Genomic DNA, 144,179 nt, shown 5'->3' with positions numbered 1-144,179 from the left:
GACTCATGCATATGGACAGGACTCCGCTTACCAAATACCAGTTTGGTTGGTTTTTGAAGAGGTGTGTATCAGTTTTAGGCCTCCCGCCTCAAGATTTTGGTTCACACTCGTTTCTGATCGGAGCCGCAACTTCGGCGGCAGCTGCGGGTTTCTCGGCATCAGAAATTAAGGCCCTAGGACATTGGAAATCGGATAGTTATAAAGGTTACATTCGACCTAGGCATGAAGGCCCTTTGTTTAAAGTCATTTCACAGTCTGTTCCGGTTACGTTTATATTTTATGCTTGCCTGGTTTTTGTCTTGTCTCATGTACTGTCCTGTCTTGTCTGTTACCCCTGTCCGTCCTACTCGGGATTAGCTACTCGCCATTGCTGGCAATGGGAGTCTTGAGGGATTTTACAATTTTTACCTGAACTGACAGATTCAATTCGGCTATTCTCAATCATTTAATTAGGCCATAGTCCATCCCTCAGCAGGTTTTTATTTTACCTCTTGCCGAGTTCACCTGTTTTTTCCCAATTCCCCCCCACCCATTCTTCCCCTTTGTGTCTTCTGTTTGTCTCAGCCACTTCAAATAGTAAAGTCGGCGACCAATAGAAAATTTTTCTTTTTGGCAGATACTCACTTATGTTCTATCAGATCCCACTAATACACCATAAAATTTTATTGTTTTATGACAATTACTAATTTTTTATTTACTGCTTTCCTCCACCTTTAGGATTGCTCTTTGACACGCAGGACATTTGGGTTATAGGTCACTCATATATTTTCTGGGCTGCTAGGTTTGAGTTCAGATCAAGCTCCAATTTTTGAATATTCAGCTAGGGTCCGTTGGATAGGTTCCAGAGGTATGAGATGGCATTCCTTTTGTCCTAAACTGTTAGAGTATGCAAGGCTTTTTGGTAGGCCACGTATTTTGGTGGCTTATTTAGGAGGCAACGACTTAGGGCAGAGGTCCACTGTAGAATTACGAGTTGATATTGTCAACGATTTGGCGAGGGTGCTATTGGCCTGGCCCTTGTGTAAATTAATTTGGTCTTGCATTGTACCTCGACAGGTCTGGCGTGGGGTTAGGAGTTTTCCTACTAATGACGAAGCTAGGAAGAAACTTAATTTCGCAGTTGCCAAATTTGTGATGGCCAATTATGGCCGTTTCATTTACCATAATAACATTCAATTTCGATTTAGTTATATGTATAGACCTGATGGAGTTCATTTAACAGAGGAGGGTGTGTCATTGTTTATTGGGGATCTTTTTGAGGAGTTGGCATTATTGGGGTAGTACTTGGTATGGTGGCGGTGCGGCGGTTCTATAAGCTGAACCTTGCTGTGGCGGGAAAGAACGGCAGGTCGCCAGTCCGGGTGCAATTATGATTTAAGGGCGCTCCCTTCGTTGACTGGTAGTTGGCTGTACCAACCTAACGGGGGGCAGTATCACCACCTAAACGGGTGGGAAGTCAAGATGGGGGTGAGCGTTACCTTTTGTTGATGATATGAGTTACATGGTTATGTGTATGCACTCTGGGCGATCTACGCCTGCTATGCCTTTTGTTGTTTGTGTGTGGGCATAGCAGATCTGGCTGATTTCTGGCCGTCCTTTCTTTGCCACCATACATCCTTAAATAAATAATAATTATTATTGCTCCAATAAATCGCCATCAAGTTATCTGCCAAATCCACGTCTCAGTGTCTTTATTTTATGTTAGTATGATAAGTGGTTTGCACACATGACAACACCTCATCCGATAGAAGGTTTAAGGGCGATTCAATTGTTTTTTAAGCCTCGGCCGGCGCCTAGCAGCTGACTTAGAACTGGTGCGGACCAGGGGAATCCGACTGTTTAATTAATGAGCGCCCAGTTTTGCTATTCAATTGTTCTGGGCGCTAATTAATTATCGCCCTCTTCGCCCCCTATGAGACCAGGTTTAGCCGTGTGAAATGGCTAAACCCGTCTAAAATTGTGGTTAGGACGCGCTAACTGCGGTTAGCGTGTCCTAACGTGGAGGTTTCTCACACATTTCTGCTCTCAAAAATGCCGACGCCGGCGGCTATCGCGCCCTGGCAGAGCAACAATTGAATTGCTCTGTCGGGCGTCTTAAAAAAAAAGCCACAGGCAAAACATTTGAATCGCCCCCATAGAATATAAACAAAGCACATATTCCTCACATATTTACCTCAGCATAGGACAATGAAACAGAGAATTTATTTGGGCCTCTCTGCTCCTCAATGGTCTTATATAGATCTTTCAGAGTGTGGAATATCACTCCTGGTTCATGACCATTGCCCATCATGGTAAATGTCTTCCCGGTGCCTGTTTTAAATATAAAGATATTAGGCATACACTCACTGACGTTACAAGAAAGAATGGCAGATATGTAATTATACAATGTGTCATGTCAGTAATGAGCAGTGACAGACATCATGTGACTAAGCCAATATTCATCAGGATGCTGCTCATCAGTTCACTCTCTCAGGGATGTCACTGCTTGTTAGTGAATGGATAGACTGTGCACTATTGTATATTTGCTTTATCCATAAAATGCTGCCTATCACGTTTGGTGATCGGTGCACCTATTCCCTGGTCAGTGAGAATTTAGAAGCAGTGCTATTCACAAGCTGCCATGCACCTAATGCCTCACTTTCTGGAACCACATGAATAATTGCACAGAACGTAAGGAAACTACTAGCTAACAATTACTAACAATACAGATGGTCACATGTTTTTACCACCACTCAGTTCACCAGCTCAGTACTTTTACACATACAATATAAACAATTACACTTATGATTTAATAACATTAAGTTTACCTGTTGGGCCATATGCAAAGATAGCAGCACTGTACCCCGAGATGATATCATCCACTAGGTTCTTCATTGTGGACTTATATACATGCTCCTGAAATGAGACACGTTTATTGATGCTACATAAGCAATCATGCAAACATTTTTTAAACATGCTCTATACTGAATAAGGAGAAATGATAGCTGTACGGGCATTAATGTCTGATGCTACATTCACATGTGATGATAAATTGTTCTCATGCACTATTTTACTCTCTTAAAAGATGCAGCATGACCAGCGCTACCATATGTATAATGGCAGGTGTGGGGTGTGTGGTGCATGTGGGCACCTGAGTCCAGTGGGGCCCACACCGCACTCCATACACCCAATAAATGTACTTGCAGCCACCTCAAAAGAAATCTACCTTGTGTCACCATTTTCGTAATAGGCTCTGGCACAGTACCAGAGACTACACCTCACATACAATGGTTTGGGGGGGGACCCTTTCAGAGACAGCACACAGGAACCCTCCTCTCATAAGATGTCCCTGAGTACTGTATTATATATACTATTAACTTTTATTATTCATTGTAAATATCTCAGTAAGTGGCATCTGTTGCTGAAAAGGGGGCGTAGCCACGCAGGCAGGGGCGTGGCCTTGTGAGCAGAGGTTGTGGCCTTGCGGTCCAATTCCTCATGCCTATTACTTGGGGGGGGGAGACGGGGGGTGCAGGAGGTACCTCTGTGCTGTGCTGGTCAGCTCCCTCAATGTCAGGAGCCAAGTGCTGCACTTCATGCTACAGTGCAGCACTCGGCTCCTGTCAGTGAGGGTAAGTTTACACCTTGGTGTCACCCCTCAGCGGGTGACACCAAGGTGTGCGGCCCACACCACTCGCACCTCCCTTGTGATACCACTGATCTCAGGATTACAATCACCTGGGTAGCTGCTTGATCAAACACCTCATTACAGGTAAACGTCCTCTCTCTGGTCCTGTTGCAACGCAGGACATCATCAGGATCCTCGCCAGGGTCCTGCAGTAGTACTATCTGTAAGGAAAGAGATGACACATGATCAGTAGATGTCACCAGGTTCTACAAGCACCTCTGTGGCTGGAGCAGAACATCTTAAGTCCAGTTTGTATTAATGGATGACTGCGAAGTCACACATAGGAACGGGATCCGGGAGTATAAAGTGATATTTGTCAGCATTTCAGCAAAGTTTCCAGAAACATTTTGCTGATATCTATAAAAGCTCTACTAGTCATTGGTTCTACTTCTTAGGCCCTTAAGACACAGAATGGTCTACCTCATAAGCCTGGGGTCCGTCCAATTGTAAGAGAGACATATTATAATAACTTATTGGATTATGCCTCAAGTGTTTTGCTACCTATTGTGGAACTACAAGTCTCAGCATACCCTCATTACTGGAGGGAAATGCTAAATGTTACTGTCCATAAAATATGTGCATGACATCTTTTTTCCCTACTTAACCGAGAGCCCTGGATTGGGCAGATATCGCAAGTTGGAAGATGTTGTCCAGCCTCTCTGCAGTATAAACATAGGAATGTCCTTTAAACAACAAATAAATCTAATAATAGTGTATTGGTAAGAAAACTATTTTAAAATTAACTATGTTAAATATTAAACTAATTCAATTATTTAAACTAAAATAATGTTATTAGCATGTTCTTACCTGCGGCCCGAGCTGGTGTATAATGCATGGGGCGCTGCTCTTAACCTCTGTCCTATTAAATGGACGGATGCGTAGAGTGACCTGTGAAATAATGAAACAGACATGAGAACAATGAAGAATTTTTAATACCAAGGTGATCTCCCACCCTAGCCTATTCTGTGCTGAGAGCAAGGACAATTGTCTTGGTCTTACTTGGTTATGTGTAATAAATAAAGGACTATTTTACAGTTGGAGCCAGTTGTAAAACCCCAATCAGCGAGATGAGTTAGAATCTCAGGAATATGGCAGCATCGGAAATCAGCAGGAAGGATAACTGGCTGCAGGAATAAAGTCATAGGGGGATCCAATTACAGGTGATAAAATGTTAATGTGAATTAACTTAACGGGCTTATCGCCCTTTAATGTACATTATAGGGGTGTGCACCGGCCACTTTTCGTGTTTTGGTTTTGGATCTGGATCTTTCTTCGTGTTTTGGATCTGGATTGGTTTTTCCAAAACCACCCTTCGGTGTTTTGGGTTCTGGGTTTTGTGTTTTGGATCTGTATTTTTTTGTTAAAAAAAGCATAAAAACAGCTAAAATCACAGAATTTGTGTGTTTTTCTGCTCCTATGCTATTATTAACCTCAATAACCTTAATTTCCACTCATTTCCAGTCTATTCTGAACACCTCACACCTCACAATAGTGTTTTTATATCCAAAAGGTTGCACCGAGGTAGCTGGATGACTATGCTAAGAGATACGAGTGGGCGGCACAAACACGTGGTCCATCTAGGAGTGACACTGCAGTGGCATACAGGATGGCAGTTTGAAAAACTAGGCCCCAAACAGTACATAATTCAAAGAAAAAAAAGAGGTGCAAGATGGAATTGTCCTTGGGCCCTCCCACCCACCCTTATGTTGTATAAACAGGACATGCACACTTTAACAAACCAATCATTTCAGCGCCAGGGTCTGCCACACGACTGTGGCTGAAATGATTGGTTCGTTTGGGCCCCCACAAAACAAGCTGGCAATTAATCCGTCCCTGCACAAACTGGCTCTACGGAGGCAAGATGTCGTCCTCATCCTCCTCATCCACCGATTCCTCACCCTCTTCAGTGTTGTGTACATCCTCATCCTCACAAAGTATTAACTCGTCCCCACTTGAATCCACCACCACAGGTCCCTCTGTACGTTCTGGAGGCTGGTCTCCCTGGAAGAGCTGATAATTCATTTTGATGAACATCATCTTCTCCACATTCTGTGGAAGCAACCTCCTACGCCTTTCGCTGACAAGGTTCCCGGCTGCACTAAACACTCTTTCGGAGTACACACTGGAGGGGGGGCAACTCAGGTAAAATAGAGCCAGTTTGTACAGGGGCCTCCAAATTGCCTCTTTTTCCTGCCAGTACTGTCTGACATGCCTACTTGGATGCTGTCACCGATGTAATCCTTTAACAGACAGACGCACGCTTGTCGCTGCTGCTTTAAGGATGCAGGTGCGGCTACAGCCCACACATTTCACAAAGACCGAAAAAAAAAGAAGAATTTTTTTATTGTTTGTGGAGCGCACTTTGAGGGTTACACCACCCTTTAACAGACAGACGCACGCTTGTCGCTGCTGCTTTGAGGACAGTATCATATGCAGTGACAGTAGACTTGTCAGAAATTGTTGGCACGTCCTTCAGTCCGGACCAGATGTCCAAACCGGCCCTTGACTTATGACACAGGCAAACGCTTGGCACTACTTTGTTGATGCACGTGCGGCTACTGCGCACACAATTCACAAACACAGAAAATATTTTGTTATTTGGTTTGGAGTGTACTTTGGGGGTTACAGCACCCTTTAACGGTCAAGCCAGCCGGCCCTTTACTTATGACACAGGCGCACGCTTGGCACTACTTTGTTGATGCATGTGCGGCTACTGCGCACACAATTCACAAACACAGAAAATATTTTGTTATTTGGTTTGGAGTGTACTTTGGGGGTTACAGCACCCTTTAATGGTCAAGCCAGCCGGCCCTTTACTTATGACACAGGCTCACACTTGGCACTACTTTGTTGATGCACGTGCGGCTACTGCGCACACAATTCACAAACACAGAAAAAATATATTTTTTTTAGCATTTAGGGGGAGCACCCCTGACGGACAGAGCACCCCCTGGACAACACTACAGCACCCCTTTAGGACTGGGACACTGCACAGGACTTTGGAGTGGACACAGCCCCTATGGACAACTGACTGCACAACACAGTCCAGCCAGCCCCTATGGACTTTGAAGTAGTGGACACAGCCCCTATGGACAACAGCAGCACATCGCAGCACAGCACAGCACAACACTACTCTGCACTACACTACACTACACTACACAGCCCAGCCAGCCCTAACTCCCACCCTCCCTCTTCACTGTCCACAGCCGAGTGAGAAAATGGCGCCGACGCGGGTACCTTATATAGGATCCAAAACCCGCGAGACCCGGAAGGCGGCATGATGACGTTTTGCCTCGATTTCAGAATCCGAGTCAGGCGGGAAAAGTCGAGCCTGACTCGGATCTGCCTCGGCTCGGGGGGGTTCGGATTTCAGAAATCCGAACCCGCTCACCCCTAGTACATTATCGCCTGTATATTGAATTGGCCGTTTTTTGTTTTTACCACTGAAATTTGACTTCTAATTAAAGCCCCACTATAGAGGCACCAACAAAAACCATTAATATAAAAGCAAACCAAGCAGTGATATAGATACACCTCCCCTTGTATAACAGCATTTCACAATAGTTTTGCTTTTATTTTAAATATTTTCATAATCATAAGTAAGTCTGGAAAACTTGTAAGCAAAACACAAATACTCCATAGTAAATAGTATAAATACAGAGAAATGGGAGTATTTAAAACTAATGTATCTAACTCTACCCTGAACTTTTATGAAATCATATAACAGTGACCTATTATCATTACCCATCAGTAATACAGTGAGTCCATGGCGGCTCTATAAGAGATACTTACAGTCATTTGATGGTCTTTAGGATGGTTATTTCCTGTCTTCTTCATCGTAAAATAATTTTTTCCACTCAGAAATGAGAAGAAAAAATATCTGTACTGTCACTAGTCCAGCAATATCAGATATGACACAGGAAGCATCCAGCTGCCTTGTTATACCCATCACACCTCCAATAGTGACATCATCAGCTGCCACTATGACATCACTAGGTGCCCTGGCAGGGGGGCACTGCTATGTATCTCAGGCAGGGCATTGCGGGTTTATAGTAAATACATTGTGATGACTACATGTCAGTAAATAAAAACACATAATTGGGTTGAGCAGAAATGTAATCATTACACACAGCAGAGATGGGTATTATCTGTGCGCTGTGTGTGTCTGTGATACATTCAGGCCCATACTATGCATCTGTGGAAACATATACAGAGGGAGGCTCATGTAGTGTTGGACATATATCTATTGTTCTGAGTCAGATATGCATTTTCATACTGCATCTACATACCATAAAAAGTGCATAGACCTCCATATTCACACTTTGGCACCTCCTACACTTAGGATATGTTAGGCCCTGGAGCAGTGACATGAGGAAGGGAAGGAAAGGGGCGTGTTCTCATAACTATGACTGAAGCAGACCTGAAGGCAGATACACCTGCCTGGAGATGTATCTCTTGCGGTGGCTGGAGTACTGGTGCAACCATACACAATGATGGTGACAACCAGCATATAATTATCTGCAGTGCCAGATTAATGTTCTCATGGGCTTGGTGCTGAAATTTATGAAGGACCTATTATTGTGTTGCTGCAGGGATTGCGACAGTTGCTGCAATGGTGTAACTAGTGATGTGGGGGCATAACTGACGTGGGTGTGGCCCACATGGGGTGTGGCCTGTGTTATGGGTGTTGCTATAGTGACAAGAAAAAGTTGTTTTTTGTCTGTGTGAAAGTGTGTGAAGGTAGTGTTACTGCCTCACAGCACTGAGGTCATGGGTTTGATTCCCACTACAGCCCTAACTGTGTGGAGTTTGTATATTCTCCCGGTGCTTGCATGGGTTTCCTCTGGGTACTTTGGTTTCCTCCCACACTCCAAAAATATACTGGTAGGTTAATTGGCTCCCCACAAAATTAACCATAGTGTGTATGTGTGCTAGCATGTGATAGGGAATATAGGGCCTGATTCAGAGCCGAACGCTCTGAAAATGGAGTGGCCTCCTGGCCGCTCGCATAGCTGTGGGTGACCACCCACAGCTATAGCGAGCGTCCATGATGATGGTCGCGATGGTCTTGACCATCACGACCATCGGGTTTGTGACGGATACCCTGCGGTAGGGTCTCACTGCCGCAAGCCCAGGAGTGATTTTGGCTCTTTCAGAGCCAAAATCACTCCCACTGACATCACTAGTTCCCATGGGAACGCCTCTGTCTGGCAGGCACGCCCCCGGCACGCCCACCAAAGGTGTCAATCAACAGCACGCCCCCTTTGGTGCGAGACCCGGAGCGATGGAGAGCCCGTCGCTCGCCGGGTCTCGCGCATGCGCACGACGGAGCTCCCACCGTCGTGCGCATGCGCAGTGGGGGAACATCGACCCGCTTGCGAGCGTTCTGCGCTCGTGAGCGGGTCTGAATGACCCCCATAGATTGTAAGCTCCACTGGGTCAGGGACAGATGTGAATGGTAAGATATTCTCTGTAAAGCGCTGTGGAATATGTGTGCGCTATATAAATAACTGGTAATAATAATAACTGGTGTGAACTGTATTGTCTGCCTTTCATTGACTGTTAGAATAGTTTAGTTTAATAAAATATATTTTTTTAATTGTTTACTGATTATTGCCATATTTCTATAAGTGTTCATCCCGCATCCCTAGTCACTGCAGTCAAATAATAAATGAACTGCTTTTTCAGCTGTTCCTTTTAAAAATTAAATTAAATATCTGCAATGGTAATACTGGACCATTCATATTCATATATAGGATTTTTTGTATATAATTAATATTACTGGAGCTTGGGAAAATATGCCTTTGAAAAATCCACCCCTTGTGCTTTAAAATTGCACCCTCTGAAAATGTTCTAAATTTGTAACCATGTATGATTACATTTTAGGGCTCTATTTAAAAAGGAAAACGAAAAGTGTCATTAAAACTTTGCAGTTTATTGCTTTCCTTATATCTCCATATTTCATTTATTTTTAGGTGGCAGGACAGACCTAGCAGTAAAGGTCTATCCTGGCAAGGAGCTAAAGAAACCCATTGCTGTCTTTTGCAGAGACTAAAGACATAGTATGGAAGAGACCAGGAAGAGAACATTCCCTTCCTGCTTATCTACTCTGAGGGCGCACATAACGCTATCCTGAGATAGTGTTATATGTTAAGGTGGGTACACACCTAGCAGATATAGATCGAGTGATCTGCAGATATACCTGCAGATGATGGTCATTCCTATACACTGAATGACCATCATCTTCCAGACAGCAGCGGGTTCCGCTGGCCAGGGGCTGGGTCGGGGGCGCGTCTAAACCCTCCCCGCAGCTGCCGCTACATGTGTCAGTGTGTACCCAGCTTCAAAGAGATGCTTCACTTCTCTCATTTCATTAAATACAGTTTGTGCAAAGCCGCTATTAAAAGGGGTTGCAGCACTGTTATTAGTGAAAAGAATAGAAGGAGATATTAGTGATTTCTCCGCACTTTTCTTTTTTCCTATATAGTGACAAACAAAATGAAAGGCTTAATCCAGCAAAAATGGCAGATAAGAGATTATTGTTTTTGCTTACAAAATAGAGCCCTTAGTATCTAACCTATATATCAGACTTTTTTCTGTACTACCTCATATACAACACAGCTTAGCGGCAAATTTATACCTGTATCTCTCGTCACCCCTTGCACTCCCAGATCTGGACCCAAGGCAAGAATCGTCCCCTTATATACAGTCAGGTGAATAAATATTGGGACATTGACAGAATTTTCATATTTTGGCCTCTATTCACCACCACAATGGCTTTGAAATGAAACAAACAAGATGTGCTTTAACTGCAGACTTTCAGAATTAATTTGAGGGTAATTACATCCAAATCAGGTGAACGGTGTAGGAATTACAACGGTTTCTATATGGTGCATACCGTGGAAACCTGGAAAGTGCTATCGGTTCAAGTTACCTGACCATTGAAGTACTGCCTGACTATCAGATAAGCTCTTGATTTACTATTTTTTGGTACGCACATTACTTATCCACTTCAGCACTGATTCATTTGTCTTTAAAACACTACACTATTAGGCACACGTTTTATTATTATTTTTCAGCACCTTCTTTTCCGATTGCCATACGGATTATTTGGAAAAACTGCAGCCACCTGTTATATTCAGGAGTGTTCTACACAACGTATCATTAATCATCAACATTTAACTATTCACTTCACAATAAGGAATTTTAAATTTGTGCGCTAGTATTCACCTATTTCTCATATAGATAGATAGATAGATAGATAGATAGATAGATAGATAGATAGATAGATAGATAGATAGATAGATAGATAGATAGATAGATATACAGGTTGAGTCTCCCATATCCAAATATTCCGAAATACGGAATATTCCGAATTACGGAAAAATTTTGGCATGACTGAGATAATAAAACCTTTGATTTTTGATGGTTCAATGTACACAAACTTTGTCTAAGGCACAAATTATTAAAAATATGGTATAAAATTACCTTCAGGCTGTGTGTATAGGGTGTAAATGAAACATAAAATTATTTCATGTATGTACACAAACTTTGCTTGAGCCACAAAATTATTGAAAATATTGTATAAAATGAGCTGCAGGCTATGTGTATAAGGTGCATATAACACATATATGCATTCTGTGTGTATATTGGGGTCCCATTCCCAAGATATTTCATTATGATATGCAATTATTCCAAAATACGGAATATTCCATTATCCAAAATACCCCTGGTCCCAAGCATTTTGGATATGGGAGACTCAACCTGTATTTATATATAGGCCTTTTAGAGGAGAATTTCCATAAATAACATTGCGCTGGTAATGTGTACTTAGCCGTTGTACATTGCTACCCATTCAGTTTTAGCACTGTGTGTTAGTAAGTTACTGCCAAGTATTCAATAATAGCAATATAAATAATAAAAATTACAAACACACACATATTACAATCATACACACATACACACACACACACACACACACACACAAACTCTCTCTCAGTCAAAGACTCACCTGTATGGCTCTTTAGGTGGAACTTCATCTATGGCCAGCTGCGGGAGGGTATGCAGTGTGTAAATGGCTACACTGCCTCTCAAAAGCTGGGTACACACTATACATTGTGACAACAAATAATGCGACAGTCACCCCAATTTCACTAAATGCCAGAACACACGATATAGAGCTTATGCACTATGCAATCTTCAGAATGACGGCACTATATATTGTGTCAGAGGATTGTATTCACTTAATCTTTTGTCCTGTACACATTATGCAATCATCATGTAACTTAATGCAGTTCAGGTGACGTCTTCAGAGGAAAGATTGGACCAATATACTTTGTTGTCCGACAATTGTGTGTACACACTACACAAGGTGCACCACATGCAGCACAGCAGATGGGACAATTCGATGAATACCGGCAGAGAATGACGGATTGGGAACACACACAGGGCCTGATTCAGACCCGGTTGCGAGCACTGAGCACTTGCAACTGGGTCAATGTTTGGCCACTGGGCATGCGCACGACGGAGCAGGCTCCGTCGTGCACATGCGCAAGACCCGGCTAGCGATGGGTGCTCCGTCACTCCGGGTCTCGCTCCAAAGAGGGCGAGCTGTCAATGGTGAGTTTGGGCCGGGGGGTGGCCGACGGATCACTTGCTGTTTGGGGGCGGCCCCACTGACACTGTTAGAGCCGAAAGCTCTCTGGGGCTTGCAGCCATGAGACCCTACCACAAGGGTCTCGTCACAAGCCTGATGCTGCTCCAAAAAAAAAAAAATGCCCTGATTCAGAGCGAGCGCTCTTTCAGAGTGTCCGGCTCTGAATCAGGGCCACTATACAATGTGTACGATATATTGTTCCAATCCGCATCGGAAAGATATATAGAATGATAGATTGTATAGTGTGTACTTAGCTAAATACTACAGTAAGGACATGGTGCAGGACTAAAAAAATGCTAGTATTCCTCCCAACTCTCAGAGTCCCTGCTGGTGCCCTCCCCATGCCTGCCTTGCAAAGTTTAATATTTATCTTACTGGGAGTTACGCCACTACATATCTCCTATTTATCCTAAAATAATCCTCCAGAATATACTCAAAAATAGAGATGGTCAGCAGTTGACCCTAAAGCATGCTTGCCTACCCTCCCAGAAGGTCCGAGACACTCCCAAATTTGCATGCACTCATAGGATATTAGTCCAGTATATTGGATTCTGCCCACTTGTGTCTGCACTCATGGGATATTAGTCCAGTCTCTTGGATTCTGCCCACTTGCCCAATGAAGCGGGTTGGCTTGGGGCTTTATGAGCATTCTTCATGGCATATACTAAATCTTAACCTACTGCCCCCAGCACCATCCTTTTTAAATAACAGATTGTTATAGCTTGTAACTCTTTCTTGGCCTACCTCAGAGAGTTTTAACACAGTGATGGGCAAAAGGCGGCACTAGAGTTGCATGCGGCCCTCTGATCTTCCACCCGTGACCTCAGTAACTTCTTGCTTTATAGTCAACTTTTGTGTTATAGCTTGTGACTCTTTAAAATGCCTGTTGGTATGTATCATTTTAATTTATTATGATACTAACAGTGATGTTCGGCCTGTTTGAAGGTTAGAGATTAGAGGGCCACCCATGCGTCCCCTGAAGTGTATCAGTTTTCCTATCTCTGCCTTAGAAATAGATCATGACCCTTATAGTGTAATATCAATTGACTGGAAAGCATTCAACAATGAAATGTGACTGTTAAACAAACTTAGGGCCTGATTAAGAGATGTTTCTGTGTCGGCGCAGCTACAGGACCTGTTCTGTGCATATACAGAACAGGTCCTGCAAGCTCGATTGCAGACCCCCCCTCCTTAGCTGCAGCAAGATTGAAATGCTGCAGAGTTTTGGGGGTGGTTCCGGGGTGTGGTTGGCCAGCGTTCCCGGAAGCAGGGTTGTGTTGCCCTATTTTCCAGAAGGAACGAGGCCTGGGTCTGCATTGGTGGACGCAAATATCCTGGCCTTGCAAGACGCCAGAAACCGGCCAGGCTGAGTAAGTCTCAGCTTACGCAGCCCGGACAAAGGAGCAACCATTGCAACCGATGGTCGCACTGGTGATCTGAGGCACTGGTGATCTGAGGCACTGGTAATCTGAGGCACTGGTGATCTGAGGCACTGTGCACGGATCGCAGAGGCAGACAGGAGGTGTCTACTTCCTACAGACACCTCCTGCAGCATTTGCATTTAAATTGGACAGTATTGTGCAGCCGCTTCTTTGCCGCTGTGCAATACGGTCCCTCTCTGAATCAGGCCCTTAGATGAGCAGAACACATAAACAACATGTTTTCCTGAATTATTTATTTCATTAACCATATACAGTATTTATTTCAGCAGATAAACAGCACAAGCATCTGTCCAATAAAATTAGCTGCCAGAAATATGTTATTGCCTGAAATTCAATATCTTCATTTCCCATTTGGGATTATTTGATGGTGTATTCATACTGACCTTTTTTCTTTGTACATAACAATGGTCTGTGCTACATCTGGACAGGAGAAATGTTCTGAAGGCCATGACAGTCTCTGCCTTTGCCGAAGTGAAATATTAACATCAGGTTCAAGAGTGTCACTAGCAAGTTATCTTCTGCTATTAAAGGAAAGACATTAGAAATATAATAACCTCACTTATTGGGAAAATTGACACTCTTGGGCCATTACATAGAGTTATTATACAACTTAAAGCAAGCTGGGGAACACAGCTGTGAGCATGTGAGAAGGGGATATAGGAGATCCACAACAAGACTTTGCCATCTGTTACAAATTTTGCTCCGTCACTGTGTGGGTTTGCAAGTGTCATTTGTTATACACTGAGGAGGATGCATATTGAGTAGAACATTGGGGTCCACAAGCCCTTAGCTACAGTATGGGAATTGCAGTCACCAAATAACTATGAGGAATACACTCAGTGTCACAGACATAGGACCAGACAGACATAGGACCAGACAAAAAAAAAGGATGCCTCAAGTAATTTGCCGGGTCAGGCTTGTTTCCTGTTCCTCTCAATACTACAGCATATACCTTTATTAAAAGCAAGCAATATTGCCCTTCTGCTCCTGCCATTGTCAGGGAGGACAGAAACCTCCCGTGGAGCAGAAGGGCAAACTAACATTGCGATCATCATAGGGATCTGTTGAGATATATATATATTATAAAGGCACAGTCGTGCCCTTATATTAAGGCTGAATCGAAAAAAAAAGAAATCTCCATAGAGAATTCCGGAAGGGGGGCATGGTGTTCAAGGGGCTATACCTCAAAAGCTATTGGAGGTACCGGGCTGAAATTTGGCACGGGCGGGTACAACTGTTGCTCGATGCATGCCAAATTTCAGGGCAAAATAATAAAAAATGAGGATTTGGGAACAATCTAAAGTTCCAACTGTCAGTTTTTTCTGACACTCTCAGCTAGGACCACTTTTCTGCTGTACTCTATGGGGGATTTTTGGGAAGGCATAAGTCAGGGTAGGGGGCGAATTTAGACTTGGAGTTTATTTTATTAGGTAGCTATTGTTCCAGGGTAGGGCCTTTTTGGGTTCAGATAATTGAGAAAGTTACCGTTTTTAAACTATTACCTCAAGAATGCGCCATTATAGAGCTAGTATGATTCAATTCCTTGCACAGCCTCAGTAGGTGCCTTCAGCAGGTGTACTAACTGTGGCTTCACCTGAGTGCACCAAGATGGCTGCCTTTAGCGACCATTAGCGGTGGAGTGACCCGGCAATGGCAGCGGGCGGTAGCGGTGTGGACATCAGCGACCGAGGTGCGGACATCAGCAGCGAAGGCGGCACGGGTGTGAGTGGCAGCGGTGCGGGCATCAGCGGGACCCAGCGGCGATGGGAGAACCGGCAGTGGTGCATGCGTTTTCGGCGGGCTTGGATCCGAGAGGATCCAGTCCTTGCAAGCCATTCTGCAGAGTTTGGCAGCCGAGTCCATTCAATTTAAAGATGGCCGCCGCAAGCCAATCACGGCTCGATACATCATTGCCCCGCTCCTTCAGCTGGCTTATATAAGCCAGCATGAGGAGGCGGCATGGCAGTCTGGCGGCTGGGAGGGAGCAAAGAAGAGCTCCTGAAGAAGGAAGACACCAGAAGTCCTATTGGGCAGCTGGCATGAAAAAGAGCTGACACAGGCTGCCGCCTGCCAGGCGAAGACGCCGAAGCCCTGGTGGGTTGGTGCCCGCCAGGCAAAGATGCCAGAAGTCCTAGTGGGCGGTGGCCATGAAAAAGAGCTGAGACAGGCTGCTGCCCACCAGGTGAAGACACCAAAGCCCTCGTGAATTGGTGCCCAACAGGCGAAAACACCGAAGCCCAGGCAGATTGGCGCCCGCCAGGTGAAGATGCCGGAAGTCCTAGTGGGCAGTGGCCACAAAAAAGAGCTGACGCAGGCTACCGCCCACTAGGTGAAGATGCCGAAGCCCTGGCGGGTTGGCGCCTGCCAGGCGAAGACACCGAAGCCGTGGAGGGTTGGCGCCCGCCAGGCAAAGACACTGGAAGTCCTACTGGGTGGCGGCCACGAAAAAGCTGACACAGGCTGCCGCTCACTAAGTGAAGAGCCAAAGCCCTGGCGGGTTGGCACCTGCCAGACGAAGACGCTGAAGCCCTGGCGGGTTGGTGCCCACCAGATGAAGATGCCGAAGCCCTGGTGTACTTAGGTACCACTGGGTCCTAAATGCCCCGCTTGCTGGTACTTGTGGTTTTCCAAGTACCAGCATGCGGGGTAGGCTTGCTGGGACCTATAGTTTACCTTCAAAAGACAATATTCCTTAAAATGCACCACAATCAACCCAGCACGCACCGCCACAGGGGTGCTGGTGATAGCCCAGGCCTGGGGTGCCCTGGAGAGGGGGACCCCTTTATTGGGGGAGTCCCCAGCTCCCCAGGGATCCCCAGTCTGGGATGACTAGCGGTCAGGGTTAATGCTTCGGCCGGGGGGCCCGGTGAAAGGCATCAGCTCCCACGCTAGAAAAAGTCCGGTGCTGGTTCTAGAAAATACAGGGGAACCCTACTCATTTTTATCCCTATATTTCCAGAACCAGGACTAGCTCGGAGCCCAGTGCTGGTTGCGCTGAATACGGGGGACCCCTACGTCGTTTGTCCCACGTATTTTGGTGCTCTGTCTTCTCCCCCATCCACCATACTCTTATCCCATCTGCGCAGCTCTATATTCTGCTCAGACCTCAGTTGCATAGACTGCATGTGTGTATTCCAATGAGTACACAATTCTGTGAATTAGCAGTCCACATTTTGTGAATGACAGCAATCTCACTCCGTGAGAGTGCTGAATATGCAGTTAACCACATGGTGTCATGGCATTCCATATCTGTATTACACAAGGAACACGTCCATTAAGGCGTCAGCCTTAATGATCATAATTTCATTACTTTTTGACGTTTTGAGTGGCAGAAATTCAATAGGTTTTGTGAAATTTTAGATAATGTCTAAGGAGCCTTTAATGGGCAGGGCCGGATTAAGGGAGGGGGGCGACAAGGGCGGTCGTCCCTGGGCACCCCACACACGGAGGGGCCCCCACTAGCAGCGGTGCAGCCGGTGGCTTGCACCGGGGTCCGCTGTCTGCACCCGCCGCTATTGTTCCCGTCGCTGGTATAGTGTAGACCGCAGTGAGCGCGGCCATACTACACAGTTACAAACACACAGCAGCCACCGGCAGCTGTGTGTTTGTTACAGAAGCTGATGAGAGTCAGACAGACTGTCATTGGCTGCTGCATCAACGGAGGGAGCAGGCTGGAGCTCACTCATGAGCTCTGCCTTCCGGCTCCCCCCACAGCGGGTGATGACGTCTCTCCCATAGTGCAGAAGAAGAGCCGGGACTCGGAGCGGACAGCGGCAGTCGCGTCAGGAGCGGGGATTCAGGTGAGTTGTGGGGTTTTTTTTTGTGTGTGTGTAAGGGGCACTGCATAGGGGGGGCCGCTACAGGGGTCACTGTATAGGGGGCTGCTTCATGGGGGCACTGGGGGGGTGCTACTAGGCATGCTGTCTCTTCCATTGGGCTTGTTGGGCAGTTGCCCAAGGACCCAAAGCTTCAAGGGGCCCGCCAACCCGCCCACCTGCAGCCGCGGCTAGTTGGTAAATTTTTTATATTTTTAAAAGTATGGTATTTTTGCCGCAATAAGCCCCATCATAGTAAGATTTTGTCATGTTATAAAAATAGGATTGCGCACTTATTTGATATTATTGCAGAAACAAGCCCAGGGGCAGTGTGAGAGACATGGCTGCTCATACATGGCAACCTACCTCCAGTGCTGCAGCTGCTGTGGGATATTGATTTACTTGTGGGGATCTAAAGGTTTAATGTTATTGACCATTTAATTTTTTTTCCCGTTAATGGGTGGGTAGGGGCCCCAGTGCATTGCTTTGCCCAGGGCCCACACTTCTGTTAAGACAGCACTGCTACTAGGGTCAATGCATAGGAGGGACAACTACTTGGGGCACTGTATAGGGGGAACAACTACTGGGGGCACTGTATAGGGGGGTCTACTGCAGGGGGCAATGCATACGGGGAGACTACTACTGGGGGCACTGCATGGGGGGACCACTACTGGCTCTCGGGGCACTATATAAGGGACACTGTAAAGGGGCACCACTACTGGGGGCATTATATAAGGGGCACTGCATAGGGGGACCACTACTGGGGGCACTGCATAAGGGGAATTTTTACAGGAAGCACTGCATAGAGGGGACTACTACAGTGGGCACTGCATAGGGGGGCACCATTACTGGGGGCACTGCATAAGGGGCACTGCTACTGGGGACATTGCATAATTGGCACTACTACAGTGGGCATTGCAAGAGGGGCCTTACTACTGGGGACATTAAGGTGAATAAAAAGGAAAAAAAAATTCCTAGGGAGAGAATATAGGGTCCCGCACAAGTTTGTTGCCCAGGGGCCCCTACAGACCTTAATCCAGTCCTGTTAATGGGACATGTGAAATCGTAAGTTTTTTTGTCTATGGAATATATATACACATATACACACACACACACACACACAAACAGTGTAACCCACAGGTTCTCAAACTCAGGCCTCGGGCCCCCAAACAGTGCATGTTTTCCAGGTCTCCTCACAGAATCACAAGTCAAATACTTAGTTCCACCTGTGGGTTTTTTAAAATGTGTCACTGAGTAATGAACGCACCTGTGCACCTGCTGGATGACCTGGGAAAAGTGACATGTGTCTGGGGTCCTGAGGACCGAGTTTGAGAACCACTGGCTAAACAGCAGATGTAGCTATTTGAATAGGGCCCTCTGCTGCTGGGCATGCCATGTAGAAGTAAAAGGTATGGACAATGGGGCACAGCCACAATCTAGTCCCCATGGGTGGAAGGAACAAATCTAAATGGATTTATATGATAAAGATAATAATACTAATGAGAGCAAATGACAATTATATTGTGAATAAAAAGAAAAAAATTACTGTAAAAGTACTGAAGTGTAATAGAATAAAACAATAATTTAAATCTATGACCTTTAAATTAAGAAATGAACCATAGTAAGTAAGCAAAGATGGACAGGAGTAAAACCAAACACAACAGTTGCAAATATATAATAGTTATACTTGTTTCTTTAGAAATGGCATTGCTGCTACAGTCAGTATGGAATGCTCTGTGGATCCCAAGATACAGGCGTTACACAGGGAAGGGTCCTGGAGTTGAGGCCATTTGCATGCAGCACCTTGTGGGGCCATCCAGGGGATTCTCCTCCACGTTGGCGGATCTCATTCAGATTAGGGCCGTATTCAATTTGGAGCGAAAAGCCGGAATCGTCAAAAACGTTTCGCCAGGCAGAAAAGTATCGCCGTATTCAATTTGAATTACTTTCTGCCTAGGCGGAAAGCCAATGCACTGTAATAGGCGAAAAAGTTTCGCCTATGAATAGCAGACGGAAAAAAGTGCAGAATTGGGGTTTTGGGGTGCAACATTGCGGGAACCCCTGTGCAGCCTTCAGACAGTCCCCCAAACGTAAACTGTGTCAAAATTTTAAAAAAATACACTTAAGAGCACCCCAAAAATTCCCTTTCATTTTGGGGGCGAAAAAAAAGTTGGGGAACAAAGTTAAAAACTAGCGAACTAGACTCTAGGGGGTCCCCAAGTGTGCCCCAGGTGGTTTTTTCATTGCAGGTGCTTGAGGAAGGTGGATTTTTCACGTTCTTTAAAACTGAACTTTAGCAACTTTTAAATATGTTGCCCCCCATTTTCATGTACCCCAAATTTGCTGGGATAAGTTACAGTATTTTCTGCAAATAAAACCTCCTGAATACTATTCTTCACCACTTATACAAAAACGCTATTTAGCCGTTATTGAGCCCGTTTAAAAACACCAAATACCTCCAGCAAGCCAAATCTGGAGTAAGCATAGCTAACCCCCATGTCAGAGCATCTTTTGGGGGGTGTCAGGTTGATTTCCCCAAGTCTGACATGACTTTTTCCGCTTGATTAAGGTTCGCCGGGTCCCGTTTTCGCGTACTTTAAAATTGAATACGGGGATACGCGGGCACGCGCGTGATACTTTTCCACCTGCAATACAGGCGAAAAGTCCGGGAGGCGGAAAAGTATCGTGGGTCCGCTCAAATTGAATACGGCTCTAAGTCCTGGTTAACCTGGAAACCTTGGGGATCCCTTCAAAATTTTACTATAGGGTTCCCAAAGTATTTAAGTACGCACCTACAATCTTAATTTAGTGCAGGGAATTAAACAATATTAATGTATTGTTGGCAATGAAACACGTTTGTTTGGTTCAATGAATTGATCATGTACATATCCAAAAAGATTATAGTTGCCAAGTGAAAAAGTACATGGGGAGCAGCTACAGTATAAGTGGAAGGTGAAACGAGCAGAAGGATGAGGGCTACTGACAAATGCTGTAGGTAAGGGAGAAAGATGTCTGGAAAAGATGAAATAGACGCCCAGGGTGGATACAGCAACCGGAGCTCTTAAAGGGGTCTTCTACTTTTTATATGGATTTGACTTATTCTCCTCCCTTCCTATAAATATAATCTCATGAGGAAGCCTAGTGTGGTCTGAGAAACATGTAGAAGTGAGTAGGGGGAGAATTTTTATTATTGATATTTTGTTACCTGTTACATATATTTTTAGCTGTTCGCTATTTTTTTTTAATTGATTATTTTTCCACCTATGAACTTTTAAACTGCTGTTCCTTAAAATATCATTGCTAAACACTATAATGAAAAGCGATGTAAACCAATAGATTTTTACACAATCAAAGACTCATCTGATTGTAATTAAGAACTTGTTCAATTTCTGTCCAGGAATTTATCTCACATATACTGTATTAGATGGGTAATTTACCTTTCTTGCACACAAGAGATCATCTCGCAGTATGCACTATTGGCCATATATATCACATACATCATCACCATATTTTGGAGAATTTCTCCATTCTGCTTTGGAGAACTACACTGAAGTTCAGGTGTGTACCTTAGACACTTTTAGTTTCTCTGTTCCCATCTTCGATTCACAGTGTGCACTACTATTATTACATATTTTATATATATATATATATATATATATATATTTTGCAAAGCAGCATTACATGTTATACATAAACATTTAGAAGAAGAGAACAGAGCTCTTAATATTTAAATGGAGAGCAAGAAAATATTATCTCTATGCTGAAAAGCGATTCAGATGTTCTCAATCTATTTTCCAATTAATGTGATGCCTGGAGGTATTTAAGGAGGTACCAATGGCTATGGTACTCAGGGGGTCATTCAGACCCGCTCACGAGCGCAGGTCGCTCGCAAGCGGGTCAATGTTGCCCCACTGCGCATGCGCATGACGGAGGGAGCTACGTCGTGCGCATGCGCGAGACCCGGATAGCGACGGGATCTCCGTCGCTCCGGGTCTTGCACCAAAGGGGGCATGCTGTCGATGTTGATTGACAGCACGCCCCCTTTGGTGGGCGTGCCGGGGGCGTGGCTGCCAGACAGAGGCGTTCCCATGGGAACACCTACCATCTGGGACCGACCCCACTGACATCACTAGTGATGTCAGTGGGAGTGCTTTTGGCTCTGATAGAGCCAAAATCACTCCAGGGCTTGTGGCAGTGAGACCATACCGCAGGGTCTCCGTCCCAAGCCCGATGGTCATGATGGTCTTGACCATCGCGACCATCATCATGGACGCGTGAGCGTCCATAAGGCCGCTCCATTTTCATGTAGGAGGGCCCTGATTCAGAGCGAGCGCTCTGGTCAGAGCGTCCGGCTCTGAATCAGGCCCTCAGTCTTGAGAAAGTCTTGGTGTTTGACGGGACGAAACGCATTGACGTCATCCAGGCAGACGAGGTCCCGACTATTACCTTGATTGTGTATTCCACTGCACCTTCCGGTAATCTTCTGGCGAGTCTCTGATCATCCGACCACCCACCGCATACAGCACACAGCTGACTTCGCTTACGGCAACCTGCAATTCCTCTTGGCAGCGGCTCCACACAGCCAAACACAAGCAGAGCCAGGACGGACAAACAGTGTGGATATGCTATACAGGTTTATTCTATCTACTGCCTACAAACTAAGCATTTACACCATTGCAGTCACCATTCTCACACTGGGACGCCAGTAGTGAGGATTGGTTTTCAGCAGAACTTTCTGCTAACACACACTTGTGTTACTAATTGACAGTGGATACATTATATTGTGGGACTCTCGTCTATTCTAGATACATTTGTATCATAAATATCTCAAGTTATCTCAATGAAAAACGGCTATACTGCTACCTTATCTATTTGTGATTGCAATTCATTTTAATATATTATATTATTTATATTTTTTTAGAATTGCATTCTGATTTTATATTATCACTTCATATGTTAATTATTGTTATATGTACTTATATGTAATACATTTTTACGATTTATTAGAAGCCTCCTGTTCCTTAACAGATAGCAAACCTTGTCAATATTGCAGAAATTACAGATCAAATTCACAGTGCTCAGCCCAGTATACTTTGTGTTTCTCTATTTTAGCAGAGACTGTGGTCTCCAGGGTTCTAACTAAACCCGTTATACTTGCAGCAAGCACTGATTTCAATTTAATTACAAATGAGCGCCAGGTATGTATTGTTTTTGTGAAAATAGGGGGAGGGGGGAGTAGGGTACCAATCTGGAATTTGGATGATCTTTTCATGCCACCCTCCACCTCTCCTGGGGGCATTATGTAAAGTAGGAAAGTACTTCTGCTTTGCGTGCATTAAAATAAATGCATATACAGTATTTGACCACATACAGAGTTGTGCGGTTCAACCAACCTTATGTGTCCTTAAAGGGCGGGATGTAATAAGGTTGCAGTGTACATACCGCCAGTCACCACAACTTTACTAATCACATATGTACTAAATATGCGATTAGTATCACAAAGGACAGCTCTTGTGATAAGAGCTGCCCTTTGCGAAGCAGCCGATACCGGGTGAGGGAGTCTCCGTGGGACCCCACTCCCTCCGAGCCCTGGGAACTTCCTGCTGGTGACTTGTGCAGGAAGTCCTGGGCTCCTCCTCCTCCTCCCTGGATCCGGAAGAAGATTAGGAGGAGGCAGAGGACCCAGGAGGAGCACGGGCTGGCACGCAGGACACTCAGGTGAGTGGGGACGACTGCGGTGAGGCGAAGCGCTGGCGAAGCTTTGGGTGCGGATGCAGTAAGAAGCCCATAGGCTTCTATTGGGTAACACCAGGGTTTTCTGGCGTTACAATCTGCACAGATAAAAGGGCAATTGGGACTTAGAACATATGGAAATGCTGTAACAACCCCAAAAACAGGGTGTTTACCGCATTTTTCCTTTAGTACATCCCGGCCTAAGTTTCATTCCCATCATGATCATGGTGCATTTGCACCAGCCTATAATGAACTTGAAGCAAATGATATACCTGAAAACAGGTGTATTGTATTTGTTTCCATAAAACTCTGCATATCCCACAATTTCGTTGACACGTCCTCTCTGAACTTACTTATTCAAGAATACGCTCTTGAATTCCTTCGGTTGCAAGTGAAGATGCACCTGAAATTCCTAGGACTCCTGTATCTCCTGCACTTGCATATGCTTGGTTCCAGAGCATGCGCAGTGCAAACACCTGCATGATGTACCCCGCAAAACATGCGTGTGTTCAATGTCAGCATCAGGCCCACTGTGCTTTTATACTGCTGTGTATCCAGAACTATTACAATGAAGGTATAAATTATGCTAAGTAGGAATATTTGTCTTTCCTTCTTTTCATGTAATTGTTACCTATTATTTGTTGCTACAGTATATAGCCAGACAATAGAGCTGCTTAGGTGGAGTGGAATATTTTAGCATTCAGTACTTAGCTACGTAGCTAAGTTTAGTGTATGATGTTACCTTCAGTTCTGTGTTATTTAGAGGCAAAGCCATTACTTAAGGCCCCTATGCAAAAACTTTGTCGGAGGCCCCCTGGATGCGTTGAAGCTCCACAAAAGATCATTTGGTAGATATCAGATATTTTCCAGTTAAGTATTTAGCAACAACAAAATATATAGGGCCTGATTCAGAGCCGCTTGCAAGCACACAGCGCTCGCAAGCGGCTCGATGTTTCCTCCCTGCGCATGCGCCACGTCCAGCGTGCGCGAGCCCCGCCGAGCGACTGAACTTCAGTCGCTGCGGGGCTCGCTACAAGACGGGGTGGCTGTCGATGGTGAGTGACAGCTCGCCCCGTTTTGTAGGCGGGGTGGCTGCACAAATGCAGGCGTTCCCTTAGGAACGCCTGGCGTTTGTGGGAGTCCCTACTGACATCACTAGTGATGTCAGTAGTGAACTTTCTGCTCTATTAGAGCAGAAAGTCCACTCGGCCTTGTGGTAGCCGAGACCCTGAGCCAGCACTAAGCTTTATTGTGTGATGTATAGTGTACACACCCTGCTAGGATCACTTTATTTTCTTCTATGACTAAATAGTCACAGAGATGCTGTTACACACTGATACTAATCACTAAATAAACAGAATAATAATTGCTGGGTACTTTTATACCTGAAGGAATAGAGTAGTGACAATGTAAGTTTAATCATTATCCTCAGTATAAGCTGCACTTAAAAACAACTTCATTTCTCTGGTTTCTGCTGATCGCTGGATAAGTAATAAGCTGCAATTAGCCTCCCACCATTGGCCATGCGATCAGGCAGAGGCTAGTGTGATCAGATAGAGGCCCTCATTCAGACCCACTCGCGAGAGGCTGTCCGCTCGCAAGAGGGTCGATGGTCCGCACTGCGCATGCGCACGACGGAGGGAGCTCCGTCGTGCGCATGCGCGAGACGCGCCGAGCGAAGGACTTTCCTTCGCTCGGAGTGTCTCATCAAAGGGGGCGTGCTGTCGATGTTGACTGACGCCCTTTGGTTGACTGACGCCCTTTGGTGGGCGTGCCGGGGGCGTGCCTGCCAGACGGAGGCGTTCCCAAGGGAACGCCTACCGTCTGAAGCCGGCCCCACTGACATCACTAGTGATGTCAGTGGGAGTGATTTTGGCTCTGATAGAGCCAAAATCACTCCTGGCTTTGCGGTTGAAAAACTCAACCGCAGGCTTTTGCTCGCAGTTTCGATGGTCGCGATGGTCAAGACCATCGCGACCATCATCCTGCACGCTCGTATATGCTGTGGGTGGTGACCCACAGCTATACGAGCGTCCAGGAGGACGCTCCATATTAATGGAGGTGGGCCCTGATTCAGAGCGAGCGCTCTGGTCAGAGCGTCCGGCTCTGAAACAGGGCCAGAATCTCATGTATATTTTTATATATAAAGTGGTCATTATCAGAAAATGGACACTATATACTCTTTACTGTCCCTATTCATTACACAGTTCCATTAAGTTTTGCCTTTCCGGGGGTCCGCTCTCACATATTCAATTAGTGCTGTGGACAATGTTTAAATAGCACTCCATATAAACCAAATAAGCAACAAACTATTTAATGTAATAATAAACCCGCTGGCATATATTCAGCCACTTAAAGCAGTGAGGATGTTGTTCGCTGCTGCACATTCACTCAGTGCTGCCAACCCTAGTTAAATAGCACTTTGTATACAACTGAGCAAAAGGCATATAATGTATTCATCAACCCGCTGGCATACCTGAGAGTAACGATCAGCAATCTTTTTTTGATCACTGGGACCGATTCAGACCCGCTCGCTAGGCTGCGTTCGCTCATCGCTCATAGCTGCCGATGTTTCACCATGTGCCTATGCATTGCAGTGCGTGTGCGCGAACTACTCCAGGTGATCGGAAAGCGTTCACTCGCTGCGCATAGCCAGCTCAGAAGAATGAGTGACGGGACAAGCCGTTTGTGGGTGGTGACAGTGGTTGGTCGATGAAAATGGGGGAGTGGAGGTGGTAACACAGGCGTGTCTGAGCGTCTTAACGCCGTTTCAGAGGTGTGCATAATTAATACGGAGCGTCATAGTACACGTCACCTGGATGAATTACACACTGAAGCACTCGCAGTGCTTGCAGTAGGGTATGGTCAACCACAAGCGCTGCGTTCGCTTCCAATGGTACGCAATGTTACCGATGGTTGCATACACTTCCTGGAGATGATGTGCATAAGTGGGCATCTTAAGACAGGCTGGTGGGTGTCTTAATACACACCGCGATCACTTGCCAAGACATAGTGGGCGTGCTATTGCCTTGGCGTGCAATCGCTGGATTTGCATACTTTGGCAGCTGACAACTGCGGCGAATGCATCTGGTGAGCAGGTCTGCATTGAGCCCACAGTTCTAAATAGGAATGGTTCAGGGGCATTTCCCTTTTGGTTTAACCTTGTAATACTGCCACGCACCGACGTACGTTTAGCACCAAAGCTTAATCATGTATTGAACCAGGGGGCTGGGTTCTCAGAACTTCTAAGACAAAAAAATTCTCCCCTCAGGGAATTCTGTCCAATGACACTGCAGGGTAACCTGAGCCTGATTGGGAGATCCCACTGGCATACAAATGTATTAACCCTATATGTTGCTTAATTCAAACTGATTACTATGTTAGAAAAGATCCAAGGTAGCTAAGAAAGGGAAACATGACTGAATAAAAAAATATAAATAAAATAACACAGTGGAAATATAACCACAACAATGTATCATCAGAAATGACATATAATTAATCAATTCTTTATTTTGCATATGTATAGTTTCCAGTTAAGTCTAATGTGTTGTGATCTTATTTTTATTTTAACAGCAATAGTTATCCCATTTGGATAGAGTAATGGAGTCATCTACTCGGGGCTTCCTGTCTTATAGAGGCTCATTGGACTAATTAGGGCTGTTTTTGTGCAGAGCCAAGAGTATTTGATTCCGGAAAACATCAAGCAAGGAGCCTTGCTGGTTGCAATATTAATACTATATTAGAATATAATAATTTAATGATTTATCAATTATAATGTTTTGTTTTGCTGTTAGGTTTAACAATTTTTTTTTATTAGATCAATTTAATCAATTCTTTATTTTGCATATGTATAGTTTCCAGTTAAGTCTAATGTGTTGTGATCTTATTTTTATTTTAACAGAAATAGTTATCCCACTGCATAAAATGCCAGAGCAGCTACCCTACTGTATATTGGTGTTATCAAACCATAAAATACAATATGAGCTACTGGGTCATAACCCCTATAGGGGATTGGCTTAAGGCGGTATAAAGGAGGGAAATGTGCCACTTATGATTATCACCCTGAAGAAGATGGACACATTGAAACGTGTGGGAGAAGAGGAAGGACTTGGAGTAATTACCTGTATTTGGAACACAGAATCTGATCTTCTATATCTAATAACCTGTTTTCTCAGGACCCTGATCCAGACTTATTTCAGATAAGCATTTTCCATTATACAGTGGTACACACAATTCCTACCTTCCTCTATGTGTTTTTAAATGAGTAATAAAGTTAATGCACCATATTAGACTTCTCTGTTGTTTGAGGCACTTCTAGAGGAAAGAGAAGAAGAGGAGAAGCTTAAGGCTTATTACATGTTTACTAGCCATATATTCCATTTGTGAGTAGAACTGAATAGGAGATTTCATATTCACATGATTTTGTGGTCTGTATTATTGTTTTTATCCTTTATTTAATCTCCACTACCCGGACACGAGATTGGATTCATTAACCTTGTGAACTTGTTAAAGAAATATTTTATACCCAATAGAGAAGGCATTTTATGCTTCACTCGGCTAAAATATGATACTAATACCCTGTAATATGTTAGATGTTTATTTATTTAGGTCAGTTTAAAAAATGTTTAGTTTTATTTCTCTGCATGGAAATAATATTGAGTTGCCCTGGCAACTTTATCATGGGTTTTGATCATCTTCACATTGCCAGTTTTATCTTGAGTTGTTCTGTATACATATAAATCCCTACCCCTTTTCTTCTGTGATGATGCATCCACAGGCATACAGTATGTTGACTTGTCTTATAATGCAAGGGTGCCTTGGGCATTTTGTACAGCCATTTACACAGGCTGCACTATCTAGTACAGCGCTTTTGACATTGAGGGGTCTAGTTACTAAGGGGTCTATTTACTAAGCAGTGTTATGAGACAGAGTGAAAAGTGATAAGTCTGTGATAAGGTGCCAGCCAATCAGCTCCCAACTGTAATTTTTCAAAACTCAGCCTGTGAGATGACAGTTGGGAGCTGATTGGCTGGCACCTTATCACTTTTCACTCTGTCTCCTAACACTGCTTAGTAAATAGACCCCTGGGTGTCTCAGATCTCTACTGTAAAGGGTGAAACTACTCAGTGCAGCGGCAGTGATCGCTCTGTTCGCATTGATAGAAGGGGACTTTACAATAAAAAAACAAAATAACTACCAGGTCACTGGATCCAGCAGGCAGCAGGATACTCTCAGCAACCAATCAACAGGTATATCCTCACTACTCAGCTGCCAGTCATACTGTATGTGGGCAGAGAAAGAGGAGGGGACTTGGAAGAGTGTGCTTTTTCCTGCCCTCCCAGATTAGGTCTAAATTGAAGTGGGCTGAAGACCTCCCAGTCGATGTCCACGTGGATAGTAGAACTGCTAGATCACCGCCGGCCTTGCCCTTTCCCCTGCCATTGAGGGTCACCTGGTTCTGACGTCAGAGGTCCTTCAGTCCACTTGGACCTAGCATCAACAATAGCAATAGCCTGCATTTGGATAGGATCCAAAGCAGGCTATTGCTGTTTAAAGGCGTATGTTCTGCACCTAGTATAGGGCAGGGGCAAGTGCAAATTTGTGATGATGACTAGTAGCAAACCAGGTGCACAGGCAGATGTGACCACATCCTTTAAATGTGTATCCCTTTGCATATAGACAACTTACTTCTAACTCTGCATCTGGCCATTTAAGAAACTGCTGGTAGACTAGAAACACGAGAACACGAGTGCAATGTGATCTGAATAGCACCCACAAGCTTGGTCTGGAACACAGATGCACTTGATCTTTTCCGTTATTTGTTGGAAGAAAAGAAAAAATAACAGACATAAAATCTCTAATCTTTTAATGGTTGTTATAAATAAAATCTGTTTTCCACATGGTGTATAATTTATAGCCAAACAGGGATAACTCCCTTAAACTGTGTTGAAAGGGAAAAAGGACATCTTAAGGACACCCAATGCATATGATACTCAACACTGCTTATTATACAGTCCCGTTCTTTTCATTTCCACTTGAGCCGTTTGAAGTGCGCTCCCTGTTTTTCCTCTTGTCTGCCTCTCTCCGGAGAGGAAGGACTGTTTCCTCCACCATTATCCCTCCAGCCAAGTACATTAAGCAAGGTCACACCCACCTAGAAACCAAAACATATCACAACATTAATGGAAACAATAATACCCAGTATGATGTTTAGTGCGTTTGAGAGATGAAAAATGGAGGGACAAAGCTCCTTTTATTAAAGACTGTGTAACAGCGCATAATATTTGGTTCCTTGTGGCTGGTGCCAGTATGTGAAAAGTCTGGCTCTTACTTCTAGACTTTACAAGTCTTTTATTATTCTGCATTTACTGTGCTACGTCTTTTTATGAATTTGCTTCCTAGTTAGTGTTAGCGTAAGGGTGAGATTTATGTAAGGACAAGCTCTGGAAACTCTATCGCTCCCAAAGACATCAGCAAAGCCCCAGTTGTCATTGTCCCCAGCTTTAAAGCGGCTTATTGGACCAGATAGGAATAATATTTGGATAGAGTAATGGAGTCATCTACTCGGGGCTTCCTGTCTTAGAGAGGCTCATTGGACTAATTAGGGCTGTTTTTGTGCAGAGCCAAGAGTATTTGATTCCGGAAAACATCAAGCAAGGAGCCTTGCTGGTTGCAATATTAATACTATATTAGAATATAATAATTTAATGATTTATCAATTATAATGTTTTGTTTTGCTGTTAGGTTTAACAATTTTTTTTATTAGATTATTTATTTTTATTTGTTTAGTGTTGGTGGTGGCAGTTTTTTTTTTTTCTGTGCTGGAATATTTTGTTTGTGCATCGATGCTGGCGGTAAGAATCCCTGAATCCTATCCACAATTTTTTTTTAAATGATTAATGGTTTGTTCTTAGATGCTCTGAAATGTGAAAGCGTATGTATACTGACTGATCAATGTACTTGCGATCTGAGGGCCTGATCAGAAATGGACGCGATGACGATGTTTTCGTAAATGGCTGATTTTTTTCAACTGCGCATGCGTTGGAGTCGTACTGCTCATCTGCTGCTGCAGAGAGGAATTATTGGCAAAGTGATTGACAGTCAGGGACCATTTGTAGGTGATAATGGGGGGGGTGGCAATTTAAATGCAGGCGCCTTTCCAGCTTGGTCAATTCTCACTGCCCAAAATAGGGTCAACTGCAGTGAGCCTCCATCCCCAGTGTTCCAGGAGAGCACCAGAAAAATCTCTGATAGGAATAGTTGATTTCACCAGAATAACCTGTTAATAAATAGTTTCTAATGGGGGGCATCCACTAGACGATTTTATCCCTGTCCAACCTCTTAACGATTTTGCCTTGAAGTTTCCCTTGAAATATGACCTTCCACTCTGAACAATATGCAAAAGATTTGCAAAAGATTTGCAAACGATTTGCAAAAGATCTAACAATAAACTATGTTGTTTTAATCACTGATTGAGAGCTTTCAGCTATAGTGGGCAGACAGTGGTTCATCGTTTGATCGTTCAGCGTGAACGATGTGTAAACGATGTGTAAACGATTTGTAAGCAATCAAGTGAAATTGACCTGCATGTTCAGTCGATGGAGGAGACGATCAAACGACCAGCGGGAGCGCGCATCATACATCGTTAGAAACAATTACTGCACGATTTGCAAACGATGTTCAAACGATGTTTGAACGATTATCGAACGATTATCAAACGATTTTATCATTATCGTTCAATCGTTCAACTTTATCGTCTAGTGGATACCCCCCTTTAGCTGAATAAATAGACCACTAGGTCATACAATATAGGATATACACTTTTTAGTCATGCAGTTATATCACAGGAGACCATACAACACTTCCTTATGTGCACAAGTGCACCTACTGTGTTTCAAATTCTGTTTGAAAACCTGAAAAAATGTGCATGGTGTTAACCTGGGTGCGTAACTATATGGGGTGCAGCAGCTGCGGAACCCAGTAATGTTGGGTCAATCCGACTTAAAAGGCCCTTGCTCCCCACAAGGGCCCTAACTTTGCTATCAAAAGATTGCAAGCCAATTCTGTGCTTGTGCCCGACTGTGCTCAGAAGAGAGTGCTGGGAGCAGAGAGCGAGTTTCGGAGTTGTGAGACAGTATCCTCTTGTCCCTACCCAAAGGGCCAGACACTGCACTATTCTGCTCTTGGTGGGAACAGCAAAAAAAGTGATATTGCATTTCAACTATTAACACTTTAGGACCTCCTTCTTAAAAACAAGTAACACAACTATAAGTGCACTATCTTATAAAACCCTGTCCTGCTAAATTATATCTTGTTCTGCACTTCAGTTTAGAAATAGGTATACTAGTCCCTAATCCACCCAACTCCTTTTAAACTTTCATCATAGCTGTGAAATCCATGAGCATAGCTCTAGAATCTGGTGTAATTATGCTGATACCAAAATAAAGCATTTACATTGTGGTTTTAAACTTTTGAAAAGTGAATGATCCTTATAGAAGATGTTAAGCATAAAAATGAGTTGAGAGAAGCATTTATTTATGTTCCAAGTTACGTATGGGTTTGAAACACCAGTTGAAATGACAAATACAAAGGGTTGGAGTTTGCAAAGTCTGTGGGCATGTATAGACAGAAATTGTTTTGTGAAATTGCCATTTAGATATTCTGTTTGCTCAGTCAGTTTACACTTACACAGACAATCTGGTCTATTGTTTTTCACATTGTCAGGACAGCAAAATACACACATGGCAACGTTATCATGTGCATCGGTCAATAACAGAAGTAAATGTGTTTATTAGTAGGTAGTTAGCCAACTGTAAAAAAGCCAAACTGCTACTCAGAATTAGCTTTTTTATCATCTATTTTTTTAATGGTATTATTATAATATTTAAAATAATATATTTATTTAGTAAAGACAGAGCATTAAGGGGCCCCATTATTAATGATCGCATTTGTAATGCGATCTGGGCATGAAATTGCCATCCATGACCGCATTGCAAAATGCGATCATAGCGCTGGAATGTATTATCCACCACCTGCAGGAGCCTGTTCCTGCGTTGTGCCCAGAGTGCTGCCGGGACTACTGCTGACTGCACAGGCGTGTATGAGAAGTGTAGTCCATCTACAGGTGGCGTTAGCTTTGGGGGTCAGTCTCCGGAAGTTGGTAAATCTAGCAGCATTGCATCCCCCATAGAAACCTATGGGGGCTGCGGCTACCAACGGGAATGGAGGTATCGGAGCAGGTATTGGAGATATCGCCTGCGGTCCCTACTTCATACATGGGGTGATACTAAATATTTGTGGTTAGGTTACCCCCCAAAAATGGGTGTATTTTGCTAATAAAACTGTGAAGTATTAGTTCATTGATTAGATCGATTCTACTACTGTAGGTGGCATCTAACAGTTACCTTGAAATTAAAATTTCTATGGGCAAAATGTAATAGCCTGCCAAGTTGAGGAAAGTGCCAATGTTTTAGCTTGGTAGCTGTTAGATTTAAAGCATTAACTTTTTTTTTTAGGCAAAATGGTTGGTTCTGCATTTCCAAAAATTGTCACTTTAAATCTTGCACTTAAGTTGCTGAAACATTGTCACTTTCCTCAGCTTGGTCCCATATAACCTTTGTCTGGTTGGGATGGGCATAGTATGACATATATGTGTCCATATCCACCAATACATGTGTCGACCACTTGTGTGTCAACCATATGAACCTGTCAACCTTTTGTCAGTCAACCTTTTGTACCTGTTGACCTTTTGTAACTGTCGACCTATTGCATGTTGACTTTTTAGTGTCCATTTTTTTATACCACACCCCAGGAAAAAACAGTCAACAAAACTTATTGCACTCATTTGCTTGCAGGAAGAAAATCTCCCTATTACTCTCCCTCATATATAATGATGAATCAAAGAGAGACGCAAATAGAACAGACCAGTAGTGCAGAGACAGTAGAACAATTGAATTTATATACTGCACTTACATTTGAAAAGCAATAATAAGCATGTGAAAACCCTCTGTCAGTTTCTTTGCAGTTGAGATGCTCCTACCAGGTCCCCAATGTACTGTATATATCACTGCAATCACAGTTCCGGAAACAGAGTCGGCTTCCTGGTAAAGTCAATAGATTGTAAAAGAAGAAGGTACAGTACCAGAAGTCCATAAACAGCCAGAAAAAAATGGCAGAATTTTTTTTTTTTGCAGATCTTAGTGTGTGATGGCTGCAAATAAAAATATATAAAAGTGAGGATCACTTCAGTCTGCTCCTGGCTCTGGGCCTGATTCAGAGCCGCTCGTAAGCGGCCTCTCGTTCGTTCCGACCGATGTTCGCACAACTGCGCATGCATACGGATTTTAATACGCATGCGCGAACCAGTCAGTGCGGCCGAAAATCGTGTACTCGCTAAATAGCGAATGCCTGCTAATTTGAGTGACAGGATGAGGCGTATGTGGGTGGTAACAGGGGAAGGTGCTTGAAAACGGGGAGTGGAGATCAGAACGCAGGCGTGCTTAAAGGTCAAAACGGGCGTTTTAAGGGTGTGCATAATTAATACTGGAGCGTCATCGACCACGTCACTGGGTTATTTTATAGTCAGAACTGCTCGCATGATTGTGGTAGGAAAAACCAACCACAAGAATAGCGAGCAGTTCATACGCCATCCGATGTACTCGATTAATCTAATAAATAGCGGAGATGACATATGATGCGAGCGGCCAGGGGGCGTTTTTTTAAAAATTAAGTTCGCATGTTTTGTTCGCTCGTTCAGACATAGAGGCGTGAACAGACCGCAAAGAGCAAACGGTTAATATAAATAGCCAGCCCCTTTTTCTGGACGAGCGAGCGCAAATAGCGTCCGGCTCTGAATCAGGCCCTCTGTCCCAACCCACTTTCCCTCGCTCCACCCACCACTCTACTGATCTGTACGGTCTCCTCGGCTCCATAACCCCTTCCCCCCCCATTCTTCTCATACTTACCCATTTCCTGACGGGTTCTCATTCTTGGAATTTGGGACAGACCTTGCAGAATTATTATATAGATGTACTGTATATGTGTGTGTTGATGAAATGGAGGTAGTGACGTAGCCAGCTAGCCAGTGGGGGAGTGGGGAGAACTCTAACATAGTTGATTCCACAAAGGATTTGGTCTGGCATCTTTGAAGGTTCCATCTCTTGCTGCCTATAGTATTTTGCCGGGTACACACTGAGACGATGAGTACCCGGATGATATGGCGGCCGACGGCCCAACATATCGTACCCGCGGTACACGTCAGAACGATGTAATGAACGTCAGAATGATCCCACGTTCCGTCCTCCATTACCTTGCACGTCGCGGCATGCGATATCATCAGGTTGGCAGTGCAGCATGGCCGACCGGACCGTATTGCACACGACTGTGAGAGCGCACAGATTGGCCGTACACACTGGACGATCCAGCTGACAGGTTCCAATTCAGCTGGAAATTACATATTGGGCCGACATTGCTATGCACTATGCACCCAGCTTAAGAGAGGCAGTTCACTGCCATTTACACAGTCTGCACTACTGTGTGGGCCTGGCCCCTCCTTCATTCACCCTCCATTCTCTTCCTCCACAAAGTCCGGTGCTCCCTGCAGAACTTCATTGTAAGTAGGGTTTCCATTTCTCATTTGTCCACCCCAACTACATTCCACTCCCCTAATGTTGGCTCCATCCTCAGTCAGTGCCTCTGCTCCTCCCTCTGTGTCTGTCACAATCTTAGCGTTAGTCTTTCTGTCCTCTACGGTGTATGTGTACATGTCTGTCCATGTCTGCCTTTCCAACCCCTATTTGTGTGTATGTCTCCCATTGTTTTCTAATCCCATTGTCCACTTGCACAACACCTTCTCCCCTTTATCTTACACCTCTACTCTCTTTATGCCTTTTCTGCCTTCCTTTTTTGTTTAATGTGTGATGTAAAGCCAGTGCTGGGTGTCACAAACAACAGTAACAAACAAGAATTGTGTCCACCACCACATAACCGAACCTGATGACTCCATGGACTACAGCAGTTAAATATGGTTTCTCCAGCTCCTGAGGGTGTGGCCTCATGGTGCCGTCATATTCCCCAGTGTGATGTAGATATGTGTTCCTGTTACAGCGCCTATTTTTACCCTTCACTTCACAACCTGGCTATATCACTGTATGGAGGTCCCTACTATATGTAAGTGATTAACTTTAGTCTTTGATATGACTGAAGATCAATAATGAGGTTCATAACATGAATGGGAGTTGGGGAGGGGGTGTAATTCAGTCTGGTGAGACTGCTTGAATACCTACCTTAAAAAGGGGAAGATATCTTGGCTTTCTGCTAAAGTGTAGGATATGACAGTTTTTGTACAAGAAATACAGTGATGGGGAGTGAAAGCTGACTGCTATAGATTAAGGGGGCTTGTAATACCACAACAATTTAGAGGGCACAGGTTGCATAGTACTCGTCTGCTTAATCTGACTACACTAAATTGTTCCCAAGTCAAGTTTTTCTATTAACATCTATGGTTAACTCTCACTATTGATCCTGCGATGCTGGGAGTCGATTGCAGTGAGATGCCAATGCCCACCCAGTGTATTCATTGTAAGTGACCCACCCTCTGTCAAGTGAGTTTGAGCACCAATAGTAAAACTGTCTGAGAAGCATGTGCAGAGTTCTGATTCGAGGAGCTAAGCACATAGTAAGAGGGGGTGGTGCAGCACATAATCATGCATGGTCTGTCTGGTATGTTCTGCACTGTAACCACCAGACCTGTCCAGTAAAAAAATAATGGTCCTGGTGGTAGACCCTAGGTTGAAGGGGTTCTGCTCAAATTCCCTCCCTTACAACAGTTTGAAATCTGAGCCCTTGCTAGCATGATAACCTCAATGTAATAATAACAATAAAAAAAAACATTTAAGGTCCCAAAACGTCATGGGCGAGGGGCGCCTAGCAAATGACCAAGCATTGACGGCTTATGTGTGGAAGCTATGTCTTGCCCTCCATACATCATTGCCAGATATAAAAAATTGGAGTATTATGGTGGTCCACAGGGGCGCACTTTAGTGCTAGTTATTATTTATTTCTGTAATGTCCCTGTATATGGCTAAGAAGATAATTCTCAACATAATACCTCTGTGTATGTCTTATGAAGATAATGCCATTGACAGCATCACATCCTAATGTACCTGGATCCATTTGTGTGCAATAATATAACCCTGGTATTATCTTTACATTCTGCTGGAACAAAAAGTGACACCTGTGCTAATCAAGCCTCCGCATTACAGAGATGGAATGGAAAGCAGCAGCGTCTACACACTCCAAGGTCATACAAAGGCTTAATGGGTGATACATGAGCTTTAAACATGCTAAATCAGGGAGGCTCATGGGAAAACGGTCTCAGTCTGGCCTGAAGCTGGGTACACAATAAACGATATGTGTACCCAGCAATGCGATGGGTGACCCCCACTGCCGATGTGCTGACATATCGGGTGGCTGGTACACATTAGGCAATCCGGTGTCCGACAGTCCGATATGTCGGCTCCTGCCACATCCCGCTACATGGGGTCATCAGTCACATCATCAGATTGAGCTGCATGTAGGAACGACCTGACAATGCGGCTGACGACCAAACAGGAGCACGTAATGGCCGACATAGTGGGTACACATTAGACGATTTTGATGATATGTTGGCCCAATCCCAATGTTTACCCAGCTTAAGTCTGCCAACGACCTCCATCATTTGGGCTGGAAACACACCTTCCTCATCACTCATGTTCTTTTGTGTAGAAAATGTCATGCTCCGAACTATTATAACCACTTTCTAACTGCTCCGGTGTCTGTCCAGGATAGCATAGAGGTCCGTGCTGAGATCTGTCTGTGCTGCTCCTGCCCTGTCCGCTCAGTGTCCTGATACTGAGCATGGAGATGGCTCTCCGCAGCCTCTTGCTCACAGTGTGTCTTCCCAGCATGATGGTACCCACTGCACGCCAGAGTTCCCTCCAACACAACAGTATGGGTGCAGCCATGTTGGACTCTCACCTGAAGCTCTTCCTCCACTCAGAACGCTGCTCCCAGACCAGATGATTGCAGCATCCAATCCTTGGGTATCCTCCCCTATAAATTCCATTTCCAGGGTGGCCTCTGTTGTTGCCAGTATAATGTTGCTTCTTGCTGAAGTTACAGCTCAGTGCTGATCTCCCAGATACCAATCCGTTATATCCAGTTGCTATATCTGGTAAACAAGTCTCCTATACCATCTTGCACGCCAGTCTGGTTTTTACCACTGAGACTTGTTTTTACAGCCACCATTGGTTCCAGCCAATACCTCCAACCTTCGTTCTCATTTGATGCTTTCAACATTGGACTCATATTAATTAAGTTCATCAATTCATCAACATCGGTCCCAAACCGATCAAGTTCATCAACGTCGGATTCAAATCCATCATGTTCTTCAAATCATCAACATTGGTCTCAAGCCGATCCAGCTCTCAATCCAGCATCATCGGTCCCAATCTGATTCTGCTCATTCATTCAGTATTATCATCTCCAGTTCTCATTCCAACCTGCTGTTTAATAAAGACATTCCATTCTTGTTCTCGACTTTGGACCCATCATCCTCTGCAGCTCCTCTACCTCCTCACAGCAATACATGAGGAAACCACCCAGGTTTATTCACATCTCCTAAGTCTCCTCTTCAGCCTCCCACGCCTGTTCCAGCCCAAACCAACCCTCAGGCGTGACATAAAACCATTTTTCTACATTTATTTGCTGCAAAATAATCACAGTAAACATCAAAACAGCAAATATCTCCTCCTGTTTGACTGTATTGACATGATTCGTAGTAGGCTGGATCCTGAGTTTTAAAGAAATTGCAGCCATGTCTGTTTGTCTGACTATCTTGGAGAGTGTAAGAACTAAAGTTACTGATGGCACAGTGCCTCCATGTTATGTCCTGACTGGCAATCTAGCAAGTTTGGCATCAGCCAGAAGGGCTGGCAATTCAGAGAGTATTATTGTGATCTGGTCTTGGCTCATAAATATTTATTAAAACTGGCTGCTTATCCTCTTGGCCTCTTCCAGTGCTCACTCTGCACTCAGCCCCCACTACTGCACTGAATTATTGGCAGCATCTAGAGATAGTGAGCAATGCGGTGAATAAAACGGCCCTCCGCAACACCTTCAGCCTAAAAAGTTGTTTTTGTTCTAATCATGTACACAAATGTTGATTGGTAAGATTGTGTGTTTGTAAACTTTGTATATGCCAGAGAAAAGGCCCCCATACATCAGCAATCTGAAAACCACAATTGAACAATTTGAAGATTTATTGCCCGATCTTAGGATTTCCCAATTGAGCAATCTGCGCCCATACACTACAGATCTTTTTCAGTGATTTGCAGATCGATTGCAGCAAACACAGATCTGGCAATCTTGAAAGGCCCATCATTTTGCTAGAAACGGTCTGCAAATCTGCTGATCATGTCCATACATTAGCAATCTACAGCCCCAATCGATCTGTGAAATCCAACATGTTGGACAATCTGATTAAACAATTCCAATCACTTTTTGGTTGCAATCTGCGATCTGTGAAGCCCATACATTGCAGATTTTTATTCACAATCGATTGCAAATTGCACGATTGCTGCAATCCATCTCTGATGTATGGGGGCCTTTACTTTTTAGATCCGATCTAAGCCATTCTATGTGAACTACATAAAAATCCTAAATTTATATACTGTAAATATATATACTGCAGAAGGTGTGGCACTCTTGGCATGTTTAAATGAAAACTCACAGAGCTACTGTATATATATAAGTCAAAGTCCACACTCAAAGCTTAATCCATATAGAAATCACAGTGGTGCTCCTCATGAATCCCAAAGGGTAATCCAAAATATGAAACATAGAAAAAAGGACACTCACCAGGCAGTTGAAAGATAAAATCACATCTTTATTGAAAACTCACTAAAAATCGTCATAGTAGTCGATGTTTCGGTTTTCTCAGGAACCGTCATCAGGACAGCAGCATAGATGCAAACAGGACAATGCCTCACCACAAAAACGCATTGTTTTTTCAGACATTGCCGGTCCTAGTCCTTTTTCAGTATCTTTTTATTATTTTTCATTCATACTGCCTAAATTTATTTTTATTTTTATTTATTATAATTTCTTATTATTTATTTATTTTCATTACAGTTTATATTGTACTCATAATTATTGATTTTTACTGCATATTCACGCATCCTGCTAGATTTACTGGCCCATATAGTAAAGCACCCTATACATTTTCATTTAAACTACATGCTTTAGTGAAATACAAGCGCTTCTATCAATTTGCAAATTCACATTTTTAGTCAGTTTTACTGACTAAATAAATAGATAGCTGCTAAAACAAACATTGGGAGCACAAGATATCATAAATCCATAGATGTCCATGAATTAAGTTATGTGTAATAATGTGAAAAGACACAGGGAAAAAGTATTGAACACGCTTACTGAAATTTATTTAATACTTCGTACAAAAGCCTTTGTTGGTAATGACAGCTTCAAGACTCCTCCTGTATGGAGAAACTAGTTGCATGCATTGCTCAGGTGTGATTTTGGCCCATTCTTCCACACAAACAGTCTTCAAATTTTGAAGGTTCCGTGGGCCTCTTCTAAGAGAGCTACTCCACGTGAACAAGCCTATTAGGCGAAACGCGCGTTGGAACGGACCTTTGGGTGCCCCGTGACAGCGTAGTACGGGACACCCCGACACCAGGTTTTCCTTACTCACTTGTGACTTCTAGTGCCGATACTACACTGTTTATGCATATGCTGCGTGCCCGCAGCCATTTACTTTTGTAGGAACATATTTATTTATCGGCACTCATATATTCTATTGTTATTTAGTATTAGCATCCTATCGTTCTTCTGAACTTACCACACACCGCGATAGCCGTGGTTTATCTGCTTTAACCTATTAGATCATATGAGACATTTATTTTTATTTTTGCAGAATGTGGCAAATGTCATGATTCAGGACAGTTTTGAGATGATTATTTACACTTGTGATTAACTGTATATGTTGTAGCATACTTGCAGGAATTTATTAACTGCATGAGATTTTATTTATACAGTGCTGCTTATTCAGATTAACCAGTTGTTGGGAACATTTATTAGGATCATCAATGTTACAATGCTTTATTGATGACGGCACTTAGAATATATGGTTATGATCCATTAATGTGATGTATTGATGTTTTCTTAAAGCACAATTCTGGGTGGCAGATACACCATACCAAGATGTATACTAATGAGACATTCCTGATCTATACCCTACCTGTGTTTCTCATACCAGCCTAATAGTACTCTCATTACTTTGTCCTATACCCTAGGGCATGACAAATAATAGTAGAGATTAGGGCTTATGAAGGGAATCACAGTTGCCTGTTGTTTCAAGGAATTGATGCTCCATCAGATCTCTCACTTCTTCTCCTCTGCATCAGGCAAGAGATTAAGCAGCAGAGTCTGTAAACTACTTTAGATTCCCGACTTCTACTTTCGTCTCCTGGTTACTATACCTGAATTGACTGCAGTCATCATATTATATGGTCTACACAAGATGTGTTAAGAGTCTCTGCTCATTGCTTATACTTAATCTGGTGTTTTTTATATTTTACATGTTTCATGTTGTATATGTATATGTATATGTCTATACTTCGCCTATTCAATGGAGGGATTTTGTTACTGAGTGTCTGGATACCCTTGTATAGTTACATACATTCCATGTGAGGTATTGGCCTTTCAGTATCCATTTAATTGCTCATTATTTCTGACTGAATTTGACTGATTAAGATAATGTAATAATCTAGTGTTGTCAATCTTTTTATTACATTGTTACGCTTATTAAAAGTTATGTTTTAATCTTATGAATTAATATATCACAACCTGTGAGTGCACCCCTATAGAGTCTTTATGTTTGGTGGATTTTCTTCACCAAACATTTCTTTTTTCTAGATTCATTTTACTCTAGGTAGCACCACCACCTATATTTATTGGGTATTATACCATAATTGTAATAGGTTTCTGTTGTGGTTATAGATACATTTAGGATATTCCTTATCATCTACTGACTATAATAATTTCTTTGATCAGTGCGGTGACCTTTCTCCTCCTCCCCTTTCCCCAAGCTTCCTCTTCTATGAACTCTGGGCCTGATTCAGACCCGGTCGCGAGCGCTGTGGGCCAGTGCGCATGTGCACGACGGAGCCGGCTCCGTCGTGCGCATGCGCGAGAGATCCGCACTCCGTCGCTGCGGGTCTCGCAACAAAGGGGGCGAGCTGTCGATGTTGAGTGACAGCTCGCCCCCTTTGGTGGGCGGGCCGGGGGAGTGGCTGCCCAAACGGAGGCGTTCCCATGTGAACGCCTCCGTTTAGGGGCGGCCCTACTGACATCACGAGTGATGTCAGTGGGAGAGATTTCGGCTCTGTTAGAGCCGAAATCTATCTGAGGCTTGCGGCAATGAGACCCTACCACAAGGGTATCGTCGCAAGCCCGATGGTCGCAATGGTCTTGACCATCGCGACCATTTTCCTGGCCGCTCGCTATAGCTGTGAGTGGTCATCCACAGCTATGCAAGCGGCCAGGAAGCTGTTCTAAAAAAAAATAGCCCGGCCCTGATTCAGAGCGAGCGCTCTGTCAGAGCGTCCGGCTCTGAATCAGGGCCTCTGATCTTTAGTTCTTTCCATAGATTTTCAATTGGATTCAAGTAAGGTGATTGGCTGGGCCATTCTAACAGCTTTATTTTCTTTATTTGAAACCAATTGAGAGTGTCCTTGGCTGTGTGTTTGGGATCATTGCTTTACTGAATTGTCACCCTCGTCTCATCTTTAACATCCTGGTAGATGGCAGCAGATTTTTAACAAGAATGTCTCGATACATTTTTCCATTCATCCTTCCTTCAATCACATGAAGTATGCCAGTACCGTATGCTGAAAAACAGCCCTACACCATGATGTCCCCACCTCAAAACTTCACTGTTGGTATGATGTTTTTGGGGTGATGTGCAGTGCCATTTCTCCTCCAAACATGGTGTGTATTATGGTATCCAAAGAGTTCAAATTTGGTCTCATCTAACCAGACTATATTCTCCCAGTATTTCACAGGCTTGTCCAAATGTTGTGCAGCAAACTTTAAACGAGCTTCAACCTGCTTTTTCTTCAGCAATGGAGTCTTGCACGGTGAGCGTGCATACAGGCTATGGCGGTTGAGTGCATTACTTATTGCTTTCTTTGAAACAATTGTACCTGCTAATTCCAGGTCTTTCTGAAGCTCTCCACAAGTGGTCCTTGGCTGTTAGACAACTCTTCTAATTCTTTTCACTCCTTTGTCAGAAATCTTGGGAGGAGCACCTGGTCATGGCCAGCTTATACTGTACTGAAATTGTGTTCTTTCCACTTCCAGACTATGGCCCTAACAGTGCTCACTGGAACATTCAGAATTTTGGAAATCCTTCTGTAACCAATGCCATCAGTATGTTTTGCAACAATAAGTTTGCTTTTACCCATCATGAGATGTTTCTTGTGTGATGGTGTAGTGAGACACCATTTTATAGGCCATCAGTTGGGACTGAACCAGCTTATATTCATTTGCACTGACAAGGGGCAGGATTGCTTTCTAATTACTGATAGATTTCAGCTGATGTCTTGGCTTTCAATGCCTTTTTGCACCTCCCTTTCTTCATGTGTTCAATACTTTTTCCCTGTGTCATTTCACATTATTACACATAACTTAATTTATGGACATCTATGGTTTTATTTCTTTGCATGTGTGGATTACATGGGTTGTTGCTGACATTTGTTGAAAATTTCATTACAATAGCCTCATTACAAATATATTTACTGAGAAAAATGTTGATGTGTTATTATTATTATTATCATTTATTTATATGGCGCCACAAGTGTTCCGCAGCACCTTACAAAGTACATAGACAAATAAGTAACCATTGACTTACAATACAATACAATATAGGACATGGATAAACTATTGCTATATTAGCGACCTTTACGCCCGCAAAAGCAGCCAAGTGTTAGTTGTCCTAGTGGGGAGTAAGAGATTAATTAAGTTACAGTAGAGAAGCACAAGAGGGTAGAGGGCCCTGCTCGAAAGAGCTTACATTCTTTAAGGGAGGGGAAGACAAACAGGAGTGACACAGAATGGGGTAGGCGGGGAGATGAGAGTAGTACTTACGGAGCAAAGTTGATAGAGCAGTGGTGGCAAACCCCGGCACCCCAGCCGCTGTGGGACCACACACCCCATGCACCGCCTGAGTCCTGCTAAGTATACAATAAAATCAATTGAATTTTCAGCGCTCTGTAGTGGAGGTATATATAAGGTTGGAGGATATGCATGTAAGTGTAATACACCAAAAATTGCCCTCCTTTAATCTGATACACGTCTCTATGTAGATGTTCCCATTCAATCAGTGGCGTAAGTTCATACCAGACCCCCGGAGGCAAGTTATAATTTGGTGCCCCCCGTCACAGTGTGCAATTGACACTGTGAAATTTGCATGCAGTAAGGCTATAGATAGACGAAGGCAGCAGCTGATGGTCTGACATGGAGCTCTCCACCAGTGTATGGTGGCTTCTTAGATGCTGGGAAGGGGTGCCATGTATTAGGCGGCCGTGACATTACACTCTGGGTGCACAGTTACAGCCCTAAGTGGGGAGAATATGTTGTGGACAATGAAGAAGGTGCCCCCTTCAGAGCTGGAGCCCGGCGGCAGGCGCCTCCGTTGTCTCCCATAGTTCTGCCCCTGCATTCAATACTTATTTTACCCGATATATATATATATATATATATATATATATATATATATTTTATAAGGGCACAGTTGTGCCCTTATATGAAGGCCGAATCTAAAAGAACTGACTTCTCCCATAGAGACCTCCCTAAGGGGAGGGCATGGTGTTTAAGGGGCTACACCTCAAAAGCTATTGGAGGTATTGAGCTGAAATTTGGCATGGATGGGTAGAACTGTCACTCGGTGCTGCATGCCAAGGGCAAAACATAAAAAAATGAGGAATTGGGAGTAATCTAAACTTCCAACTGTCAGTTTTTTCTCACACTCTCAATTAGGATCACTTTTCTGCTGTTCTTTATGGGGAATTTTTGGGAAGGCATAACTCAGGGTTTGGGGCGAATTCAGACTTGGGGTTTGTTTTATTGGGTAGCTATTGTTCCAGGGTAGGTGCTTTTGGGGTTAAGGTAATTGAGAAAGTTACAGTTTTTACACTATTACCTCATGAATCCGCCATTATAGAGATTAGAAGTTACAACTTGTTGTGCAGCCTCAGTAGGAGCATCCAGCAGATGTTCTCACTGTGGCTTCACTTGGGTGCATCAAGATGGCTGTCCTCTGAGAGCGGTAGCGGGGGCCGGGACCAGGACCAGAGGGAAGGAAGCCGGCGTTTGCTGTGACCGGGACCCGGGGGGAGGTAGAAGGCGTTAGCGGCAGCTGAGACCAGGGGTAGAAAGCAGGCAGCGGTGCGGCCATTGGCGGCCTAGGCAGGGCAAGTGGTGGGGAGTAGGACCCGGGGGAGGTAGCTGGCGTCAGTGACAGATGCAGGCTCAAAAAACCGTAAGGTTTTTTGTCTATGGAATATATATACATATACATACATGCATACAATACTGTACAAAAGTTTTAGGCAGGTGTGGAAAAAATGCTGCAAAGTAAGAATGCTTGCAAAAATAGAAGTGTTAATAGTTTAATTTTATCATTTAACAAATGCAAAGTGAATTAACAGTAGAGAAATCTAAATCAAATAAATATTTTGTGTGATCACCCTTTACTTTCAAAACAGAATCAATTCTTCTAGGTACACTTGCACAAAGTCAGGGATTTTGTAGGATTATAGTCAGGTGTATGATTAACCAATCATACAAAACAAGTAAAAATGATCATCATTTTCATATGTAGGTTGGGGGCGTCTTGTATCAGACTGGTGGGCGTCTAATTTCATACCGCGACCACATGGCAAAACATAGTGGCCGTGCTAATATCTTGCCAGCAATCGCAGGATTTGCATACTTTTACTGCGGGCGGCTGCGTGCGAACTAGAGATGAGCGGGTTTGGATCTCAGAGATCCGGACCCACCTGAATTTCGGGGATCCGGGGCGATCCCTGACCCGAGGCAAAACCTTGCGACCCCTCTGTCGAGTCGCGAGGTTTTGCTTTGAGCGGGCTTAACGCTGATTGGCTGAGAGAGTCGTCTGTCATGGCTATTAGCCAATCAGCGTTAAGCCCATTGAAAGCAGCACAAAAGAGCCCGCCATTACCCACCGCCTGACACCACCGGCACCTCCACTGGCAGCATCTCCCGCTGCCGACACCACCGCTGCCCAACGTACTGAGGACACCGTCAGCGACCCCCACACTGCCGACACTCCCACACTAAGGACACCACCAGCACCCCTGCACTGCCGGCACAGTCATCAAACCTGCACTGAGCACAACGCTGGCACCCCCGCTCTGCCGACATTGCCGGCATCCTGCATTGAGAACACCCCTGCACTGCAGACACAGTCAGCAAAACCCAAAACCTGCAATGAGGACACCACTGGCACCTCCGCACTGCCGACACAGCCAGCAAACCTGCACTAAGACACCACTGGCAACCCCCACACTGCCGACACAGCCAGCAAACCTGCACTAAAGATACCGCTGGCACCCCCGCACTGCCGACACAGCCAGCAAACCTGCACTAAGACATATCTGGCACCCCCGCACTGCCGACACAGCCAGCAAACCTGCACTAAAGACACTGCTGGCACCCCCGCACTGCCAAAATCACCAGTACCCTTCACTAAGGACACTGCCAGCACCGCAGCATTGCCATTCCATGTACTGAGGACACCGTCAGCAACCCCGCTCTGCAGACACTGCTGTCATAATAAGTGCACTATTGGTGTATCCAACCCACACTGTATAACACACTGTATCCATGTTGGAAATGAGAAACTGAACTGCCACATGTTACTGCCGCCCACTGTGTCGCTTAGCTTAGTCAGCCAGCTAGCTACCTTTTGGCCTTAACTAGATGAAGCAAATAATATTGTGAGGTGGTCAAAATTTATTGGAAATTACTGGAAATAAATGTTATTGAGGTTAATTATACTGTAGGAACAAAAATAGGCCCATTTTATGTGATTTTAGCTGTTTTTATGATTTTTTAAGAAAACATAACATGGAGGTGAGGTTTTGGCAACACCAATCCAGATCCAAAACCAGGGTAGATCCAGATCCAAAACCAAAACACGGGGGTCGGCACACATCTCTAGTGCACCCTTGCGACCAGATCTGAATCAGGACCTTAGTGCATCAGATGAAAGACACCATGCTTACTTCCCTTCAAAATCGGAATATGTCCAGCAATGCCCTCAGCTCAGAACTGGCAGAAACAGTGGACCCAGGTACACCCATCTACTGTTGGTCTTCATGGAAGAATTGAGGCTAAAAAGCCATACCTTTTGACGAGGAAACAAGGCCAAGTGACTCACCTATGCATGAAAACATACAGTAGGAACTTGGTTGCAGAAGAAAGGCAGCAGGTGTTCTGGACTGATGAGTCAAAATTTTAAATATTTGGGTGTAACAGAAGGCAGTTTGTTCGCCGAAGGGCTGGAGAGTGGTACAATAATGAGTGTCTGCAGGCAGCAGGCAACAATGAAGCATGATGGAGGTTCCCTGCAAGTTTGGGGGGCTGCATTTCAGCAAATGGAGTTGGGGATTTCGTCAGGATTAATGGTGTCCTCAATGCTGAGAAATACAGGCAGCAGGGGTGTATCTATAATGGGTGCAGGGTGTGTGGTGCGCACGGGCCCCCGGGTCCAGGGGAGCCCGTACCGCACACCCTGCACTCATATTAACTAAAACTGACCTCTCCGAGGACCCGCGCTGGGTGTCTCAGCGCTGCTCAAAACGCAGGAAAATGGCAGTTGTGGCCATTTTTCCAGCATTTGTATATGCAGTGAGGAATTTTGCGCATGTGCAGTGATCTTGCCGCGCCATTTCTCCGGCGATGTGCGCATGCGCAGTAGACTCTAGGCACACTCTAGTGCCCAGAGTCTACTAATGCTGCGGTTGCCGGCCAGCGGCATCAGTCGGCTGCTGGTCGCCGGGGAGAGAGGAGGGGGCCCCGGACGGGGAATGCACACTGGCCCCCTCCTCTCTTAAGGCGCCCCTGACAGGCAGGTACTTATCCATCATACAATACCATCGGAGAGGTGTCTGCTTGGCTCCAAATGTATTATGCAGCAGGACAAAAACCCAAAACATACAGCCAATGTCATTAAGAACGATCTTCAGAGTAAAGAAGGAGGAATCCCTACACTGACTCACAAAAATAGGAGGGTTGCCTGCAGCATTTGCCACTGGGTATCACACAGATTTAATACACAAACTAGGCTTTTTTTCATAGATTTGTGCCTGATAGCTGATTGGCTTAAAGAGACAGAACTTCACCAAAGAATATCAATTAATGAGCACATGGAGAATTTGCTGACAAGAATTGGCTTACATATGGAAAAATGGGGTGCAAGAGAAAGTGTGGGCACAAAATGTTATATATACAATAGGCTTTAATCCACAGCACTCAGCCATATGCGGTGCCTGAGGCATGTGACCACACCTCATTTTTCCTCCAAACTGTATTCATTTAGATTGGTTCCAAAATATTGTAATCATTTGTCAAGCCGGCCAATGGTGTCAAAGTCTCCTCTTCTAGCTAGTCCTTATACGGACTCACAAAAACATGAGAATTGCTCTGCATCTTTTGCCACCAGGTATCAACCACCCAAATCGTACGTATATCAGAGCACGACCACACACCCAAGAATGGTATATCTTATATTATATAAAAATGGCCCCTGTTGTGACAAAATAGTTGTACAAGGAGATGATGTAGGGTTTAACGGAAACAGAATAGGAGATACAAATAGTTCAAAATAGGCTGTTTAATTTTTTTTTTTTAATGAATAAACATTTAACTGGATAACAGAGTAAGCAAATTAAACAGTTGAACAATCAGAATACACTGGTTAAATAGTTGAACATTAATGACTACTGTCACTTTAAGAGTGGGTCATTTTGGAAAGAAAATATGTGTTGAACAGTGAATTGCAGTGGCGTAACTAGGGTATTTGGAGCCCAGGGCAAATTTGAAAAGGGAGCCCCCCCCCCCAACATCCCAAGATGTGCGCGCGCGGAAGGCGCGCGTGAGAAAAAATGAGCATGGTCACCTAAAAATGAGGTGTGTCAACATGACACACCCCTTTATTTTCACGCTGAACATATGCATCCATATGCACCTTAACCCCAGTAGTACCCCTTATACAGTACCCCCAGTATGCAGTTTTGGTCCCTCTTATGCAGGCCCATAGTAGTGCCCCTTATACAGTATCCCCAGTAGTGGTCCCCCTTATACAGCCCCCAATTAGTTCTCCTTACTCAGTACCCCCAGTAGTGGCCCCCCAAATGCAGTGCCCCACGTAGTGTTCCCCCTTATGCAGTGCCCCCAGTAGCAGTCCCCACAATGCAGTGCGCCCAGTAGCGGTATCCCCTTATGCAGTGCCCCCAGTAGTAGTCCCAGTAGTAGTCCCCCCCTATGCAGTGCCCTTTATATAGTGCCCCCAGCAGTAGTCCCCCCCCAAGCAGTTTTCCCAGTAGTGGTCCCCTTATGCAGGCACCCTGTAGTGATCCCCCCTATCCAGTGCCCCCTGTAGTGGCCCTTCCTATTATTGCCCCCAGTAGTGGTCCCCCGAGTGCAGTGCCTCTACTAGTAGGCCCCTTTTATAATGCCCCCAGTGGTAGTTCCCCCCCAAGTAGTAGTCCCCAGTAGAGTAGGTTCTCCCAATGGCGCCCCCAGTAGTAGCCACCCCTCACCCAGTAGAGATCCCCCCAGTAGTAGCCACCCCTCCCCCAGTAGAGGTCCCCCCAGTAGTAGCCACCCCTCCCCCAGTAGAGGTCCCCCCAGTAGTAGCCACCCCTCCCCTAGTAGAGGTCCCCCCAGTAGTAGCCACCCCCCTCCCCCGTTGTGCAGATAGGTAAAAAAAAAAATATATATATATAAAAATATACTTACCTGAATCTCCTGGTCCTGGTCCTGCTCGCGACGCCGCTCCCGCCCGGGCTGGTGCGCTCAGCATTATGGGACAGACGTCATGACGTCAGTCCCATTACCCACTGCAGGAGCCGGACGGAAGTCCGGCTCTTGCGGTGGGTGCTGCAGCAGTCAATGAGAGTCTATCTGACTCTCATTGGCTGCTGTTTAACACACACATCGCCGCCAGCGCTGGCAGAGATGCGTGTGTTATGCACAGCCTGAGCCCGCCTCCTGGCGCTATTGGGCAAGCGCTCAGGGGGAGGGAACGGGCTCAGGCGTGCAGCACAGGACCGGCGCTGGAAGCCTAGCGCCGGTCCTGTGTAAATGTGTAGCGCTGACAGCACTCATTGCGGTCGGCGCTACACTGGCTAACTAGGGCGGGCGGGCCGGTACCGTGGCCGGCGGCACCCCCCCCGCGCCACCGGTCCAACGGCGCCCAGGGCACGCACTCCGCTCGCCCTGCCCTAGTTACGCCACTGGTGAATTGTATTGGCAGGAAGTGCTTAATGCTTCTTCAGGGTAAAGGCTGGCATGTCTACTCAATGTTTGCTGTGCTGGATTCTGAAGTGGCTGTTCAGGCAAGTCCTGTTCAAGTTCTTTGGTGAGGATTGGGGTAAGGTCTTTTGAGTTATGTAATAATTTTGGCATTTCTTGAAATTTTTCTGTCAGATATGTCTGTCAGTGAGGCAGTGAGGCAGTGATGTGCTGTTTTTCTGTGAGCAGTGTATCCGTGAGAGATGTTATTGTTTACACTTGAGTGATACAGCTGTGGCTTTGTGATGGGGTTCAGATAACAGTAGCAAGCATATCCGGTGTGCGGTTTTTGGAAAATAATGCATTGTCAGGTGATCTAGTGTATCCAATCATGTTGGTGTAAGCTGTCTCAATATACCGCACCATTATACAGAGTCGTAACTACACTTTTTGGTGCCCTTGGCCAGAAAGAGCATTGGCACCCCCACCTTATTTTTATATAGGGACTTAAGATGCATGCCCAAAAAATGGGTGTGGCCTCATGGGCTGCAATCAGAAATTGTGGTGCAGATAGTTCCATGTGTAAGGTGTATGACTGTCATGTAAGAGGTGATAGGTTTGAGTCCTGGGTATAACAGTATTTTGAAATGGGTGTGTTAAATAAAAGAGGATGTGATTGAAGGTGCTTGAGTAGGGGATCAGATGGAGGGTGAGTTTGCCAGGGAGGAGATGGGGCAGCCTGGAGATGGCGGGGATAAAATAAAAACTATAAGTGGGAATTATTATAAACAGAATATGGACAGACCCGAACAGTACCCCCTGCCCTGCTGTGCCCTGTGCCATGGCACATGTTGCACCACCCTGGTTATGGCCCTGCCAATATATATATATATATATATATATATATATATATAGAGAGAGAGAGAGAGAGAGAGAGAGAGAGTAGCAGAAAGACAGCGGCACTCCAGGACTAATCCAATGCAAAACTTTAATAAGTGCCAAAAGATGCCAACGTCTCAGGATCGCGGTGGACCCTTTCCTCAAGGCTGGCATGCAAATCAGTTAATACAAACACTAAGACAGATACTGTAACATTCTTACCTTAACCAGCGTCCTTCCTTGGCGGGGGGTCAGAACGAGAGGAACCATCGGTCAAACCTACAAAAAGAAAACCTAGGGCCTGATTCAGACCCACTCGCGAGCGGCTGTCCGCTCGCAAGTGGGTCGATGTTATGGACTGAGCATGCGCACGACGGAGGGAGCTCCGTCGTGCGCATGCGCCAGACGCAACGAGCGAAGGAAAGTCCTTCGCTCGTTGTGTCCGATCAAAGGGGGCGTGCTGTCAATGTTGATTGACAGCACGCCCCCTTTGGTGGGCGTGCCGGGGGCGTGCCTCCCTGACGGGGGCGTTCCTAAGGGAACGCCTCCCGTCAGAAGCCGGCCCACTGACATCACTAGTGATGTCAGTGGGAGTGATTTTGGCTCTGATAGAGCCAAAATCACTCCGGAGCTTGCGGTTGAAAACCTCAACCGCAGGCTCCGGCTCGCAAATTCGATGGTCGCGATGGTCTCGACCATCGCGACCATCACAATGCACGCTCGTATAGCCTGTGGGTGGTGACCCACAGCTATACGAGCATCCAGGAGGACGCTCCATGAAAATGGAGCCCGGCCCTCATTCAGAGCGTGCGCTCTGCTCAGAGTGTACGGCTCTGAATGAGGGCCCTAGTTTGTAATCTGTCTTCCCGTGTATTAACAGCAGTAGAAACACGGGTTTTGAACAAGGGGTTGTCGTTTGTTCCGACGAATGTCCATAATGATTTAAAATGGAAGGTAGATTTACATCGGTTTTCCCGCAAGTAGAGGTTACAAGAGGTTACAAGAATTTTTTCAGGCAACTACACCTGAAGCGGAACAACACCCTTTTGAGAACTTTACTTTTGATCCCCAGTCTACAAATTCCTCTTTAACAACTTTCAATCGCCTCATAGATGACTCAGTGGCTAAATACAGCAATGTACCGATTAAACATCACTTTAACTTATCCTCAGATGAGAAGGTGGTGTTAAGGGACCTGGGCAATTACAGAGACATTGTAATACGCCCGGCAGATAAAGGGGGTGCAATTGTTATCCAGAATTTGAGTGATTATATGTTAGAGATAGAGCGGCAACTGTCTGACCGTCAGACCTACCTACCTCTAGATAAGGATCCAACTAGTGAGTTCAAAAAGGAGGTCGATGTCACCTTACAACAAGCCTTGCAGGACCATCTCGTAAGTGATAAACTATTAGTTGCATTAACTCAGAAATTTCCTGTTGTACCAATAATTTATACTGTACCAAAGATCCATAAAAGCCTTGCCTCCCCCCCTGGGCGTCCTATAATTTCAGCCAGGAACTCTCTCTTCCAGCCGATATCCATGTTTTTAGACTCCACTCTGCAGCCCCTGGTGATGACACAACCATCGTATATCAAGGATACCACAGCTTTTCTATTATCATTACATTCTATCAGATCAGTACCACCAGATACGCTTATTTGTGTCATGTATGTAGCAAGTCTGTACACATCGATTCCGCATGTAGATGGTCTTGCCCGGACACGAGAATTAATTGAAGTCCATAATATGGCAGCATTGGACCAGTCTTTATTTATGCGTTTACTTGAACTGACATTATCTAGAAACTACTTTATGTACAACGGCAAGTTCTTTCTACAGGTATCCGGCTGCGTCATGGGCAGCAACGTAGCTCCAAGCTACGCAAATATTTACATGTTCCAGGAAGAGAAATTGATGTTTTTTGACAATCCAGACACCAGCAGTAACATTTTAATCTATATGAGATATATAGATGACTTGTTTATGCTTTGGACGGGTGGCAAGGAATCATTTGAGAATTTAATGCATTCGATAAATAGCAGAAATTCTCCAATCAGACTCACTTACCAGTACAGTGAAAATACCCTCAACTATCTGGACGTCCAGGTCACCCTACAGGATGGACACATAGTGACAGGGATCTATTCAAAATCTACGGATCGGAACACCCTTTTGTCGGCCTCCAGTTTTCACCCCAAACCTCTGATAAAGGGACTGCCCAAATCTCAAATGCTGAGAGCAGCACGAATTACCAGTAACATCTCAGAGTTAAAAGGGGTTTTGGATAAAATCATTGACAAGTTTGTAGTTAGGGGGTACCATATATCGACATTAAGGCAACAAAGAGAAGAGGTCCTCCTGCTCAATCGTGAAGACTTGTTACATCCGTGTCCTAAAATCAAATCGGATGTTATACCACGGAAACTTGAATATAAAACCAGCAGTCCCGTGGTACAGAGGGCCAGGCGTGCCCTATGGCCCATAGTGTCTACCGATAAGGACCTGAAGTGTTTCAAAAACAAACGCCCTATGGCGTGTTTTACACGTGGACGAAACATTAAAGACACTGTAGTACATACAGACATCACTGGATTTTCTGTTACTCAACAAGATCCAACAAGTTTCAGAATTAAGGCTCCTGGATGCTATCGATGTGCCAAATGCACTACATGCCGACATATGTTAATTGGATCTACTTTCAAGCATCCTCAGAATGGGAAGGAATACAGGATTAAGTTTATTCTTACTCGTACATCATCTTTTGTGATTTACCTTATTACGTGTCCCTGTGGCAAGGGATACGTAGGGAAGACTACGAGGACAGTACGCGAGAGAATGGCTTTGCATCGCTCGGCGATTAAAGCGGCATTATTGAAACATACCTCGGACCAGCCTGTAGCCAGGCATTTTTTCCAGCACAAACATTCGTTGTCATTGTTGCAACACATTATTATCGATCATGTACCCATTTCATTACGTGGGGGCGATAGAGGTGGCCATTTGTTGCAGTTGGAAACAATGTGGATTTACAGATTAAATACAATGCACCCTGGGGGTTTGAATGAAAGGCTACCTTTAAATGTTTTTCTGTAGGACCTAGCCTTAGAAGTAGACCCTTAGTTGATATTTTGTATAATTGTCTCTGCTATGTGTTATAGACCCTTGTCACCTGTTATCAGTGGTCACACAGATTTGTTTTTAGACATAGCAACATTAGGAGTTAATTTAGTGCATATAATCATCTACTGAATCTTTAAGCCTTGAAAGTTCTTTTGTGTTTACTTTTATTTTTATTTATTCCCGTCTGTTTGCTCACTGTGGAGCTATATATTCATCTAACTGTGACATTCCTTCGTTGATAGCTGGAGGTGGGCCGGGGAGACGCGTCTCCGGAGATGTGCACCGGTTGCCTAGCATCCGATGGACGCGGGAGTGGCGTCATTGGAGGGGGACTCAGGCGCCGCGTGAGAGGCAGCGTGGGATTCCCCGTCCGCCCTGGCCCGCACCAGCGCCAAGGAAGGACGCTATTTAAGGTAAGAATGTTACAGTATCTGTCTTAGTGTTTGTATTAACTGATTTGCGTGCCAGCCTTGAGGAAAGGGTCCATCGCGATCCTGAAACGTTGGCGTCTTTTGGCACTTATTAAAGTTTTGCATTGGATTAGTCCTGGAGTGCCGCTGTCTTTCTGCTACTCTACCTACATTTTTGCAGAAGGCACCCAGGCAACATTAACTTGTATTCAGTTTAAGTGCCGGTTCGTACCTGGACTAATATATATATATATATATATATATATAAATGTATATATATATATATATATATATATATATATATATATATGTATATATATGTATATATATATATATATATAGGTAAATAAAGATAAATGAGCACCTACTAGTGTAAAAACAATTATAAAGTGCCAAGTAAAGTGCATAAGAAAAATGAAAGGATCCAGAGACTTATCTTAAAAAAGGGAATGAACTTCAGTCACCTGACCATCAAGTAAATTCAGTGTACATATACACTGAATTTACTTGATGGTCAGGTGGCTGAGGATCATTCCCTTTATCTTTATTTACTAATTTTACGCATATATGTCTCACATATACACATTTTATTGTAGAGAGCTGCCACTCATAATTTGAGGGGTGTTTTATTTGCATATTTTATGCTTTGTTCGCGTTTTTGCACAGAACCGTGTATTAAAGGTTAAATAAGTTCACTTATATTCTAGCGCCTTATTCTCTCGCACTATATATATTAGGGATGTGCAGGCTCGGATAGGTTCGAGTTTGCACGTGGAGTTCGGATTTTTCCCTCCAAAAAAACGGAACTCAGAACGAGGCAAAACGTCATCTTACATGGACGAACATCATCATTCCTGGACAAAAGACCAGGAATGATGATGTTCGTCCATGTAAGATGACGTTTTGCCTCGTTCTGAGTTCCGTTTTTTTGGAGGGAAAAATCCGAACTCCACGTGCAAACTCGAACCTATCCGAGCCTGCACATCCCTAATATATATATATATATATATATATATATATATATATATATATTGTGATAACTTGGGGTAATTAGCTCGGTAGATGGGGTCAGTGGTGCTGTGATTAGGTGCAGAATCAGAGTCCACACATGGCATTCCAGTAAAAATAAAGAAGATGGTGCTTTACTTCAGCATGGTAATCAGGAAACAAAAATAGAAAATAACAAACAACCTAGCCCTCTCTTAGGGCACTAGCTCACTTCTTGAACCCTCTCTAACAAGGTGCAGGTAGTCTGCCAATAAAGTCTCTGCCTGCTTCTCTGCAGGCCTATTGCTGGCTCCAGCCTGGCTTGGCTTGCACAGCTATACAAACACCATCAGTCTTTGTGGCCTTCCCTGTATCCTCCAGGTATACAGTAGGCCCTGGCTTCCTCAGCCTGCAACCCAGCTGCTTCAATGTCACACAGTCTGAGAGGTTTATGGTCCCCCCTTGCCTCCTGCAAGGTCCAGACACAGGTCTCCTGGCCCCCAATGGCTCGCTTAGCTTCACTGGGCTCTCTGGCTGCCACAGTCCCACATAGACTGTTTCCAACAGCAGCCTAACTGGTCTGCCTCCTCATCAGCCCACATCTGAGCTCTCTCCACAAGGCACACACAGATGAATCACAACTCAGTAGTAATACCCTGTGTGGGAGGATCTCTCCAACCCCACACAGAATCTGCTGCTCACCATCACCACCTCTGGTGACACTGCCACTATATATATGTATATATATATACAGGGACGGATTGGTCGTTACTTACAGCAGGAAGATTCCCGGTTGGCCAATTGGTTTGTGGGGCCGCTTGTCATCTGTGGCCCAGCCCCCCTTAGCACCTCACCCACCCCATGCTTAGTTTCTTCCTTGACAGGCAGCCCGCCGGCAGCCTGTCACAACTAGCAGTGCCGAGGCCCGCTGATATTGTAAGAGAAGAAGTCCCGGCACCAGCAGGTAAGCAAAGTTCAGCAGCAGCACAGGTCTGGTACATCGCCCCGCACACTCCCCCCCCACCACCACTCTATCAAGGTTACATAAAGCCAGCAGGTGCAACAAGACCAGTGGGGGGCTGCCACGGAACAGCACAAGGAGCATGACCTTCATCTGTCAGCCAATAAGAGTGCAGGCCGGAGCTGCAACTCCTGTAGCTGCAACATGTGCAGGGGTGCTGGTGCAGCACAGTATGGGGAACATTTAGTGAGCTGCTCGAGTAAAGCAGCATAGAAGTCAGCAGCCCCTCTGCCCAGATCTGGATTTAAGTGGGGGGGCATAGGTGGTAAGTGCCCCCAGCCCCCCCTCTCTCAGAAGGGCCCCCAAGTCTTTGAATGCAGCTACAGCATTTTAGTAAAGCGCTGCGATCTGAATACATTGAGGAGAGGAGTGATGGAGGTGGAGTCCGAGTAGGGGGCGGGGCTACACGGTACTGCCTGTGTCAGGGCCAGGAGCAGCATGGATGGGAGAACTGAGAGGAGGACCAGCAGCTGCAAGGTAAGTGGGAAGGAGGACACTATTGTCTGTATGTATATTTGTGACAAGTGTGTGACTGTAAGTATGTGTGACACTATTTGATGACAGTATGTATTTGTGTGTGTGTGATTATGTGTATGTGTGACAGTATGTATGTGTATAAGTGTGTGACTGCATATGTGTGTGACAGTATGTATGTGTACAAGTGTGTGACTGCATATGTGTGTGACAGTATGTATGTGTATAAGTGTGTGACGATATGTATGTGTATAAGTGTCTGACTGCATATGTGTATGACAGTATGTATGTGTATAAATGTGTGACGATATGTATGTGTATAAGTGTGTGACTGCATATGTGTGTGACAGTATGTATGTGTATAAGTGTGTGACTGTATATGTGTGTGACAGTATGTATGTGTGTGACTGTATGTATGTGTATAAGTGTGGCTATGTGTACAACGGTACATATGTAAGTGTATATGTGTGTGACCATATATGTACGTGTATAAGTGTGGCTATGTTTATAACAGTACGTATGTAAATGTATATGTGTGTGACTATTAGGGGTGAGCGGGTTCGGATTTCTGAAATCCGAACTCCCCGACCCCCCCAATCCGAGGTCGATCCGAGTCAGGCTCGACTTTTCCCACCTGACTCGGATCTGAAATCGAGGCAAAACGTCATCATCCCGCCTTCCGGGTCTCGCAGGTTTTGGATCCTGTATAAGGTACCCGCGTCAGCGCCATTTTCTCACTCGGCTGTGGACAGTGAAGAGGGAGGGTGGGAGTTAGGGCTGGCTGGGCTGTGTAGTGTAGTGTAGTGTTGTAGTGTAGTGTTGTGCTGTGCTGTGCTGCGCTGTGCTGCTGTTGTCCATAGGGGCTGTATCCACTACTTCAAAGTCCATAGGGGCTAGCTGGACTGTGTTGTGCAGTCAGTTGTCCATAGGGGCTGTGTCCACTCCAAAGTCCTGTGCAGTGTCCCAGTCCTGTGTAGTGTCGTCCAGGGGCTGCTCTGTCCATCTGGGGTGCTCCCCCCAAGTGCTAAAAAAAAATTGTGTGCACTGTGGCTGCACGTGCATCAACAAAGGAGCAGCGCCAAGCGTGCGCCTGTGTCCCATAAGTAAAAGGCCGGCTGGCTTGTCCGTTAAAGGGTGCTGTAACCCCCAAAGGGCACTCCAAACAAAATAAAAAAATATATTTTTTTGTGTTTGTGAATTGTGTGCGCAGTAGCCGCACGTGCATCAACAAAGTAGTGCCAAGCGTGCGCCTGTGTCCCATAAGTAAAAGGCGGTTGGCTTGTCCGTTAAAGGGTGCTGTAACTCCCAAAGGGCACTCCAAACAAAATAAAAATATATTTTTTTTTGTTTGTGAATTGTGTGCGCAGTAGCCGCACGTGCATCAACAAAGTAGTGCTAAGCGTGCGCCTGTGTCATAAGTAAAGGGCCGGCTGGCTTGTCCGTTAAAGGGTGCTGTAACCCCCAAAGGGCACTCCAAACAAAATAAAAATATATATTTTTTTGTGTTTGTGAATTGTGTGCGCAGTAGCCGCATGTGCATCAACAAAGTAGTGCCAAGCGTGCGCCTGTGTCATAAGTAAAGGGCCGGCTGGCATGACCATTAAAGGGTGCTGTAACCCCCAAAGTACACTCCAAACAAAATAAAAAAATATTTTCTGTGTTTGTGAATTGTGTGCACTGTGGCTGCACGTGCATCAACAAAGGAACAGCACCAAGCGTGCGCCTGTGTCCCTTAAGTAAAGGGCCGGCTGGCTCATTTCTTAAAGGGTGGTGTAACCCACAAAGTGCACTAGTCTCCAACAAAAATAAAAAATAATTTTCTGTGTTTGTGTGCGCCTTAGCCGCACGTATATATCAATATAACATAAATGGAGGACCAAACTTTCTCCGATAAAAATAAAATAGGGAAAGATCAAGAACCACTTCCTCCTAGTGCTGAAGCTGCTGCCACTAATCATGACATAGACGATAACATGCCATCAACGTCGTCTGCCAAGGCCGATGCCCAATGTCATAGTAGAGGGCACATACAATCCCAAATGACAAAGTTCAGGAAAATGACCTTGAAAAAAACATTTAAATCATCTGAAGAGAAACGTAAACTTGCCAATTTACGACACGGAGTGGCAAGGAATGGCTAAGGTCTTTCCCTATGTTCATGACTAGTGGTTCAGCTTCACATGACGATGGAAGCCCTCCTCCCACTAAAAAAATCAAACGAGTTAAGCTGGCAAAAGCACAGCGAAGAACTGTGCGTTCTAAGAAGATATCACAAATCCCCAAGGAGAGTCCAAGTGTGGTGGTGGTTGCGATGCCTGACCTTCCCAGCACTGGACGGGAAGAGGTGGCTCTTTCCACCATTTGCACGCCCCCTGCAAGTGCTGAAAGGAGCACCCACAGTCCACTTGCTGATATGCAAATTGAAGATGTCACTGTTGAAGTACAACAGGATGAGGATACTGGTGTAGCTGGCGCTGAGGAGGAAGTTGGCGAGGAGGATTCTGATGGTGATGTGGTTTGTTTAAATCAGGCTCCGGGGGAGACAGTTGTTGTCCGTGGGATGAAAAAGCCCATCACGGTCATGCCTGGGCAGAAGACCAAACATTCCACCTCTTTGGTCGGCAATATTTCTATCCAAATCCGGACAACAACTGTCTTGCCATATGTACCATATGTAAAGGTGGAATAAGTAGGGGTAGGGACGTTAACCACCTAGGAACATCCTCCCTTATACGGCACCTGCAGCGCGTTCATAAAAAGTTACTGTCAAGTTCAGAAACTTTGGCTAAGACCGTAAGCAGTCCAGGGACACCTAAATCCCGTTGTCCTGTTGTATCCAAGCGCCTGCAAACCACACCGTCAACTCCCTCCTCGTCAATTTCCTCCTTAGTCAGGATCGGAAGTAGTCCTGCAGGCCATGTCACTGGCATGACTGACTCTCCTATCCGGGATTCCTCCGGAGGATCCTGCATTGCTACGCCTACTGCTGCCGCTGCTGCTGTTGCTGCTGCTGGGAGTCGTTCAGCATCCCAGAGAGGAAGTAGGAACACCACTACTTTTACTAAACAATTGACCCTCCAACAGTCCTTAGCGAGGAGGATGAAGTACGACAGCAGTCACCCTGAAGCAAAACGTATAACTGAGGCCTTGACTGCTATGTTGGTGTTAGACGTGCGTCCGGTATCCGCCATTAGTGCAGTGGGATTTAGACAATTGATGGAGGTAGTGTGTCCCCGGTTCCAAATCCCATCTAGATTCCACTTCACTAGGCAGGCGATACCGAGACTGTCAGAAACGTCAGAAAAAGTGTCCTCAGTGTCCTGAAAAATGCCGTTGTACACAATGTCCACTTAACCACGGACATGTGGACAAGTGGAACAGGGCAGACTAAGGACTATATGACTGTGACAGCCCACTGGGTAGATGTATCACCTTACGCAGCAACAGCAGCAGCGTCACCAGTAGCAGCATCTCAAAAACGCCAGCTCGTTCCAAGGCAGGCTACGCTGTGTATCACCGGTTTCAGTAAGAGGCACACCGCCGACAACCTCTTAGAGAAACTGAGGGAAATCATCGCCCAGTGGCTTACCCCACTTAGACTCTCCTGGGGATTTGTGATATCTGACAACGCCACCAATATTGTGCGGGCATTACATCTGGGCAAATTCCAGCACGTCCCATGTTTTGCTCACACAATAAACTTGGTGGTGCAGAATTTTCTGAAAAGCGACAGGGGCGTGCAGGAGACGCTTTGGGTGGCCCGAAAAATTTCTGGCCACTTTCGCCATTCAGCGACTGCGTGCCGAAGACTGGAGCACCAGCAAACACTCTTGAACCTGCCCCGCCATCACCTGAAGCAAGAGGTTGTGACGCGGTGGAACTCAACCCTCTATATGCTTCAGAGGATGGAGGAGCAGCAAAAGGCCATTCAAGCCTATACATCCACCTATGACACAGGCAAAGGAGGGGGTATGCACTATGCACCTGACTCAAGCGCAGTGGAGAATGATTTCCGTGTTGTGCAAGGTTCTCCAGCCCTTCAAACTTGCCACACGTGAAGTCAGTTCAGACACTGCCAGCTTGAGTCAGGTCATTCCCCTCATCAGGCTTTTGCAGAAGCAGCTGGAGAAAGTGAAGGAGGAGCTAAGACGGAGCGATTCCGCTCGGCATGTGGGACTTGTGGATGAAGCCCTTCATTCTCTATGCCAGGATTCCAGGGTGGTCAATCTGTTGAAATCAGACCACTACATTTTGGCCACCGTGCTCGATCCTAGGTTTAAAGCCTATGTGGTGTCTCTCTTTCCGGCCGACACAAGCCTGCAGAGGTGCAAAGACCTGCTGGTGAACACACTGTCAGCTGAAGCGGAACGTGACACGTCAACAGCTCCTTCTTCATTTTCTCCCGCAACTGGGGCTGCCAGGAAAAAACGTAGCTATCCTAAGCAACCCGCTGGCGGTGATGCAGGGCAGGCAGGACCAAGTTTGGACATCTGGTCCGGACTGAAGGACCTGGCAACAATTTCTGACATGTCTACTGTCACTACATATGATACTGTCACCATTGACAGAATGGTGGAGGATTACATCGGTGACAGCATCCAAGTAGGCATGTCAGACAGTCCATACCTGTACTGGCAGGCAAAAGAGGCAATTTGGAGGCCCCTGTACAAACTGGCTCTATTTTACCTGAGTTGCCCCCCCTCCAGTGTGTACTCCGAAAGAGTGTTTAGTGCAGCCAGGAACCTTGTCAGCAAAAGGCGTAGGAGGTTGCTTCCACAAAATGTGGAGAAGATGATGTTCATCAAAATTAATTATCAACTCTTCCAGGGAGACCAGCCTCCAGAACGTACAGAGGGACCTGTGGTGGTGGATTCCAGTGGGGACGAGTTAATACTCTGTGAGGATGAGGATGTACACAACACTGAAGAGGGTGAGGAATCGGTGGATGAGGAGGATGAGGATGACATCTTGCCTCCGTAGAGCCAGTTTGTGCAGGGACAGATTAATTGCCAGCTTGTTTTGTGGGGGCCCAAACGAACCAATCATTTCAGCCACAGTTGTGTGGCAGACCCTGGCGCCGAAATGATTGCTTTGTTAAAGTGTGCATGTCCTGTTTATACAACATAAGGGTGGGTGGGAGGGCCCAAGGACAATTCCATCTTGCACCTCTTTTTTTTCTTTGCATTATGTACAGTTTGGGGCCTAGTTTTTCAAACTGCCATCCTGTCTGCCACTGCAGTATCACTCCTAGATGGGTCACGTGTTTGTGCCGTCCACTCGTATCGCTTAGCATAGTCATCCAGCTACCTCGGTGCAACATAAAAACACTATTGTGAGGTGTGAGGTGTTCAGAATAGACTGGAAATTAGTGGAAATTAAGGTTATTGAGGTTAATAATAGCATAGGAGCAGAAAAACCAACACATTCTGTGATTTTAGCTGTTTTTATGCTTTTTTTAAAAAAAATACAGATCCAAAACACAAAACCCAGAACCCAAAACACGGAAGGGTGGTTTTGGCAAAACCAATCCAGATCCAAAACACGAAGAAAGATCCAGATCCAAAACCAAAACACGAAAAGTGGCCGATGCACACCCCTAGTGACTATATATGCATGTGTATAAGTGTGGCTATGTGTATAACAGTACATATGTAAGTGTATATGTGTGTGATCATATATGCATGTGTATAAGTGTGGCTACGTGTACAACAGTACGTATGTAAGTGTATATATGTTTGACTATATATGCATGTGTATAAGTGTGGTTATGTTTACTACAGTACGTATGAAAGTGTATATATGTGTGGCTATGTGTATAACAGTATGTATGTAAGTGTGTATATGTGTGTGACTATATGTATGTTTATAAGTGTGACTATGTGTACAACAGTATGTATGTCAGTGTATATGTGTGTGACTATATATGTATGTGCATAAGTGTGGCTATGTGTACAACAGTACGTATGTAAGTGTATATGTGTGTGACTATATGTATGTTTATAAGTGTGACTATGTGTAAAACAGTATGTGTGTAAGTGTATATGTGTGTGATTATATATATGTATGTGCAGAGTATATGTGTACAGTACATATGCAGTGTTTGTGTACATACCCCCCATCCATCATGACTGAGGTGCGACAGTCCTGTTTTTTGGGTGCTGTCACACCTGTAGGCTGGAGGAAAGGTAGGGAGGGAGCCAAGCATCTAGGAAAGTGATGTGCATGCCCCCAGTGTGAAATTAATTGGGGACGTGCTATGTGGCCATATTTTCATTAGCGTGCCCAAGGCTTGCACACGAGGACTTGATCCTCATTTCCCAAATGTTGCCCTCTAGGGCTCCCCAGTCTTAAGTGCCCCGGGCCCCCCCAAAGCCTTAATCCAGTTCTGCCTCTTCCCAGAGTCTCCCATTCAGTCTGTGCAGCAGCGCTGCTCCCATTAGGAATGCAGGATGCCTGTTAGGTTTTTTTATGTCATTGCTTTAATCATTTACTCCCCCTTTTCATATGTATCAATCCTGGTGGTGCAGGCTTGGAGCAGTGTTTAGTAGTGACTGATGCCCTGATTCAGAATCAGGGCGTCTTTTTTTTTTTACAGCTAATGCGAGCGGCCAGGATGATGGTCGCGATGGTCAAGACCATCGGGCTTGCGACAAGACCCAGAGAGCTTTTTGCTCAAACAGAGCCGAAAGCTCACCCACTGACATCACTTGTGATGTCAGTGGGGCCGCCCCCAAACGTTAGGCGTTCTCATGGGAACGCCTCCGTCTGGGCAGCCATCCCCCGTCCCGCCCACCAAAGGGGGCGTGCTGTCACTCAACATCGACAGCACGCCCCCTTTGGTGCGAGACCCGGAGCAACGGATTGCCCGTTGCTATCCGGGTCTCGCACAAGCGCACGACGGAGCCGGCTCCGTCGTGCGAATGCGCTCTGGGCCACCATTGACCCGGTTGCGAGTGCTCAGCGCTCGCGACCGGGTCTGAATCAGGCCCTGACACCGTTAAAATAGTTAGTCACATTTTAATATTGTTGGCATTTTGGTGCCGAGAACCTATCTTCCTCTCTTCACATTAATATTGGGCCCCGAATCTGTATCTTACCTTTGGCCCTGTGAGGTGTTAATTTGGCTCTGTCATCCGGTCTGTCAGTCTTTAAAAAATAATGTCCTGCAGCATGCAGAGCTGCACTGGCTGATAGGGGGACATGGATTTCTGTCTGGGGGACAGAGGGGTTATTTAGTGCTAATTGGAGATGAAGATCTATTTGGGGAGGGGGCTATTATGTGCTAGGGCAGGAGAATAGCACTGAGGAGACGCAGGAAGATGGCGCAGGATGATGGCACTGGGGAGAAGCAGAGGGGTGGCACAGGGCATAGCACTGGAGAAGCACATAGTGGGGATGTACTGGAGACACACATAGAGGACAGTAGGACCACTGGTACTATTAGAAGAAAATACTGGGGGACAGTAATCTTCAGTAAGACAATGTCACAGTGCGCCGGACTCCGGGTCCGGCGACACTGGTCTGTCAGGCAGCGGGCGCCCCGAACTCCAGGAGTGCAGGGCGCCCGCTGCTGATGCTTCAGGCTCCCTCCAGTTGCTGTGACAGGAGGCCGCGGCTCTCCTAGGAGCGCGTGCGCCGTCCTGTACTAGATTTAAAAGGGCAATTAGCGTTTGGCACTGGATTTCAAGTCCTCCCTATAAGAGGGAGTCTCTGGCAGTACACAGGTGCCAGAGTATAGGTTCATTCACCATACTCCAGCGTTCCTGTGATATTCCATTACCCGTTTCTGACCTTGGCTTCATTTGTGGCCCTGATTTCGCCTGACCCCTGGTACTGCATCTGACATCTGGTTTTGACCTCGGCTATCCCCTGTGACCTGTTTACACCTGCTCCCTTGTACCGTCTAGTCCGTATGGTTCTGACCCGGCCTGTTGACTAAGCTATACGTCTCCTCCACTGAATCCAGAGTTTACCAGCACTTGTATAAGGGAACCTATCCTGAGGGCCGCTACCTGTGTGTCAGACGCAGCCAAGTCCATACCATCTTGCGAGGGTCCCTGGTGAATACCGCCGGCACATTAGACTCCGCGCCTCAGGCATAGGTCTAGCCAACTCCCTAAATACGGGCAGCATCCATAATCCATCTGAGAGTTGTGACAGACAACAATTCTAATGAAACCATATTGCTAATACAAATGGTACCAAATGAGCAAATATATTTTATTAATATAAAATTGTTTAATAAGGGACACTCAGATTTTGCACTGACCCAAAACCTTTGTTACTATGTATTCTCTGGTTGTACCTCTGTTGCATGATGATGACATTGGCTTTATTTATTGTGTCACAAACAGGTGGCTTCCAGACCTGCATGAATAGTGAATACTGACTGAAGACACTGCCTGTCCAGGGAGGATCAATTTCTTCAGAAGATCCCTCATTGCAGAGAAATCATATAGGTAAGATAAACTCCTTCACTTGCTTGCTGGGCTTATTCACCGCAGAGAGGAACTGGGTGCATATCCATCAGCTCCTGTAGCGGTAGGCATAACCCCAGCATGACAAAAATGGGGGGAGTGGCTTGCAGTCATTTTACATAAGACCACACCCCTTACCATATGGCCACACCCACTTTTTTGGGCCGCTTTCTGGCTTTTTTCCAGGGCCTCTTTAAATTCCCAATCTGCCCCTGGACAGGTGGTATGGGCACATACACCCTGTAAGCTTAATGCAGGATGCTCCCTGTGGTAGTGATACAAGGTAATCAGATCTCTAATGTGGCCATGTATGTCCTACGTATAGAGGAGTAGCTCAGGGACACATAGGTCGCCACAGGAGAAAGACACACAGTGTAGCCAAGCATACACAGTAGCGCATGTTGGAAGTCAGACCTTCAGGGAGAGAGCGGCTGGGTCCTAGTGCCCGGTGGAAAAAACGACAGCATATTGCATTAGCTTTCTTTTACAGTATATATTGAACATATGAATAAAATGCAGTAACATTACTATTTGTGCTTTGCTAGTACATATCGCAGGTAAATCAGATCTTTGCATGTTAGAGTAGTACATTGAAATTTTGAAGTCCAATATGAACTAATAAATTGATACACAGACCCCTCACTATAGAGGATAGACCATAAAACATGTAAGTATCGTGCCCAGTAAAACTTCCTATTATACTGGCATTGAAAGATTAAAGTTACAGTTATGAAAAAGTTATTTTTCTGAATAACCAATTAACAGCGACATTTCCAACTGATATTCATCTAAGGCTATTTTAAGGAGAGAAGGAGGGAAAGGATCTACCAGTCAATAGTGGAAAGACAGGTAGGACATTGACGGTTTAGCCAAGCCAAGCCATTCTTATCTGCTGTAATGCTGTGTATTGCTCTGTTTGTGGTTGCTCTGCACGATTCGTGTGTATAGTGTGTGAGCACGAGGCAATATGTATTTAATGAAACTTTATTGCTTGCCTTTTTGAAGAGAACAAACAACAGCTGGAGAAAATATCTCAAGCATCTCTTTATCTGGGCAACATCAGTTAAAGCAAATACCATCAGCCCAAAAAGCGCCTTAACGGCTTTTCAGGAGCCGTGTGGAATCAAAAGCTGGAGTGTGTTGCTAGGATGCTTGGGAAGTGTGTTATTAAATAGAACGACATATCATGACTTGCTCTGTTGCACTATTTGTAAACGGGTGCTCGATTGGAGCTATGCTTATCAGGAGGGAGTGGAATGTTACAAACAGTGGTGAAACCTGGAGGAATAACAATGGCTCGAATGCTTCGTGAGCATGCCAGGCATCCCTCCAAAGCTAGTCCTGTTTAGGGTTGAATTAAATGTGGCACTAACGAAACTTCTGCCGGTTATTGTGTGTGGTAAAGTCTGCCTGCTGATGGGGGCATCTGGGGTATATCTGTGCTCTCTAACTGTTTTTTATTTAAAACATAGGGGGTTATTTCAACGTGCAAAGCTGAATCAGCTTCCAAATGTGCAGAATGGGTCCTGCGTGGTCCTGCATGATCAGACAGAGGCAGTAATGAGGTGGTGCGGGGATGGGGACGTCCAGTGTTCCCGGAAACGGGGACGTGTAGGCCCCATTTTCCAGGAGTGGCACGGCCACGGACGCAGTTCCCTGGCATCGCTAGCCGGCCAGCCTGCATTAGCTGAGGCTTGCTCAGCTGGCAGGCACCGTCCATCATCGCGACAGATGATCACGATGGTTATTCCAGTCTCTGACCTCGGTTGCAGTGCTGGGACGGCAAATGCATCAGGGGGTGTTATATATCTCCTACTGCATTTGCATATTTGCAAGGATGGAATTGCAAAGCTGCTTGCTTGCAGCTTTGCAATTCCGTCCTCTGCTGAATTAGCCCCAAGGATCTAATGGATAAGGTCCAGAAAATACATAAGGAAGACCAAAAGCCATAAAACATCATAGAAATGGGAATACATAAAACCTAGTGGCAAACAATTGGAGTTGTCTGTAGAAAACTTTAAAGCTTATTTCAGGAAATCTAACTTTAGAGTTTTATGTTCCTTTTCTATTTGTCTAATGTAAATATGATTATGAGTAACAATAAAATATTTTTGCTTATAGGACTTTTACTTTTCCATGATGCTGCTGTTTGAAGAGCCCAACATTCTACAGAAAGGCCATTGCATCTCCCCTGTGCCTCACAATACCTTGATCTCTATCCAGGGCTCTCCTGTTAATCTTATTGTTGAAATAATCCTCTCTCACAATAATAGTGTTGGAGCGTGGCCTGATGGCAGGGTACATGTGTGACATCACTTGGGGAAATGATGTGATCGTGATGTGTCCAAGATTGGAAAAGACCAAGAATATGACAGAGAAGTAAGGAGAGATCATTTATAACCCCCTGTATTTTTCCTGTAGCCTGTACAACTGAATAGCATAAAACTGTGCGTATCAGATACATTCATCTGTGCTAGGCACATTTGAAAAAGAAAAAAGTTTTTTTTCCAGGATACAGTCCATTTAACATTAAATTAAAATCAAATTGGAGTAAACTGTTGTTTAATACATGATAATATCTGAATAGAGCGTTTTTCAATAGACTGTAAGCAAATTAATTGTTACTGTACGTATCTGTGAAGGTGGGAGGGGGAAGTGTTGTGTGGCACATGAAGGGCTGAGTACCAAGTGGGCATGTGGGTGACATGTGGCGAGATCTGCGTGATAACTTGGAAGTTTTGCAGTATAAGTACGATCTGAAGGCTTGTGGGGGCATGTTGTGCATGTGGGGGACTGAGGGTATATGGATCTCTCTGGGAGCAAGTGGTAGGTCTGAGGATTGACGGGCATGTAGGGGCATTTCAAGATTAATGATGTGAGGGTGCGAATGTAGTTTGGGGGCTGTTTTTTTTTTATTATTTAAATATTTATTTGTATTAACATAAAGTCAGTTTGTTGCCTGGATCAGTAAATAAGCCTTGAATGTTGAGCTTACTGTATACCAGTTGTTATTTATAAGTACTCAATTTGAATGTTTTGAAACATCTGTCATCTGATTCTAGCAAGTAAAACATTTCACTTGGTAAAAAATAGCATTAATTGTGGATGGAAAAATATATGTAAACTATTCCCATCACCTAAGTCAGTGCAGAGAATTTACAGCAACATTTGGACAGTTCTACAATTATCACACCTTTAGCAGTCAAGCCAGACAGGAAAATACATATTCATATCTTTATATATACTTTTTAAATCATGTATTGGATAACAACATTTTTAATCACTCTTAAATGTCAAAAATAACTGGCAAAACATTATATTTAATTGAAGTAAATCCTTTAAAGAAATGGAATGATGTTTAAGTATTACCGTTTCCTTGGAAATGAAAGAATTTTTATTGCCAGCTTGTTTTATGTTTGCTCAACCTTAAGAAACTTTAGCTCTTGTGAAGACCAATAAAGATAAGGAAGTAAGGTTCTCTCTGTGCAATATCAAACCCACCACCACTTAAATGATAGAAGCTATTAAGAATGAAGCTTTGAAGGCACACACCAATTGATTATGTGAATGCATAAACTTACAGATGTAAAATTCAATTTTCTGCAAACACATCTGAAATCTGCAAGACATCAAATATATGAAACAAGCATTCACCAGATTTGAATTCCTTATCAACAACAAAAAAAGAATATGTAGATCATATAGGTCAAGGTTTTGGACAGGTCTTTAAGAAGGTCCTAAATTGGGAGCCAAACATCAATCGGTACTCTTGAGACATGTCTAGTGATTGAAACATTTACCACTGTGTATTCTGGGCCTGATTCAGACCCGCTCGTGAGTGCTGATCGCTCGCAAGTGGGTCGATGTTGCCCAAGTGCGCATGCGCACGATGGAGGCGGCTCCGTCGTGCGCATGCGCGAGACCCGAATAACGACGGCCAAGCTGTCATTATGGGTCTCGCACCAAAGGGGGCATGCTGTCGATGGTGATTGACAGCACGCCCCCTTTGGTGGGCAAGCCGGGGGTGTGGCTACCCAGACGGAGGCATTCCCATGGGAACGCCTACCATCTGGGGCCGGCCCCACTGACATCACTAGTGATGTCAGTGGGGGTGCTTTTGGCTCTGATAGAGCCAAAAGCACTCCAGGGCTTGCGGCAGATGAGACCCTACTACAAGGGTCTCGTCGCAAGCCATCATTTTGGCCACTCACTATAGCTGTGGGTGGTCACCCACAGCTATGCGAGCGGCCAGGAGGCCGCTCCAAAAAGTAAGAGGGACAGCCCTGATTCAGAGCGAGGGCTCTGTCAGAGCATCCGGCTCTGAATCAGGGCCTCTGTTTGATCAATTAATTAATTGTGTGTAAGGAATTCAAGTCTCATGTGACATAAAGATGTCCCCTAACCTGGCACTACACGGTAACTTGCCATGAATCCTTCCTGTGTTACAATATAGCAAAAAGAAATGGCATTAGTAAACTTACTTTAAAGTGAAAAAAAAATCTGATGTTTCAGTTTATTATCAAACTTTCATCTGGGATAAAAATCTGAGGAAAGTTTGAATGTTCCAGTGCAACCTGAAATGTTAGACTTCTTTAGACCTATTAAGTGATCTTTTTGGGGGAATTACAGATAAGTCTTAATGTACTGTACAACCAAATAAGCCCCAAGCTATTTTCAGGAACTGTTTCCTTACCAGATGACACATGAGGCAACGTCTTGCAACTAGCTTTCAAATGTCCTAGGTATAAGCCTATAAACCCACATGTATTCATGTTCCTCCTTCCTATGTTCCTGTTCTAGTTCCCATTTGTCAATGACAAACATATAAAAAAAAAGCAACAGGAAAATGTCTACAAACCCTAATGGTAATGCCAGCATTTTCAATATCGCAATGTCGACACTTTGCCCATGTTGACATTTTCCAGATGTTGGCATGTATGATGTATACTTTGTAACGTTGTCAACATCATAACAATTGATATGGCTGCATACCCAACTACCCATATGCAGTCAACAGGAGAGACATGTAACTCCTGACAATAACAAATGTTACACTGGGCAGTGACCAGGTATTTTTTTTTCTAATACATTAAACAAATGGAAAATAATTATTACTTTAAGGCAAGATTACACGATAGCCTTACTAGATGTTTAAAACATGCTTTTAGTTGATAGATTGCCTTGAGCATTGCCGCCTGTTTTGTTGATTATTGTCTAGTATTAAGTGTCTAACCAAGTAAAACATTCACATCCGACTTGTAAGTGTCTCTTTGGAAATTCCATTAGTATAAGTGCATCTGCCGTGTGGGAAGCACTTCCTTTTATTTCTTGTAATGTTTTCCATGAACAGATTTTGATATTGTTCACTTGACTGTGGGTAAAATGGACCAATGATTTTAATGCCTACACTGTATTCTGAGAAATAGATTTCTCGAGTTAAAGTGGCACTAAATGGTAATCTGAAATATGTGCTATAACACAATTACAGATATTGCCTAAAACATCCTTAATCATGATGGAAATTAAGATTATCTGTACAGTTCATTACCCTCTAGCCGAGTATTTTCCAATTTAATCTGGAAAACATTCCTTTATTTTTTTACGTACATTTATGTTCCCTCAGGACCCATCAACATCTTAATATTGTCTGCCATGTTAGTTCATTGACTCTACTGGCTCCTGCTTTACAAGATGGTGATTAACACACAGAGGAAAACAAAAAATTTGTTAATCTGAACACTTTAATCTCAGTTTGTTTATGCTGATTTCCTACTTCAAAAATAGGGAAATCAGGGGGACTGGAGGACTGACTGGCTGGTGTGGGAGTCGGTGTTGCCTGCCAGTGCCTTGCCCTGCTGCCCTGCCTGCACTTTCTCTGGCTTTGCAAAATTTGTTGTGTTGAATGAAAACTTGATAGAGATTGATACACAAGTACTCCCATAAAGTGCAGCCTGCCCGGCTACAAGACTTTGAAGAACAAGCTACATAGTACACGGTATATGGCGTCTTTGCTCAAGCCCCATTGGAAGTACAATAGCTGCCAATTATTCTTTACCACTGTGCAGTAAAGCGCCAAGGGGAGTCTGTGTGTGCATCCACCACTACAGATATGTGGATAAAGGAAGGCCTGTCAAGAATGCACTTGCCAAACATCCAGACACCAAACGGTAATGAAGGTAACGCTACTGTAGGCAAAATAAAGTCCTTCCCTTATAGTCCAGCTATGCACCAATAGCTTACTACCTATAACCGGTGAAGGTGAATCTAGTCCTTCTCCCTCTCATACTCTACACCCAAACCCTTCCAACTGGAAAGACTATGATGATGGCTTAGGAAAATTCAAATTTATCAGAAAATAAAGACTGTTGGTTTATGCTCTATTTATCCAAATCATACTGTACCTTCCTATTTTAGCAAATATCCTTAGCTGCCCGCCACGTACTAGTAATAGATGCAGAAAAGACTGCTGTTAGTAGAAACGATAAAGAAGACTGGCTTAAGACTGTTAAAGGAAGACCAACATTACGTGAAAATGGGATGATCGTACTATAGTTCTTTACTTTCCGCTACCATAGAGTGCTTTATAGTAACCAGTCCCTCCACCCACATTAGATGCTCGGACCCATTTATGGGTCTACGCTATTACATGCCAGGGTGCATAGCCAACTCTTCACCGTTTTTCTATAGTTGTGGAAACATGCATTCATGTGGCTGCCTAGCTATTGCAGTGACACATACATAAGACACACTTCTTTTTAGCCTGACTACAGGGGCATTTATTCTCAGTATTGTATATGGGAGGCACAGAGCATCATATCGGGGTCTTTCAGATTTCATACATATCATATGGAAGCTGAAGTCCAAAGTTTAACAGGGAGGTCTGTGCTATAATTGAAAATTACATTGGATCCTCTGCACTCACTAAATACATTATTCATACTATTGCAGATACCTTAAGCTGTACTCTGTATTAAAAAACAAGGAATGTTAGTTCCCCATATTGCAATATATGTTAAGCTGGCCAATTCATGGCAAAGTATTCCCCTTCTAGCCAGTCCTACACTAAATATGAACAATCCCACAAAGTTTCTGGCACATTGGTTGTACTTTTCGGGTAACTGGTACGACGAATGTGATTTTTTTGAGTGTGATCAGCCCAATATTTTTAAGCAACTTGTGGTTTCTTAAGAGATGCACAGAGTGTGGCTCCGGTTTAGCAGTTAGCAGTGGGTAGATGCAGCTGTCCTGTGCAATAGAGGCATACATATATATATATATATATATATATATATATATATATTAGGGGTGAGCGGGTTCGGATTTCTGAAATCCGAACCCCCCCGAGCCCCCCCGATCCGAGTCCGATCCGAATCAGGCTCGACTTTTCCCGCCTGACTCGGATCTGAAATCGAGGCAAAACGTCATCATCCCGCCTTCCGAGTCTCGCGGGTTTTGGATCCTATATAAGGTACCCACGTCGGCGCCATTTTCTCACTCGGCTGTGGACAGTGAAGAGGGAGGGTGGGAGTTAGGGCTGTGTAGTGTAGTGTAGTGTAGTGCTGCTGTTATCCACTACTTCAAAGTCCATAGGGGCTGGCTGTGTTGTGCTGTGCTGCTGTTGTTAATAGGGGCTGTGTCCACTACTTCAAAGTCCATAGGGGCTGGCTGGACTGTGTTGTGCAGTCAGTTCTCCATAGGGGCTGTGTCCACTCCAAAGTCCTGTGCAGTGTCCCAGTCCTAAAGAGGTGCTGTAGTGTTGTCCAGGGGGTGCTCTGTCCATCAGGGGTGCTCCCCCCAAGTGCCAAAAAAAAAAATATTTTCTGTGTTTGTGAATTGTGTGCGCAGTAGCCGCACGTGCATCAACAAAGTAGTGCCAAGCGTGCGCCTGTGTCATAAGTAAAGGGCCGGCTGGCTTGACCGTTAAAGGGTGCTGTAACCCCCGAAAGTACACTCCAGTCCAAACCAAAAAAAAATTATTTTCTGTGTTTGTGAATTGTGTGCGCAGTAGCCGCACGTGCATCAACAAAGTAGTGCCAAGCGTGCGCCTGTGTCATAAGTAAAGGGCCGGCTGGCTTGACCGTTAAGGGTGCTGTAACCCCCGAAAGTACACTCCAGTCCAAACCAAAAAAAAAATTATTTTCTGTGTTTGTGAATTGTGTGCGCAGTAGCCGCACGTGCATCAACAAAGTAGTGCCAAGCGTGCGCCTGTGTCATAAGTAAAGGGCCGGCTGGCTTGACCGTTAAGGGTGCTGTAACCCCCGAAAGTACACTCCAGTCCAAACCAAAAAAAAAATTATTTTCTGTGTTTGTGAATTGTGTGCGCAGTAGCCGCACGTGCATCAACAAAGTAGTGCCAAGCGTGCGCCTGTGTCATAAGTAAAGGGCCGGCTGGCTTGACCGTTAAGGGTGCTGTAACCCCCGAAAGTACACTCCAGTCCAAACCAAAAAAAAAATTATTTTCTGTGTTTGTGAATTGTGTGCGCAGTAGCCGCACGTGCATCAACAAAGTAGTGCCAAGCGTGCGCCTGTGTCATAAGTAAAGGGCCGGCTGGCTTGACCGTTAAAGGGTGCTGTAACCCCCAAAGTACACTCCAGTCCAAACCAAAAAAAAAATTATTTTCGGTGTTTGTGAATTGTGTGCGCAGTAGCCGCATGTGCATCAACAAAGTAGTGCCAAGCGTGCGCCTGTGTCATAAGTAAAGGGCCAGCTGGCTTGACCGTTAAAGGGTGCTGTAACCCCCAAAGTACACTCCAGTCCAAACCAAAAAAAAATTTATTTTCTGTGTTTGTGAATTGTGTGCGCAGTAGCCGCACGTGCATCAACAAAGTAGTGCCAAGCGTGCGCCTGTGTCATAAGTAAAGGGCCGGCTGGCTTGACCGTTAAAGGGTGCTGTAACCCCCGAAAGTACACTCCAGTCCAAACCAAAAAAAAAATTATTTTCTGTGTTTGTGAATTGTGTGCGCAGTAGCCGCACGTGCATCAACAAAGTAGTGCCAAGCGTGCGCCTGTGTCATAAGTAAAGGGCCGGCTGGCTTGACCGTTAAAGGGTGCTGTAACCCCCAAAGTACACTCCAGTCCAAACCGAAAAAAAATTATTTTCTGTGTTTGTGAATTGTGTGCGCAGTAGCCGCACGTGCATCAACAAAGTAGTGCCAAGTGTGCGCCTGTGTCATAAGTAAAGGGCCGGCTGGCTTGACCGTTAAAGGGTGCTGTAACCCCCGAAAGTACACTCCAGTCCAAACCAAAAAAAAAATTATTTTCTGTGTTTGTGAATTGTGTGCGCAGTAGCCGCACGTGCATCAACAAAGTAGTGCCAAGCGTGCGCCTGTGTCATAAGTAAAGGGCCGGCTGGCTTGACCGTTAAAGGGTTCTGTAACCCCCAAAGTACACTCCAAACCAAAAAAATATATATTTTCTGTGTTTGTGACTTGTGTGCACTGTGGCTGCACGTGCATCAACAAAGGAGCAGCGCCAAGCGTGCGCCTGTGTCCCATAAGTAAAGAGCCGGCTGGCTCATTTCTTAAAGGGTGGTGTAACCCACAAAGTGCACTACTCTCCAGCAAAAATAAAAAAATATTTTCTGTGTTTGTGTGCGCTTTAGCCGCACGTATATATATCAATATAACATAAATGGAGGACCAAACTTTGATAAAAATAAAATAGGGAAAGATCAAGAACCACTTCCTACTAGTGCTGTTGCTGCTGCTGGGAGTTGTTCATCATCCCAGAGAGGAAGTAGGAACATCACTACTTTTACTAAACAATTGACCCTCCAACAGTCCCTAGCGATGAGGATGAAGTACGACAGCAGTCATCCTGAAGCAAAACGTATAACTGAGGCCTTGACTGCTATGTTGGTGTTAGACGTGCGTCCGGTATCCGACATTAGTGCAGTGGGATTTAGACAAATGATGGAGGTAGTGTGTCCTCGGTTCCAAATCCCGTCTAGATTCCACCTGCATCCTCAAAGCAGCAGCGACAAGCGTGCGTCTGTCTGTTAAAGGGTGGTGACACCCTCAAAGTGTGCTACACAAACAATTAAAATATTGTTCTTTTTTTTTCTGTCTTTGTGAATTGTGTGGGCTGTAGCCGCACCTGCATCCTTAAAGCAGCAGCGACAAGCGTGCGTCTGTCTGTTAAAGGGTGGTGACACCCTCAAAGTGTGCTACACAAACAATAAAAATATTCTTCTTTTTTTTTCGGTCTTTGTGAAATGTGTGGGCTGTAGCCGCACCTGCATCCTTAAAGCAGCAGCGACAAGCGTGCGTCTGTCTGTTAAAGGGTGGTGTAACTCTCAAAGTGCTCCAAAAAATAAAAAACTATTTTTTTAATGTGTTTGTGACTTGTGTGCGATGTAGCCACACTTGCATCCTCAAAGCAGCAGCGACAAGCGTGCGTCTGTCTGTTAAAGGGTGGTGACACCCTCAAAGTGTGCTACACAAACAATAAAAATATTCTTCTTTTTTCTGTCTTTGTGAATTGTGTGGGCTGTAGCCGCACCTGCATCCTTAAAGCAGCAGCGACAAGCGTGCGTCTGTCTGTTAAAGGGTGGTGACACCCTCAAAGTGTGCTACACAAACAATTAAAATATTGTTCTTTTTTCTGTCTTTGTGAATTGTGTGGGCTGTAGCCGCACCTGCATCCTTAAAGCAGCTGCGACAAGCGTGCGTCTGTCTGTTAAAGGGTGGTGACACCCTCAAAGTGTGCTACACAAACAATTAAAATATTGTTCTTTTTTTTTCGGTCTTTGTGAAATGTGTGGGCTGTAGCCGCACCTGCATCCTTAAAGCAGCAGCGACAAGCGTGCGTCTGTCTGTTAAAGGGTGGTGACACCCTCAAAGTGTTCTACACAAACAATTAAAATATTGTTCTTTTTTTTCTGTCTTTGTGAAATGTGTGGGCTGTAGCCGCACCTGCATCCTTAAAGCAGCAGCGACAAGCGTGCGTCTGTCTGTTAAAGGGTGGTGTAACTCTCAAAGTGCTCCAAAAAATAAAAAACTATTTTTTTAATGTGTTTGTGACTTGTGTGTGCGATGTAGCCGCACTTGCATCCTCAAAGCAGCAGCGACAAGTGTGCGTCTGTCTGTTAAAGGGTGGTGACACCCTCAAAGTGTGCTACACAAACAATTAAAATATTGTTCTTTTTTTTTCGGTCTTTGTGAAATGTGTGGGCTGTAGCCGCACCTGCATCCTTAAAGCAGCAGCGACAAGTGTGCGTCTGTCTGTTAAAGGGTGGTGACACCCTCAAAGTGTGCTACACAAAGAATAAAAATATTCTTCTTCTTTTTTCTGTCTTTGTGAATTGTGTGGGCTGTAGCCGCACTTGCATCCTCAAAGCAGCAGCGACAAGCGTGCGTCTGTCTGTTAGAGGGTGGTGTAACCCTCAAAGTGTGCTCCACAAACAATAAAAATATTCTTTTTTTTTTTCTGTCTTTGTGAATTGTGTGGGCTGTAGCCGCACTTGAATCCTCAAAGCAGCAGCGACAAGCGTGCGTCTGTCTGTTAAAGGATTACATCGGTGACAGCATCCAAGTAGGCATGTCAGACAGTCCGTACCTGTACTGGCAGGAAAAAGAAGCAATTTGGAGGTCCCTGTACAAACTGGCTCTATTTTACCTGAGTTGCCCCCCCTCCAGTGTGTACTCCGAAAGAGTGTTTAGTGCAGCCGGGAACCTTGTTAGCGAAAGGCGTAGGAGGTTGCTTCCACAAAATGTGGAGAAGATGATGTTCATAAAATGAATGATCAACTCTTCCAGGGAGACCAGCCTCCAGAACGTACAGAGGGACCTGTGGTTCCAGCAGGGACGAATTAATACTCTGTGAGGATGAGGATGTACATAACACTGAAGAGGGTGAGGAATCTGTGGATGAGGAGGATGAGGACGACTTCTTGCCTCCGTAGAGCCAGTTTGTGCAGGGACAGATTAATTGCCAGCTTGTTTTGTGGGGGCCCAAACGAACCAATCATTTCAGCCACAGTTGTGTGGCAGACCCTGGCGCTGAAATGATTGGTTTGTTAAAGTGTGCATGTCCTGTTTATACAACATAAGGGTGGGTGGGAGGGCCCAAGGACAATTCCATCTTGCACCTCTTTTTTTTCTTTGCATTATGTACAGTTTGGGGCCTAGTTTTTCAATGCCATCCTGTCTGCCACTGCAGTTTCACGCCTAGATGGGTCACGTGTTTGTGCCGCCCACTCGTGTCGCTTAGCATAGTCATCCAGCTACCTCGGTGCAACCTTTTGGACATAAAAACACTATTGTGAGGTGTGAGGTATTCAGAATAGACTGGAAATGAGTGGAAATTAAGGTTATTGAGGTTAATAATAGCATAGGAGCAGAAAAACCTACAAATTCTGTGATTTTAGCTGTTTTTATGCTTTTTTTCAAAAAAATACAGATCCAAAACACAAAACCCAGAACCCAAAACACGGAAGGGTGGTTTTGGCAAAACCAATACAGATCCAAAACACGAAGAAAGATCCAGATCCAAAACCAAAACACAAAAAGTGGCCGGTGCACACCCCTAATATATATATATATATATATATATATATATATATATAATTAAATTAATCAGAAATACACTCTATACATTGTCAATGTGGTAAATGACTATACTAGCTGCAAACGTCTGGTTTTTAAAGGAATATCTACATAGGTGTATAGAGGCCCATTTCCAACAACCAATCACTCCAGTGTTCTAATGGTACATTGTGTTTGCTAAGCGCGTTAGAAGACTAATGGATGATTAGAAAACCCTTGAAAACCCTTGTGCAATTATGTTAGCACAGCCGAAAACAGGTTTGCTCGTTAGAGAAGCTATAGAACTGGCCTTCCTTTGAGCTAGTTGAGTATCTGGAGCATCACATTTGTGGGTTCGATTATACTCTCCAAATGGCCAGAAAAAGAGAACTTTCATGTGAAACTCGACAGTCTATTCTTGTTCTTAGAAATGAAGGCTATTCCATGCAAGAAATTGGCAAGAATCTGAACATTTCCTACAATGGTGTGTACTACTCCCTTCAGAGAACAGCACAAACAGGCTCTAACCAGAGTAGAAAGAGAAGTGGGAGGTTCTGGTGCACTACCAGACCTGGTAAGAAAAAGCTGGGCTCGGGCATGCTGTAACACTTGCACTCCCTAGAGGAGGAAGAACATACCGGCTACTTATGCAATCTGTAGCCCATAAACTAAGCTGTGGGGACCAAGTTCTGGAATGCCCGGTGTGTCTTCGGATCAGGTGGGAGATCACTTGGGTTGTGGGGCTTGGTGTATGGACTGAGTGTACTGGCTGTGGCCTGGACAAAAGTGTCCTCTAGTGAAAGAGGGAACTCTGGGGTCCTGGTATGCAACCTGACACTGCTGGGTCTCGGGAGGGGAAAGCTGGTGTGCGACCTCCGCTGGTCTCAACCAGGCTGACACCTCCACTACAGATGCTTCCACATGTCGCTCATCGTGGCTGGATACCTCCTTGACCTGATTGCTCATTCTATCGTCCTGGATGTGCTGCTGGGCTGTGTGGTTTCTCGGCTCCAGCTCCGTCTTCCTCGTGGTGCTACTTCCACGTCAGGTGATCGCCGCTGGGTCACGTGATCGGAGTCTGTCTCAGTGCAGGCCGGGTGGTGGTGTACGGCACTGCGATGTGCGAACTGATTGTTTGGGAACAGCAAGTGGTAGTATTGGGATAGACCAAACAGGATCTGATATGTGAACAAGTATTCAGCAATGCGTTTCTACCCCTTAGGGTCTTCCTCTGGGACAGTGATTCCCAACCACGGTCCTCAAGGCACACTAACAATCCTGGTTTTAGCGATATCCATGTTTCAGCACAGGTGGTTAAATCAAAATAACTGAAGTACTAATTTAGTCACCTGTGCTCAAGTGTGGCAATCCTTAAAACATGGACCGTTAGTGTGCCTTGAGGACCGTGGTTGGAAACCCCTGCTCTGGGAGATAGGTATAAGGAGTGGATGTTGTAACAGATATATTGGGGGTGGATGGTCCCCGCCCTGTATTATGATAGGTGGGTGTCCTGCTGTTTGATAGGTTATCACACCTGTCAATCACTTAGTGTGAAAAAGGCTGTTAGTCTCTCATCTGGGCTAACTAATGAGTGATATTAGACCTGATAATCTAAAGATGGTAACCTAATAGTCATATGACTATAATAAATGAATATGGATGTGTGAAATATCCAATTGTGTCATAATGGGGGAGATGTATGAAGCCATGAAGCGGTATCAGCGCACGTTATTTGTGCTGATACCGCTTCTCCCCGATGTATTATTGGGGGTCTGGGCGGTAAATGACAGAGGCGCTATGCGTCCCTGTCATTATAGGCGCTGCTATCTACAAGATAGCAGCGCCGATAACCTGGGCTATGTACGAACAGTCCGATCGCCTGCCCGTTCGGCCCGCTGTAGCTGTTGTTATCGACAGCCTACAGCCTGGCGCTAGCCTATCCCCACAGCAGGGACAGCGCTGTCCCTGCTGCGGCGGCTGCCGGCTCCAGGTTGCACGCAAGGATCTTGCGATACTTGCGAGATCCCGCGCATGCTCAGTGGAGCCGGCCAGGACAGTGACACAGTGCGTCAGCACTAGGCTGATGTGCTGTGGTCTCCAGCGGGTAGTGCCGGAGGGGGGAGTTAACGCTCCCCCTCTCTGGCCGATGAGATGTTCTTACATCTCATCGGTAGTGCTTCCTGCTTCGCCTCTGTAAAGAGGCGAAGCGGGAAGCGTTATAGCGGCATGTTAAGTACATCTACCCCATTGTCTTTCATTGCATGTTATTTGTATTTGGATCTCTAATGGGGTAACATGAGATTGAAGATCTTATGTTGGATGTAAAATTGCACTATTTGGATGAAAATATGGCTAAACGCAAGCATGATTGCTACTGGTGTTTGTAAATAACTTATTTTGAGTAACTGAGTGATAAAATATCAGGGGGATATGGTGCCATAGATGGCTTCTTGTTTGTACTTTCAGATAGATGTCCGTGTACAGTTAATCACAGATAATGACTTGACTTCATTGTCAATATTTAGTCCTTTCTGTGTCAGGGTGTCCATCATTATTATCAATTTGAGTTCTTCTTTATTTATCTGTGCGGTGTAATTACCCCCTCTCCAATTTAGTTTAACCAATTTTAAAGCTGTGAAATTTATTTTTGCGGGGTCAGACTGATGAAATTTTGTATAATGTAAAGAAATGGGATGTTCTTCACTCCCTTTTTTTATATTGCGGAGATGCTCTCCTATTCTTTGTTTTAATGAGCAGATTGTCCTGCCTATGTACTGTTTCCTGCACGGACATTCAAGAAGATAGATCACCCCCTTAGTGTGGCAAGTTATGTGATCTGTAATTTTCCATTCTATCTGGTTAGAGGTGGATGTTACTGACATTGTAGGTTTTGTGGTTCTTATTTTGATCGTATTGCAGGCTATACATTGGCTGCAGTAATGAAACCCCCCTTTATGTCTAGTGCCTTTGTTGGCCCATATGTTGGTCAAAGTGGTTTGTGTATGGTCTGTGGGGGCTAGGTGCCTCTTGTGCGCATGTGTGACCGAAAAGGAGCAGTGAAGCTGCTCGCGGGGGCAGCTGATATCATATCAGCTGTCACCGCGCCGGAGCAATGATGAACTGCTCCGGTAGCAGTGGCGCACCCGCTGGTAATAAAATCTCAGCGGGCGTCCGGCTTTGAGCCCCCCTGCGGCGCCGGGTTGGAGGACACTGGCGGTGGGTATAGCGGCGCACCCGGTGCACGTGCACCTCCAGCCCCCCCCCCAGTTGCGGCCCTGATTTCAATGTCCAAAACCAATCCATATTAGGAACAGCCAGGCACCTTTAGCTAGTGTCATAAGTTAATTCCATGTAGCGTTGCAGGGAAAGTCATGACACCATGTAAAATGCGTTATAGTTATTATGTTCAACATGCCACTGCTATTAATTGTGAGTGGGTACTATTCCTTTAAAGAAGCATATCACATCTTCATCAGCTGTTAGATAAGGCCTTTCTGATCCCTGGCCTGGCCTGGAGAGTGTGGTTTCCTAGGCAACAGTTGCTGCATGAAACACTCAGAGCTGGAATTCACAGTCTTAATTGTTAACAGGTGAAGGATTTCTCAGCAGCACTATGAATGAAATGAATCTCTCACTGCCTGATTTGCATACTTCAAAACATATGCCCAACATAATATGTTATTACAGCTGAACTGAAGTTATACAAGGAGGCGAAAAAGTGAATTTTTTTTTTCAACATTAATGATATCCTTTAATGCAGAAATGTATGAGCTACAGTTGTTTTGTTGCTCTTATTTAATTTATTGAAGCTAATTACAGTTTATAGCTTAAATTAATTCCTACAACAATAAACAGTAAACAAGATTAAACCCACTATACGTCTCCCTTTGCTTATTATATTTCATCAAGGTTTTTACAGTGGGTTTAAAAAGCATTTTCTTTGGAAATTTTAATTCCTTTCTTTCATTTGTATATATTGATTCTTCCTATTTATCAACACAAATTTCTCTGTAATGCCAAATAAAGATTACTATTAATTTCAACTAAATTCATTTTTAGAAGTCACATAATTGATTAAGCCTACCTGTCTACAATAAAAGTGATTTGATTGATTCCAAAATAAATCCCTCTGTCTGTTATATACCCCTTTTCCACTGCTGCAATAAACCAGGTTATTGCTGGGTCTTCCCGGGTAACGGCTCAGTGGAAAAGGGTCCCTAAAAAATAACCCGGGTGAAGTGATTTGGGAATCCAACCCGGGTAGCTACCAGGGTTGGACGCGGGATAGACCTGGGTAATGGTGCAGTGTAAATGGCGCAACCCGGGTCATGCCTAAAATTAGCTGATTGGTGGCTGTGGAGCAGTCACCTTCCACTTTTTATGACCTCACAAGTTTAGCAGGGCAGTTTCGGGTTCAGTGTGGACACAGGAATAACCCAGAACGAAGGTGCAGTGTAAACGGGGTCTGACCGGGGTTGGAACCATGTACGAAAACCCAGGTCAGACCCGGGTTTTTGGTGGAAAATGGGTATTCGATACTCCACAGGCAGTCAGTGCATTTTCAAACAAAAGCTTCATCATGAAGCTTTAAGAACATTCAAAGTAAATCTGAGAGGTGGTTTTTGGAAAATCCACAATCAGAGGATGGATATAAACTTTCACTCTGCCCCCAAATACCATAAATAAATGAAGAGGGAATGGCACTGCTGTAAAAAAGGACATTTGTGAAACCACTAAGAAGCCAACTGCAACTTAGGCCCGTACTCAGTTAGCCGCGAAAAATCGGAATCCGCAAAAAAGTATCGCGACTTTTCGCCAGGCGGAAACTTATCTCCGTATTCAATTGCAAACTGTTTTCGCGTACACGAAAACGCTATGCAATGTAATAGGCGAAAAAGATTTGTCTATAAATAGGTGTCGAAAAAAAGTGCATAATCGCTGTTTTGAGGTGCAAAGGTGGGGAAACCACTCAGGACCCTTGGGATAGCCCCCCAAAGGATAACTGCGTTAAACACCCCACCCAAAAAAAGCGAGGAACACCCCAAAAAAGCACTTTGAAAATGGGGGTGAAAAAGTGCAAAGTGGGGGTACAAACTTTTAAACTAGCAAAATAGACTTTTGGGGGGTCTGCAAATATGGAGGAGGTGTTTTTTTGATTGCAGGTGTTTTCTTGAGGTGCATTTTTTAAAACTTTACTTTATCGACTTGAAACCATGCATGAACCCATTTTCATGTACCCCAAATTTGACAGGACTACTTATTTTAACAAAAAAAAAACTGCTTAATGCTACTCTTCACCACTAGTGCAAAGACGCTAATTAGAAGAAATTGACACACATTAAGTACCCCAGATAGCTTTATTAGGGTTATTCGGGGGCATGTTCATTGATCCCCAATGTTAGCGCATCTTTTAGGGGGTGTCAGGCTGATTTCCCTAATTCTGACAGTACTTTTCGCCTAGTTTGCATTAACGGGGATGCGTTTTCACATGTTTTGGAATTCAGTACGGCGAATAGCTGGGGTGTGTACGATAAGTTTCCGCAGCTAAAATACATGATGTAGGCGAAAAGTCTGGCATGCGAAAAAGTATCGCGGGAGTGAAACTAATTGAATACGGCCCTATATGTTCCCTGGAATGGATGGGAGAAATTGAACTGTATATGCAGAGGTGTACCTAGAACTTTGTGGGCCCCATAGCAAAATTTTGAAGGGGTCCCCATTGCTTCTTGAGACAACTCTCTTAGGTGGAAAAATGGTATTAGGGGGCTCATTATCCCTTGACTGGGACTTTTTTTTAAATGAAATATCTGCCAGACCAATGCCCCACATAACACCTGTACATTTCATTAATGTTCCATTAAAGTATCTTTACTCCAAAAATACTGTAATAGTTGATCAAACATGAAAAGGCCTCTTTTGACATTTACATATAAATACACTGTATATACAAGATCTCTATACTCTGACAAGAGTAAACGTAATTGGGAATGTTATAAGTAGATCTTCAGTACATACAGCTTTGTGCCTGAAATATATAGTGGCTCTTTAAGAAACTGTCATCCTGCCACTAATTGGTTGAACAAGAAAATTTGTCAGGCTCATTAGTGCCAGATCTCAGATCCAAAAGATAAATGAGCTTCAGTTCTCTATTTTATTTATTTATGAAGAGATTACCATAGCGACTTAAACATTGTGGCATAAAAAGGAGCAGATAATTAGTCACACATTATCTAAAGATAAATAGTAAATTGTTGCAATTGCTTTGGATTCTTTTTCAGCATTATCTGTTTATTAACCTATCTTTGTGTTTAATAGGCTTCTTAAAATGACAGCTGAATAAAAACATCTTTAAATGGTTACACACAAAAGAAAAATGACACTAAAAAATTCACTTTCCAGTTAATACCCCTTTTCCACCAAAATTCCGGGTCTGACCCGGAGTTGGAACCGAGTTCCTATCCGGATCAGACCCGGAATTTAGCTGGCACCGACTTGGGATATTCCCGAGTCGGCGCCGCTCACACCGGAGTCGGGTCTGCATAGACCCAGCTTTCCCGGCGTGAAAGTGGACGCTTGGAGATGACATCATCTCCAAGCGCCACTGAAGCCGGACCAATCGGCAAGCTTGCAGCGCACTCCAGGTCATCGTGACTAATACCACTACACCCGTGTTAAACTCTGCTATTTACCTGGGTTGGATTGCCGGGTCACTCGACTCGGCGATCCAACCCTCTCCCCTTTTACACCACGGAGCTGCCCGGGTTAACCCTGCAATAATCCGGGTTATAGCTCCGGTGTAAAAGGGGTATTAGTTACAAATATCCAGTGCTACATCCCAAATCACTTCTGAATTGCACTAGAAGCTGTGAGTGTACTCAGACCATAGACACAGGACAATAGCAATGCTGACTGTGTCGATGGGTTTCCCTAATATTGTAACACATTTAATATGTCCACAAGCATGTATTTCTATGCTCTTATTTCAATCAATTGATCCAAGAGTTCTGTATTTCATGTCTTTATTCAGCATGTGCTAGTATACAAGAGGGGCTAATAGCGAGGCAAATATGCTAATGACCATTTAAGAACTAATCCCATTATGCTCATTAATTAGCCAAAGACAAAGTGGGGTAATTCACTGAACTAGTCATAAGTATGTATGCATTGAGAGGCAGGAAATAGAACATGGTCTGTTCCCAAAAAATACAGCCCATGGCATTTCACCCTCCATTCTGTTTTACTCACTATGTTGGCTGTTTTCAAGTCCATGTTACAGAGGGATACTGCCTGTTCTTGCAGTGCATATTCTCCAGAGCCAAACATATGCCACTATGGGTGAGTTAGAGTTGTACACATGTCAATTCAGCCCCTCTATGTGCCAGACTTAATTAGATGGCGGGTTTGTGTATTACCTCCCACTAGCTCAGTGGTTGTCACCTCCAGTCTTCAAGTGCTTCCAACAGGTCATGTTTTCAGGATTTCTTTCTGCAGAAACAGGTGGTATAATTACTGATCCAGCAAAATAGACGAATACCCCTTTTACACCGACCTAAAAATCCCGGGTTGATGCGCATCAACCTGGTATTTTTGTCGGTGTAAATGGATCCACCCGGGGATCCAACTTGGGTACTTTGTAGGGTTGGCCATTCCCGTGCCACCATGCAGTGTAAACGGCACGTTCCAGGTCATGATGACCTGGATTGAGCCGCATGCGGCCTGATTGGCCGGCTTCAGTGGCACTTGGACATTACATCATCTACAAGCATCCACTGCAACACCGGAAGAGCTGGGTCACTGCAGACCCGGCTGTGTTTTTAACGGCGCTGACTCGGGAATATCCTGAGTTCGCGCTGCAGTCTATTTGGGTATATTCCGGGTCTGATCCGGATTGGAACCCTGTTCCAACCCGGGTCAGACCCGGAACTTTGGTATAAAAGTGGTATTAGTCACCTATTAGGGGTACGTGAGGACTGGAGTTGAGGACCACTGCACTGGCTGAATACTGCTCTCAGCCTATGAAACCGGCCCTATGCTGATGTGCTTTTCAGACAATGGCTCCGAGATGTATTACAAATGCAAACAACTGACAAATGCAAACAATGAACGCCTGGACACACACAACATAAAGATTTACTATAACAACATGATGCAAATATACAAATGAATGGTAGTTACCACTCTAGTACATCTCATAATGCATAAAATGTACAATATTTGAATACACACAACTCATATACCGTGAATGTTTTGGTCATTTAAATTAGGGATCAAAGGGGGATGCAGTTATCAAGTCTACAGTCAGTATAGTCTGTGACTGTGTATATACTGTAGGAGAAAGCCAGCACCAGGATTCTGTCACCGTTAAAATGCCACTTAAAGCTGTGTAATAACAATGTAATAATAAAATACTTGTCCACTCTCCCGGGCTCCCAAGCGAGTAGACTTACCTCCCAGATACGCTCACTTCCCCAGTGAACTGGGCCGTCCATGGGACTGATTATGTGATTTGCGGTGAATAGCATGTCAATGGCCCCTAATTTTTAGCTCCATGAATCACGACATTGAGCAGCAGGCGGTGAAATCACCACGCCATGCACCCAAAGGGCATTTTTTTCTAAGTGTTGACAATTATGAGCAATAAACTTCTGGTTGCATGCAGAGAATATTGCATGGGATTATTTATCCGAACATCACGGCTTCCTGGTTCACAGTCTAAAGCCCAAATCAGTTGGGAAATGTCTAATCTTTGGTCTAAACATGACGGCCGTGCAGCCTAATCTATAAAAAGGGCAACTAACACGTTTTCATCCTCTGTTAAGTAAGTCTCACATAGTAACTCTGCAAGGTGACTTTTTGTTCATAAACTAAGATAATCTCATTTTATGTTGTGTGACAACAAGTATTACTGTTTGGGCATGTAGCTATGATACAGCTATGTACACAAAACTTGTGTTCAGTTGAAGTGATATACTTAACACAGAACATCCCATATGTATTGTAGGCAATAGATTACCAAACACTGACTCCAAATAAATACAGATTGTTCTGTACGTGCAGCTTTCCAAAACACGACTGCTTTGAAATTCTTTAGAAAACCAAAGTCTATCAAACAAAAGGATGAACACGCCTTTTATTTATTGTATTTACAAGGAGATTACCATAGAGACTGACATTATCATGACCTGCATAATGGATGACAGATAATTTATTACATATCATCAGCAAAACAAATGGGCAATTACTCCAAGCAACCACTGAATTCAATTTGAAATTGTAAGCATTTATTGAAAGAGATTTGTGAAATGACAAGCTAATATTGGCATGATGGGGGAAATATAATTATCAAATCTTCTGGGGGGTTTTTTGATGATTTTTGCTGCATAATTTAAGGGGGGCTATTTTATTAAAGGCAAAACACGCCCATTTATATTCTGCAGCAAAAATTGCAGAGAAACAGCAATTTTTACAAATGACGCTTTATCACATTGTTAAATCTAATGCTTGGATCAATTATTACTTTATTATATATATTTCTCATCTTTTATTGATTTCCTCTACTCAGCCTTTTAGGATATTTTGTTTATCTTTGGTTTTAGTTGTCTTGCAGCTATGTTATTTTTATCTAAATGCACTGGTATACTTGCCATTCTGAAGCAGTCTTCTTGGCAGGTGTCATGAAAACACTTATTTAAGCATGCGCGACAGGGATTTAGTTACCATCCCGGCGGTCGGGATGCCGACACTCAGAATACTGTCACAGGTATCCCGACAACTCACGGTCCTAGGAGCCGACCCTCAAGATACGTCAATCTGAGAATCGCAGCCCGTGACTTTTACAGGTTACCTCAGCACATGTGGTTAACTAAACCTGGTAGCTGCCAGCAGAAGAAGAAGAGTGTAATGCAAAAGCATAAGGTAGGCTTCTGCTCCTACCTGCATACACAATTATCAATACTTAGAAAAATAGGTAACATGAGCCATATGAGGCCTTGGGTCATAAAAACACAGATCCAGAACAAGAATTAATGTTTAATTCAAGAATATCTTCAAAGCTTATGTACAAAAAGTTAAAAAGAATATAATAATGTTACAGAGAATCACACAGTTACTTACACTTTCCAGAAAATAAAATAACAAATTGGAGAAACAAACCACTCAAATCAGGTTGGATTAAATGGTTCTGGGAAGAGGCCTTCCCAGTGACGAATTAGGGATCATCTGTATCTTTTGATAGCCTCATGCAGAATGAACCAAGGGCAGGGCCAGACTGGCCATCGGGCACTTCTGGCAAATGCCAGAAGGGCCGATGGCCAAATGGGCCGGTCTGGCCGAACACAGACATACCCGACACTGCAGCACCGCCTCCCGGGTGGTGCCATGTTTAGCAAGTGTTTACTATGCACGGCCGCGTCATGACATCATCACGCGGCCTGCACCTGTGTGAGAAACACAATGGGGGCATTTTAGAATCTGCGCCATGTGTAATGTGTTATGTGCGGCCGCATCATGACGTAGTGATGTCTTTACGCGGCCGCTTACCTCAATCTGTTTATCTGCTGGTACTGGGCACCCACTGCCTACAGTGCGATGCGCGGCGCACATCGCTGAATAGGACAGCAGCCATAGCCTATCCCTTCTTGTGACTCTGCCTCCCGAGTGCCTGTGACCAAGGTCCGGTCTCTCAGAGCCCAGCAGAAGGACTTTGTTTGCTCAGGACTGGAAGCTGCTGTAGTTGTACGCGCGCGGTGCTGGAGCTGAAGTGCAGGTACTGGAATACCAGGTCAGTGTTCTAATCCTCTCAGCCCAGTGCTACCCCATCTAACTGCCCTCCTATCCCAGTGCCCCTCTCTCCCCATTCCAGTGTCCCCTGCCATCTCACTGCCCTCCCTTCCCAGTGTCTCCCCCATGTCCAGCCCAGTGCCCCCTCTTGCCCCATTCCAATGTCCCCTGCCATTTCACTGCACTCCCTTCCCAGTGTCTCCCCCATGTCCAGCCCAGTGCCCCCTCTCTCCCCATTTCAGTGTCCCCCGCCATCTCACTGCCCTCCCTTCCCAGTGTCTCCCCCATGTCCAGCCCAGTGCCCCCTCTCTCCCCATTTCAGTGTCCCCTGCCATCTCACTGCCCTCCCATCCCAGTGTCTCCCCCATGTCCAGCCCAGTGCCCCTCTCTCCCCATCCCAGTGCCCCTCTCTCCCCATTCCAGTGTCCCCTGCCATCTCACTGCCCTCCCTTCCCAGTGTCTCCCCCATGTCCAGCCCAGTGCCCCCTCTTGCCCCATTCCAATGTCCCCTGCCATTTCACTGCACTCCCTTCCCAGTGTCTCCCCCATGTCCAGCCCAGTGCCCCCTCTCTCCCCATTTCAGTGTCCCCCGCCATCTCACTGCCCTCCCTTCCCAGTGTCTCCCCCATGTCCAGCCCAGTGCCCCCTCTCTCTCCCCATTTCAGTGTCCCCTGCCATCTCACTGCCCTCCCTTCCCAGTGTCTCCCCCATGTCCAGCCCAGTGTCCCCTCTCTCCCCATGTCAGTGTTCCCCGCCATCTCACTGCCCTCCCTTCCCAGTGTCTCCCCCATGTCCAGCCCAGTGCCCCCTCTCTCTCCCCATTCCAGTGTCCCCTGCCATCTCACTGCCCTCCCATCCCAGTGTCTCCCCCATGTCCAGCCCAGTGCCCCCTCTCTCCCCATTCCAGTGTCCCCTGCCATCTCACTGCCCTCCCTTCCCAGTGTCTCCCCCATGTCCAGCCCAGTGCCCCTTTTCTCTCCCCATTTCAGTGTTCCCCGTCATCTCACTGCCCTCCCTTCCCAGTATCTCCCCCATGTCCAGCCCAGTGCCCTCTCTCTCCCCATTTCAGTGTCCCCTGCCATCTCACTGCCCTCCGATCCCAGTGTCTCCCCCATGTCCAGCCCAGTGCCCCCTCTCTCCCCATTCCAGTGTCCCCTGCCATCTCATTGCCCTCCCTTCCCAGTGTCTCCCCCATGTCCAGCCCAGTGCCCCCTTTCTCCCCATTTCAGTGTCCCCCGCCATCTCACTGCCCTTCCTTCCCAGTGTCTCCCCCATGTCCAGCACAGTGCCCCCTCTCTCCCCATTCCAGTGTCTCCTGCCATCTCCCTGCCCTACCTTCCCCCATGTCCAGCCCAGTGCCCCATCTCTCTCCCCATTCCAGTGTCCCCCGCCATCTCACTGCCCTCCCTTCCCAGTGTCTCCCCCATGTCCAACCCAGTGCCCCATCTCTCTCCCCATTCCAGTGTCCCCCGTCATCTCACTGCCCTCCCTTCCCAGTGTCTCCCCCATGTCCAGCCCAGTGCCCTCTCTCTCCCCATTTCAGTGTCCCCTGTCATCTCACTGCCCTCCCATCCCAGTGTCTCCCCCATGTCTAGCCCAGTGCTCCATCTCTCCCCATTCCAGTGTCCCCTGCCATCTCACTGCCCTCCCTTCCCAGTGTCTCCCCCATGTCCAGCCCAGTGTCCCCTCTCTCCCCATGTCAGTGTTCCCCGCCATCTCACTGCCCTCCCTTCCCAGTGTCTCCCCCATGTCCAGCCCAGTGCCCCCTCTCTCCCCATTTCAGTGTCCCCCGTCATCTCACTGCCCTCCCTTCCCAGTGTCTCCCCCATGTCCAGCCCAGTGCCCCCTCTCTCCCCATTTCAGTGTCCCCCGCCATCTCACTGCCCTCTTTTTGTGCATATATTTACATTACATTGAGCATAAAGAACTTGATTTGGCGCTGGACCACCAACCTGAGGCACCCCTGCTAGTGTCCCGAGGCACCCCAGGGTGCCGCTGCACACAGTTTGGGAACCACTGCTGTAGCCTAAGGGCTACACTTTGCAAACTTAGTCGGGTGAGGGTGCCTTAAAATATCCTTAAAAGGTCAGGTGAATTTCGTATGTGGTTCACTGCTTGCAAGACTTCATTTTATTGTGTTATAGGCTAGCTCTCCTATCACCACAATGTATTGTCTGATTGGCTAATAATATCAGGGGCACTACTATTGTGTGGGGCATTACTGTGTGGCATAATGTATAAGGGGCACTACTACACTGTGGCATAATGTGTATAAGGTGTACTACAGTGTGGCATAACGTGAATGGGCTCTTTGTGGTGTAATGTTAATGGGCACTACTGAGTGGTGTAACGTGGATAAATGGCGATACTTACCTTCGGGATGTTGGCGGGCAGGATACTGGTACTGGGATCCCGACTCTGTTGGGATTTTGGCACCGGTATTTATACGGTTGACATCACACATGCCGGGATGCTGACTACATCCTATAGGGATCATTGCTTATAACCAAATGCAGGGAAATGGCACTGATAATCCCATTTGAATGTATATATCTCTTGATTTTTTTTTTCTCCAAGTATTTAACAGCTACATAATGGGGGTAAGGTGCAATCAGGGAGTTTGCTAGACTCTTCAGGGAGTCAGAGAGTATTACTACTGTTTCAGTAAGTCTCCCTGACAATGAGGAAGAGTTATCAAGTATGGGTGTAATGTGATGAAGGGGCACTACTGTGTGGCATCATTTTAATTGGAGGTACTATTGTGTGATCACGCCCCTCTCCACATCAGATTTTTCTGCGCGCGCCTGCAGCATGCACTCTACCTTCGCCGCTGTCTCTCCCTACTTCAATTGTGGATGGGTACACCAATGCTCTTTATGTACACAAAGCACCAGAATGTGGAGTTTCAGCTCTGCTTTGGTGTGCACAGATGTGTCCTCCTCTGTGTTCATCATTCCAGTTTCTTTTCTAAAAACAATTCCTACAGTGATCACCATCTAATCCTCTACAACATTCTAAGCTAGGGCTTGGTCAATTGGGAAAATGCCTTCCCTTTTCTTTGTGCGTGACTTACACCAGTGGTTCTCAAACTCGATCCTCAGAACCCAACACAGGGGAATTCAATTAGAGGCGAAATCGGCTGATTTCGCCAACGACGGCAAAAAAACTTCCGTTTTCCACCTAAAAACTGGAGAAAACTTTTCTCCAGCCTATGGCAGGCGAAAAAAATGTGCAAAATCCCTATTTTTGGGTAAAAATGTGGGGATTTCTTACAGCCCTCCTAATGATACTTTATAAAAAAAAAAAATTGTAAGTTGCGTACTTTGGCAAAAATATTTTTTATTTTGTGAAAAATGCGTTTAACATATTGGGTCTGGTATTTCGGAGGGCCATAAGGATGCGCCAAGTGTTTAAACATCATAATTGGCTGGCACAGACATTTTTTTCAAAACGCTACATACACGCCTGCGCCAGCCACGTACGATGTTTAAAACACTTGGCGCATCTTTATGGCCCTCTGAAATACACAGACCCAATGCATTAAACGCATTTTAAAAAAAACAACATTTTCAGCTGTCATTTCTCACCAAAGTACGCAACTTCCGAAAACATTTTTCGCTAAAGTGTCATTAGGGGGACTGTCCAAAGGGTTCTGTAAGAAATCCTCACATTTTTACCCCGAAATAGAGATTTTGCTAATATTTACTCATTTCTCAAAATGGAGAAATGTTTTCTCTATTTTTACATGAAAACATGAAATAATATCAGCGGTAATTGAATCCGTCCCACCGCACTGCACACCCTGCACCCATACGGTTACTTACCTCTCCGAAGGCCCATGTCAGCGCGGGGGTCCGGCACTGAAAAAACGACTGGAAAATGGCCGCAGCAGCCATTTTCCTGACGTTTGCGCATGCGCAGTACAGGGAAAATGGCCGTCGTGGCCATTTTCCCGGTGCCCTGCGCATAGTCTGTAGACTCTGGGTGCACTCTAGTGCCCAGAGTCTATAACTCCGGTGCTGGCCGGGCACAGCTCAGTGCGCTCCCGGCTGCCGGGCAGAGAGGAGGTGGCCCGTGTCGGAGACTGCACACGGGCCCCCTCCTCTCTAGAAACATCCCTGAGTGCCAGCTTTAACTAACAGAACCAACCAAGGGCGGCATGTAATAGGGATCGAGTATGCTGGAGGTGCGGGATGCCGGCTGATCTCGATCGTTTTTTTAAAGTTGCAATCATTTACAAGGCAAACATGAACTAGTTTTGCCTTGTAAATAATTGCAACTTTAAAAAAATGATCGAGATCACCTGGCATCCCGCACCTCTGGCAAACTCTATCTCTATTACATGCTGCCCTAAATTTATGACTATGGCACATGTTTGAATCCCCTGTAGGGTGAGCTCTCAGCTCTGTATGTGTATTTTAATACAGAGATTGATGTACACTTGCATGTTCTAATATTAATTATATTTGTAATGGCATAAGCTTAGTGGGAGGAGTTAGGAATAGTAAGGGGAGGAGTCTGTGTCAGGAGCAGATCCTGACACGAGGTGGGCATGTGTCCTTTAAATGCCAGGGCCTATTTTTAGTTCCAGTCCGGCCCTGACCAAGGGCCAGGGTTGGGTCACATATTTATGCCTGCTTTTCCAGGCACCCCCTCCCTGGGGTGATTTTAACCCTTTTCAGCTCAGAGTGGATTATCCAGCTGTCTGAAGCTCAGGGTTTCCTGGCCACATGAGCAGGGGTTCTTTAATTACACATTCAGCTCTCTTTGAAGCTGGGAAGCAGGCTGAGGTCCATAAACGTGCACAGCGATTAGGGGAAAAAATTCACACCTGCTGAGAATATCTTTCTGTGTAAACAACTATGTTTTGATCACTGTTCCCAAACCGAACACAGGGCTCTTAATAACTTTTATCAAGGGTCTGTCCAGCTGTCCTATAATTTCCACAGACATATTTCTTTATGCCCTATACATTGCGATAGGTTTATGGCTGACCCAGGAAGATAGACCTTCCTATAACCTCTCTTGCCCAACTTCAAAAGGCTTGTCATCTTTCCACACACAAAGGATGCTTACATACAAATTTACAAGGGAAAATTACATGTTTTTACCAACACAATATCATGTGCAGTTATGCCCATGCTGATGTGAAATGAGCTTTTTCGCTATAGCCAGTGCCAGATAAAGGTCCACGTGGGCTTGGAGCTGAAATTTATGAAGGGCCTATTGTGTGCTACCACAAGGGGGTGTGATTAGCGCCATAGAGATGTGAGAAGTGATTTGGGAAGTGTGTCCAGTGTGCACATGGGATATATTATTAATAGTGTAATGTGAGAGTCTATGAACAAAGGGACCAGTTTCTGACAAAAAAATAATAAATGGCACTTAGAAATTATGTAAATGTGAAACCCCTTTACTAAAGAGCATAGGGGTCACTTAGTGATGTCACAAATGTGAAATCGCTCTATATAAAAACGAGAGAACTTACCCTATTAACAGCTATAGTGAGCAAAAATAAAATATAGACTCCATTATGAGAACTAAAAAAAAATAGTAAGTGCCACAATGTATTCCCTAGTGGAGCGGGAGGTCCAGATGGCTGATGACGCCATTTGTGCTGAATTGACATACATGCGCATTAGAAGACAGGGCAGACCTAGCCTAGGAGGACCTAGCCACAGGAACAGGGCACATATTGGAGCACAGCAATTGATGTTGGAAGCAGGAAATATGTACAAGTGTAAGGCTCTGAGCAACTTTGACAAGGGCTAAATTGTGATGGCTACACGACTGTTGCATGTGTGTTGTGGAAGACACAATAGCTAATTGTCTAATATACAATGGTAAATGAGATGGATAATAACAAATTGGATTTTATTCAAGTAATAATTTAAACATAGGTGGATAGTAGCAAAAATATGTATACTATAGTAGGAATGACGGGGGTGTAAATATTATTCTCACCTGATTTCTCAATAATAGGGTTTGATAGGCCAGATATTTTGTTTTATTTCAGAGGGATTCCAGCCAGGATGTAAAATAATGTGTGAATACAAAGTAACAGTAATGAGGTTTAGGGCTAGGGGTTAGGCACTAGGGGGAGGGTTAGGCTGCTGGGGGAGGGGGGGAGTTTTAGTGTTAGGCTTAGGCTGCGGGAAAGGTAGGCACCTAGCACCCTCTGAGGTGGTGACACCAAAGTGCCAGCTCCTCCTCAGTGACAGCGAGCCAGTCGCTGCATGCTATCATCACAGCACCCGGCTCCCGGACACCGAGGAGAAGTCGACAGTGCAGGGAGAGTGTCTGGACACGCCCCTAGAGTGATGAAACCTGGGGGAGGGGGGGTACTGGGAGGCCACGCCCCTCCCAATAAGGTCACACCACCTTTTTGTGTGTACATTCATTCCGTGTGCGCAGTGGGTCTATATGCCCCAGTGCCTTATAATGAACTGCCGATCTTATCCGACGTTCCTGTAGCTGGGTCATAGGCTTGTCACAGTATAGACACAACTGTTACCTTAGAGAGAGAACATTTTCTATTTATGTTTTATTTTCTTAACCGCTGATTTTGTCATACTTATGACAGCAGCAGATATAAGTATTAATGAGTGTTAATGAGAGAGAACATTCTGTGTTCTGCAAGCAAAATTCTTACTGTTACGTTCTGCATCAGTATGGAGTCTGCCAACGTTCAGCACATTTGCTCTTGTTGATCATATGGCACGAGAGTGTCACAGGACTGTCAGCTCACCAGAAAATCTCACCCCAGCAGCTAATTTAATGTTATTTATTTAATTTATTTATTTATTAACAGTTCTGTTGCGCTTTACAATAGCAAACAACATTAATAGAACATAATTGGGTAATAGATAACAGACAGACATAGAGGTATGAGGGTCCTGCTCTCAAGCTTACAATGAGAATATTGTAAAAGGATGATCCATAGAGAACAATATGCATATATCTATTCCTGGTTTCCCCAAAAATGGTACTATATCTGCATTAAAAGCTGATTTGCAATTAAGCTCCTATGTATGATGTACAATTATTATTTGATTGTCCTAAACTCATTGACAAGTACAGTTTAACATTTTTTGTATATGATATACAATCGGGAAACCGGCTGCCTTAATACCGACAGCCGGCTTCCCGACTGTCATATCCCAGCGAGGGTGAAATGCCGGGCGTCTATATCTAAACGCCTGTCATTTCCCCGATGCCGGGAGACAGGATGCCGGGCGCCGTGAGCGGACAGCCGCGGGGGGGGAGGGTTAGGTTTAGGGCACCCGGGGGGGGGGGGACTTAGGGTTAGGCACCCCCCCCAGAGGGTTAGAGTTAGGCTAGGGAGAGGGAGGGTTAGGGTTAGGCACCCCCGGGGGGAACATAGGGTTAGGCACCCCCCCGGGGGACTTAGGTTTAGGCAGCGGGGATTAGGGCACTTAGAGGCGGGATTAGGGTTAGGCACTTGGGGGGGAGGTTAGGGTTAGGCACCCCTAAGGAGGGTTAGGGGGTTAGGTTAGTTTATACTTACCTTAGCGACGATCGGGATTTCCAGCGCTGTCGGGCTTCCGCTGCCGGGTACTCTGCTTTTGTCAGCCAGGCGCTGCCGGGAATTGAACCATGCGGCCGGCGGTATTTCATACCGATTCCTTGTATATAGGGGTATATATCACAGTCCGCAGTTTTAATACCGATGTGATATATATTTTTCTTATATACTTGCAACGGGAAAAATTATATTTTCACACAAATTTGCCATTTTTCTTTTGCCAGGAGATGGGCTCCAAAAGGGACCCATTCTGTCGAAGAGCTGGAAGCAGTGGTTCTGGTCCCCCACAGCCAATACACATGCGCAGCTGATACATGCATCATCATGGCCAGATGGAGAGGGATCCGGAGGATCCGCCTCCGGAAGTATTTGTATCTGGAGGTAACTTGGCATTCCTGAGCTTGGTAAATCCGACCTATGGGGGCTACATTCGCGGTCTGAAATGGAGGGACCGTCAGTAGCGCACGCAGGGGGGGTTTCTGAGTACCCAGAAACCTCCCTGACAGACTGAAGTGAAGGAACCATGTTCGTAAGCCCCGCCCCCTCGTGGCAAATTGACACAATTTGCGGGTCAATATGAAGGAGGCAGAGCCAATATGATGCGATTTCATTAGAATTGAGTCATTTGGTCCCGACCCCTCCCGATTGACCCGCGTATTGCGGCAATTTGCCATGGGGGGTGGGGCTTAAGAACATGCTGCCAGCCTGCTAGGTCCCATCCATGTTAGATTTGCTCGGCTGCAAGGTAAGTTTGTTTGTGTATATGTGACATGTGTGTATATATATGTATCTGTAAATCTGTCTCTCATACTAGCCATTGCCTCCCAGGCCATTTACCTCACCGGATGTAACTGGTCGGTAGCTATCCTAACTCTTCTCCTACAGCTAACCATTCCCACTGCCTAAACCTAACCTTCCCCCCTAGTGCCTATACCTAACCCTCCTCCCTAGTGCCTAACCCTAAAGCTGGGTACACACTATATGATATGTGTACCCATCAATACGAAGGCACCCCCCCTGCCGACGGGCCAATATATCGGGCAGCTGGTACACATTAGACAATCCAGTGCCCAACCACTCAATATGTCGGCCCCTGCCGCATCCCGCTGCATGGGATCGCCAGTCGCATCATCAGGTTGAGCTGCATGTAGGGCATACTTGCCGACATTCAGCTCCCTCCTTCTGGGAGGGAGCTGAATGTCAGCTTACAGCGGGGAGCGTGGCCGGATGATAGTGACGATTTGGGGGCGTGACTGCGTGATCACGTCACCAGGCCCCCCCGCTGCAGATGTTTCTCTATTTACTCTGGGGAGGGAGGGACGGGGGCCGCCGGGAGGCTTGCCTGCCTTTTCAGAGGGCTGGGAGCGGCACCCGTTATTCGGGAGGCTCCCAACCAAATCAGGAGGGTAGGCAAGCCTGATGTAGGGACAACCTGACTATATGGCTGATGACCAAACAGCGCGCAACAGCCGACATAGTGGGTACACACTAGACAATTTGGATGATATGTCATTCCGATCCGTCGGAATCGGTCATATTGTCCGAGAAATCGTATAGTGTGTATCAGGCTTAACCCTCCCCCTAGTGCCTAACCCCTAACCCTCCCCTTAGTGCCTAACCCTAACCCTCCCCCTAGTGCCTAACCCCTAACCCTCCCTCTAGTACCTAATCCCTAACCCTCCCCCTAGTGGCTAAGCCCTAACCCTCCCCCTAGTGTCTAACCTCTAACCCTCCCCCTAGTGCCTAACCTCTAACCCTCCCCCTAGCCCCAATACTTGCCTTTGGGTTGCCGGCGCCGGGATTCTGACATGTGTCGGGATTCCGGCACTAGTATTCTAGTACCCTTTGCTGGGATATTGACCGCATCCCCTGTTACAGCACTCCTAAAATCCTAATAGCCTTACTTTATCTACTTCTGGGTCAAAAATGCTGTAAATTCAAATGATATTATTATAGTCATTCAAAGCAACAGATTCCAAAGGGAAAAAGCAGGCCTTTGGAAACACAGAGCCAATCATTCAAACTTCCAACAGGGCAACAATACCCATACAGAACCAACTTATACCAGAGGAAAATTCCTGCACACTGATATTTGGTGGATTAGGGCTCTGCAATGATACCTCTACATTAACCTGTGTTGCAGATGTGGTGGTAACATGAAAATACGTTTTATACATGTATCTATGTCCATAATTTTACATAGCTCCATGTTCATCATTTATATTATAATATATCATTGTGAATTAAGAGTAGTTTTTCTAATTTACATTTAATAGACATACAGTATACTGTAAAGTTAGACATAATCAACACCAACTTTAGCATATCCTCCAGCATATCCTATAGCATATCCTATAGCTATGCCCTGCTGCTGCAAGATGCTTCCATTTATTTTTATATTGCTGTTATCTGTGCAGATTTCATTAACTTGTGAGAAAGGTGTAACTGTCATCATTTACTTCTGCAGAGGGAATGTCAAGAGCAAAATAAATGAGAAATTCCCATATGTTATTGGTGGAAGGGTGAAGAGTCTGGTTTGAGCATGGAAAGGCAGAAAAAGCAGATTTGAATGCACTAAAAAAAAAATAACTTTTAAACATTTCTATATTATTGTAATTATTATTATTATTAATATACATTTTAATAGGTCCAAAGTGGTTAATCAATTGATCTGTTAAATACTGCCAACAGAGGGCCTCATTCAGCAGTGCATGCAAGTGCACGGTTGAACGCGAAATCCCGATTATCTGGCATCTGCGCATGTGCAGAACAAATCCGGCGTGATCGTGCGCAGAGCGGCAGCAGACTCTATTAGTGATTGACAGTCTCTGCCTTTGTGGGGTGGGAGGGCGTGGCGATAGCCTCGCCATCATTGGTGGGTAGGGAAGAGGCCAGGATCTCTGTCGGCTGATGGAGATTTCCTGGCCTCTTTCCCTCATCTGAGACGGCCTTCTCCTCCACCTTTTGCATCCATCTTAGGCAAAGTGCTTGACCCCATGGTCACTCAGCTGGCTGAGGATCACGCAGAGGATCTGATGCTTGGATCATGCATGACGCCTCCTGCTGCATTACCATATTAGCAAGGAGGGAATTGCAAAGCTGCTTGTGTTTGGCTTTGCAATTCCGTCCCTTGCTGAATCAGGCCCAGAATCAGCTGTATTACCATCAGCAATAAGTGGTGTGTTTTCTAGGTCTTTGATGTATAAACAGGGTCTGCTTCTTAGAGACCTAAAGGGTGGTAATCAAATATTGTGCACGGCAACCTAAATGCTTAACTAAATCAAATTAGATTTTCTGCTTCAAACAACTACTGCGCTACACTGAAACACAGCTGTCAACATTAACAAAGGACAAAGAAAAGGGGGCTACGGGAGGGTGCAAGGAAACTATTTTTGGCAAGAGCCACAGTATGTAATCTTACATTGGCTAGAAAATACATTCATAATGGATGGCGGAATATGGAACAGGGCTGGCATTAATAGTGTCTGTCATTGTCCCGATCTCTGAAACCATAGGACAAATGTCGGGAAGGAAATGTGGTAACATTAGGCAGTTCCTTGGCTGAGGATGGAAAATACAACATTCTTAGGGTTTCATCACAGGCTATAAGTTTAATCTATAGTCAATCTTGACAGTCCTAAAGGAGGATCGTCATAGGCCCATACCGACTACTAAAGACTTCTACTAAGTTACCTCCTAAGAATACAATATATTAACATATAATCATTAACAATTATAATAATATTTTGAACAAAATTAGGAAAATTTACTGCAATGACATGAATTACAATACTCCTGACCAAAAATCTAAATGGTCTATTTATGAAGGCTAAAACCATGCAGAAGTGACCATTCTGCAGAAGTGACCGTTCTGCATGGTTTATGCTGTGGGGGATGTGCGTGTGCATCTTGCACCTTTGGTTGCGCTACTGGGGCAAGTCTGTGGTTTGTCCTTTGCTACGCCTTCTTCTGTGTCTACCCCTTTTATGCAGTCCTCTCTGTCCGCTGTCCGTCTGAGGTCTTGGCTCTGGACATTGGTTGTGTTTTTTCTGATTGTTCTCAGATGATTGTTCTCAGATGCTAACGGTGAGCTGGTAGACGATTTGTGCATGGAGCCGCCTTCGTCTTCTTCTCCTCCACCTTTTGCATCCATCTTAGGTAAGCACGTTGCGTATTTTGCTGGGGCCGAGGATAGTTCATCCTCGTCTGATAGCAGGGACACGTAACGTGCTTGGCGCAGGCAGGCTAAGGTTCGGCTCCAGTCATTTAGTCTGGCACTGGCGGCATAGAAGTCGGATGTGCAGGTGTAGTTCCAGTGGGGCTCAACAGGTAGACTAGGTGATGTTTTGCATTGAGCCAATACAGCAGAGCTCCGGGGTTTACAGCCAAAGTTGCATGAGCATATTCTTGGGGGTAAATATATTGATGTCTTCGTCTTCACCTCTAAAGCAGGCAATTGTTAAGAAGGATGGGGTCGGTGACATTCATATCACTGTTCATATGTGAATTAGCTGAATATTTTTTAAATGTTTTTGGTGTGTTATCTAGAAATGCACCCGGAGGAGGCTATCAATTTGGTGCGTACTTGCACCTTATTTGTGGTCTCTTCCGGTCAGCTAGGGGAGCTGTATGTTGGCAGTATGATGATGAATTTTGTTGCAAATAAGATGGCGTCCTAGTCCTGGACCTCGGCTGAGCCCCTATTGCCCGGGCATGTGGCGGGCCCGATGCAGCCCTCAGCAAGGTCCCCTGACACCAACACTAATAAAGGCCATTGTTATGCCTTTAACAATGGCAATTGTCCAGTTGAGTGTGGTGTCATTTTTTACACCTCTGACTGGCATTGCGGCCCCAATCATCCAGCGTGAGATTGTCCAAAATTTCCTGGCACAGCATCCAGCACTAGGAACCCTAGTGCTGTGGGTTCTAGATAAAGCACCTTCACCAGTCTTGTGGGTGCCTTATTTAAATGGTTAGGCTGTTACTCACTGCAGACTACAGTGGAAATTTTGTAGAGAGGCTTTACCGAGTGTTCCTGCTTTTTGTTTCTGGTGTAGTGGCTGGAGGTTTCCCTAGAAACTTGCTGTCTGCCATTGAGTTGCCGCACATTGTGAAGGAGGTGATGAAGAGGGTTCCATTGGGGTGCATGGCTGGGCCTTTCCCTGAGTCTCCCATCCCAGTTATGGTCTTGTCCCAGGTAAGTGTAGTCTCTAAGAAAACGCCAGGGAAGTTTCATCTTGTACAGCATCTGTCTTACATTGAGGGTTCGTCAGTGAATGATGCAAATCTGGAGTCTCTCTCCAGGGTTTGTTATCAATCATCTAATGCGGCCTTGGATATGGTGCACTCATTTTTGAACCATAGGGCCCTTGCACCCTGACTCATTCCAGTTCATGGGCTTCAAACTTGACGATGGGTTCTATATAGATAAGTGCCTGCCCATGGGCTGTTCTATCTCCTGCTCAATTACTGAATGTTTTAGCTTCTTTCTCAAATGGTGCATGTGCATGTATGGGGAAGACATTGGCAGCCCACTATCTTGATTACTTTTTCTGTGTCTGACCAGCTAGTTCGGGTTGTTGCTCATTGCTTAAATTCTCCCAATTCTGTGCGCCCAGTTCTAGGAGTTTGAGGGCCTATTGTGGCTGAAAAGTCTGAAAGTCCCTATACTTGATTTTTTTCAATATATATACTGTAGCTTGACACTGTCTCTGGCTCCTGCAGGCTGCCCAGGGAGAAGGTGGCTAAGTTTCACAATGCTGTCATGTTAGCTTTGGCTGGGGGTAAGGTCATGCTCCGGCAAAGGCAGTCTTTGCTGGGGATGTTCAATATTGTGTGTCGGGTCATACCCATGGGCACGATTTTTTGTTGCAAGCATGAATTAACTACTGCTGGCACACGCAATTTGCACCATTTCATTAGATTGTCCACTGAGATCCGGGGGGATCTCAAGGTGTGTGAGACCTTTTTGGCAGATTTTAACTGTGTGACTTTCTAGCCATCTCCTTCCTTATCCAATGGGCAGCTTTAACTTTTTACGGACACAGCAGGAGTGCTGGATTTTAACGCACATTTGTAAGGTTTTTGGTTAGTCCTGGACGGAGGAGACAGTGATCAGGGGCCTAACTAAGAATCTTCTTTTGTTGGAGCATTTCCCTATCATTGTGGTTTTAGAACTGTGGGGCTCTTACAGCTTGTTCTTTCCCTTATGAGTCTTGTTTGTTCTGGCTCTCTTTTCTGATGGCCTTTGTCAGGGCTTTTCGCATTGGGTAGCTGGATAGTACTTCAATACAGGCCCTACCCCCATTGTTGCGGTCACATGTCCTTATATCTGATTCAATGTTGTGCAAGAATTGGTGCTCAAAGTCCGACCAGCTAGGATATGGTTGCTGAGTGCCTCTGCTGACTCCTGGATCTGCCCGGTGGCTCTGGTCCTGAAATACTTGTTGGTTGATGTATTTTGGATGGTTGCCCGGTCTTGGTCTTTCAGTTCCATTTGGTTTATTTCAATAAATTGTTACTCTGGCTTTCCCCTTGTGATTATGGCACTCAGACTGCATTTGTGCAGCCAGCATTGCAGCTTCCATCTTGATTTTGGCCATTGTGGATTAAGTCCTATGGAAGTTATTTGTTTAGAACTTTATATCCTCTAGTCATGGCCTCATCTTGCTGTTTCATATCTTCTGATTGACATTTTTTCAAATTTAGCCTTAACTTGGGAGTGTAAGCCTCTCATCACCATTATCAGTTGGGTCTTCGAGGGAATTTGCCATGAACCTTGGACACTGATTGGCTGTTGTACTCCAGGCAGGTTTTTACCACGGGCCAAGTTATTCTCCTCCCATCGCATTTTCCTTCCTAGCGTGCCATGTTGTTTAATTTTAACCTTATTAATTTGTTTTTGTTGTTGCAGGAGGACATTTGGCCGATTGTCCCATTTAGTTTAGGCCGCTCCTTTGTATATTGGGCATCTAAGTATTCGTTAGCTCATTCCTTATTTGAGGCGCTGCATGTCATCAGGTGGTTGGGGCAGAGGGGAATGTATTGGGGCAGAGGGGTATACATTCCCTTATCTGAATAGTCTGGCTGCTTTGTATGGGCCACTTGGGGCCCTAATTTTCCATTTAAGGGGAATGATCTAGGAACCAGGTCCTTTCTTGACCTGAGGTTCTCCAATGCCCATGATTTTGAGGCTATTGCGTGAACTTGGGCCTGATGCTCACTTGTCTGGTTCTCCATCATACTTTGGAGGTCAAGACATGGTAACCATAGTTATTTTTGTTGGTGTTGCATAAGGTGTTGGACTTAGGTGGTTTGGTGGTACATTACCTGCTCATTCGTTATGTTGATGTCCACTTGTTCCATTTAGATGGGGTCCAACTGAATGATGAGGGGCTGTTTCTATTTCTGGAGAGCATTATAAAGGTTATAGATCACAAGTTCTCAGACTCGGTCCTCAGGACCCCAAACAGTACATGTTTTGCAGGTCTCCTCACATAATTACTAGTGAAATAGTTAGCAGCAACTGTGGATCTTTTAAAACGTGTCATTGAGTAATGAATAAAACCTGTACACCTGCTGGGTGACCTGGAAAAAGTGAACTGTGTGGGGTCCTGAGGACCAAGTTTGAGAACCACTGTTTTAGATAGTTTGGTTTGAAATATGGTGGCGGGCTCGGCTCCTTAGCAGCTGCCGTGAATGGCGAGAATGAATGGTAGCCCAGTGGCCATTTCATGGCAATAATATTTGGTGAACTCCCATTCAGTACAGCGATAATAAGTAGTTAAGATCTGCATTATTGGGTAACAATCTGATAGCTTCCGATAGGGTGTTTATCCTGTTACGTAACACAGTAAGACGAAATGGATAATCCCATTTGCAAGGGAAAATATATTGTGCAGCTCTACACAGTTTGTGCTGTACTTAAAAACATTGTGCAGTTGTAAACCCAAAAATGCCAACTCCTTGCTGACATTTACAGAAGTAATAATCCCCTCCAATCAGTGCTCAGCACACACTCCTCTGACCCCTGATGCTCAGCCCCTGCTGCACTCTCATTATAGCTGTTGGCCCTGTGTCTTTGCACAGCCCTTAACTCTTTAGGTGCTGCCCAGGGAAACAAACAGAATTTGCAGACCCCTCTCACCCAGGCCCCAGGCTCTGTCTGCTTATAAAGAAGGTTTTATTTCGAAAAACGTATAAATTAAATGGATGACAACATGTAGCTAGCAGGCCTCCTAGGATCCACTAGGCCTTAGACTGACTAATGGGTAATCCTGTTCTGCTCACAATGACCGCGTGCAAAAATGCTACAGTGTAGTATGCAGTGCTCACTGGGCAGCATGGGCGTTGGAATAGGTACGGGAGAAGGGGGCTGCTCCCCCGCCAAAATAAAAAACATTTGAAAGGCATTGCGGCCGCCGACTGTCAGGAGCTGTGCTTTATAGCAATAGGCTGCACAGCGCATGCACTGCATGGAGGAGGTGTAATGTGCGGTCTTTAAGTTAAAACACCGCACATTACACCTCCTCGTCTGTGCGGTGCAGGGACTGTGCCAGTGACGTAAGTTCATCCTAGATGTCCGGAGGCAATTTATCATTTAGGGCCCCACTATCCCCCATATTTACAGCCCTAAATGGGGCTGTGCAGCATATTGCTATAAAGCACAGCCCCTGACTGTCCGAGGCCACCGCTACAGTCCCAGGTAAGAGGGAGGAGGGGACGAGAGCGGATCACACCTTTTCCTTTTTACACTTTGGCCAAACCATGCTGCACTGAACAAGGAAAAACTTATAATGAGCATATAGATTTAGATCTGGGAATGGTGCATCCATATACTATCGTGATCAATTCTAAATTTTAGTGTAAAATTAAGCTGCCCCATATATGTGTGCTACATTTAAAGTCAGCCCGTATTTTGCCTGCTTGGTAAAATTTGGGGTGGGGATGTATGGGGGAAGGGGGATGTTGAGCTGCTCAGCAATATTTGTGCAGTTGCAAAAAAAAACCTTATTTGAAGACTTGCCAATCTGTATCTTAAGTCTCTGAGTTTTGACAGGAGTCTATCTATCTGTCATAGGCTTTGATCTATGTAGCTTTGGTTATGTGACAACAGCTAATATTATTGCAAATACCTTTACTTTAGTGAAGTTCAGGAGAAAAAAAAGGTTGGCCTTCTAAATCATATACTTGGTGGTATAGCATTAGCAATGTACTTTGGTGATTACATTGTGCGGTTATTAAGTCTGTGGGTAATGTGAGGCAAGGCACTTCAGGATCAGGTGGTGTGAATAAAGCTCCAAGTCCTATATTTATTGTGTGATACCTTGAAATCAAAGATTATCACCCTTCCTGCGATTATTTAGATCGTGTACCAATATTTACCTCGGGTATCTTGTGCGGTCATACACTGTATTGTGTAGTGTGTGTGCGGCGTGCGCAATTTATTGTTCCACCAGACCTCCTCTTTGCCTCAGCTACATCATCATCATTATGTCCTGGCATTCTGTTTCAGTATGCACGGTGTAATACCTGCAAATATTGCCCTGACATAACATAATTATGACTTCACACCTGCACTGCTCCTATTTAAGGTAAGTTCTCCATCTGTCCACTCTTTAAGTGATCTCGACCATTCCACTCTCTCCAATCCTGGCCTCGGCTTGTGTCCTTAATTACATACTTTCTGTAGTCCTCTGCCTCAGCTAGTGTGTTTGTTTAAAATTTGAGTTACAGTTCTCTTATTGCCAGCAGCACTAAACCCTGGGAGGAAAGTTATTTTGATGTAGTGCATAAATTCCTGCCCATTTGTAATTACCTTTTGGCTAATAAACTATTAAAGTCTAGTCTCATGTATGGAATCTAGTTAAAATTTTGTTAATAAATGCTGGATATTTGGCAGGCGAAGTGAAAGAGCTTAAGCTATTGCCATTTCATGAATACTTTGATTTGACTGAACTATTCCCAGTTTGATTCTCCTTGGGAGGAATAGGATGGATATTATGTCATGTCTCTATATTGATCAGACGGTTTTAACAATGAAACATGGAAAGTGAACTTATTGTTCACAAAATCAAATAAAAAAAATACTAACCACATAAATCCATACTTTAGATTATTGTGTATTTAGGGCATCAAATTGTGTACTAAAAATATATTATTTATATTACAGTACTTTAGATTTTTTATATTACTGTAATTAATATTTTATTACTTTACATTTATTATTACTTCAGTGCATCCTTTATTTCGAAGAAAAAAATGTAACAAAAACTACATATTGGTACCAGAACATCTGAATCTGGTTTAGAACATTTCAATCAAAGAGAACAAGATCAACCACACATGCAGCTTGGAACGATATATTGCGCAGTAGTACACTGGATCGTGCAGTGTGTGCGTTGCGCATGATATATCGTTGCATCATATTGTGTCGTTTCTGGGTACACACATCATATAGTGTGCATCCAGCTTAAGTTGGATGCCCCAACGATCCACTACCCAGAGTGCATTGGGAGCTAACCAGTGGCAGATCTTACCTAGGGGCTGTGAGGCTGCAGCCCCCCCAGTAAAACCTTCCACTGCAGTGAGTCACTTCAGTGCTGGCGGCGATGCGTGTGTTAAACAGCAGCCAATGAGAGTCAGATAGACTCTCATTGACTGCTGCAGCACCCACTGCAAGAGCCGGGCTTCCATCCGGCTCCTGCAGTGGGTAATGGGACAGACGTCATGACATCATGACGTCTCTCCCATAATGCTGAGCGCGCCAGCCGGGAGGACAGGCGGGCGGCGGCGGCGGCAGCGGTGTCGTGGTCCGGAGCAGCAGCGTGGATTCAGGTAAGTATATTTGTAATTTTGTATATATATATTTTTTAAACCTGTCTGCACTACTGGGGGCACAACGGGGGAGGGTGGTGGCTACTACTGGGGGTACCACTACTGGGGTTGGGGGCACAACGGGGGAGGGGGGTGGCTGCTACTTGGGGGCACCATTACTGGGAGGACGTCTACTGGGGGGGGCTACTCCTGGGGGCACTTAATCGGGAGGGGGAACCTTTACTGGGGACTACTACTTGGGGGGGGAACTACTACTAGGGGCATTATAAAAGGGGCCTACTACTAGGGGCACTGCACTGGGGGGACCACTACTGGGGGCAGTAATAGGAAGGACCACTACAAGGGGCACTGGATAGGGGGGTTCACTACTGGGGGCCTGCATAAGGGGGACCACTACTGGGGGCACTGCATGGGGGGGTACTACTGCTGGGGGCACTATAAGGGGCTTACTGCTAGGGGCACTGCACTGGAGGGACCACTACAGGGGGCACCAGATAGGGGGGATCACTACTGGGTGCCTGCATAAGGGGGACCACTACTGGGAAAACTGCATGGGGGGAGGACTACTGCTGGGGGCACTATATAAAGGGCACTGCATAGGGGGGGAACTACTACTGGGGGCACTATATAAAGGGCACTGCATAAGGGGATACCACTACTGGGTGCACTGCATTGTGGGGACCGCTACTGGGGGCACTGAATAAGGGGAACTAATTGGGGGTTGTATAAGGGGGACCACTACTATGGGCCTGCATAAGAGGGACCACAACTGCATACTGGGGGTACAGTATAAGGGGCACTACTGGGGTTAAGGTGCATATGGATAGGAATGTTCAGCGTGAAAATAAAGGGGTGTGTCATTTTGACACGCCCCATGTTGAAGTGACCATGTCAATTTTTTTGCCGTGCGCGTACATATCGGGGCGATACACTGGCTAACTAGGGCGGGCCATATTTGCCCTGGGCTCCAAATACCCTAGTTACGCCACTGGCCCCGAGAAGCTGGTCTAGTGTTATGCGCATGCGCAAGTCCTGGTGCCTGACATTCATTGTGCAGGCACCGGGACCAGAAGCAGCGTCAGTCCCCCTCAGGGAAGAGGGCAGGAGCCGCTGCTAGAGCTAACTACATTTCAGTTAAGGGGATTCTAGGCTGGCCACTAGATGAAGCTTACACAGAACAAATGCATATGAAAAACAATGCTGAAGGCATGACATATGCTGCATAACAATACACAGGGCTGTGTCATTAAAGACTGTGAGCAATGTATGAGGAGTATAATCTACTTACCTGCTAGTACAGTGGTAGGAAATATCAGCCAATTACAAAGGTTACAGTTCTGAAGGTCTTACTTTTGTCAGAAGACACCAATCTCTTGCATACATTTTTTTATCAGATATATTTAGCGGAATGGGATTGTATTGCCGGCGGCTGTATAGCCGGTGGTTCAAATCCCGACTGCGGCTGTCCGAAGGGAGGAAATCCTGACAGCGGAGGTAAGTACAGCTAACCCTCCCCTCTCCCCCCCCCTAACCCTCCTTTAGGGGTGCCTGCCCCTAACCTCCCCCCCATTAGTGCCTAACCAAAACCTCCCCCCATTAGTGCCTAAACCTATCCCCCCTCCCTGCACCCTAAACCTAACCCTCCGGTGGGGGCTGTTTAACCGTATCCTCCCCCCAGGGGTGCCTAACACTAACCCCAACCCCCAGTTCCCCTAGCCTAACCCTCCAGCTTCCCTAAATCTAACCCCCCCGCGGCTAAGAGCACGGGTGCCCGTACTTCCCTCATTCGGGCCCACGACGTTCTGCTTTCCGGCGCCGTGATTATGACAGGTGTTGGTATCTTGACGCCTGTCATAAATCCCTAGCCAGCATTCTGGTTCGCATAGCTACATCCCATATTTAGCTACTAGACAGTAGCACAGTTCATTGCTTCGGCTGATGTGTCAGAATAGACACAGGTAATATTGGTGAGGTGCAGTCCCTATTTTTCTGCATTTTTATCATTAAATTATGATTTGGAAATGCTTTAGGTATATCAATTTAAATATTTTGTGCAATTATTAATTACTGTCTCTGAGCCATAATATTTTTACTGTATTTCCATAGTTTATTTGCAACTGCTTCTTACATAAGAGCAAATCAATAAATGTTTAACCAAATGTTTTGTCACTATCCTCCGTGTCATTATTCATATAACTGTAACATCTTTCTCCCTGCATCATACCTCCTCCATACTGCCCTTAATTAGCACTCATGAGCTTCATCCCTACTGTCTAACAATACTTTCCTCCTTGCAGACCATTCCGTTGTCACATGAAAGTTCTCCACCAGCTTATCCCCTCTACTCTCAAACTCTACAGTAGCTGCAGAATTATCGGTTCTGTTCAGCTTCAGCAACTCTCCACCTGTCCTTAACAACTTCTCTCCCCAATTTATGCATTCCTCTCTCCTACTCAGGGACGTATTAAGAGAGGAGGGGGCCCGTGTGCATTCCCCATCCAGGGCCCCCTACTTTCTCCCGGCGGCCGTCAACAAACTGAAGGCTGACCACCGGCGGCCGCAGCATCGGTAGACTCTGGGCACTAGTCTGTGCCCAGAGTCTACTGCGCCTGTGAAGGTCACCAGGGAAATGGCGCGGCTGCCATTTTCCCAGCCATCTTCTCACTGCGCATGGGCAAAGCCCAGGGAAAATAGCCGCAGCTGCGATTTTCCGGCATTTTGTGCAGGGCTGAGACACTCGACGCAAGACCTTGGAGAGGTAAGTATTAGAAAATATGGGTGCAGGGTGTGCGGTTTGGGCCCGTGTGCACCGCACAACCTGCACCCATTATAGATACGCTCCTGCTCCTACTGCATCTTAACCAAACAATAGAAACAGACCTTCATCAAATGGCCACAGTATTTACTTTCAGCATGGACCATGGCAACAGCATTGGCACCCTAAAGAGCACATTTTGGGCCTGATTCAGAGATTTTCGCAATGCCAATATTTAGGCAGATCGAGCGATTGTTTGCCATTTCGTATCCGTGTAAGCCACACATGCAGCGATTGCATTGTGATTATGCTCGTACAGAAGAACCACTCGCAAAGTGAGTGAGAGGTAGTCAGTGTTTGGAGGTGTTAATGGTTGGGTTGGCAAAAAAACACGCAGGTGTGTCGGACATAAACGCAGTTTTATGGGCGGTCATAAATTAGTCATTGCGATGTACAATAATATTGGCGAAAGCCTTGTACTTTTAATGACTTCCTAAGTTATACATTCTTATTGAAATGCTGTGGACATTATCAAACAAACATACTACCAATTTCTCATGTCCACTCAAGCTTCTAACCCTGAATATCTCTTTACTGTAATAAACAAATTAGGTATATGGTGTTAAAGTGAAGAGATTGCCACCTAGTGGACTGACTAAGTTTACTCACCATGAGCCATAATCATCATGATAAAAGTGATACTTTAGTTTTGAACTCGCCGCAAGTTCATCATTAAATTCAGACCTATTCATCAGTCCTCCATTACTAGGGTATCACTTCCGAAAAGCTGCTATTTCTGCGGACACAGCTTTTCGGATACTTTTCCCCATCCGCTTCACTGTCCTCCTACTGACTGCATATACCAGCCTATACTGACAGCTGTGAGTATCCCTGCTCTCTGCGCTTCCTGTTAGCACTCTTTCCAGTGCTCCACAGCTGCACATTCTCCGTCCAGTGTCCCTGCTCCCTACCGGTATCCTCTGCTCATTCTGCCCACTCCTGCTGCCGCCTCCTCTCCTCCGGTGTCTCTCAAACCCCCCTCCTCCGGTGTACCACATCCAACCCCCCGACCCCCCATGCGACCGGCTATTATGCTCCAGTGCGCAGTGGATAATACTAAAAAGAGCATCTCCGGAGCAGTGACGTCACACCTAGGTAGTGTTACGATTCTATCACACAGGAGAGATCACAGGACTGCTGACCAGGGCAAGGTATGATGGAGGAGTGGCAGTCCTTACACTACTAGGGCAAGCTGGAGTGTGGTTGCAATAAATGACACTACAAGAATAGATAGGGTACACTAGCAGCTACAAATAATGGTCTGGGTATGTCTTGGGACTAGGGCAGGAATGACCAGGACTGTAGTGTGAATAGCAGGATTACAAGACAAGACTAGACTAGACTAGACATAACAAGACTTAGACTATGACAAGACTGACAGAAAAACAGACAAGGACTGGAAACAACAAAATAAATAAAGGATACCAGATATGGCCTAGAGGCCGTGGTGCGGCTTAGACAGTCGGGACGCGGCTTGTAGAGCCGGGTGATACTGGGGTGAGTAAGCAGCCTGCGGACTGAGGTGCGACTGAGACAGCTGAGATGCGACTTTGAGAGCCGGGTAGTTCTTGACAAGAAGCAGCCTACAGGCCGAGGTGCGGCTTTGAGAGCCGGGTAGTTCTTGCCAAGAAGCAGCCTGCGGCCTGAGGTGTAGCTGAGACAACTCACTAGTGTTGGTGCACCGGATAGCGCACTAACGTCACTGGAGTGCGGCCTGTGCCGCCGGGTTGACACGAGCAGCTGATGCTGTAGTGCGGCCTGCACCACCAGGTTGACACGAGCAGCTGATGCTATAGTGCGGCCTGCGCCACCAGGTTGACAAGAGCAGCTGAGATGGTCTAGGCAGGGTCCTAAACAGCAGACAGGTGGATTCAGATGCTGCATACTGGAGGCAGCAAGGTGGAGACACTGAAGGTAACAAGCTGAATGCAGACAGACAGGGCTGTGGATAATACTGCACGGCTAAATGGTGACAGGATCAAGATTCAATAACAGAAGAACTCAGTAGACCGGCAAGCACTTAGGAACTGAACACAGCAAACATACACTAGTAATGACACAGTATAACCGGCATGGAGTGAAGGGCTGGCTGTAACTTAAAGGAAGCAGGGTCCTTGCAGAATCAATTCCTGGAGAGAGCACTACCTAATCAAAAGGCATGTGTGCACCTGCTCAGCACACAGACAGTAAGTTAGTGAGCACATAATACAAAACACACAGACAGACATGAATGACAGGCTATGATCTAAACACAGACAAGGTAAGACTTCCAGCTACCCGCAAAAGCCGGAACAAGGACAGGACATAATGCAGTGTCCCAGTAGCAACTATGACTGGGAACTTTCACCAAGATGATCTGCTAACCGCAGATCCTAACAGGTACATGGGATATCAGGCGCACTGCTCGCTTGCTGTAGTCTGACAGATGCTGCCCTACAGTCAGCACAGAACAACGTCCACTGGCCACTATATCGAGTGACCGCCAGCGCCACAGACCAACAGGAGGTGAGATAGGGAAACATACCTCCGTATCAGCTGCAAAACGAGACTGTGTCACAATCACCCTGCTCTCCAACCCCTTCTTAAAAAGGGCTGTAAACATTAGAGATTTGGTTTTATTATTATGCCACATAAACCTTGCCACAAATAAAAAGGCAATTTTAACAATATTTTTACTTTTTTTTTAAAAGATGCTTGTGCAATGTGCATACACATTTTATACTAACACTTAGACATTTATCACTCATCTTTATTGCTATCCATTGTAAATTTATCCGAAATTGAGCTGCTTTACACTCCATAGCGCGAGTCTTTCCCTGTGTTTTCCATACAGTATCACTTACAAGTTCTGAAAGAAATTCTTTTTCAGAACTTGATCAATTACATAATTTCTACCAAAGTTTGGGGACTGAGGAAATTTTCAGGGTAGAATTGGGGGTGATATCAGTATACCTACTTTTGTAGAAATGAAGGGATGATGAATGGACCCCCCAGGTCTCATTTCATACTTTTGTCTTGTTTTCCTCTTTTCTTTTTTAAACCTCCAACAGTCCTCAGCATATTTGGCGTTTACAGATGTTAGAGTACTGTAAAGCTGGGTACACACGTGAAGATTTACTGTACAACCATACAACTAGTTGATTGGTTGGAATGAAAATCTGGTAACGTATGGGAGTAAATGATGATCAGTAATTTGCTCCTAAATACCAGAAAACAGATGAAAATGGTCGTCAGCAAGTTTGTTAATTGTTTGAGCTAAACAATTTGTTCAAACAACAGTTTTTGTCCATTTTCCGGCGTTTGGGAGCAAATTGCTGATTGTCATTTGCTTTCATACCTTACCAGATTTTCACTCCAACCGATCAACTAGTTGGATGGTTGGACAGAAAATCTTTACGTGTGTACCCAGCTTAATGCTAGGCATACACTATACAATTATCTGTCCAATCTGGCTGGTTGGAATGAAAACCTGGTAATGTATGGGAGCAATTGACAGTCGATCATATGGTTTTAAACACTGGAAAACGGACAAAAAAACAATTGTAAAAAATGGTTAAATACGTGTTTTTTAGCCATTAACCATTTTTGGCTGTTTTCCAGTGTTTGTGAGCAAATGGTCGATTGTCATTTGCTCCCATACATTACCAGATTTTCATTTCAACCAGCCAGATTGGACAGATATCTGACAGATAATTGTATAGTGTATGCCCAGCATAAGTGTTAAGGTTGGTCTCAGACATGAAGGGGTCATGTGCCAATGGCTAGCCTTGCACTGGGGGTTGAATCTGGAAAATATTATCATGTATAATGCAAAAGGGTTTTTAGGTTCACAAACTAGGCAAAGACTTTGCCTAGTTTGTGAACCTAAAAACCCTTTTGCATTATGGGGGGTACGCTGGCATGATAGGCAGAGCCAAGGGGGCCAGGGTCGAGCCGCCTCCCCCTGTCGTTTCTGGAACTTTTTTTTTTTTAATAAGGCGATAAGCAGCAGCACTGCTGTCTCTGTCAGGTTTGCTAGAGCCGGCAGGCACACTAGGATCCGCGCGGATATAACAGCTGGTCCATCCTACAACATGGGACTGAGCAGGGGCGGAGCTACATGGGACTGAGCAGGGGCGGAGCTACACAGGACTAGAGATTGGGAAGTGCTGTTGTCAGTGGGAGATGAGGAAGAGAAGCTGCTGCATATCCTCCAATATGACCCCTTTCATCAGGTACAAAATGATCTAGTCCTGGAGTACCCACTTGATTTGGGATTGCCATCACCTGTGTTTAAACGCAACTCTCATCAATTAACGAGTTTAACACAGGTTTTTGAGATCCTGAAAACTGTCACCGGTTTGCGTCATGACAACATGGAGTGTTTATCGGACACATGGGTGAAATACTAGAAATGAAGTTGGTACAGGGTTACATCACTTTGCTTAAGGGCTATTTTTGTACTTCTGCCTAAATGCAACATCTGTTACAATTGATCTCTGGGGATATTTTTGTTCAGCTAAGTCCACAGAGCCTTCTCCAGCACTGAATGGTCAGTTGTACTAACTGGCTCTTTATAATACTCAGAGACGCCTTGGAATCACGTGTGGTTTCCTCCCGTCATTTAGGAGTTTAAGGTGAAGATTAAATTCAGGCAATCATCATATTTCAATGCAGTCATCATGCACAGTTCTATATTTTTTCACTGTGTTTGTATCTGGTTGCTAAGTGGGATTAAGATTAAGCCAGCAGCCTAATGCTTCTCATGATATAACTGAGTTTAGACATTTTAACAAGCATATTTTTGTTCCCTAGAGCATATAATTAAGCATCATATTTCAGCCTGTGCACACAAAAATATTATACACAGTCTCCTTTGAATAATGTATTGGTTTGAATGATTACAAAAAAAGCTACTGGTCTCTGATTGAAGTGCCTAATCTGAACAATATGTCCTCCAATATTTTTTAGCACAGCAATGGTTACCGCTGGATTCATTAGGGTTGTTTTAAATCAATCTTGGAAAAATTTGCTCTGTGGCTGCCTGGGAACTGCAAGTCTCAGCATGCCGAGGCAGCCAAAAGACCAGGACATTGTAATTTTTCATCAGATGACGAGTCTACATTAAGTTTACTTTGATTCATGCCTTTCAAGTGCTACACAATACATGCTTGATCACTTTAACCCCTTCTCAGATTTAAGAGGATATTTCGGAGGACATTTATCAAAGCTTGGAGAGAGCTAAATTACCAACCAATCAGCTTCGAAGTGACATTTTACAGGCTGAGTTTGAAAAATGACAGAAGCTGATTGGTTTGTAATTTATATCTCTCCTGTTTATCGCTCTCCAAGCTTTGATAAATCTCCCCCATAGTTTTTCAAACCCCCTTTATGACCTTTCAGCAACAGAGTTTATCCCATATACATCAGAACAAGCACTTCACTTTGAGCCTTACATTCACCCTTTCCCAAGTGGATCTCATGAATAAAGATGTAAGCCCTAAAATGGAGTACTGCTTCCAAAAACTATGGGACAGCCATTCCATTGGTGAGAATTTAAGTTTCTGAATGTTTTGTATATTGTGAATATTGTTCAGTTACTGCAAGATTAATTTCACATACTAACTCAGGAGCCCTGCATATACAAAAGGGTGCTGAATGTGGAGGGGAAGCGGGTACTACTTACCCAGGCCGATTGGAGAGGCCCTGGTCAGTAACACATTGGGCAGGGAGAGAGTTGCAGCAGTCTCTCACCCCAGCCCAGCACAGTCTCCTCTCTATCCCTGCAAGTGTTAAGAGGGATGGGGGAAGGCTGGGAGTGATCACACTGATTACCCTCCTGGATCTGCCGCCTGGACATGGGAGACAAATCTGCATGTACATAGTACTCTAAAAAAAAATATTTGGGAGGAATCATGGCCATGCCCCCCATAGCCTAGCCCGTCACTGCTCTCAACGGCCATGCATGTACAGTATAGATGTCCTTTATTGTTGGGATCTTGCCAGAAATACAGCCAAACAGTCACTTCCTGTTCTGAGTTCCATGCAAAGTGTCTGCAGGTGTGGGCAGCTGTGTAAGCCTGATTTACTACCTAATGTTAATGCGAGAATATGGAGGGCCAATACAGGGGTTCATCCGCATACAAGTGTAAAACTGTGCTGCCAGGGCAAGAACTGGCATTAAAGCACACATGCCCACCTGCTGTGAGCTCTATACATTATGCCACATTGTAGTGCCTTGTACACATTATGCCAGTGTAGTGCCCCTGGTACACATTATGTGACTGACTCTGAGCCGGACACTGCAGCTTCTATGTGTGCGTTGTTTGCCGGTATTGCTTCTGCGACTAAATGCAAATATCGCTACAAGCCCTTACCTGACTGTGCAAAGGCTGAGATGCCCACTTTGAGCATTTTCAGACACTCAAATACTGCTTGGTGCGTCTTCAGATGCTGTAATACTGCTTGGTGCGTCTTCAGATGCTGTAATACTGCTTTGTGCATCTTCAGGTGCTGTAATACTGCTTGGTGCGTCTTCAGATGCTGTAATACTGCTTGGTGTGTCTTCAGGTGCTGTAATACTGCTTGGTGCTTCACTTCAGGTGCTGTAATACTGCTTGGTGCTTCTTCACTTCAGGTGCTGTAATACTGCTTGGTGCGTCTTCAGGTGCTGTAATACTGCTTGGTGCGTCTTCAGGTGCTGTAATACTGCTTGGTGCGTCTTCAGGTGCTGTAATACTGCTTGGTGCGTCTTCAGGTGCTGTAATACTGCTTGGTGCGTCTTCAGATGCTGTAATACTGCTTTGTGCATCTTCAGGTGCTGTAATACTGCTTGGTGCGTCTTCAGATGCTGTAATACTGCTTGGTGCGTCTTCAGGTGCTGTAATACTGCTTGGTGCTTCTTCAGGTGCTGTAACAATGCTTGGTGCGTCTTCAGGTGCTGTAATACTGATTGGTGCATATTCAGATGCTGTAATACAGATTGGTGCATATTCAGATGCTGTAATACTGATTGGTGCGTATTCAGATGCTGTAATACTGCTTGGTGCGTATTCAGATGCTGTAACAATGCTTGGTGCTTCTACAGGTGCTGTAATACTGCTTGGTGCGTCTTCAGATGCTGTAATACTGCTTGGTGCGTATTCAGATGCTGTAATACTGCTTGGTGAGTCTTCACATGCAACGAACGGTTGCACCATCAAGATTTGCACCAGCCCCATGCTAGGTGCAGATTCTCTGTCAGAGTATCGCCTCCGATGTGAACAATTATGTGCCTGAGATAAAGTGGACAGAGATAAAATACCAGCAAATCAGTTCCTAACTGCCATGTCACAGGCTGTGTTGAAAAATTACAGTTAGAAGCTGATTGGCTGGTACTTTATCTCCATCCACTTTATCTACATCCAAGGCGTAGTGTGGACCGCACTACACAGTGTTTTTGTTTGTGCAGCCAATGAGAGTCAGACTCTCATTGGTTGCTGCACCCACTGCCGGAGCCAGGCTGGAGCTCACTCAATGTCTCCACTTTCCGGCTCCTGCTTTGGGTGATGGGAGAGACGTCACTGCATAGCGAGGACTACTACAGGGGGGACTACATATAAGGGGCACTACTGGAGGCATTGCATAGGGGGGGACTACTACTTGGGGTACTGCATAGTGGGACTACTACTGGGGTCTATATATAAGGGCCACTGCAAAGGGGGGACTACTACTACTGGGGGCACTATATAAGGGACATTGCATAGAGGGAACTACTACTGGGGGCACTGTATAAGGGAAGCTACTGGGAGCACTGCATAGGGGGGACCATTAGTAGCGGCACTGTATACGGGGCATTACTGGGGGCTCTGTATAAGTGGTACTACTTGGGGCACTGTATAAGGGGCACTGTATAAGGGTGCACTACTGGGTGCACTGCATAAGGGGCACTGCTACTGGAGACATTGCATAAGGGGCACTACCACAGTGGGCATTGTAAGAGTGACACTACTACTTGGGGCATCAAAGTGCATATGGAATGGAAAGGAATGTTCCCAGAGTGATGAGAAATGGTGGTGTGTCATGCTGACACCCCCCCCATTTTCCAGTGACCACGCCACTTGTGGCATGTGACCACGCCCACTTTTTTGGTGCGCAGACATACTTAGGGGGGTACTCCTTTTTTTGACTTGTTCTGGGCTCCAAATATCGTAGTTATGCCACTGATACATGCACAGTAAAAAATAATTGCTCAACTGCATCCGATATTGATGTGCGACTCAGAATCAGGCCCTATGACACATGGTAGTGCCCCTGGTATACCTGATACCACATTGTAGTGCCCACATTATACATTATGCCACATTGTAGTGCCCCTGGTTCACATTATGCCACAAAAACCAAACTTCAAATAACTAATTCAGCAAAAATATTGCAAAATTGGGAAAACAGAAGCTTCAAGTTTAAGTGAAAAGTGATCACAGTCCAAGTCTGGTTTTTTTTTTTTCTTCAAACAGAATAGGGCAGATTGTTAAATATGTGTTTTAAACTTCAAATAAGTAATTCAGCTCAGTTACCAGATACATTTTGGGCCTTTTTTTTTTTTTTTTTTTAAATGTGGGATATCCCCCGGAAAACACCCATTTTGGGGTGATGGCTGCAAATTTCAGATATCCCCTGGATGTATCTAGGGGGAGACTACACTATGTAGACAAAAGTGATTGGACACTGACAACAAATAGATAAACTAGATTTTATTTACGTCAGTACTTTGTAGGTCACCAAGTGCAGTGATTACTGTAGACACCATACTTGTAAAACTGTTCACAAGTTCCTGGACAACAGCAGGCTGTATGTTTTGCCATTCCGCCTTAAATACAGTAATCAACTGTGACACAGAAGAAGGTTGAGTTGTTCTAGAATGAACCCGTCACTCCAATTCATCCCAGAGGTTCTTAATGGATCTGGATCTCTGGACTCTGAGATGGCCAGTCCATCCGGGTTACCAAATTTTCTGTATACCAGTACAGCATCGCCCTGGAGACATGACAGGTGGCATTGTACTCCTGATAAAAACATTCTATTTTCCATAGAAATGTGAGATTTGAAAGTTCTGGAATGTGAAGCATTGTCCCTGGTAGCTAAAGCCATATTTAGATGGTGTTAGCCATTGTAGTCTATGGGATACATATAGCCAGGGGCTGGCTGGCAACTTTTAGCCTGGGGGGCAAATGCATGCAGGCGGCCCTGGCAGAGGAGTAGCGTGTAGCCAGGGTGCCCGAAAGAACGTGCATGCTACGGCGCCCCCCCCCCCCTCAGGAGAGGACACCCTTATGCAGGCCTCGAGTAGTGCCCCCAGTAGTGATCCCCCCTATGCAGTGCCCCTTGTGCCCCCAGTAGTAAGCCCCTTATATAGTGCCCCCAGTAGTGGTAACCCTTATGCAGTGCCCCTTAAATAGTGGCCCCAGTTGTAGTCTTCCCCATATGCAGTACCCCCACTATTGCCCTTTATATAAAGCCCCCAACAGTGGTCCCTCGATGCAGTGCCCCCAGTGGTAATCCCCTCCCCCTTATGTAGTGCCCCTAGTAGTAGTCCCCTCCCCCCTATGCAATGCCCCTAGTAGTAGTCCCCTTGTAGTGCCCCTAGTAGTAGTCCCCCCCAGTAGTAGTACCCCCCTTGTAGTGCCCCCAGTAGTAGTCCCCCCTTTGTAGTGCCCCCAGTAGTAGTAGTCCCCCCCTTGTAGTGCCCCCAGTAGTAGTAGTCCCCCCCTTGTAGTGCCCCCAGTAGTAGTAGTCCCCCCCTTGTAGTGCCCCAGTAGTAGTAGTCCCCCCCCTTGTAGCGCCCCCAGTAGTAGTAGTCCCCCCCTTTGTAGTGCCCCCAGTAGTGGTCTCCTCCTTATAGTGCCAGACACCCCACAGTAGACACACATAATATATATAAAAAAAAAAAACACTTACCTGACACCCGCTCCTGCTCCCGCCGCCGAGATTAGCTCCTCCGTCCGCCGCTTTGCTTTATGGGAGTGACGCGTCATGGGAGTGACGCGTCACTCCCATTACCCACTGCGAGAGCTGGAAGATGTCCGGCTCTGGCAGTGGGAGCAGCAGCCGATGAGAGTCTGTCAGACTCTCATTGGCTGCTGATCACAACAAACACACAGCTGCCGGAGCCGGCGGCTGTGTGTTTGTCACTTGTGTAGCGTGACACAGACTGCCAGCGGCCCGCATGACGCTGTAGCCCGTGGGGCACATGGCACCCTGCCCCCCAGCCCAGCCCGCCACTGCATATAGCACAATTTACGGAAGAGGGATCCATAGGTTCCCTCCCATCAATGGCTGCTTACACATGCGTGGTCTGATGACTATACATGCGGAGTAGCGGTTCCTGAAGCAGAAAGTTATCACAATAGCTTTACTTTACTTTAACACATCCCAGGAACGAACCCCTGCCCCTGCATGTGTTTAACAGTAAATCCCGGCAACACACAATTCTCATTGCCGCTATAAGAAAAAATAATTTTCAGGATAATTAATAAATATTCCTCTTGAGAAAAGCAGAAGCAGCTTTATAAAGAGATTGATCAAGAGGGCAGCACGGATGGTGTAATGGTTAGCATTACTGCCTCACAGAACTGAGGTCTTGGGTTCGATTCCCACTACCGGCCCTAACTCTGTGGAGCTTGTATAAACTCCCTATTCTTAAGTGGGTTTCCTTCGGGTGCTCTAAAAATATACTGAGAGAATTAATTGGCTCCCAACAAACAAAAAAAATAACCCTAGTGTGTGTACATGTGGTAGGAAATATAGGGCCTGATTCAGCAAGGATTGCAATTGCAAAGCTTCACGCAGGCAAATGCTATTATGCAAATGAAAGAGGTGGTGTACGACACCCCCTGCTGCATTTGTGATCCCACGATGGTCGCGATAGTGGGCGGTGTCGGGCCTCCGACCAGCTGAGTAAGCCTCAGGCTGGCCAGCTTGCGAGCCCAAGACACTATGTTGATCAACGCAGATCCTGGGCTGGCCACTCCAGGAAAATGGGGCACGCCGGCCGCCCACGCATTGCCCATTAAATACCTCTGCCCGTCCATACCTCTGCCTATCAATAATCAGGAATCTGCAATCAGCAGTGCACTTGCGTTCACTGCTGAATCAGGCCCATAGTTTGTAAGCAGGGACTGCAAATGGCTAAATATTCTCTGTAAAGCACAGTTCCCCCCCAATATGACTCCCCATCCAGCTCCCCGCTGGTGCTGCTACATAAAACAAGATCAGCAGCTGTTCTGAGGCACAAATCATGATGCACAACCCATGTTTTTGGGGTCCCCCATTCCTGGGACCTCAGCAGGTAAAGGTCACTCACTTCAGAATCTTCCTTACCTATGTGTAGTTTCTTTGTAGTGAGCAACTTTTGAAGAAATTGCTCCTCCCTGAGTGGATGGTGACTTCAGTCAGTATTCACTATTCACATAAGAGATCACATGGTCCTGAAGATGCCTGTTTGTGTAGGGCAAAATGTGAACTTCCCTGATCATACAATTTTATATTATTAAACTATGAAACTGATTTGCTAATGTGGTACTGTGGGAGGTCCGGGGCCGCAAGCCCCCCCTCCCACGAAGACGCCGGTAAGGACCGGACCCCGCGTTGCCGGACGCGCCCACGTGTTGTGGCGCGTCATCACCCGGCGACGCGGCGCGGCCATGACGTCGGTAAGGACTGGACCCCGCAGTGCCGGGCGCGCCCACGTGTTGGGGCGCGTCATCACCCGGCGGCGCGGCGGGCCAATGAGGGCCCGCCGCGTCATCCAGCCCAGAAGCCCGCGCGGCGGGGTATTTAAAATCCCCGCATGCGGCCAGGAGGAGGAGCGCGGAAGAGTCTTCGGAGCAGGCAGATCGTCGCTGGAGGGAGTCCCGAACGCGAGTTGGCAGTTCAGGTAAGCCCTCAGTGAGGCCCTTGTATCTTGGTATTAGACTACTGTACTGCTGTGTTAGGTTATTGTGTACCCACTGTACCACCACCGTGCGGCGCTAGGCCGAGACCACTGTACCCCTGTGTTAGGTTATTGTGTACCCACTGTACCACCACCGTGCGGCGCTAGGCCGAGACCACTGTACCCCTGTGTCAGGTTATTGTGTACCCACTGGACCACCACCGTGCGGCGCTAGGCCGAGACCACTTTACCCCTGTGTTAGGTTATTGTGTACCCACTGGACCACCACCGTGCGGCGCTAGGCCGAGACCACTGTACCCGTGTTAGGTTATTGTGTACCCACTGTACCACCACCGTGCGGCGCTAGGCCGAGACCACTGTACCCCTCTGTTTGGTTATTGTGTACCCACTGGACCACCACCGTGCGGCGCTAGGCCGAGACCACTTTACCCCTGTGTTAGGTTATTGTGTACCCACTGGACCACCACCGTGCGGCGCTAGGCCGAGACCACTGTACCTGTGCTAGGTTACTGCATATCCACTGCACCATCACCATACGGTGGTAGGCTGCAGGTATTGTTCTAGTGCGGCGCCAGGCAGCCGTGCTCTCTTATAGGAGCGGAGACCAGGACTACTTGCCCAGCAAAGAGACAAGGGGTATACCCGGTGAGCGCATTCTGTGTTTGTGTGTCGTATCATTGTCGTGTGTCGTCCCCTCTCCCCTTTTCGGGCGTTTCCGTTCGGGTTGCACCCATGTGCCTGGCACATGGGTGTAAACCAGTCTGAGGCCACAAGTGCCAATGATGACCATCCTCTAGTCCCCGCACCCCTGTCCGTCAGTCCGTCCTGTGGCACCAAGGTCCGGCCCATAGGCTCAGCGTGTCCGACCTATCTTACACGTTAGACCGTCCCCGGCTGTGTTGAACCGGAAAGACCCAGGACCGTCGGTGGGAGAAACCAAGGCGGCCTGAAGGTGAGAGCCACGGGGTGTGAGAGGTAAGTGCCCCGCCACACCTGCACGGCAGCAGGCGCACACAGCAGTCCACCCCTTGCCCCTCTTACAGTACCATTTGTGTTAGTAATGTTACTTTCCCAAAGCTATTTCCTTCTAATCCTGCCAGTTGTGACTAATTTCCAGCCACATCCCCCAGTACTCTTCAGCTGCATTCCCCTTGTGTCTCTTCACCCCCCCCCCTTTGTCTCTCCAACTTTAGCCCTCCTGTCTCTCAAGCTCCAGCCCTCCTGTGTCTCTTCAGCATCCCAGTGTTTCTCCAGCTCCAGCCCCCAGTGTCTCTCCAGCCACATTACCCTGTGTTTCTGCAACTCCAGCCCCATTGTTTCATTCTAGCTCCAGCCCTCTTCTGCCTCTCCAGCCCCTTTCTGTATCCCCAGCTGCCTTCTGTCTCTCCAACCCCTTTCTGTCTCTCCAACTTCAGCCCCGCAGTGTCTCACCCACCACAAGTGACTCTCCAGCTCCAGGCTCCATCTGGCTGCTGCTCCTCTGCCTTGACTTGTCATGACATCAAGTGCACTGCAATAAACAAAAAAGTTATTGCACTTACAGCTCCTTTACACGCCTGCACCCTGTTGATCACTGCTGCGTTACAGTCCTACCATGCTGCTCTTAGCCTCCTGTTCCCACTGGCACCTGGAGCTCACAATACTTTTGCAGGACAGTAGGTAGAATTCCAGCATGTGGCACACATCTCAGACATCTGTGTTTGGTTGGGGTGGAGGATTTCATACCTCCCAGTCCCAACATCTAGGAAATGAAAGTAGGCACACCAGATGGGCCTTCGGGATGTGCCCATAAATGGTACATGCCCCAGTACTTCTGAAGATGCTGGTCTACCCCCAGGCTTTTAACCACCCTGTGTAGGTGCTGTACACGTGCGCCTGGCATCTATTCGGGATCGGTATGATTTATCTCAACAGCAGAAGCCTGGCACTGAAGATCCCGACAGGTAAGTATATTTTCTAATTACTAACCTAACCTCCCCCCTAACCCTCCCTTAGGGGTGCCTATCCCTAACCTCTCCCCCAAGTGCCTAACCCTAACCCCCCGTTCCCCGCAGCCTAACCCTAAGTCTCCCGGGGGAGTGCCTAACCCTAACCTCCCCCTGGGGGTGCCTAACCCCCCCTTCCCCTAGCCTAACCCTAACCTCCCAGGGGGGAGTGCCTAACCCTAAGTCCCCCCCTGGGGGCCCCTAACCTGACCCTCCCCCCCTCATGTGGCTGTCCGCGCCCAGCTTACCTTCGATCGGTAAGCCGGGTGTCGGGCTCGCGGCGTAAGTCTAATGACAGGCGTCGGGATTTCGATGCCTGTCATTAGACACTTGCCGGGATTAGACAGTCGGGAAGCCGGCGGTTGGGATTTCATCTGTCGGCTTCCCATCTATTCACCCACTGCTCTGAGAGTGCTCTCCCCAAACTACAGCCCATGGGTGAGAGGGCGGGACAGTCCCCAAAAAGCAGGATTGCCCTGCCCAAAAAGGGACAGGATGTATGACGATATGAATGTAAAAGCTTGTACTTACTGCCAGTGTGAGCCCACAACTGGATGGAGATATTCCCCTGCACCAGGTAGGGGTTCTTGAAGCTGAATGTATACTATGGTGGGCCGGCTTCTGCTGCTCCTTTGCAGGAGTTAGTAAGAAGCAGGAAGGTGAGGAACAAATCAGGTCCTGTCTGAGCTGATTGACACATGCGCCATAAGGGACAAGCAATGGGGCATTTGGGAGTCTCCTGGTCATGGACAATACAGCAGGTCAGGCTACTCTGTGCCTGACAAGCTGGGCCCTGACCCTCCACAATAGTGGGTGGAGCCCAGTGTCAGTGTGGTCTGCACAGAGATCACCATACTGCTTCTTCCCACAGTGCTAGTCTAACTGGGTTGGCCTATTTTGCATTTGCCAGAAGTGCCAGATGGACAGTCCACCCCTGCATGCCACCCATTGATTTAATGCCAGCCACCACAACCATCATCATTAGAATCTGCACTTGCACCAGCCCCATGAGAGGCTTCCCTTCCCGTATGCACAGCTCAGAATAGCAGGGAACACACCTACGACACTCCTATGGCTCTCCCAATGCCATCGCATTGTCTCCGCACAGTTCCTGTCCTGAAACACCTCATTTCACAGAGAAGTAAGCTCAGGCCAACTCAGAATAGTGCAGAGATATACAAAAATTGCATCTGCATATGCAAAAACTGTCTGTGTGTGTCTGTCCAACTCAGAATCAGACCCTCAGTTATCCCATGTGTGAATTTGCCATTGTCATTTAAGGCGATCCTGGAAAGAGGAGTTGAAAGTGTCATGAAACTGATAGAAGAAAGGTAGAATGACATCACTCTCTCATGCTGGTGGCTTACTTACTAATACAAAATAAATGCTGTAATGATTGCAGTATTTCATACAGTACAACTACACAAACAATACCAGATGGTAACTGGTTTTAATTTAACTAAATTGGACTCAATAGGATTTTGCGTGTGTGACTGTTGTGTATAGATGATACATCTACATTTAAACTGATTTGAGCAATAAGCTGGTGTTAAACCAACACATGCATACCAAAACTCTGTGTATTTGTCAGGTTGTAGTTAATCTAGATAGTATAGACACCGGTATAAATGTGTGGTGCATTTAAAAAAACCACATTAAATAGCAAGTCAATCCACCATAGCATGTCACTGAAAGGGGTGTGTCAGAGACTGAGGTGGCCAAGCACGTAAAACTATATACAGAGGGAGAGAGAGAGACACCTGTACAGTATATATTATTGATATAGTATAGATATAGAAGAACTGTAAGAGCTTGCATACATTGTACAGATTAGTAGCAGCAGCCAGCAGGGAATGATACCTCGATCAATATCAGTGAAGGATTGACTGGAGTCAGGATCAGTCACCTGGTTGGTCAGACCGCCTTCATGGAGCTGAGGCTGAGCTCCTTGGCTGCACTGATGATGCGTTGGTGGGGGCGTCACCTATTTGACATCACACTGAGGCACCGAGATACACATGCGGCACAGAGAAGGCTACTGAAGCCTTCCACTTCACTGCGCCGCTATTTGATGCCTGGTGTTTGAACTGTGGACGGGCGGGTGAGTGGGCAGTCAGAAGGGAGGGCAGCGACAGAGTTTTAGTGGGTGGGGCCTTGGACAGCCACTGGTGAGGCAGCCAGAGCGCAGCCCCCGGGTGGACATAGCAGACAGATGCTGCGGGGAGTGAGGAGACAGTGTGCAGCACTGCCAGTGCACACTGTCTCAGTCATTGACAGAGCGGTGGCTGCGGCAGGCTACAAAAGTGCGCAGCCGCCACTCAGACTTCGTGCAGACAGCCATGAACTATATAACACAATTCACCACACCATTTATGGACGGCATGTGGCACCCTCCAGTGGCCGGCACCCCAAGGCAGCTGCCTAATGGTGGCGCAGGCCCTGGGCTGGAGATGGAGAGACACTGGTGGGTTTTGGTGGAGATACAGAAGGGGGATGGAGCTGGAAAGACATGGGGGTCTAAAGAGACACTGGTGGGCTACAGCTTGAGGGACATTGGGTAGCTGGTAACATAGAAAAGGAGTTGGCTGGAGCTGTAGAGACACTGCAGGGCTTTGCTGGAGAGACATGAGGACGAGCTGGAGAGACACTATGGGTCTGGAGAGACTCTGGGTGATTGCAGGTGGAGTGACAATGTGGGGCTGGAAAGAGAGAAGGGGATTAACTGGATAACTGGAGAGACACGGGAGCTGGAGAGACAAGAAGAGGCTGAAGCTGGAGAGACATTGGGGGGCTGCAGCTGGAGAGACATGGTGGAATAAGGCTGGAGAGATGTTGGGAGACTGGAAAGACACAATGGGGAATAAAGCTGAAGAGAACTGGGGGGGGGGAGTGGCTGGAGATTATCCACAATTGGCAGGATTAGAAGGAAATGGCCCGGCGACAGTAATCTTCTTTAATGTATCAAATGTAAAAAAAACATTACTGATACAAATGGTACCACATAAGCAAATACAGTTTAATAAAATAAAATTGTATGATTAGGGAAGTTAAAATTTTTGCCTGCACCACAATGTATGATACTATAGGGTCTATTCATCATCACTTAATTTATACAAAAGCAGATGAAAATTAAGATTTTCACCTACTTTTGTATAAATTAAATGTCAAGTCTATTCATTATTCCTGTAATGAAGGAGATATCACTCATATCTCCTGGTTACAAATCTACCCCGATAATTTCCAGTCCCTATACTTTAGTATCTCTTCACAGCTTCTGCAGATCTATTCAGATCCCTCCCTGTTGTGTCCTCACTGCCTCCAGCTCACCTACTGCGCCTCTGTCCCTCCTCTCCTCCATGGTCCCCGTGGCATGCAGTGGCTCACCTCCTGCACCTTTGTCCCTCCTCTCCTCCATGGTCCCGTGGCACGCAGTGCCTCACCTCCTGCTCCTCGGCACATGCAGTGGCTCACCTCTTCTTCCTCTTCTCCATGGTCCCCGTGGCACGCAGTGGTTCACCTCCTGCTCCTCGGCGCACGCAGTGGCTCACCTCCTGTTCCTCTGTCCGTCCTCTTCTCCATGGTTTCCGGCGCAGGCATCAGCTCACCTTCTGCTCCTCTATCTGTCGGGTGCATGCAGTGGCTCACTTCCTGCTCTTCTGTTCGTCCTCTTCTCCATGGTCCCAGGCGCAGGCAGCGGCTCACCTCCTGCTCCTCTGTCCGTCCTCTTCTCCATGTTCCCAGGCGCAGGCAGCGGCCCACCTCCTGCTCCTCTGTCCGTCCTCTTCTCCATAGTCCGGGAGCAGGCAGCGGCTCACCTCCTGCTCCTCTGTCCGTCCTCTTCTCCATGTTCCCAGGCGCAGGCAGCGGCCCACCTCCTGCTCCTCTATACGTCCACTTCTCCATGATCCCGGGCGCAGGCAGCGGCTTACACCTCCTGCTCCTCACACCCTCCTCCCCTCCAAGCTCCCCGGAACACCAGCTCACACTACGCTGGATCCATAAAGGGGACATGCCCTGCAGTGAACCATGTGATAGATGTATGATAGCGGCACTTAACGTGCCGCTATAACGCTTCCCGCTTCGCCTCTTTACCGAGGCGAAGCAGGAAGCACTACTGATGAGATGTAAGAACATTTCATCGGCCGGAGAGGGGGAGCGTTAACTCCCCCCTCCGGCGGTACCCGCTAGAGACAGCAGCGCATCAGCCTGGAGCCAGCAGCCGCCACAGCAGGGACAGCGCTGTCCCGGCTGTAGGGACAGGCTAGCGCCAGGCTGTACCTGTCGATAACGACAGCTACAGTGGACCGAACGGTCAGAAGATCTGATCGTTCGTACATGGCCCAGGCTTTTGGCGCTGCTATCTTGTAGATAGCAGCGCCAATAATGACAGGGGCGCTTAGCGCCCCTGTCATTTACCGCCCAGACCCCCGATCATACATCGGAGAGAAGTGGTATCAGCACACCTAACGTGCGGTGATACAGTTTCTGGGCTTCATACATCTCCCCCCATGTATAAAGTTTATTTATTTTTAAGAAGAACTACATATATATATTGATCTGTTTACTCATGAACATTTTATTAGCTGGATATATATTATATAGACTAATTTCATGTATATACATATATCTATAGTTCATACTTGCCTACCCTCCCGATTCGGCCGAGAGCCTCTCGAAAATCGGGTGCCGCTCCCTGCCCCCCGGAAAGGCAGACAGGCAAGCCTCCCGGCAGCCGCCACACCCCCTGCCCCCACGGTATCAATAGAATCTTCCACAGCGGGAGAGGGGCGGTGACGCGATTCATGTCATTTTGGCCCTGCCCCCTGCTTAACAATGCCAATAATTTCGGCATTGTGTAGCGGGGGCGGGGCCAAAATGACACAATCGCGTGGTCTTGCCACGCCCACATGTGATGCCGATCTGGGTGCCCCCTCCCGGAAGGGCCAGCCAGTAAGTCGGCAATCCTGCTATAGTTATATGTATACATACAGTATATACATGAAAGTAGTCTATATAATGTAGTTCTTCAAAATAGATATACACATTTCACTGCAGGGCAAGTGTCTGGTGAGACTGCCCTGACACATGCACAGTGTGATGAAATACTGAGCTGCAGGAGAAATGGTTCCCATTTCCGAAAAGCTGACTTTGTAAAAAGAGCGGTTATTAAGGAAACAATTATTTTTACTATTAATTTGCAGAGGATTGAAAACTAGTGAGACCTAGTTCATGATGAATAGACCCTTATGTATTATTTGGTTGAACCTCTGCTATATGATGATGACATTAGCTATATTCCTATGCAAACAGGTGTCTTCCAGACCGTGTGATCTCCTATGTGAATGTTAACATGTTAAACCTAAACTTTGCACCATAATTACTTTGCAAATGTTTAACGGATTTCCTTGAAATTTGGAATACCATAATCAAGACTATGGAGTTTTTATATATGATTATTTTGTTTAAAGTCATCTCTACAAGTAACTAATTAAAGGAAAAACCCTTTAAGATGGCATTGAGGGTAATAAGTTGGTGAGTTGTTTATTAAATTAAGGTTTATTTTAAAATTGTATATGTTACTGTATCTTATTTTTACTTTTTTATTGTAAAGTGCAGTAGTCTCGTGTTTATTCATCCGTGCCCCACAGCCTAAGAGAGTCCTGCAAAGCCTCATTGTGTTTTACCTTGAGTTGGTGGCCTAGAATTGTGAGTTTAGTTATTCATATGCCGCCTTCCTATAGAGCTGTGTTAGCCAGCTTGGCTTGTTTGTACTATAGCAAATGGACTCCATGCTCATGGTCTATCTGTTCAGTCAGGCTGTTTGGCACTGGGGCTGATTTGGGGGAATGCACATTTATTCATTTCTGTTATTACACAATGCACTATGTGTGGGAAGTGTTTTGTCTTAATTCCCTATGTACATCACTGCTTGCGTAAACAAAGCTTTGTGTTGACAAACAGTCCCCACCTTCTCTTCTATGCATGTCTAGCCTTGGAACACGGGCCCTGATTCAGAGCCGCTCGCTCTGAATCAGGGCCGTCCCTCCTGCTTTTTTGGAGCGGCCTCATGGCCGCTTGCATAACTGTGGGTGACCACCCACAGCTATAGCTAGCGGCCAAAATGATGGTCACGATGGTCAAGACCATCGCGACCATCGGGCTTGCAATGAGACCCTTGCGGTAGGGTCTCGCTGCCGCAAGCCCTGGAGTGCTTTTTGCTCTATCGGAGCCAAAAGCACTCCCACTGACATCACTAGTGATGTCAGTGGGGCCGGCCCCAGACGGTAGGCGTTCCCATGGGAACGCCTCCGTCTGGGCAGCCACGCCCCCGGCACACCCACCAAAGGGGGCGTGCTGTCAATCACCATCGACAGCACGCCCCCTTTGGTGTGAGACCCTTAACGACAGCTTGGCCGTCGTTATTCGGGTCTCGCGCATGCGCACGACGGAGCCGCCTCCGACGTGCGCATGCGCACTTGGGCAACATCGACCCGCTTGTGAGCACTCAGCGCTCGCGAGCGGGTCTGAATCAGGCCCACAATTTTAAAGAAAATGACACCAACTTTAAGTGCAACGGTAATCTCTCTAAATATAAAAGGGAATAGCCCCAAGTCTCTCCTTGGTGAGAGAGTATTTATACCTTGGTGGAGGTACAATTTTTGACCAGATGTTGACGTTTAGTAACCACTGGTAGAAGACTTAGGGCCGTATTCAATTAGCAGTCGGCGGAATGTACTTTTTGCCGACTTTGCGTGTTTTGGACGTGAAAACTTTTCGTGCGCGGCCCCGCTTTTCGCCCTATTCAATTCCAAAAGACGCAAAAGCGGGACCAGGCGAAAAGCAAAGAGGCAAAAAGTGCCGTCAGATTTGGGGAAATCAGCCTGACACCCGCCAAAAGATGCCCCCGAATAGCCCTGCTGAAGGTATTTGGGGTACTTAAATGCTCTCAATAGCTGCTAATTAGCGTCTTTGCACAAGTGGTGAAGAATAGCATTTAGCAGTATTATTTCGGAGAAAATAAGTAGTCCCAGCAAATTTGGGGTACATGAAAATGGGTACAGGCATGGTTAAAAATCGCCAAAGTGAAGTTTTTAAAAACTTAAAAAACACCTTCAGCATGCACCTGCAATCAGAAAAAACACTTCCCCCACACTTGCAGACCCTCCCAAAAGCTTATTTTGCTAGTTTTTAAGTTTCTACCCCAACTTGATTTTTTTTTGCCCCCTTTTTCAAAGTCATTTTTTGTGGTGTTCTTGATTATTATTTTTATTTTTTTGACGCAGTTATGCTTTTGGGGGCTGTTCCAAGGGTGCTGAGTGGTTTCCCGAAGTTTGCACCCCAAAACTGCAAATCTGCACCTTCACCACCTATTCATAGGCAAATCTTTTTCGCCTATTATATTGCATTGCGTTTTCACGTCTGCGAAAAGTATTTGGAATTGAATACGGCAAAACTTTTCCGCCTGGCGAAATGACGTCATCTGCAAAACTTTTTTGCCGAAAACGACTTTTCGCCTCTAATTGAATGTGGCCCTTAGTGACATGAGTAAACGTCTAATCCTGGTTACATTAACAGTGTGATTGTGGACCTCAATTCTACCCCTTTTATCTGATGGTTTTATAACCAGGGCTATGTTATTTAATTTGGAGTCTACATCAATTATTTTTTAATAAATGGGCTTATATTGGTTATAATATTTAGATCACAGTTATTTAGAGTACTAGGGGTATAATTACTACATGAGAGTTTTTAGAAGTGGAGATGCCCCTAGCAACCAATCAGATTCTAGCTATTATCTTCTAAAAGGTGCTAGGTAAATGTTAACTAGAACCTGATTGGTTGGTATATATTCAGTAAATATACCCACTAGAGTGTTGTGCTGTAGATGTCAATGATTGCATGGGTTTAAATGTACAATGGCTTCACAAAGACATGGTATGTTATTTTGGTAGAAATGATGTCCCCCATTCCAGGCCATTTAAAGAAGAGCACAGATTTTTGCCTTTTTAAGGCATTTTATCCTTGTTTCTTTTTTGTTATGACTTGCGTGTTATTTTGGCTTCTTTTCTGCTTTTGTTTTAAATTGTTGACCTTTTTCATTCTCTTGTTTTTCTGTTATGATCTTTTCACTTGGATTTTGATTAAATCAACAGTAAAGAGAAATAAAATAACTGTATGCTTATGAAAAGGTAGTGCAAGAGAGATTACTGCACCATAGACTAAAACACATACTTGCCTACATTCTGGGGGACTTCCGTATTTTGGGGAGCTCTGCCATGCTAATGGACTCCAGAGAGAGTAGACCAGCTTCCTTAGAGAACTGGGAGATCTCTGTGCTCAATGAGGAGGTTTGCGGTGAATTGCGTCATAGTGGCTCCACCCCAGGGTTAGACTGGCCCACAGGGGTACAGGGGAAGTCCCAAGTGGGCCCCACTGTCCGATAGCCCTACCCCATCCTCTAGGAGTCAGGTTCCAGGCTACTCAAATTAAACATTGTTACTCAATGAGAGGGTCAGTTACCTGGTGGAGCAGGGCCACAGATAAACATGGGGGCTTGGTTTTTTTTCTATGAAACTACACCAAAATGTTGCAGTCTTGCCAATCAAATTTAGCGGTCCCAACACATCCCTGCCCCCCACCTCATGATGCCATAAAGAACAATCTTGTTCCTGCCAGTGATTTAAATGGCATTGTAGCTGGGCACTCTTTCATTAGCAGGGAAGAGGTGGTTAATGCAGGTCCTGGCTTCCGGCATGGGCAAGTCATGGCATCAGCTATAAATGGGAGTAGGCTGGACCTAGTGGCTGAATCTGCAAGGGGTGGTCTGTGGCACTTTGTGATGAGCACCTGGAGGTCAGGGGCATGAAGACAAGTGAGGGCTGAATACGCCTCAGTAGTAATCTGTGCACAACAGATCATTGCACACTTTTTGTGCTCTGGGGACTGACCATTCAGCTAGAATTTCACACTGCACTGCAGCGACCTCTACTTTCACATTTACACAAGCCATATGCATGTGGAATGGACACAGCAAATTTCAGCTCAGCAATATAGTACAAATAACTGAATTGAACAGCTGTTCCCTAAAGCTAGATACACACTATATGATCTATTTCATATACAGTATGTCATGTAGTGTGAAAGTCCAATCCATCATTCACTACCGTCATTCATTGAATCGTCCCATCTGCTGTGCTGTACCTCACATGGAATGATTCCCCGGGCGACTTGGTGCAGTTACTTGCAGCATGTAATGATACATCGTGTCGTATGTCGCCAAATGATGTAGTGTGTACCACGACGCAATGTATTATTACATTGCATCGCCACATCTCTGGGTCGCACAATCGTTAGGTGTGTATCCAGATTAATTTGTTCTGGAATTGCCAATGTGGGATATGGTTTAGATCAGTGTTGGCTAACCTTGACACTCCAGCTGTTGTGGAACTATATATACCAGCATGCCCTGCCACAGTTTTAGCATGCCCTAATAGCAAAACTGTAGCAGTGCATGCTGGGTTATGTAGTTCCATAACAGCTGGAGTGTCAAGGTTAGCCAACACTGGTTTAGATGGATATAAAGCAAGGAAAATCAGAGGGTTATGAATAATAGACAAGACAGCACATTAACCCGGGAAAGACAATTTGGGATATGATGATTGTATGCCCTCTAACAGGGTCAGATTATGGGCCTGCAGCTGAAAATGATCAATGGCCTATTGTGACAAGTGGAGGAGCTGTATGTGGGCCTGTACACCAGCTACACTATTAGTCCTGATGTCTCCGTAAATATTAAAAAAGTAGAAAAATGCCTACAGCTTGCAGTATAAATGTGGCCCCCCAAACTCTTTTACAACAAGTGCTTTGGGAAATCATCATTTAGCAGTTGTGCTAACAATTTTAATCCAACTGTACTAGACACTGACTGTTGAATGCGGGCATTCTCTATCATATATACTCTGCATTAATGTGATATATAAAATATAAATACTGTATAAACAGGATCACCATCATGTGCTTTATTATTATTACATTCTACTGCATTCTCAGAACTATGGTTTATTCGCTACAGTGCATTGAAGACCCATGGAATCCCATGCCTTATATGGCTCCTTACCCATGAAAAAAGAATGAAGAAAGTATTCCTATGATGGTCACTCAGAGACAATTATAAATTATGTATCAAGATATTATCCACTGGGGGCGTGGTCTGACTGCAGAGCTGATCAGCAGCACTAGGGAAGAGCTCCAAGAAAAAACCTGGATAAACCCCTTTTTTCTATATAAGAGGGGCGCGCACAGCCTATTAAACTGCAGCGTATGACCTGCTGTATCCTGTGAGCGCCGACAGGAATTTTCTCTGACCTCAGTGAGCGGCTCCCGGACTCCGGAATATCTGCGGCCTACACCCCGCCAAAAGCCGCGGCCTCAATTGCGGGTGATACCCATCGCCGCCAGCAGACCATCGCGGCACTCACAGTGATGTCGCGGACAATACTGCGCCATCGCGGACCCCACAGGTACCTCTCCTACCCTCCCAACAAACCCCGGAGAGCCCCGGGAGGTCGCCGCTGCCCACCGCATCTAATTAGGTGAGCGCGGTGGGGAGAGTGCGGTGAAGCAAGCCGCTGATCTCAATCACTGCCGCTTACCTGCAGCCGCTGTAGTGTGTGCCGGTGCCCTTCTCTTCCCCTCTGATTGCCCTGGGGACCCGAGTTACTGCAGCTTTACATCCCACACACTGGAGGGATAGGGGAGGGGCACTATCGATAACCCACAGCCTCTCACTGTGTCCAAGGCCCTGACTGGACTTCCCTATGTCTGGCTGGATTGTCTATTGACCCGCTACTATAAAAAACGTATAGACAAATGCTTGTGAGAAAACTATAAGTACTATAAGTATAACTAGAAGTACTCACAAAGTATGCATTCCTGCTACTAATACCTTACATCACTGAATACTTGGTGTGGGGCTCCCTCCTGTGGACACTAGTGAAATTACAAATAACAAACACCAAACATAAAATACTGGTCACTTCTTATCTGCTACATAAGCACCAGGAGCCCTCTTTAGAATCTTTATACGATCGCTCGTTAGCTCTGTGGTGACGTTGGGAGATTCCTGTTTGCAATAAATTTCGCATGGAGACAAGTAGTAGAGAAACACCAGTTTGGATGGCCCCCAACAAACCGAGACATAACAGCTAAAAAGGCTCTGAAGATTCTTTAAACAACAAATACAAGAAGACTTCCAGTGGGCGGTTCAGATTAACTGGCCGCTTTTAAATAAGAGCTCCCTGCAGGGCACCTGAGTCAAAACCGCTATCGGCCACGAATACCATTACTTGGCTCTTTCGAATCAACAAAAGCCCCCGGGACACTGCCAGGAAAGAATGGCTATAGCCCCGGTTCCCTGTGCAACATACCACTGGAGTCTAGCTGCACATAAGAGCAGCGCCGCTCATAGCCGCAACTTTGAGTTTGTGGCTGAGCATCTACTTCCACATCAGCCCCTTGTTCTAAATGACTTTAAAAAATAAATCTGAACAGTTACTTAAGCTCTCGGTGATTACGCACACCATTATAGGTGCAGTTGTTCCATTGAACCCCAGATAAAGAGATCAATCTCAACCTATCATGGAGAAGTTTGTAAGTCCCAGAGAGGCCCCAGAGGCAGGGCCGGATTGATGGCCACATGGGCCTGGAGCTGAAAATGACTAAAGGGCCTATTATGAGAAGCAGAGTAATGGTGCATACACACTAGATGATATGCTCCCTGAGCGATATCGTCTAGTGTGTCCCCGGCAGGCTGTGCTCAATGTCGTTCATGACATTGAGCACAGCCGCTGAACGATATCATTAGCGATATCGTTCAGCGCCGGGCTCTCTCACCCATTCCCTGACATGCAGCAACCTGACGAGGTCGTCAGGTTGGCCTGCATGTCAGCCCGATGAACGAGGATGACGAACGACCCGCGGGAACGCACGTCGTCGTCATCGTTCATCTTTTTTGTGTTAAAAATGGACGATAAAGTGGACGACTGAACGATAACGATATCGTTATCGTTCAGTCGTCCACTTTAATCGCCCAGTGTGTACGCACCATAAGTGTGACCAGTGCTGTGTGGGTGTGGCCAGTGCCATGTGGGCGTGTACCCCCCCCTATACTCTCTGCTCCAATGTCTCCCTAAATATGTAAAAGGAAAAAAATCCTTCATTTTGTGAGGTAAATATAAATACAATTTTACTACTTATGATTTATGGCTGACCGTGTGGAAAGTAGGGATGTGCGCCGGACCATTTTTGCCGGATTTGGATTTGGATTTGGTTCTAATTCGTCGTCCGGCTTTGGATTTGGATTTGGATTTGCCAAACTGCGGTGACTGGCTTTGGATTTGGATTTGGATTTGGATTTGGATTTTTTTACAAAAATTGACAAAAAAAGCTAAAATCACATAAATTGGTCTTTTTTTTCTTCCTAGAGTATTATTAACCTCAATAACATTAATTTCCAGTCAATTTAGACCATATCACAGCTTATAATATTGTTTTCAACATTATTGGCCAAAGGTTGCAGTGAGCTGACTGGTTACTAAGCGACAAAGCAGCGGCACAACGACACAGACACCACAGTATAAAGCACATCTATGACACATTGCCACACAGCAGTGGCAGAAATGAAAAGTAGTGCACCCACCCAGTGGGGTACGGCCAGCAGAGTCACAGTACTTGTTTACAAAGTGGGCTACGGCCCTAGGAGTCACAGTGCACAATCTTATTAGCATTACACCGCACATAGGGCCTGATTCACATTACACCATAAAGTAGTGTCTCTTATTTATGTTACGACACACAGTAGTGCCCCTTTTACACAATGCCCACAGTAGTGACCCTTTTACACAATGCCCACAGTAGCGGTGTCCCTTACACAATGTCCCCCAGCAGTGGTGCCCCCTATGCAGTCCCCTTAGTAGTACGGTCCACTATGCAGTGCCCCCAGTTGAATGCTCCCCAGTAGTATGCCCCCCATTAGCAGGCCCCCCCAGTAGTATGTCCCCCATTAGCAGGCCCCCCCAGTAGTATGCCCCCCATTAGCATGCCACCCAGTAGTATGCCCCCCCAGTAGTATGGCTCCCCCAGTAGTAGGCTGCCCCAGTAGCAGGCCCCCCCAGTAGTAGGCTGCTCCAGTAGTAGCCCCCCCTGTAGTATGGGCCCCCCCTGTAGTATGGCCCCCCCTGTAGTAGGCCCCCCCAGTAGTATGGCCCCCCCCAGTAGCAGGCCCCTCAGTAGTATGGCCCCCCCAGTAGCAGACCCCCCCCAGTAGTATAGCCCCCCCCAGTAGCAGGCCCCTCTGTAGTATGGCCCCCCAGTAGTATAGCCCTGCCCAGTAGCAGGCCCCCCCAGTAGTATAGCCCCCCCCCAGTAGCAGGCCCCTCTGTAGTATGGCCCCCCAATAGTGCAGATCCCCCCCAGTAGTATGGCCCCCCCAGTAGCAGACCCCCCCCCAGTAGTATAGCCCCCCCCAGTAGCAGGCCCCTCTGTAGTATGGCCCCCCCAGTAGTATTGCCTCCCCCAGTAGCAGACCCCCCCCCAGTAGTGCAGACCCCCCCCCAGTAGTATAGCCCCCCCAGTAGCAGGCCCCTCTGTAGTATGGCCCCCCCAGTAGTATAGCCCCCCCCCAGTAGCAGACCCCCCCAGTAGTGCAGACCCCCCCCCCCCAGTAGCGCCCCCGGACCTTTGACAAGTAAAAAAAAAAAAAAAAATAAAACTTACCTGTATCCCCGCTCCCGCGCCGTCCGCTCTGTCACACGCTGAGGAGGGAGCCGGAAGACGGAGCTCATGTGTGAGCTCCAGCCGGCTCCCTCCGTGCAGCAGCCAATGAGAGTCTGTGTGACTCTCATTGGCTGCTGTAACAAACACACAGCTGCCGCTGGCGGCTGTGTGTCTGTGTCTGTGTAGGGCAGAGCGCTATCACTGCGCTCTGCCCTACACGCGAGGAGACCTGATGTCGGATTCTCTAGTGAGAATCCGACATCAGGCGGCCGCCGTTCGGCCCCGAACGGGGATCCGAGTCAGGCGGTGAACACCCGAACAGGGTTCGGGTGGACTCGGATCCCCAATGTTCGGAGCGGTTCGGATTCCACAGAATCCGAACCGCTCATCTCTAGTGGAAAGCAGATGGCCAGTCAGCATCATGTTGTCATGACAATGGGCCTATTTTTATGTGGAGGTCTGAAGCTGTAGCTCCATCCGCCCCATTGTGGATTCAAATGTATGTGACTATCTCTTGCATAGATTTTTATTTTTTTTTTCTCTTCCTGTATAGGTCAGTGAAGCATAGTTTATGGTATATATCTGGCCTGGTTTTTGCTCCAACTCAGAGCAAGTTATCTCCTTTGATCAGCAGGCCAATTGAGTCAGTTGTAGCCTGTCTTAATCAAGGGATACCACTCCTTATATTCAGTCTAGGGGCAGCTGGGGCCGTTTGCAGCTGGGGTTAAAAACACCAAGTGTTAAATGCACAAAGTGTGATTACATAACAGTTAATCAAACAGTTGAACAAACATTGACCAACATCTAAGGTAATTTCAGATTAAGATACTGATTACTTTAAAATTTGTCTAAAAAAAACAAACCTAAAACTCACCATGTACTACACATTTCTTTTTTTCAACTCCCTCCTTTGTATTTTCTCTAAGGATATAACATCCCTAACTCTCCCTGCATCTCACCTCTCTGGGCACACTGCCGCCCTATTGAGTCACTCACCTCCTCTAAAAACTAATGAGATTTATTTTCATCAAAAATTGACTATTACAGCCTCATTGTTTCACTATAAAAATTTTTTACACACCTACAACTATATCTACTTCTCCATTCTTCTGCTTTTATTATCTGGTGACATGTCACCAAATCCAGGCCCCACACACGGACAGCGGATATACTATGGAATAAATATCCTGCAAACCTCACATGTCTCCCATCACCCTCAAAATCAATAAATGTGCCTTATAGAATTCACACTTGATCACAACTTATTATTTTACATCTGAACATCTCTTTACAATAACTACTTTTACCAATTTCTACATTTACCTGAGACTGCTGGTTTATACGTTAACCAAACTCTCTAAATAGCCCTTCATGAAGTGTCTTCAGCTACCCGTCAGACTTCACGTAAACTGATATAACAGCCATGGCTTTCCACAGACACCTACAAAAAACTGCCTCTTAAAGTAGAATGTCAGTGGCATAAATCTTAATTCAAATGACTTCCACACATACTGTAAAATAGGAATCCAGCCATCTGTCATCCTAACCCTCTGTCCCATGCTCACTGTCTACCCCATCCGTGTCACCCCTGTCTGTTTGCCCATCCCCTCTAGAATGTAAGCTCTCATGAGCAGGGCCCTCTTTCCTCTTGTGCTTATCCTTTCTTTACTTATATTATCTGCTCTATACTCAAAAGCACCTAACCCGTGACTTTTGCCATCCTGCTTCTGTTGCAGCAGTGTTTATATACCATGTACTTGTCTTGTAGTGTCTTAAACTGTATGACACTGTTTTCTTGTTCTGCTCAACTGTTTATGTACTATGTCTATGTACTATGTTTGTGCACTATGTTTATGTACTATGTAAGGCGCTGCGGAACCCTTGTGGCGCCATATAAATAAAGGATAATAATAATAATTGTTAATCTGGCCCTGCCCAGAGGCTCTCAAGTAACAAAAAACAAGGATAAAGCAACAATCTCGGGACCCTCTTCCTCTCCGACCTCCCCGTCTCCGTCTCCTGAGGATCCTCTAGACAATCTGTTTGATTCAACTAAATACAGTACGGTTTCTGTTCAAAAAGCTAAAGAAATAGCTGACATAATTTCATCTTTACTAGACCAAAAATTAGCCCCACTGACAGAAGCTATAAATTCAGCTGTTACCCAACTATCGCAACACTCGCTGAGGCTGACGGAAGTGGAGAAAAGAGTCTCGGTGCTAGAGGATGAGTTACATGAGACCAAACAAATGGTACAAACACAAACCCATGAATCTACCATAACGGCAATGCATGATAAAATAGAGGACCTGGAGAATAGAAGTAGACGTAACAACCTCAGACTAATCGGACTTCCTGAATCGATCAAACCAAGGGAACTCTTGTCGCTTGTCTCCTCATGGCTACCTACTGCTTTAGGTCTTGAGACATCGACGAATCCCATCCTGGTTGAGAGAGCACACAGAATTGGTCCACTCCGACAAGAAACACAACAGCGCCCAAGACCGGTAATCTTCAAGATCCTGAATTATGCTCACAAAATGCGAATTATGGAGGCATATCGCAAAAATAATTCTCTAACCTTTGAGGGCCACAAGTTGCTCCTATTTCAGGACTTATAGTTCCAAGTCTCATCTCAACGTCGAGAATTTTCTCCTATCTGCAAGGAACTATTTAACAAGGGAATCACCTTGGCACTGATGTACCCAGCAAAACTACGTATAATGCACGAGGGCAAACCGGTTTATTTTGATTCACCTAAACCTGCTCAGAACTTTCTGAAATCTCTGGACACTAGTTCTGCTTCATCTCGCCCAATCCGAAATGACAATGACTGATCCACGAAGGAGATATGTTTCTGATAATTATTTTTTATATCAATATGTTGAGGAAAATGTATTTTCTATTATTCCATGTGATGTTTATATTGTGCACTACATCTAATGTTTTGGGGAGTAATGAACCATTTGGTTCTGATTTATTATCTCAGCTTTACTACACGTATTATATTTGATACCTTTTAGAGTTGTTTTACTGGAATCATTGCTTATGTTTATTTCATAGTAATTATGAGCAACTATTTTGGTTGCTCTCCTGGGTTCTTAAAATTAAAAATGTTGTTAGGATTTTATGGATAATTGCTATTAATTGCTACCAAAATGCAGTTTTTGTTTCTAACTTACGCACCATAGTACACGGATTGAGTTACACGATCTTTCTCCCTTGTCCGGCTCGCTGGGACCAGACGGGAGAAATCGATAGGTATATATACGAATACTTGATGCCTAAGACTGGTATTGGATGATGACTACTTCAAATTCAGGGGAGCCATTAGTTAAGAGTACATTGAAATTCCTTACATGGAATGTTGAAGGGCTAAATACCCCTATAAAGAGGAAGAAAATATTGCGCCATTTAAAACGTTTCTCACCAGATGTGGCGTTCTTGCAGGAATCCCACTGGAAGCAAGGAGACTCAAACACTCTTAGAGATAATTGGGTAAAGGAATTTAAAAGCGCATCTTTCGCTACTAAAACCAGAGGGGTAATTATCTTGTTTAGTAAATTTATCACCTATGAGATATTAGATGAAAAAGCTGACCCAAATGGTAGATTTTTATTTTTGAAATTGCGGATAGAGGGAGACATGTTTACTTTTGCATGTGTTTATGCTCCTCCTGGCTCTAATGCATCTTTTTTTTCTGACATATACTCGAATTTACAGGTTTGGGCAGAAGGGACTCTAATTTTAGGGGGCGATCTTAATGTGACTATGGAACCAGCTGTAGATTATTCGAGTAACTCGGGGAGGGATGGGACTCGACAAGGTGCACCACCCACTCTATCGTTACTTATAGACACATTGCACTTGATAGACCCTTGGCGCTATTTACATCCTGTATCCAGAGAATATACTTTCTTTTCCCATCCACATAACTCGTTTTCTAGGTTGGACTACTAGTTGATTCCTGAAACTTTACTACATAGAGTGATAGACTCAGAGATAGCGGATATCCTGATATCTGACCATGCTCCAGTGTGGTTTTCTCTCCGTTTGCAATCCCCTACTCTTTCTTCTTATAATTGGCGTTTCCCAGATTATTTCTCCTTCTCGGAGGACTTTAAACAGCAATTAATAAGTAATTTTCAAAACTATATAAGTGATAATCAAATTCATGAACAGGATATAAATCTTCTTTGGCAAGCCTCTAAACCAGTTATGAGGGGTCATGTGATAGCCTATGTCTCATACAGGAGAAAATCTTTTAAGCAAAGATTCCATCAGGCCAGTACTTCGGTAGCCACAGCTTATGCCAAAATGTTACAAGATCCCTCTGATTCTCATACTAAGGGATATAGGGATGCCAAGGCTTTATATGACCAGATATGTACTGAACAAGCCCAAACAAACCTCAATTATCAAAAAAAATACTTTCGTTGGGGAAACCGCCCTGGTAAGCTTTTAGCAAGAATGGTAAAATCTTACACGTCTTCTAAGCCTATTTCTTTGGTCCATTTGACCCCCTCCGAGTCCACTAGGATGCTTGATAAAATCGCAGAAGCATTTTTACAATATTACGAAACATTATACCAGGCACCTATGGATGACTCAGATAAAGGAATGAAGTTTTTAGAACAGGCAGGACTAACCAAACTTACACCATTAGATAGAGAGTGTCTTCTTTTACCCATAACAGAGCAGGAGATTACTTCTATTATAAAAGCGTTACCTACTGGTAAAACCCCGGGCCCTGATGGACTATCAGCGGCATACTATAAAATGCTTACACCGCAGATCACACCCCATCTTTCAGCTTTATATAATTCAATACTAAGCGGAAATCCCGCACCACCTGCATTTAATACCGCACGCATTATAGTTATACCGAAACCCAATAAAGACCCTGCTTTAGTCGCCTCATATCATCCAATTTCTCTGCTCAATCAGGACCTGAAATTATTTTCCAAGATTATAGCCCAGCGTTTACAATCTTTACTACCTAAATTATTGCACCCGGCTCAAACAGGCTTCATTAAAGGACGTCACTCTACTCACAATATACGCACAGTTTTAGCAGCAATGTATCAGTCACATACGGAGAAAAATAAAAGAAACATTGTGGTGAGTTGTGATGCTGACAAGGCATTCGATAGAGTGTCTTGGTCTCATTTAATACGCATATTTAAATATCAAGAGTTTGGTCCTGATTTTATTCATATATTTGAAACATTATATCAAGATCCGAAAGCCTTTTTGACAATAAATCTTTTAAATACCAGACCATTTTGCCTAACTCGAGGCACGAGACAAGGTTGCCCACTTTCGCCACTACTTTTTGATTTAGCCCTAGATCCCCTCTTGCGTCACTTTGAAAAGGCAAGAGGCTGGTGAGGCATCTTTTTGGCAAAACACAAAATCAAATTTTCGGTATTTGCCGACGACCTCTTATTATATTTTGCCAAACCTAAGGAAGCTATCCCACTACTCCTACAAATTCTGCAGGTATTCGAAGAGATAGCGGGTTTTAAAATTAACTATGCTAAAACAGAGGCATTGGCCTTTTTTGGGGAGGCGAAGGCAGGCTGGGAAATTTCCTTTCCCTTCAAATGGGCAGATAAATACATTACTTACTTAGGGGTCAATATTACTTCGCAGCCTTCTCAACTATATGAGGTTATCTATACCCCACTATTGTTAAAAACACACAATGATTTCAATAAATGGGCCCATCTTCCACTATCCTACATAGGTAGATGTCACCTTTACAAAATGATCAGCTTCCCCAGATTCCTTTTATATTCTCCAAATGTTGCCAATTATCCCAGACAAAAGAGACCTCAAACTTTGCAATCAGGCTCTCCAAAAATTTATATGGGCAGGAAAACGACCCAGAATTTCATTGTTTAAATTGCAACAGCAGACTCATTTAGGAGGGGTAAATTTGCCATGTCTCAGACAATATGCTATGGCTGCTAATTATCGAATAGCAATGGACTGGATTGGAGATCATAACATTTATACCACATACTCTGTGGAGCAGGCATTTATTCCCCACCACAACTTGGTATCTCTTTTACATACCCATCCCCGTAATATACCTTCAGAATCTAGAGAAAACATATTAATAAATACAACATGTATAGCATGGCGAGTTATTAGATCACAATCCCATTTAACCAAATTGTCCTCAATTTTTTTTACCATTATGGAAAAATCCCTCTTTTTCACCTGGTAACTCCGCCCAATTTAAATGCTGGCACACCAGTGGGGTTCGGTACATTTTCCAATTTTTACACGACCAAACACTTCAACCTCTCACTCGCTCACAAATGCAGGAGAAATTTCCTCTGGTCAATATCCCTTTATTTCCTTATTTACAGGCGATGAGTTATATCCAAAATATGCTACGTGGACTTTCGGAAGCCGATCTAAACTGGTGTCTAGATAGCGCACTACGCTGTAAACCAAAAGGACCATTTTCAACATCTTTTATATATTCCTGTGCCCGGTCACTTATAAATTTAGAAACAAGTACTACAGGACTAGCGAAATGGAAGGAGGTTTTCCCACAAATCCCCATAGAGACTATCGCTCTTTCATGTTTTAAAATGAACAAACAATTGGGATCAGTATCTCATGCTGAAATGCATCTAATAATATTACACAGAGCATATTACACTCCTAAACTGAAATTTATTATTGGTGATGCGCCAGACGCCAATTGTT

At 45.5% G+C, this 144,179-nt stretch overlaps 1 long non-coding RNA gene across 1 annotated transcript; it reads right to left on the bottom strand.

Annotated features, from left to right (window-relative positions):
* Window positions 1-29,174: 29,174 nt before the first annotated feature.
* Window positions 29,175-115,536, bottom strand: LOC148524272 (uncharacterized). The gene is made up of 3 exons (XR_015878362.1): window positions 115,450-115,536; window positions 43,519-43,604; window positions 29,175-29,467 (listed from the first exon to the last, which is right to left on the bottom strand). It is a non-coding gene; the product is annotated as an uncharacterized LOC148524272 (long non-coding RNA).
* Window positions 115,537-144,179: the final 28,643 nt, after the last annotated feature.

This window comes from Taudactylus pleione, unplaced genomic scaffold, assembly GCF_031769625.1.
Source record: "Taudactylus pleione unplaced genomic scaffold, aTauple2 ptg000117l, whole genome shotgun sequence".
Lineage (NCBI taxonomy): Eukaryota > Metazoa > Chordata > Amphibia > Anura > Myobatrachidae > Taudactylus > Taudactylus pleione.
Note: the sequence above shows the minus strand (reverse complement) of the source record. Positions and strands in the feature narration are given on the sequence as shown.